This window comes from Lineus longissimus, chromosome 9 (assembly GCF_910592395.1).
Source record: "Lineus longissimus chromosome 9, tnLinLong1.2, whole genome shotgun sequence".
In the NCBI taxonomy this organism is placed as follows: domain Eukaryota; kingdom Metazoa; phylum Nemertea; class Pilidiophora; order Heteronemertea; family Lineidae; genus Lineus; species Lineus longissimus.
The window spans coordinates 6,152,207-6,296,385 of record NC_088316.1 but is presented as its reverse complement, the minus strand read 5'-3'; the positions used below and the strand labels follow the sequence as shown (position 1 = coordinate 6,296,385).

The window sequence follows — 144,179 nt, the reverse complement described above, 5'->3', positions numbered from 1 at the left end:
ACCGAGGTCTCGTAAAAGTTAACTTTCATTTAAAATAGAACACTGATATTAAAATCTAAAAAAGTGATCTGAAGACAGTCACGTTTTAAAAATGCCCTCGCAAAAATGTGATAATGTGTTTCTCTCCAACTTGTACTACATCAAGCAGCCCTCACCCTCCTCCAAATTGCAGTCACATTATCTATCATCTCAAGACGAAGTAAGACAAATATGCTCCCCGTCATTAAAATAGGCATCTACAACCCGGAAGAGACTGATTTCGTCTTCGTTATCTGCTGACTGTTTAATGTCGACATTTAAAGGTAATGACAGTGTGGCCCTGTATCCGATGACAGAGTTAAATTAATGTTGTATTCCTTGGTGAATGGGTCCCACGTGCTGGGCCCTGTGACGCGGAAGGGAGAGGGTTCCGGCGTTGTTTCAGGGTTGTGCGCGGGGAAATGATACCCGAGTTTCGCCCTTATCAGGCTGCAGGTCATGTAAGGAGAGATGGCGTGTGTGCATGGGGGTACCCAGGAGGGTGGCGGACCGGGAACAGATTGTAAGAGCTGGCGGAAGTAGACAGTATTTGTCGAAAAATGGTGATTCAATATAGAAGAGTCATTTGGTACATTATGCTCTTTTTCATGTTTCTTCATCAGAACACTTCTTTCCTGCTTATCTGTTGTTTATTTCATTTACAATTGTTCTGGTGTTTTTCTTGCAAATCCGATCTGTAAAGCAGTCCGACCTGAAAGGATAAACTTGGGCGTCGGATTTGGGTGGCAAGGGGGATAATACACCTCTCGCTATCATGCGCCGCAACATGTGTAGTCACACGTTTGTAAATCTCTTAATTATTCTCTCTAGATATTTCCGAGGCGGATTTGGACATGGCGTGCAAATATTAGGGTTAGCCTATGGTTACATTCCGTTCCAGTGCTTTCCCCAGTGCAGTATGATACTGTCTGGAGAAGTGACGTTTCTGCTGGAAGCCATTATTGAATGAAAAAACACGTATTTCACGCCAACGCAATTTTTCCCATGTACTTACCTTCGTGACTCTCCCCTTACTGGAAACGTGTTTCTATTACAAGTCATTACTAAACCAGAAATTCATCATATATATGACGATGAAAAGGCAATGCTTAGTTTTAATTTCACATGTCTACGCAGTTAAATGATCAATACCATTTGCCATTTGGGAATTCGCCTATCATATGCATATCGATTATGTATGTATCTCGGATATAGTGGTGAATTGATTCTGTATGTTATTCAGATTTCAACGTGCTTATCCCATTTCACCTGTCGTAGATTGACGATACTCATAGACATTGACAGATTTCAAACTTTTAACTGATAAGTTAGCAATGTTGGCATCTGAAAAGGAATTCAGTAGCATGAAGGGTGATGATAATCAACAATAAGCTTTACGTAGTAGAAAATTGCCATAAATTTTCAATTAGAAGTAATTTTCAGAAAAGGGCCACAGAAAATAGAAGTGTGGCCAGTTTTGTTGGGGGACAATTGCACAATATCACCCAAGCCGTTATGCGATTCGCCTCTGAGTGAAAAAGATCAATCCTGAACCGTGTGGTCACTGATTTTTAGCCAATTTTTCTTTGTATCCTTTGTGGTGTAATAACCATATTTTAGAGTGATTTTTTCCCCCCATGCTAATTATGCACGGAGGCCAATGGTTTGTATGTCGGTTTTGCGCGATGGGCCGGACTGGTAATACATGCAGTACCCATAAGCCCCCCCCCCCCCCCGCCCCGGTCTGATCTGTGCCCTCATATGCGTTCTTCGGAGATCACCAGCCCATCAGCTGCGTCCATGTTAGTATTAAATTCCCCTTTTTATATCAGAGTGTTGACAACATTGTGTGTCTCAGGACTGGGACGGAAGGATCCCCGACTGTAAGGGAAGGGTTTGTTTACAAAAAAAGGTATACAAATGCAATAGATCGCAGATTTTTTTGAGGAATTCAGTACACGTATAATCAAACTCATTTTGAGTGATGAAAACATGTATTTGATCATATTCCCGGCATAATTTTTAGATTATCTGTTTTAGATTCTGAATACCGAGAGTTTGGTATGCATTGACCTATTAGTGCAGCATCTGTGGACCTCTATTTGTATACAAACCCTTAATTACCTTACAGTCAGGATGGCATTTGTTTCATTCAGAACCCATTGAAGAACACGCAGGTATCGCGTTACACCGTATTTGGATAAGAATCTTTTTTAATCCGTCACAAATCTTAGAATTTTCACCAGAATGGTATCAATCTGCTTTTTGTAAACATTTTCGACCTATCGTAGGGGTCGGCATATGTTTTTCCTTGTTTGTTTTGCACTTTCATTCATCTTACGAAAACAGCTAAACTTGTTATTCTTCACCCTGGGTCAATATCGGTATTGTTATCGATGAAGGAGAAAAAGGACACTAAGAATGGTCTTATGATAATGGGGTCAGTTTTTTAGAAATTTTTGAACCATTCGTTCACAACAATACTTTTTGTGTTGGTGCTATCACTCAAGAACCAGTTTCTTTTTCAATTTGTTCAAGCTTATAGACTGAAATGGTTAAACAGACTTTTCAGGTTGTTCAGAGTTCATAAAAGTGCGAGATAAGCCATCAAACGCACCAGGGGAAGGATGATTAGAGTAACATCTTGGAGCGATCTAAGGGCGATAGAAATGTAGCCTGGTGTGTAAGCTACAACGTAGCAAATATTTCAAAACTGAAGATGCTTCTCCAAGAGGATGCAAAGTCCAGTGTACCTTTTTTTCCATTTCGAGACAATGGGCGACAACCACGGTGAGGCAAATTGAAAATACAATAGGACAATCATGTTCAATGCTTTCCACTGGCTTCTTGACCATGCCAACCCTTATCGTATTCGCATCAGACCAGCAGAATGCTACGTACATTTACACTCTTAGAAATAACGGGTTTCTGAGCAAACACAAATATGAACCCGGTAGAAGTTTTTCACCGTGAAGTGAAACACCATTTAGAGGTTTTCAAGAGTTTTAAAAACTAACCGGGTTTTTCGCTTTACCGGAACACCTCCACGGGATACGGACTTGCGTGTAGTTGCCCGGGCCAAATTGCATTCGGTCACCTTTTTTCACTAGTATCTTCATGTGGCTTTTCGTACAGCAATTTGTAACTTTTTTAGACATTATTTTGAAATACTTCTCAAATTTCAACAACGCCTCCTTGTTGTAGCACGCCTAATTAGTTTACAACACCCACGAACCTCATTATTGCAACTAATACCATTTATACCCGCTGAGTATCATTATAATATTATACCAATTAAGGTTGAAAACGAATCAATAATGAAGGAGCTTGTCATTTCAAAAGCTTTTGGGGTTGGGACGTGAAGAGAGCCTTTAGTAAAATTCCCATTAAATGTTGCAATGGAACACCATTTTGAAGACTACCTTGTTGCAAGCCCTCAGATCGAGCTAAATGTTGACACCTTATTCCATTGTCTGACATGCATTTTTTCCCAATTTGTTCCATTTATTCATGGGCAACGAAATAAAAGTGATTGCAGTAACCAGGATAGTTTAAAGTAACTATAGAAATTGTAAGCACCAAAAAATGAAAATGTGATAAATTGGGTTATTCAGAAAAACCTGGTGTCTCCATTAGAAGTTGTATGTCAACGAAATGGAGGAATAGAAAATTACTAAAACTGTTTCATATCTTAGATCAACTTGTGGTGGCAAGTGAGCGTTCACAGGGCAATGCAACTTGCAAGACCCATCGAAAAAAACGTTTGTATTATCAAAAGTCACGTTTACATTGATAACTTCGTAATTTCGCCCGCCGTTCTATTAAGGACAACCTAGGGACTGACACATGCAGTCCTTAATAGAGAGGAGTCCCGAATACAGAGGGCAAACTGTACAGAAACGGCCTATTTAGGACCAAAATCACTCTTCATAAGGGAGGTCGTCCTTCTAACAGAGGTGTCCGCCAAAGGGAGACTCCACTGTGCATGTACGCGATAAGGTCACGAGGTGCTTTAGGACGCCTGCGCGTGGCAAAGACAACTTCGTCATCAAGGACTCCCACTTGTTGACGTATACTTGTACGATATCTAAAGACTCAGAGTCGCCCACAACCCGCCGAATTTTGGCGATTTCAGGCATTCCGTATAGCAACACCATCAATGACCAACGGTATTTGGCCCAGCTGTTTTTTAATGTCACTAGTACCTCTTGCGCGTCCTTGATCCGCATGCCAGAACGTGGCTGTATAATAATGCTCCATTCAGAATCTAATTGTTGGTATATTCGTTGAAGAATACTACATCTGTCAAGTATCAACACTCAATTATCAACCATTTGAGGATATATTTATACTATGAGAATGAGAATTTAGATGTATTTGAAATTCGTATTGGACAATTGCATTCCCATCTCATCCTATCCGGGCTACCCATGACCATGGCAAATTAAAGTAAAGCGTTAAAACGGTAATTCCATGTTGATTATAGTACATGTATATACATGTATGAAAATCACCTGATTTCAAACTTTTCAACATGATGTGTTTTTGCTTAGAGCAGTTGCCTGCATGTACGATCCCAGTCCTAATGTAGAAATCAACTTTACGTAATTTGAAAGAGCTCTCTACATACTCGTTGATCTTTAGAGTAGCCCAAGCACCAGAAGTTCTGCAGTAATTAATCAGATCACTCTTAGGGAAAAAAATCGCTTAGTTTCGCTTATGCACAAAATGAACCCACTTTTAACCCGCTGTACGCTCGCTCGTCAAGCTGGTTTGTACCGATGATGCGTTTTGATTGGCGAGAATATAGCAACTGTCGCAAGTCCCTTAAATAGTGTACGCGCTGATCTCTAATGCGCAAGTGCCCCTAATACTAACATTCTTTTTCGAAGTGATCTTCGGATGGGTAGTTAAGTTGGTTCAAATTTAAGTCTAATGTGAGCCTCAAAAAAAAACTGTCAAAAACAGCACAAAGTGCTGCGGATTTTTTACACCATGTTAGTTGAACTACATTGTATGGTCTATGTTTTGTAGGTATTAATACATGTCGATAAACACATACATGTACATCTTTTTTGTTATTACAAAATATGTCTTACTGTGAGATAACCTGGACGAGTGGAAAGACACGAGTGGCAGCAAAACATGCACTCGGGTGCTGAAGATGATTATTTCGACCCTGGACACTTAAGCGTCAAACACTAAAGAACGAAAACCCTAAACAATACATATGACGGTAAATCAAAGTAAATTAATTTTTACCGGAAGTTACTGGTTTTGGCGGACGCGCCAAAACACGGAAGAAGGTTACAAACAGAAGTGGGTCAAAACCATTGGAACAGAGTGAAGATTTTTTTTCGGCATGGCAACCGCAAAATTATCAATTTTGCCCCGGACGAGTGTGCCTTTCTTTACAATAAGCTCTCATAAGGTCATTTGTTGATGAAGTTTTAATTTTGAATTGACATGATGTATCAGGTCAGCTTCTGTATGGTTCGTAGAGTATTGGCGACATTATAAAGCAACGATTACTACTAACGGCAAAATTCTGGCACCTCTTAAATTTAAGATTCGCAAGACTTTCAGACAAACAAAAATAAGTTTTATGATTTTTAACTTTAGGTCTCAGCGAATCGCAGTCGTTTTCAAATCAGCGAAATTATGACGTCCGTGAATATTTAGAAGTTAACCTTTTGGTTAGTAACGAACTAACAAAATAATTGAGATTATCATTCTCAATTCTTGAGAACACTGGAACTTCAAATTGCAACCACAGAGGCTGCCCAAAGATACGGGAAAAATCACTTAACAAAGAGTGGTTGTCGTGATTGAGGGAATATGTTTCGAGTGACGCCAAAGCTTCTCATATTGCGTATGAAAGTTTGAGAATCATGTGAAAACGACGAATTGAATGGACTTGGGGTACCGAAGGCATGCTCTGGCACGGACTCTAAACTAGTTCAAGTGGCCCACGATCACCACTAGAGATTTTCTGTTTAGAATTACAAGTTTAGTAGCAAGAATAAACATCGCGAAGGTGGCCTGAAACTGGTGTTGCGTTTCCTGCGAATTCTCGTTTCCGACTTGACCACGAAGTCGCAACAGGAGACAATAGCTATTGGTATGACATCCATAGAATAAAAGAATAATAGACACGTGCCGGAAAACCTGGATTCATCTTTAGTCACTGGGCTATGTTTTCTCTCATCCACCCCAACAGATTTTTTTCAATTTGCGATTAAAGTTTTCATGACACGATTGTTTCGTAACTACACTATATGTTGCGTTGCGGAATCATTAAGCAGCTAATTAAAGAATAATATTAGAGGGATAAAAATCTGTTCTAACCCTTATCAAATTTCAATACGAAATTGCAATATGGTGCGAGTTTGCTTGTTGTATAAAGCGCATTGTTCAGACGTGGTTGACAAAGAGGTTGTCACGCGACCTGGAAGATTTGTCAAGATAATTAAAAAACTGAGTAAAAATGTTAAATCTTGTGAGATCCAATCTTATTCCAAGGTTATCACACTGTTTATTTCTAATATATATCACTGAACCGGAAACATTTTGGTAATGTGAAACGTAAAAGATAGTTTTTTAGTCAAATTTGACCGATGAAATCAATATCTTTGTGAGGAAATAAAAATATAACGATCTCGATCAGATATTAAGGTTAGCCTATTGAACGAGATGTCGTTTAAAGCTGGTTTAGTGGGCGGCCTGCGACTTTTCCACAGAATTCAATAACGTATACATGTATATCTGTGATATAGCTTTCTTTGATTCACACATGATGTTGTCATTTAAAATAATACTCATGAGACTTTAATAATCATAGGAAAATAATCATTTAGAATGCGCTAAATCCAACTGGTTTCAGTCGCTCAAAGCGCTTCACATCATTACCCTTAGCTATTGGCCTGCACCTTCGTGATTCAAGCTGTACTCTCTGGGAGTATCACAGGTCCGAGCTTCAGCCATACTGCGCTCAAGACTAACATTCATATTGGGCCATATCTGCCAGCTAGGTACCCATTTACTTCTGGGTGGAGAGAAGCAAGTGCCTTGCTCAAGGACACAACGACGAAACAGCAGTGACCCTTCCGAGAATCGAACCCACGACCTCCTGACTATGAGCCCGGTGCTCTAACCACTATGCCATGAGCACTAAATACAATTTGTGGTAAGGCACATGGGTCAACTAAAATATAAACACCTCTGACGGCATCATTATCCAGCAGAAGCAAAGACAGTAACAGCAATAACGGTAGCAATGGCATGCAGACCAGTCACTGCAACGGAAGCAGCTGTGAAAATAACTGCAAAATAACTGCAAAAATCGGCAAAAACAATAACCAATACAATGTACAAAGTAGCAAATTACACAGCAGCAAACATGGCAAAAGAGAGAGGGACTATTACAGTGATAGAGCCTACCGGTTTTGCTGCGGCTGGGGTACATTGTAGGGTACTTGACAACGAAAAAAGTAGTATCTGCATTAGCAGCTTCAACTTCAATTATTAAGTAAAAACTTCAACCAAACGCGAAAGCTGCACAGATCTGGCCGGGCGCTCTGAACAGAATGACAACAAACATAGCGACAGCTCTAGAAAGAACGAAAGACGAAGTACACACGTCTGTCGTCTGCAGGGTGGCCCAGAAAACGTTTCCCTCGCACGATGGATACACAATAGCATTCTATTGTGCAAGGGAGACGTTTTCTGGGCCACCCTGTAGAATAGAAAAAAGAATGAACTGCAGACCAAAACCTTGGCATTTTTAACGATTCTTTGTTCTTCCAGATTCCCAAAAATCTACATGGCCTTCATCGTATGTATATCATCGTTCATTATATATGTATAAGAGATATATCAGTTGATAAATGCCCTGTTCACCAATCAATTCAATAAATTAATGAGTAAATGAATTCAATGATTAAATTAAAACTCCATGCATTACAATAACAACACCAGTAGACGGACATTTCAATTATTCTTAATCGTCCTTTAACGTGTGGACCACTTCATATAAATTTCAATCAATTTTCTATTTGAATTTCCCAGGTTTCGCAGAATTCTGCTCAACCACAATACAATGGATCAAACCAGCAGAGAGCATAAGTGAAAACAAAGTGTGCCTGTCTAATTTGATTTCATGGTAATTCTACAGGGTGTCTCAAGTTTACTTACATTTAGGACTATGTATTGTAAAATTCTACACACCCTTCAATCCATCCTAATTTTTTTATAAATCATATTCAGAGCAGAAATTTGGGTTTTGCAACAGATCTATAATATCTTTCAGTGGGTAACATCAGGAATAAAGTTTTCATTGTACTGCATAATAAGAAACAGCTGTTTAGCTAAAAATATGAAGTTCGGTCAGAGTACTGGTAAGCAGAAAGACACTGCTATTGCACTCAAAATCTCTTGGTTCTAAGGGAGCCCTTATTTGAAAGACTCTGGTACCAAAATGCACTGACTTTAGTTACTGATTTCAATTACAAGTATAATACTACGTATGTATGCATGGTGTTGGCCGGCCATGTAGAATTAGCGGAATGAGCGCAATGAGCAGAATGAGCGGATTCTGTACAAAATATGATATAATTTCATACAAAATGGAACTTAATAAATTCATTAAATTTTAGTTTGTTCGATACGCCACAAAGATTATTTGAAAATCGCTTTTTACAGTCGTTAAGCCATGACTCGCAATGAGGTCATGAAAACTGGTCTGTAGGGACAGTTTAGTTCAGTCGGTAGCCGTGCGCAGCGCTGTATTACCATACCGCCTTTCGTCTTCAGAGTTCAGGCATGGCGACGATCATCGCGACAAATACTGGCTTTCCAGGTGATTGAAGCCCAGAATCCGCTCATTCCACTTATTCTACATGGCCTTGTTGTCCGCTCTCTGCAATAGACGGTTCAGCTTTTGTACCTCGAAGGGTTTCGCAATTGCTTATGCAGTTTGCTGACCAAAATTCGCATATGTAAAGACAGTCGTACTATATATTTTAGCCTGTTTGTTTCCCTTTCGCAGAGTCTAGCCCCACCCGGAGGATTGAAAGGAAACCTCCAGCACAAATTCGAGACGTATCTTCAGTGGGTGGGCGAGAAACCAACTGCAGTTGACCTGCTGGGGGGGGGGGATGGAAATCTCCCACGATCGGAGCAGCGCATGCAACTGTGTCATTTTCTGGTCATCCAATGTCATCACCATCCACATCATATGAAACTGACAGAAAAATACTCTTTGCCACGCTCCCGGCTACCGCTAGCGCGCCCATTTACAAACTCAAAGTTCCACTGACCATTTTTCAAGTATCATGCACATTTAAAGTGCTTTAGTCCCGAACAATAGCCTGTATGAATTTCATTGCTTTCCCCTACTAATTATTTTGTACAAAATTGAAAATAGTTTAGCCGAGGTGCTTGGAGTAATACTCTATTAATGAGACCAGTACGGTGGCCCATTAGGGACATCATGTTTTTTTTAGATTCAAATACGATTATTTTTTCTCGAATTTTCTCCACGGAATTAAGTATTTTCTCCGCGGAAATAACATTTATCTCCACGGAAATAAATACTTTTCTCCACGGAAATAAATACTTTTCTCCACGGAAACAACATTTATCTCCGCGGAAATAACATTTATCTCCGCGGAAATAAATACTTTTCTCCACGGAATTAAGTATTTTCTCCGCGGAAATAACATTTATCTCCACGGAAATAAATACTTTTCTCCACGGAAATAAATACTTTTCTCCACGGAAATAAATACTTTTCTCCACGGAAACAACATTTATCTCCGCGGAAATAACATTTATCTCCGCGGAAATAAATACTTTTCTCCACGGAATTAAGTATTTTCTCCGCGGAAATAACATTTATCTCCACGGAAATAACATTTATCTCCGCGGAAATAAATACTTTTCTCCACGGAATTAAGTATTTTCTCCGCGGAAATAACATTTATCTCCACGGAAATAAATACTTTTCTCCACGGAAATAAATACTTTTCTCCACGGAAACAACATTTATCTCCGCGGAAATAACATTTATCTCCGCGGAAATAAATACTTTTCTCCACGGAATTAAGTATTTTCTCCGCGGAAATAACATTTATCTCCACGGAAATAAATACTTTTCTCCACGGAAATAAATACTTTTCTCCACGGAAATAAATACTTTTCTCCACGGAAACAACATTTATCTCCGCGGAAATAACATTTATCTCCGCGGAAATAAATACTTTTCTCCACGGAATTAAGTATTTTCTCCGCGGAAATAACATTTATCTCCACGGAAATAACATTTATCTCCGCGGAAATAAATACTTTTCTCCACGGAATTAAGTATTTTCTCCGCGGAAATAACATTTATCTCCACGGAAATAAATACTTTTCTCCACGGAAATAAATACTTTTCTCCACGGAAACAACATTTATCTCCGCGGAAATAACATTTATCTCCGCGGAAATAAATACTTTTCTCCACGGAATTAAGTATTTTCTCCGCGGAAATAACATTTATCTCCGCGGAAATAACATTTATCTCCACGGAAATAAATACTTTTCTCCACGGAAATAAATACTTTTCTCCACGGAAACAACATTTATCTCCGCGGAAATAACATTTATCTCCGCGGAAATAAATACTTTTCTCCACGGAATTAAGTATTTTCTCCGCGGAAATAACATTTATCTCCACGGAAATAAATACTTTTCTCCACGGAAATAAATACTTTTCTCCACGGAAACAACATTTATCTCCGCGGAAATAACATTTATCTCCGCGGAAATAAATACTTTTCTCCACGGAATTAAGTATTTTCTCCGCGGAAATAACATTTATCTCCGCGGAAATAACATTTATCTCCACGGAAATAAATACTTTTCTCCACGGAAATAAATACTTTTCTCCACGGAAACAACATTTATCTCCGCGGAAATAACATTTATCTCCGCGGAAATAAATACTTTTCTCCACGGAATTAAGTATTTTCTCCGCGGAAATAACATTTATCTCCACGGAAATAACATTTATCTCCGCGGAAATAAATACTTTTCTCCACGGAAACAACATTTATCTCCGCGGAAATAACATTTATCTCCGCGGAAATAAATACTTTTCTCCACGGAATTAAGTATTTTCTCCGCGGAATTAAGTATTTTCTCCGCGGAAATAAATAATTGATTCCGCTGATATGATTGGTCCTGCATTTTAGAGGACGAGGTCAAGGTGAAACTATTAACCCTTAAACCCCAACCTTGCGGTAGGCTCGGGAACCAAGCTGTACAGGCGCTGCCCGCTGGAACACGAGGCCGCTTGTCAATCCCGTTTGACATTGTCAGATCTGACTATACGTGTATAGTGTTGGCATGAAGACTGTGGAAGATGTAAGTAACACGATGATTGTCAGATTTGACAATGTCAAACGGGATTGACAAGCGGCCTCGTGTTCCAGCGGGCAGCGCCTGTACAGCTTGGTTCCCGAGCCTACCGCAAGGTTGGGGTTTAAGGGTTAATAGTTTCACCTTGACCTCGTCCTCTAAAATGCAGGACCAATCATATCAGCGGAATCAATTATTTATTTCCGCGGAGAAAATACTTAATTCCGCGGAGAAAATACTTAATTCCGTGGAGAAAAGTATTTATTTCCGCGGAGATAAATGTTATTTCCGTGGAGATAAATGTTATTTCCGCGGAGAAAATACTTAATTCCGTGGAGAAAAGTATTTATTTCCGCGGAGATAAATGTTATTTCCGCGGAGAAAATACTTAATTCCGTGGAGAAAAGTATTTATTTCCGCGGAGATAAATGTTATTTCCGTGGAGATAAATGTTATTTCCGCGGAGAAAATACTTAATTCCGTGGAGAAAAGTATTTATTTCCGCGGAGATAAATGTTATTTCCGCGGAGATAAATGTTGTTTCCGTGGAGAAAAGTATTTATTTCCGTGGAGAAAAGTATTTATTTCCGCGGAGATAAATGTTATTTCCGTGGAGATAAATGTTATTTCCGCGGAGAAAATACTTAATTCCGTGGAGAAAAGTATTTATTTCCGCGGAGATAAATGTTATTTCCGCGGAGAAAATACTTAATTCCGTGGAGAAAAGTATTTATTTCCGCGGAGATAAATGTTATTTCCGTGGAGATAAATGTTATTTCCGCGGAGAAAATACTTAATTCCGTGGAGAAAAGTATTTATTTCCGCGGAGATAAATGTTATTTCCGCGGAGATAAATGTTGTTTCCGTGGAGAAAAGTATTTATTTCCGTGGAGAAAAGTATTTATTTCCGTGGAGATAAATGTTATTTCCGCGGAGAAAATACTTAATTCCGTGGAGAAAAGTATTTATTTCCGCGGAGATAAATGTTATTTCCGTGGAGATAAATGTTATTTCCGCGGAGAAAATACTTAATTCCGTGGAGAAAAGTATTTATTTCCGCGGAGATAAATGTTATTTCCGCGGAGAAAATACTTAATTCCGTGGAGAAAAGTATTTATTTCCGCGGAGATAAATGTTATTTCCGTGGAGATAAATGTTATTTCCGCGGAGAAAATACTTAATTCCGTGGAGAAAAGTATTTATTTCCGCGGAGATAAATGTTATTTCCGCGGAGATAAATGTTGTTTCCGTGGAGAAAAGTATTTATTTCCGTGGAGAAAAGTATTTATTTCCGTGGAGATAAATGTTATTTCCGCGGAGAAAATACTTAATTCCGTGGAGAAAATTCGAGAAAAAAAAATCGTATTTGAATCTAAAAAAAAACATGATGTCCCTAATGGGCCACCGTAGACCAGGGATACTTTTTGCGTTACCGGGAGGCAGCGCATGATTCTGGTGACTAAACTGATTACGACATGGACATTTTGTTTACCTTTGTAAGTTGTGAAGAGTTTAATTTCCTGTAATAATTTCTAAAAGAGAAAGAAAATGTGTCATCCAGGGTATAATTTATAGCCATGAAACCGCTAATTGAAAATCAAATTGTTAATTTCCAGAAATGTTTCTGCCACGCTTACTAAGTTTCTAAATGGTGACCATACTGGCATTGATTGATATCATCTTCGAGAACATCGTGTGAGTCGATCTGATCATGAAACTCTATAATCTGCTTTATTGTGGTGTTTCGTTAAAGGCTTTTGCCATTCGTTAGATATTTGAAACTTGTCATTGAATTTGAAAAGTTCCAATTGTGTAAATACGTAGGGGAGATTTTCACTTCTCATTTCTTCAATGTTTTATCTGGCTGTTTTCCGAAAGGGAATATTTGCTCTGTACAATGTACATGTACGTGCATACGCATGTTTAATTTATACAAAGGGCAACTGCAAACCAAACCTAAAATGTTGTATGACATTTTGGGCTATTCAAAATATAGTTTCTCTAATTCGGGTACGCATAGGGGCATACTCTCTGGACCGTAGCTTGCAGTCAGGAAGGTGGGGTCAACATTGAAGCAGGCAAGTCAAGTCTGTGTGCCGTAGTTTGAATGCGTTTGTTTTGTGTTCAAATTAGCGATGACCATGATGAATGCAGCGTATTTTTGGTGTCATAAATTTACCTGTTCGTCCCGCCTCGGCATTGTCATGTCGGCTGCCGATATTTAAAAACATGCATGTCGAGAACAAAGCAGAGCATGTAGTTGATGAATTCACCAATTAATTCCTCTACAATATCAGCAACCCCCTGGAGAGAGAGGGCAATGAGACAGGGTAGATTCAGAGAATAAGGGGTCATGGATGACGCCTGGCCAATGTCTTTATCTGCTGGACGAGTCTAGCCACGTGTTCGCCATTTTGTTTCGACCACATGATATCCGGCTTAACTCGTCCCCAGCAGCGAGTCTCATTAATTGCAACCAATTTGATAATTATTTATCACGATTATGATTTTAATTGTTTTCTCACAGGGCGACCACCATCCATGTTTGATAATGGCCGCTTTGTTTACGATAATGGCGGCCATGTTTGACATGGCGGTCCACAGTGCACTGATCCCATAGCAACCAGACGAAATGTTGGTGACTTTTTATATCTGAGATGACCCGTATGTACTCGAGCGTATCCATGCAGAGATGTCATGAAATTGCCCGTTTGATCACGTTTTGTACTCAAACTTAGTTGATCATGGAGAGGCTTCAGCTGTTTCCTCGATCTGAGCATACTTGTGCAATGAGTACATGTTTGTCAACATTTTTTGGTCAGCTTAGACGTCGCCATTTCATACAGCAGGTTTTATGTTTGGGCTTTTTTATAGTGGCATATTTTCTTGGTGTGTGGTTTCGGGAACAGTTTAGGCCATTAATCGTAAGTCCCCCGCCCCGCCACGGCATATATACCGCAGGTCCGTTTGAAAATCTAATCAGCGTTCAAAAAATTCAATACTCTATGTGCACAATCTCGTCTGCTGCCGGGTGTACTTTCTTTAGGGGACGTTTTATTGAAGGTTTTCATGTTTTCATCTTTGAAAAATTAATTCAAGCTCTACAGAATCTGGTTGATGAACTCTTGGACAATTACTCCTTGACCCTGGCTGTAATTCCACATGATAATTAAACTAAACGATCTTATCTCAGACGGATTTATTGAAATTGAACTGTCTGAAGACGGTTCTAATTTCATATCAAACTTTCGACCAACTCCCTGATTTGACTCTGACTCTGCTGATGGTATCTCAACATGCCCGGGGCCATGTCATTGAAAATAACTTTCAAACTAAACCCACAGTTTAGACAGGGTATCATTAACCGGGTCCCAAAACTATAGTTATCCCGAACAAACTTTTATATCGAAATCGCTTATTCAAGTTCAGCATTTCGTTTTGTTTGGTGAAATTTATCCATGAAAAATGAAATTTAAGCTTAGTTGCTGGTCATGCGTCCACGCTTACGTAATCATTGTGTAACTCTGGCAGTAAAGAAGAGATCTTATCTGACTTCTTAACGAAACTAAAAACTGGCTTGCTGAAGGTCTTTTGATTTCTATCGCTGCCTTATCGCCACACTTAGATAATGATAGTGTAAGCTTTCATACGTACGACCACATGTTTCAGTGGATATCCAGTTCCACAAAACACAAAGGGTGAAGGCGAAAATCTGTGGAACAATGTATTTTGGCCATATCGGTTGTTTTGGTGCTTAGTGGTGCAGCAAAAAAACAAACCTTTTTTTCTGGATGGCAAACGCTTTTCCCTACGCCATCAAGTTATTTGAGCATCAGGACCATTGATTTCGAAACGCTGCACGGGTTCAGAGTTATATTTTCTGTTTCTAACTGTGGCCAAACTAACGGCTGCCCGCAATATCATTGCGCTCTGAATCTTTTTACGGGACAATTTCAATCCGATCCTGGTTGCACGAAACACGTCACTTGCCAACTTGGCGTTTGGTCTAGACGTATACTTCACTAAAGGCACTTAAAGATTTGGGGGTTTGGTGCAAACACAAATATTCACACCAAAGAAGTTAAAAATTAAAAAAAACGGAAAGGTTTTTTAGCTTGCGAAAAAACTTAAAGCGGTTTTATTTCCCTGGAATGCCTCTACGGGTGCATATTTTGTTGGATAAAAGAGCCTAAACGGTTATTCAAAACCGCTTATTTCTAAAAGTGAATGAGATACACCAATATAAAGTTAACCAAGTTAGTGACTAAAGTGGCTGTGAACATGTTGAAGCATCCGGCCGATTACTAACCAGATTAAATGTTACCACTGCAGACATGATATTCCGAATTGATCTGCACCGCCCTGATAATTCGCTGAACATATTCAACCTATTCAAGCACCATTCGAAACAGGTGGATGCCGTGGCATCTTCATAATCAATGATCTTTATCACAGAATGACAGTGTTGCTACCAGCGAATAGTAAACTCGAGTCCAATTGATGATTTAAATTCTGGTAAGAGCATGTATCTATTGATCGATTTAAAGGGAGACTATAAGCTAGACGTGGGCCAGATTAAGGTCCGCAAAGTCACCGATAGGGGTCTCTCTTATCTCTAAGTACTACAAAAACTATTTAGAATTGGACGGGAGAGATGTTTATCGCCGAATCAAACACTGACGACCCATTCCCCTACAGTGTATCGTAGTCACACCAATTCAAACCCCTTTTCATCCCTATAGATCCCATTTAAAGGCCAGATTCGCAAAAATATTGAAATTTAACTTGAATTTGAAACTTTTCAAAATATACAAACACATGTACGTCTTGAATATCATCTTCAACTTACTGATTAAAAACGTGAAATGCATACCAGGTTTCGCCGCACCAGCCTGTGCTGCAATGATGTTTCCGAATCCAATCACCAGCGGCCCCATGTGTGATTGTGCAGGAACGAACCAGGCCCTTATAGGCATGCGTATGCATAGTCACATCACATTCCTACGCCCTTAACTCAGATCTACAGCTAAGCGATAGTTAGGTATGTTTCGTATGGTATTCCTCTTCACGACTCAAATGCACAGGTGGGTGCTTGAATTCCCTCAAATTATACATCAAAGTCGTCATCTCGAACATGTCTAAAGTTAATTTACATCCAATATGCATATTGGTATCAATGCGACATACGCATATCTTTCAATATGATGACTGTGGCATACAATGTACAGCTCTTTTCAATCAATAATGTCCATCTGAATAAACCCTGCTCAGGGCGCTACTTCTCTCATTCAATGCCTTAACAAAAACCAGGATAAAGCTGATATCAACGATGACCACATGATTATGGAAAACCGCGGTGACCCACTTGGTGTTGAAACTTGGTCATACATCTTACGCTTTAAAACTTTATCAAACGATTTCAAATCGTGCATAACACGTGCTTCAAGTAATGGTGGTGCTGTCTGTTAAGTGATGTCGTGGGTTGGGGGGGGGGGGTGATACTTTGACAAGAATGTGACATTTGAAAGTCAAGTCGGACCACCAGCCGTGAATGTTATTATGACGTCAAAGGTGGAAAAATTAAGTTCCAAAGTCAGCCGAGGAATAATTGGAAGCGTGTATGGTGTCGTACGCCTCCTCTATATACTATTTTCAATGCAAATTAAAGTATTTCCACTAAAGTAGGCCTACTTTTGATATTATGAAAACTCCCTCAACGAAGTAGTAGTTTATATATCATGGTTCCGTCTTGCTAATTGCTCATAATGTGTTACCATACACGTCAGTCGAAAGCAATATGACCACGTCCCACCTACGGTAGACGGTAATAAAGGCACTGGAAAAAAGGCACTGGAAAAAAAGGTACGGAAAAAAGGCACTAGGTAAAAAAGGCACTTGAAAAAAGGCACTGGGTAAAAAAGGCACTAGGAAAAAAAGGCACTGGGTAAAAAGGGCACTAGGTAAAAAAGGCACTGGAAAAAAGGCACCAGGAAATCAATATACTAGGTAAAAAAGGCACTGGAAAAAAGGCACCAGGAAATCTCTAGGTGAAAAATTCATTTGGGGTGCGCCCCCCCCCCGTGCATTTCTATATGTGTAATGTGCTATGTGTAATGTGCTTTCTCACCAATAAAACTGCAATGAGACTCATCAAGGATGTTTTGCTAGATGTCAATAGCCACTCTTGTGATAAACTATTGTATCTTGTAGAAATAGGTTATTGGTGAGGGAACCCTGAATCTAATTTGATTAAACTACTGGACCAAATCGGATGATCTTTGTATCATTTTTTATAAGGATTCCCTGCCTATCCAAGCTAGTTTTTCTGGTCGGAGGGTACTGAAAATAGGCTGTTCCGTTTTTTGGACCACCCAGTATTCTGTTGATGTAGAAAAAAACTACACATAGAAATGCACATAGTAATTTTTATTTTTATTTTTATCTATGTAGTAGGGATCTCTCAGAGATTTCCCATACATTTTTCTGGCGCCATTTTTCCATTGCCTTTTTTTCCAGTGCCTTTTTTACCTAGTGCCTTTTTTTCTAGTGCCTTTTTTTCCTAGTGCCTTTACCTAGTGCCTTTTTTTCCAGTGCCTTTTTTACCTAGTGCCTTTTTTTCCGTTCCTTTTTTTCCAGTGCCTTTTTTTCCAATGCCTTTTATTACCTACATTCCCCACCTACACACATTACCGATCTTCCAGAAGGTGGCATCAGTTGCAAAAACCATCCTATCAAAACAGGTAAACAATACAATGTACATCATTTCCAACTTGGTTCAAAAGCTTCCAATCTTGAAATGATATCAGAGGAGTATTGCCAAAATAGTAACGCATAACATTTTTCAAGACTTTCACCATGGAGATTAGTTAAAAAATCCTCTAGAGAATCAAAGGTGTCACCTGAGTAGTGTAACTTACTGGCTGGGCGTGTGTAGTATGTCCTTCAGTTCCCCCTTAATAGAGTAACGCACTTCTTCAAAATACCGTAACATGCGGTTGTGGAGTTATTCGAGACTGCGAGTGCGACAATTTTGGTTGGAAACATTCCCACGAGTTTTGCCGGCATGCGCTCACCAGCTGTAGCCCGTTCCAAAGTAACTACGCTGTATGTTAATTATCACGGCATACATGGCAAGTACTTATTTGTTGTTGATACTACAATTTTTGTAAATATGTGGGCATCCGCGACACCAGCTTGGGTCGCCTAGTTTCTTGTAAATGGGGATTCGCCCCTGCCGTCCCTCGAACTTCCTGTGAGGCTGTGCGTGGGCCCCAGTATTCGCGCTGAAAGACATCTCAGCTGCAAGACTACCCCGTAACCAGGCGCACCCCTAGGCAGCTGACTCTTTGGCCACTTCGAACTAAAAGTGTGAATTGAAGTTATAAAAGAAAAGGCCTAAAAATGCAGAAAAAATCATAGTGTATTGCATCGTTAGCGTGGATCTTTTTTTCTGAATTCTTTAATTTTTTCTCATCCAGGCCTACCTGGGGTACTGCAAACTTACAGTTAAAATGAAAAATTGATATCGAGACTGTGAGCCAGCACGACTACTTAGCCAGATTCTACGGGCCATGTGTAGCGCAGTATGTGCCGCTCCTTGTCAGTTTCTACAGAAACTATTCTGCGTGGATTAGGTTGGGGAATAAATGCATAGCGCTTTAAAACAGTGCTTTTAAAAAGTGAAATAAAATGAAATTTCAGTTCTTATAGACTTACATGCCATTTAATTCGCATTTCACGTTAGTTAAATACAATATATGTTGGATACATACATGCACAGATATAGTTTGACCAACATATCGCTGAGAATCTTTCAAACAGATTTGACGTCTGAATCATGACATATAAAGCCCGCTAGATTCCTAAGACCTAGGTCTGAACAGAGTGGTGACCACGCCTTTATGTTACGCTCAGGGGCCACTTGACCTTGAAGATGGAATCGTAGGAGCACACTCTTGATTTCGTCGTCACTTGTGATAGAAAAGGTCCCAGTGGCATTAGCAAAAGTGGTGACCATCCCTATGCCCGTTTACAAAAAGCTAAATGACCGCCAATTTTGCTCAACCTTGGCGATGATACTCTAAAAGCATTCGGATATCAGAGAACAAAGTCAACTTGCCGTTGTCAACTGGTGGTAAAACTGGCAAACCTATTAGGCCACGGACGCACCACGCGGGGACAAATTGACATCGCGTCTTAATGGACATTCAACAACGCGCTCAAATGGAGCAACACCGCGCAGAAACAAACGTTGGGCAATTAAGAAGTTAACAAGACAAACTCTCAAACAAGGGAGAGATGATCTTCTATTGTTTGAGCGCACGGACAAAAGATTTGATTATTTTTCGTGAGATACTGACCGCCATTGTGCTTGTCTGGTCCGGAAGACGGTCACGCACCAACCGGATTGTCTTACGCCTACTCTCCACTCCCTCGGCGTTCTTTTTCATCCTCCTCGCACGCAGTTATCATCTTTTAATCTTCAAAACTAAAGGTTGTCTTCGTGATTTTAGATGGTTTCATTACACTAAGTAATTTTTCTAATTTTACTTTATTTTTTTACTTTTTTACGATCTGCAACAGCCGGATTGTTTAAACGTTAATACGCCTACTCTCTCCTCGTTACAGTTTCTTCTTCCTCCTGCGATAGCATGGATAAGGCCATAAAACTACGAAACCAACGTGAATACATCATATTTTTATTAAAGGCTATCAAAACTTCGTGATTCAATGTATAGGTTTGACACGACCTTTTTTCAAAACTATTAAAGTATTATTGTATCAAAATGTGTTGCTTTACTCTCCACTCCTCTCACGCGCAGTATACATCTCTTTGTCATCAACCATCGCTATTAGATCTACGTTATTAAAGGAAACCTATCACAAAATGCTTATAAAAATGGGGAGTTTTGAAGGCGTTGATTAATCTTAGCAGTTGCAAGTATCAGGTACATGTAGTTGATTATGTGAACTGGGCATCTAGGTAACACTGCATAACGTTGCACAGCATCACTGACTCCAGTCAATGAACTGCATAAGAGGTGATCACCAGTTTACTTATCTTTACTACGTTCAGCTAGTCTGAATAACGATTTTGTGCCACGACTGGATCTCTAAACTGTTTGTGTCACAAAACAATTGTTCAGGCTTACGCCCTTCGTCTTTAATGTATTTCCTTCTGGCTCAGGTAAAGTGAAATAGACAATACCGGAGTGCAATCATTATGCACGCCAATTCACACAAACATGGCAATCATAGTATTTGTATGGCAGTTACACCATTTTCAAATGCAGGTCCACTTTGCAAATTTTGAACGAACATGTACATAGTACAAGCTTTTAATGTTTTATTGTGATAGGTCTAGGCTATTCTAGGGAAATAGGTCGTCACCACCTAGTTTCCTTGTGAAACTCAAGGAAAGCAAAACGCATCAACTGATGCATATATGCTGCCATCTGTTAGCGCTAATATGAATTTTTTTCCAAAAATAATGTTTTTTCCCAAAACTACATGTATTCAGATTGATCTCGGGAGATGCCTAAGAAGTATTTTTTTCAATACAAGTCCAAGTAAAATACCTATAAATAGAATACATGTAGTTGCTTCACCTAATCTCCAACCGCATCAATATAAAATTGACAATCTCTTGGCTTATCTGGGCTTATCGATCACTGCGCCTAGCGCAGGTAAGTTTACATTTATTCAGAAGAGAACAGGTTTAATCACCTGCATATCACATTTATCACAGAGGATGGGGACGTTTCAACAGGTTTTGTTCAGTTGAACAATAATATAGTTTAAATGTCATATAAATCGCAGCTAATGACAATACAGCCTATGACTGGATAAACATGACATGGAGACGGGGGAAGCAGGCCCGGGTGAGGCAGAAAGTCATCTCAATCCATTTGACATGGTCTGATGATAATGTGTGTTTGTGTGTATTTGCACTGGTTGGGACTGTCAGTTTGCACAGTATACTGTCTCTTTTCGCGGGCGAAGAAGCCAGTAGTGGGTTTTGATAAAGCCGGGTTTTGTATCATACTATAGCCAGAGTCTTTCAATAAATCAGCAGTGTCTGACACGGTCATACACTGCTGAATAAATCTATACTGAAAGATTCTGCTATTAGCATATTTCACACCGTGTGTTACGTTCACAGACAAAATAGAAAACTAACCAAAAGCTCAAACCCCATCAGAAACAACTGAAACAGAGTTTGGCTGGGCGATCGTAATTGTTGAACAAATCATTCGTTTGGATGTGCAGTGGGTATGGCAAGCGGAGTGTCCAGTAATTAAAACAACCTAGATTTATTCAAAAAACATGGTTTTTTACCTAATAAACTAAGTTTATTTGGAAAAAATATAGTTTTTTAAAAAACAACCTTGTTTTTTTCCTAAAAAACCGAGTTTCTTTAATAAAACCAAGTTTTTCACCTAATAAATCTTGTTTCTATCCACAAATGTCAAGTTTAACAAATAAACTTGGTTTTATTCCCTAAAATATAAGTTTTTCATCCAGTGGTAATAAATTAGTTTTATAGAAAAGAATCTTGGTTTATTAACAATAACTGGACAAATGGCTAATAAACCTACCTTTTTACGTAAAAAACTTGGTTTTATACAAAACAACTTAGTTTTTTGCAATAAAACCTGGTTTTATTGTAAAAATGTAGGTTGTTTTGAATAACTGGACAAACGGCGTGCAAAAACCTACTTTCTATCAAGAAACTTGTATTTTATCCCCTCGCCCAATGTACACAAATCCGCGATGTTATCGGGACGAGGATGGGCAACTTCGGCACCACCTGGTACTATTGCCCTGTAGCCAGTGAGACCCTAACCTCATCCCAGATAACTCAATGTAGGTATGATCGAGGTTTTAAAATGTAAGTTTTCTAATAAACCAGTTTTTTTTTTAAAACTAGGTTTATTAGTAATAAACTTAGTTTTTTTTAAATAAACTAGGTTGTTTTGGTAATAAACCTTGTTTTATTGAATAAATGGACATTTCTGTACAGAAACTTATATTTTATACGATTATGTTGTAAAAAACCAGGTTTTTAGCATAAAATGTTAGTTTCTGTTAAAAAACCTACTTTATTAGGAAAGAAAGTAAAAAAACTTTGTTTAATTAAAGAAAATCGGTTTATTAGGAGAAGGTTGTTTTTAAAAACCCATATTTTTTCCAAATAAACTTAGTTTATTAGGTAAAAAACCAGTTTTTTAAAAATAAATCTAGTTTTTTTTAATTACTGGACACTCCGCTTGCCATAAGTGGGGCGTATAATAGCCAAGACGGAATTCGCGCGTTGTCGCAATTGTATGCATGCGCTTCCTCCATGTTCAAATCATCGTTACTGCTTTGCCATAAACAGTATGAATAAATATTATCACACTGTCCACATGGTTACTGACAACCACCTGTTGATTAATAACAAACAACGATTCATTATCTATTAAATAAATTTGATTGTGATGGTCAGATATGAATACAATTGTGTACAGCTGAGTAGCACTTGATTCTATCACCATTATTTTTGGAACCCGATCATGGATAGGCCCATCAGAGATTAATTGCTTCAGCAGGGGTCCAGTGTTGACTGCAGTGTGTGCACAGCCACGATGGGCATCAATTGACCGGACCGCTGGATTAACAGTTCCGACTGTTCACGAAGCTAGTGAATCGCATTGAATTTGATGAGAAATGAGTTGTCTAGTTGATAATGAGTCCACCGCGGGGACAGCCGTTACAAAGGCGTCCAATAATAGGGAGGTTCCGCAAGCCAACTGGTATCAAACATAACGAAGTATGACACATATTGATGAAGTCAACGACAGATGCAATTTTTTTACAGCATCCGACAAGCCCATAGCAGAGATGTATGGTATTTGAAAGGCACCGTGTAGTAGAGTGTTGGGTTCGAGAGGCGGAGGCATGGGTTTTAACCCTCTCGGAGAAATTGTCCTTTAATCGCAGGTTCGGTCGTGATGCGCATAGATGTTCCTTAACTTAAGCAAAAGAGGGATTGCGTTCGGGTCATTTGAGGCTCTCAAGAGGCGAATTTTCTGCTTAATTTCTGGGATGACGTAGCTCCTCAACAGCGGAGAGACCACGTAAGGCTCAGGAATAACGCAAAGACATGTCAATGAAAGCGAGTTACAAGAAAGTCAAAGCAAAAAGTCGTGAATGTATTCTTCATAAAACCGAAAATCAAAGTTAGTTACTACATGTTTTATACTAGTCGGTCTCTGATTGATGTTCATCGGTGACCGTATTGCCTTGTCTCAGACGAGTCTGCGAACAATATCCAAACACCTTCTTTTAATTGTGACCCCGATATGGCAATTCGGACAAGTGGACTCGGACCGGAATTTGAGTCCAAATAATGGGTGATATGAATAAAGACTAGCAAATGCTTTTATCTAAATCTCCATGTAAATTTACACTACACCTTTCTGTACGAAATTGAAGTAAAAGCATTTGCTAGACTTTATTCATATCAGCCAATGACGAGCTTCGAACGGCGTACTGCGTATCGAACCACTTCCTTACTCAGTCCCAAGAGGAGATTTCTTTCTCATCGCAGTTCTCCGGTGACCGTATGGCGATGGACAAAGACGAGTCTGCGAGCAAGACCCCAGCAGCTTCCTCAGATTACTTCTATCTGACATGACATGACCGTGGGTAGTAATCTAACCGCTTTGACGCAACACCACTGCATTGCCCAACTGTCGGCGGGCTAAACAAACACGCATTATGATTTCGTTTGCCATTTCACTTCATTAAAATCCGCTCTGACTCGCGCCATCTTGAGCCAACCATGTGGCCAATGGGCGCCCAATTAGGAGGGGAAAAAACGTTTGGTCTCCACCGAGGTGAAATCATAGAGAACAAATCAGAATAACATTATATTTTTGTCAGTCTGGCAAACTCACTCGAGTTGTGTTGGTCGTCCAGGCGAGAAATGTTTTATAGTCCCTTATCACGCTTTAGTGGGTCTCTGCTAATTGTAAGTGGATTCTGTGGAGTTGGTTTTGCCACGTTTTCTGTTGCAGTAACGCCTTTTTCTGCTACGCCGGTCATCAAATGGTTACTTGGCTCCTGTTGAATTGTGCGGGACGACTGAACCGCGCCGCTCGAATAGCGTTAGGAGAATGGTCATTGTGCGGCAAAACTGGTTAAACTCGCCGCCCTATTTGTCCAGTTCGAAGATATTCTTATTACAGTATAACGCATGGACGAAACAATAAACATGGCAATTTTTAAACCCTATTTAATATTTATAACATTTTCAACTGGTATTATGTTCAGTTATGTTCAGATTTGTCTAACATTGAATGCACAAATTGGTTTTGAAGACCGGGTGTGGTGCAGGTTTGTAATTTGGAATTGTGATTTGGTGACCTTTTTCATGTTTTTGTGAAATGATTTGACGTTGGCGCTGTCTGAGAATCATTGGTGAAGCTGACGCCACATCAATTTGTCAAAACCTCTTAAAAGCAATGTACAGTCCTTCCAGAAAGTAAATGTCCACCTTTTTTTTAAAAATAGCACAGAGATAAAAATAAAATATTTCAATGCGGTTTTCAGCAGAGTATGGTATATTTAGTTGGTCATATATATCTGTTGTATTTGGATGCACCTAATTCCATCCCTTCTTTATGTGACAAACATTTCAAAAAAGTTCCAAAAATCACTTTTTTATTTCATCTTGCTTTTCAAAAATTCAAATGAGCCCATGAACTGTGATATATGACCATCATTTTTTGGCACTTGCAATTCCAAAGAGTATGTTAGATAGTCATGACAAATACACATTTGTGCTTAGGATTTTTATGTTATTTTTTTAAATCTCTTCCATAACCTTTGATAAAGACACCCCCCCCCCCCCCCCAATCCTTCATGTATGAGCTGAGTTGGCCATATAACGACCCTAACTGACTGCATTGCTGACTATGAGGGGTGTTCTCAAAGGTCACACCCTGTCTGAGAGAAACAATCACCCGTAGCGAGCTAAAACTAATCTTCAAAAAGAACGAATTTAGCAGAAATTTTCTAGTAATGAGAGCAAAAAAAAGCTTTGTTGCATCATAGTTCAGCCATACATTGTGAAAAAGAACGAAAATGAAATAAAATAAAAAATTTACTTTTTAGACATTTTTTAAATTGCCTGTTACATAATGAAGCGACAGGATTAATTGAGTCCAAATACAACAGATACATGACCAACTAGATATACCATTCTCTGCTGAAAACCGCATTCAATTATCTTATTCTATCTCTGTGGTATTAAAAAAAACCTGTGGACATTTACTTTCCGGAAGGACTGTATACATGTACATTGTATAGCGCATTCATTTAAATGCCTTAACAACTTATCAACTTATACCAAAACGAAATAAATTTATATGCATTTTCTGTGTTTTGAGAAAACAGAAATCACGTCACATTACATGTAGGTTGTTTGGCTCTGAGATATTTCAATTCTGTTTTTCACAAAAACCAATCACATGATTACAATGCCAACTGCTGCATCATTGAACAAATCATTTACAATTTAATGTTTTCTTTCCATCACCAGTGTCGTGCCTCCTGGTTTTAGAAATGAAACAAGCGTTATTCCCTTTTAGATGGCTTTATTTGCTAAGTCACAAAGTTACACAGACCAGCGTGGTTGTCTCGCCATCATCCTTTTGCGAGCCGACCAATTCTCCGGGGTCACCAAAGGCGGGTCACGGGGGTCCTGCACAGGGTGACCCAAAACATTCATAATACGGCACCAGTCTTACATGTAGTTACTGAGCGACTAAAGCGCAATTCGCAATCCGAAATGTATTTGCACCTGTGTCGTTTTGGCTCTCAGTTCAATGCATTGTGGGTAGAACGGGCCCCACAGAATGGTCATGTTTATTTGCTATTGCCAGATTAGGCCCATCGACCATCCCGAAATAGGTTCCGTGGGACGTTATCAAGGTTTACCCTGGCGGCCCTTTGATGAAACTGTAGAACAATGGGAGTTGAGTATTCATCATGAAGGCACATTATTCTCCCGGTAGCCTAATTTACACACCCAAGTTGCCACTTTGATATTAGAGAGGCTAAGATTTTGATCCGACGAGGAGAACGAGAACGAGGTGGGTTTTTTTTCACTGGTTGATGTCATCAAGTCAAACTGATTGTGTTGTATTGTTGTTTTTAGACATACCAGGCATTACAAACACATAATAGGTCATTTCATTTCTGACAACAGGCAATACGGTATCTATCGTCAAAATACCCCCTCGTTTTCGTTCTCGTTCTCGGATTGAAAATCTTAACCTCTCTTTTCAAACAACCTCGACGATTTTAAATGAATGTTATTTGGTTGGAAACGTTTGAGAGATGCATCCACGTGTATTGAGTCCGATATTTACAGAGAGATTTAGCACTGGAAAAGTCATAGAGATAGGCGATGGGCCCTCTGTCAATCATAAAGCATTAATTAAAACATCAAATAGTAATATTGTGATGCTGATTCTTCATGTGGATTTTGCAAGACAACCTGGTCACCTTCAGGCGTCCACGTGTTCTTCCTGTGGCCAGAGGGTCAGGATGGACGGGTGTCGTCCGGATGCTCGCACCAACGGCGACCGCAGTGTTACTCAGTGCCGTACTCTATCAAGCCCATGACAAACTAAACAATTTATTTCGTATGAATTATTTCTATTCCTTTTTGGTCAAATGGTGCAGCGAATTCTCGCCTGCCACCTGTCGCGCGAGATCTGGTGCGGCCATCTTCGCGGCTCTCAAAATTATGCCATGTTACATATGGCTTCCGACAAAACCTCGTCACTAAGGTACAAATCTTATGTTGCCAGTGCGTTAATATGAACACGAATGATAAATGGAGACGCGATCTATCGTCTGGCAGCACACTGTCATGACTGTAGTTGACATGCGCGTCTCGCGTGCGGCACAAAATGGACGCGAGACGGAGGGAATACTCGATGGATCATTTGGCATCTTGTTCAAGTTCCGGGGAGGGGTGGCACCCAACAATAAAATTGATGAAAACTCTAGAATAATTATTCGATTGTCAGTGGAGGGGCTAATTAGCGAACTAACTCATCAAACAGAAGAACTTCTCGATAATTCACTTCATAATTTGATTGTTGCTCTCACGTCGCAAAATTGTGATAAATGAAAGTTAATGTAGCCCATTTGGTAACCTGTAATTTAGCCGGCTTAACTTGAATGTCAGCAATGGGGTAATGTAAATAGCAAAGACAAGGGGAGAATAGATTTTCCATTCTATCGTTTGTGACAGAGTAAGCGTTTTCTTGTCATCTTTGGGAAATTATTCGAGTCTATCTTGACACCTGAAAGACGGTATTTAGCCACCTTTTGACACAAAGACCTTGACCGATTCGGAGGGGTATCATTAGCAGTGATTAAATCACCATTACAATCGGCCGAAGGCGGGAGGGGCCCAAGGGTTTTTGTTGGTGACCCTCGGGGCGGTAAGTGCCTCACATAGCAACAGGGTATCCTTATCCTTATATCTTTATCCTCACCCATATCAAGAAATGAATGAGACCTTGTTAATTATTACTCAAACATGTGTGACAAGATATGCACTGTTCAATTAAAAGCAACTTAGTGTTGCAGCGTCGTTCGTTTTGGCGGTAGTGCATGTCGCTACAGTTCTGAGAAGATGCCGATTCCGTCCCTCCCTTGATACAATGTATAACTCAAGGCAATGGTAAGTCGTAAAATTATTATCAACAAAAACAGCTGTTGGTAACTTGGGGAGGGGGGGGGGGGCATTGGGCCCTGTAATGGCCTATTCTCCGTCCGTCCAAAAACTTGGAAACAAAAGCGCGAATTTGAAAATTTTCCATTGCGTTGACATATTGAATACAAATTTTGACCTTGCCGTTGTGTAGACTACTATAAATGCCAAGTTTCAGAGAATAACTGCACTTCGGCAAAGAATTCACTTAACACGGGCTAAATTCAATCTTGCAGCCGATAGCTGATGCAATGGTATTCAGGAACGGATATCAAAATACATGTACAGCTCACTTTCAGACGGTAGACCTCGCCACCTTGCCACCTTGTCACCTCGCGATGGCCATTCCTCAGTTTTCTGCTGAACTAAATAGCGAACACGCAATTTGTTGATTTGGTACTAACACTTCTCATCAGATGGCAACACTGTGATTGAGACCTAAAGCTATCTCATCATCAGCGGTAGCGCATGTAGGCCCATATGGCTGGTGAACATAGGGACAATAGTAATTCTAAGGTGTTGTTTAATGAAGATGTGACTGTGTTACTGAAGCAGTATTTAACATGTCAAATCACTCTTAATACCTCAAATGATGATTAAAATCTTCTCGGTCAGAATTTGCTACATTTTTTTCAGCCCTCTGTTTTTGATGGTACTACTAGTAATCAGTGAATCCATATTGGAAAATGAGTACCAATCAATCTTTCCAAATCTCTTTTCAAAAAGAAACGATAAAAAAGGGGCTATTGATATGGCCCAAGAGACAAGACCACTAATGAATATTCATAGGTTGGAGGGTCGAGGCCTATCAATTAGACGAGTGCATGTTTTTTACTCTCAAGTACATATTTGGAGAGGTATTGAAAATATTTGCTGTGGCAAGTCTACAGATATAAATAAATTGTTTGGTAAAAAAAAAATTTTGAATTTCGACAACCTGGCCATAGGGGGGTGGTTCAAATTTGGAGTGAAAATGGCCGATATGGGTAAAAATGTCCACTTGTGTCAAACTTGTCAATTTAAAAAAAAATTTCCGTGGTCAATCACCAATTTAAATCGCACCAGTTACTCGCAAGACTAACCCGTATATCATATCCGAGTTTCACTACTTGACGCATTCTTTGATGCGTTGCGGTCAAACATTGACAATTTAACTGCTAAAAGGCTTAAGAAATCAATTGTGGTCTTGTCTCCCAATGATCAACGGCGTGATGATCAAGCCAACTGCTACATGAGTGCCATCTGTGTTGTAATGATATTACTAAACATCTTTGGCACTGTTCTCATTGTCACAACCGCTTGAAAATGTGTCCGTTCGAATGTCGCACATCGGCTGTGGGCTACTCCTGTAGTATGAATGTTTGATGAGTTGAGGCAATAGTTTCACTTATAGAGTATACAACTTATCATTAATCATCGATGCTGATTTCGGAGACGAATACCGTAATTCTCAAATGATACCAGTCGCGCATGTAGGCTTGATGGAGGAACAAGTCGGTCAGCTGGTTGCTCTCTTGTCTTTTGACACGGGACGCTACAAAACGCCAGGTGAGTTTTAAAAGATCCATTCCGTGTAGCAGTCGAATATGTCCTCTTGGAAAATGTGTCCGGTCTTATTTAATTCTGATGAATCATGGGATATGGTTCCACAGTCATCAAAACCTCGTGGATTAAAAGCGCATGATAGAATCATTATAGTACCCCGGGCCGGACATTCTATGCCACGATATTTCGATTGAAACAGCAGCCTGAGCAGGAGACGATGGACAACATACAACTTGGTTCCACATTTTAGCATTAGATGGCGTTGTAGTGATTTAACAGCCTTGGCACACTTTCGGACATTATTTTGGATTCGCGTTGTTTCTCTCGAAATAATTGCCGAAAAAAGATATTTGGTTATACCAGAATTTTTCAATAATGATAGGGCCTACTCTGGTTATCTCTCTAGCGTCTTCTAGGTAGGCTGTTCTTTTCGACACCTGATACTGGCGACTATGGTCTGTTTCAAAGCACTTGAGACAACATTCATGTACAATGTCAGATCAGAGTCTTTCAATAAAGATTTATTGTGACTGTGTTGATTGTGATGATTGTGATGATGCAGATCTTTCTGAGAGTATTCAGGCAAGATGTATTTGAAGTGATTATTGGGAATCTTGGGAAGGTTGCCTCCAGAGAGCCTGAAAGGGCCCAGAGCGTCTTTAAGTCATGGGTGTTTTGCGTGGTTTTGCGTCACATCAGCCGAGAGTCCTGAGCTTGGGTGACATGAATTTTCGTCCCGTTGTTCCAAGGAAAAAAACGGTCAACAAATTTATCATTTCAGACTACAATGACATTTAATATTGATGAAAACACCTCGATACAAATATGTGACATTTTTTTACAAACTATGCATGTTCATCATGGACACAAGTAGATAACTAATTACAGAGAGGTGCGCATCGACATAAATGTATACCAAAGTACTATGCATGTTCAGCATGGACACAATTAGATAACAAATTACAGAGAGGTGCGCATCGAAGTTCATGTACATGTATATAAAATGCGAGGTAGGTAGGGTATGGTCTGTATCTCAAGAAAGAAAAAAAAGGAGAACATGAAATTCTACATACGTGTGGTTAATAGCACCATCATCAGATAACAGGCGGATCATAGAACCAATTCCTGACGCCACCTATAGCTAATGGATGAAACTAGAACATAATAGACAAAAATGAAAGTGTATCTACGGTACATGTACTGTATATCACTAAAATTCAGGATGACTGAATAATTGTCATGACATAAAATATATCTTTGAAAACTCCAAATATCTTACAGATATGCCGCAATGATGAGATCTGAATGTGAGCAATAAGGAATAGTATCATACAGTTTTACGAGGCGTTTCATTCACTTAAAATACTTTTTTAATGAATTATTGGCTGTATTATAATGAACGCCGTGTGAAGTAGACTTAGTTCCCCGAGAGGTAGTCACACTGAAATGTTTGATGACGGATTAAGATGAATGGCTAAAAAGACGCAAAAGCCTTATGAACATGTTAATTTACGATCTTCTGATAGGATCGGACTTTTTTTCCACGGGTCAAAGATCCCTTTCACAAAACAACTGCGCCCTCGAGTCACGAGTAATAATAATTCCTTTACTTTATTTATTATTTACAATAATCGGCTGTGATACTTCAGTAAAATCTAGAATTAATAAAGACTAATCTTTGATTAATTATTGGTAATTTGCATCACATGTACATGTATACTGGTGTCCGGCCTTTGTATTGCATGCCAGACTAATAATTGACCTGACCCCCCCCCCCCCACCCCACCCGCGACACTTGGCATCGCAACATAACATACGACAGCGACGTTTAGCTGTTAGTTTTACAAGGAATGCTATAAAACCTAAAGGCACCTGAAGTTGCATGATATTTGACAGAATGGAATACCTGTATTCTATTTCGAATGATTCCGACGCATGTACAGTTTTGTAGCAAGTCTCAAACAAAAACAACATTGAGTTATAACACTGAAATTGCATTACAAAGTTGCATATCATGCTGGTGTTACATAACACCAATGCATTAGTAATTTGTACAAAAAGTGATTCCACATAGTAATTTCTCAGTATCCATTAGAAGTGAATTGAAAACAATTCATTCTCGAGTAAAACGATATTCACAAACAGAGTTGTGTGATTTTAAAGTGAGTCAAAAAGATTTCAGAAAATTTGTAAAAAATTATTTCTCGAACAGATTTTAGATGGGGCGAAACTCATGTACTGATTAAACATTTGAAATTAATACACGAGAATGATTTACCTTCAAAGCCTTCTTTTTTTCTTTTATATACAAGTCATGGACAGCGTAATCTGAGGTCCAATTATCCCTGAGATACACAGAAAGAATGAAATATCATTTGGTCCTTACACGTTACAAAGTCTTGTTTCAATTGTTTTTATCAGTGTAAAAATAATCTGGACCCCGAAATGAATTCGGTAACGTGACCAAAAATCTTTTGAGGATTTTGAATCAGCGCTGCAGCGGTCGTCCGAAGTTGCATGGAACAAAATTTCCTAATTTTGTATCCGGTAACGCATAAATTTGGAAATTTTGTTCCTGTTTCGCCGGTCGTTGCGTTGAATGGGCCAAATCTATCATGAGGACGAAATTTAGGGAACGAATACGACGTGAAAATCAGATCGGGACACAACAAAATTGCGATACGGGTACATGTATACATTGCAGGCCTGATCAAGGAGATAACGAATTCGTGTAATTTTCCCGGAAACACTCTGAGCACAGACCAGGAAAATACATGAACATGCTTGACCATCCCATGACAAGACATCTGATTGGCTAAATTCACCAAATCAACCAGTCACAAAAACTGTGATATGTTGATGACGTCAACTTGGATCCAATTCAGAGATTTAAGTAAATTTGAAGTCCATTTTTCTCCCGAAAATATACTATAAAGACTTTATTATCAGCTAATTCTTATATGATTGTGATTGAAAGGCTGAAGTGTTTGCAACTTCATTTGCTTGATGAAGACATGTACAAGCAAAAACGGTTCGGTACAAGCCTGTCGTTGAGAGGTAAAGTCCCTTGGGCATTCATGGCAAAGTTGCTCAAAGTACCTTGGAATGAGATCGGATTCTCTAGGAACCCATACTCGCATGAGCAATCTCCAATAAAGCAGTCAATATTCCGTAGGTTCCAAAAGACCCTATCTCGGAGGATCCCCTCTTGTAACATGCTCCTGGGCTGGCCGTTAAATTGAACTTCAAAGCATAGAACAGATTCCTAACTGGCTTGTCATGGGAGCTTCTAGCCGTGGAATCGCCCGACACTCGTAAAAGATGCATAAAACGAGAGACTATCATGGAGAAATATTACATTGGACAGCATAGTAACGGTTCAGTCAATTGCGGGATTGGCACTCTCGGCGGGCAAAGAATCTGGAAAAGCTTTCTCGATTATTGGTACTGGTACACAGCACGGGCAAAGGGATTTCTACGAATGTGGCTGGTATCTGTCAGTCAAATCGAAGGCTACTGCTGAATCGTGACCAATTTAACCTGTGCTTCTATTTAGCGTGATAATTTTAGCGTGATAATCCCCAAATATAGTCTGCCCCACTATTCTATGTCAGCTCGGGGATGAAAAACACTAGCGCACAGACAATTTGCATCAGGCGGTGGTCACTGTTTCTGTGGGTGCCCATTGGATCGATCATCGCCACCTTTAAAAAATATTTTTTGAAAATTCACGTTTCTTGTCGATCTGCCAGTTAAGCTTCAGTGTTGGGCTACAATCCAAGAATCCGACTGAGTTACCGGCTCAAAGAATAAGAGTCCACTGTGTTCAGCAGTATTCTTCTTATAAAGTCACGAAACACTATTCCTAAATTCTGACTAAACTGATTTCCCAACATGGGACAGTACAATATGATGATATATGTATCAAATAATTGCACAGACAAATTCATTGCAGTTCCCGATTAAAGCATGCAGTTGTTGTACAAATCGTGGCAATGTTACAGTCTCCTTCATGATTGCTAGTATTTACAAGGCGAATAAAGAAGACTTATCAAAGCAGTATGAAAGTATGGATATCATATCAGCTGCTCGGAGGTAGATTAAGAGACGAAGACGTGTGTCATAATCGCTTTCAAATTGCCAGTGCGATATCCTGGCCGGACTGGTCATAAAAAAGGCTTGATAGCATCGCGCCACCTTTTGGCTTGACAACACGTGTCAACGAGGTCAGCAGTACAACAAGATGGCCGCCATCGAGCAGCGTGTTTTACGTCACAAGGATTTCGATTTGTCCTGTGATGTACATACTTATAATCTGCACCATAAATGCATTAAAAGCAGGTATCACCCACAGGTAAATGTCTGTGATTTCTCGTCATAGAGTTCTTTGAGATCAGAGTTTTATAGAAGTGTTTGTTTAATGTTAGTATGTGTGATTGTGTGTCGTCTGAATCTAAGACGACATAATGTAAACGAAATAAAATATTAGATGTATTTTTATATATTGCAGACATTTACCTCGGTGTGCTCCCAGCTTTAGCACGACATCGGACACGCAGTTTATGCAAGATATGGCACTGTAAATACATCTTCACAATATCAGCGCCGAAGTTCATGTTTTACCAATGGCTGACACGACATACCATCCAAACTGTACGCAATCGGAGTTGACATACTCGTCAATAAATCCAAGGAAGCAGTTTTTTGAACCACTGGTGCTGATGACGCAGCTGACGACGCATGCGTAGCTGATGACGCCACCATTCCAAATGATAAAGGTGAATTTGAGTCCATGTCACTGTCATGGCTCGTCTCTTTCGGATCTTTTACCATCACGTCTTTCTTTTTATTAATTTTCCGCTCCTTTGCTCGCCTGTTCTGAAACCAGATTTTTATTTGTCGTTCCGTCAGGTCTAGTGATTTTGCCAGTTCGGCTTTTCTATTTATCGTGATGTATCGGCTGTAGTGGAATTCCTTTTCGAGTTCTAGTCTTTGCCTGTCGCTGTAGACCACACGGTACTTATCTTTGGTGCGGGTTTTCCCTACAAAGAGAAAATTGAGAAAAACATAAGAGACTGTCGACAAAGATCAATGTTGATGCACTACTGCGAAGGATCCAAATTAAAACACACTACTAAAAATATGAAGAAAGAAAAAAGGAAGCTTTATGATTGACGCATATGTACAGATATTGTGTAGTTACCCAAAGCAGGTCCTACAATGCAATGTATAATTTGAATAAGAAACTGATCGATTACTGGAAGTAATTGAAAAATTGGTTGAAACCAAGGCTGAAATTGAAGACTGAAATACCTTGGTTACAATGTTACATTTCTATGATGGATAGTTTATTAGCCTCGCTTTGACCAGAAGTTTTGGCGAGACAACCATAACCTGTTTGGTCGGTATAATTTGTCCGAAGTTGGTTCTCCGTGTTTTATCGCTAAGATTATTAAGTTTATGTTTTAGAATAGAAATTGATACCTCACACTCTGTATTGGTGTTCTCACCAAACACCGCGAGAGTGGAACAGTCATTTCGCCCCAAACCTCAGAATATAATATTAAAGGGCCAACTTATGTATAAGATATGTTGGTTTTCCATACAAATACAGCTTCCAGCAGGACCGCAACTTCTCCAACTAACAGGATCAGTAAGAAATCATTTAACTGCAATAAACAATGCACAAGAGGGGTGTAACCTTAGGCCTGCCTAAAATTCACAAGCCATGTCCAAAACTGCCTCGCACCTTATCAGAGGTCAGCATTGGTTTGCTACTACTAGTTGCGGCGAATGGTGTCAAGCAAGGATATTATCATCCTGGCTAGGTAAATTCCACACCCAAGTTGGCCCTTTAAAGTCACTTTCTAAGATGACTAGGATGTCGACAGGTATTCTCGACACTTCAAGTACTTATTTTTCTGGGCGACAGAGTCCAAGAAAGATCTATTCGTTCAGAACTCGACACCAAATCGACACCAATTAAGTACGTGGTGACCCCTTACCATGGAGAGGGGGAGTACTGGTTTAAATTGACCACCTTTTATCATATGATGACCCCAACACACATCGAGAATGAAGCTGTCGTTACAATCTGAAGCTAAATGTCAGTTGATGCGCAACAATGCAATTTATATAAAGAAGTTGCTCCAACGCGCAGTGTGCTCAAAGCTCATTACGTATAAAGAAACGTGTAAATTCAATTACATAAGTTCGTCCCAGAGTTGACAACGATAATGACATATGCGATTACCCAAATTGCCAAGTGAAAATATCTGATACGAAATTGACCTCCAGTGTTTCATCAGGACGCTTTCAATGTCATCAATGGTGTTGTGGCGATGATCATCTGCTTATGAGTATGGAGCCCCGGATGCAGACACTTGTTTTGAAAACATCCAGCCGTTTGAAAGAGGGTTTCTGCAGATAAACTACCATGGATGGAACTTTTAATGTGTCTCGACATGCAACAGATCCACCACGATCAAATTAGAGATCTAGTTGGAGAAAATGAGGCGCGTGTAGTCTTCGTGATAAGGTCATATTATGGACTGCCAGACTGAAAATGGCGTTGCTGACTGGGCCTCAACGTGTCCTGTCTTCTTTCCCTCAACACTTTATTTTGCTGACCAATCCATCTGGGGTTGACGCATTTGAAAATCCAACATCGATTGATCAAAAGACAGCGGAATTTAGGCTAATGTGTTGCCTCCAGTAACGTCAGGTCCGTATTATTCGAAATTGCATAAGCGCCAGTCACCATTGAGACAACCTCCGTCACAAAACACTCTTTAAAGTAAGGGTTTTGGGGATTTTCAAAATGTGTAAGGGTTTTAAGCCAACACAAATACGCAGCCCTAGAGGTCTTTCTGAGAAATGAAAAAAATCCTAAAGGTTATTCTGTGAAAATTTCAAAGTGTTTTTCATTATTACCTTGAAAACCTCTAAAGGGTATACATGTATATTTGTTTTGGCTAAAAAACTGTTTTCCAAAAGCTCAAAACCCTTAATTTCCCAGGATGAAGTTTGACGTCGCTCGTTGTTGATAGAGACTGAGATGGTCGCATCACCCCACTCAAGAAGAAATAACGCACAGCGACTGCAGCGCTCCCGCGGCAAAGGTTGACTGTGGGTTGCGGAGCACGACCTCATGTGAAAGAGCAGCGTTAGTTTTGTCTGCGGTCGCTGTTTTCCTTCTAGATTACATCATATTGCCCAATTATCGTTTATGGCCGTCCTAGTTGACGCCAAACGCCATTTTGAATATGCCGTAGAGAAGATTACACCTCAAAAGCGGTTTGCGCATGCGGTACACTTAAGCATCCTCTGTCAAAGGTAGTCGATATTTGTTTTTAAAGACAGCGTGGAACAACCATGTCGATCCCCAACAACGAGACTCTATAACGGCGGTGATTGAACCCTTGGCTTATGACGCGTTCGTGGGACATACCATGATGTGTTTTCCTGGTACTGGATGTTATAATCGCCAATTTCGTGATAACACTCTATCAGGATCCGGGTACAAGGACATGATTAATAAAGAAACCAACACAATGAAGGCTTTGGCCTGACATGATGACATTTTAAGTAAAATTGCCGTTGACAGAAGCATTGAGCAATTTTTCATTAAAGTGCAAGTGATCGGCAAAAGTCATCGACGGCAAAATCACGCAGGCTCGATTGATGAGAATGCATGACGATGACGTAGACGACGATGATGACGATGAATAAATGACAATACATACATGACTGTGTTCTGATGATAGGCATGAGTTTCACGTGGAATCTTACAATACCCTAGTTTGATCGATCGACATGTAGGCCTGGCTGTTCAAAGTCCAACCCGAACCGTGTCGTCATGACCATCAGACAAGTCAAATTCATGGTCCATTCCTATTGAACATGTTGAATGGCATGAAATGGCCGTGTGAATTCTATTTTAGCCAAAAACAAACCTTCAGAATTTGTCAGTAAAAATATTATTCAAAGATCGGTTCTCCAAGGGAAGTTGTTTGCTGTTATGCTGTCTGCTAATATCTCTGCCACAGGAAATCTCTAAATTATGACATATGCAGTGTAAAATGGTCGCAACACAATATTTTTATGGAAGTTTTTTCATACATTTGTGAAAAATAGAGAGTATGGGTGATAAAAAAATCGTACGAGTTCATCCGTTTAAAAGTTTTTGTCCGATATCAATTATCATACGCCATGTTCAGCAAAGCTCCAACTAGCAGATGATATTCCTCGAATGACCGTGGGGCACACAAGACCTTCTGAACCCTTTCTTGTTTTACTGGCAAACCGCACGGCTCAGCAGACACCAACAGAAGAAGCCCTAGAGAACAACTACCTCGCGTATGCACTCCCGTTGCCATATTCGCCGAAAAATTACTTATTGTTAATAAAGCCCTTTTAATTACCGGAATTGTGATTTATGATTGACGTTTGTCGAGTCAACAGTACCATAACGATGTGCAAATGTATAAATCAGCTTCCTTAACATTATGATAGCGGGCGGCAGAGATAAAAGGGAGAAGACGGGCCAATCTCGTCCCTAGAGACAATGGGGAAATCTCCCACACGTTGGGGACCGAGGAGAGCGAGTGACGATTCGTGTTCACAACGTAAGGACGCTATTCACGAGGTTCAACGGAAGCACATTCTTAGAAAATAAAAGAGGTTACATTATAATTCAAAAGCTGCCAGTTGATTCAGATTTTAAGAAGAACACGTGCCGCATAATTGCACATTCACTCATACTTCTTCAGTTTGTAGTTTTTTTGTCACGGATGGTTGATTAAACAATTTATTATTCGAAATCGTTACTGACAATCGTTTTGTCAAATTACGAACAGAAACGTTTAGCCCCTAATAAAATTATACATTCCTTCCATTTTTGCTCCCTCTTCCTCTTAAATCATTTTGATTTCGTGGCCTGTGGCCCGAAAATGGTATGAAATTTCTTGGATAACAAACAGTTCGTTCAACGATGTCAATATGGAGATCTAATCGATCGTCATCAGATAAAACACTGTCAAAGATGTCCAAATAGTTTCAAAATACTTACAAGTAACCCATTTGACCTCTGATTGACAATGCGGCTGCGGTGGAAACGGTCCTGTTATCTCACATAGTTACAAAAGGACAACCAATCAAAACAAAGATCAATAATGGCGTCCTTGACTCCGCCACTTGAGCAAGAACCAACGATAACGTAAAGTACGTTTCTACTTGAGAATGACCAATTCAACAGTGTAAATTAATTGGGTTGTGTACAGTGATTTAGTCAAAGGTCTGTGGCAGGTAATATAAAGGTAAACGATGACTATCAGAAAGAACGGGGCCCCGCGATATCGGTGATGACCACTCTTGTACCGAGTGGAGCCAACTTGCCAATTAAAACTATCAATGGAAGAACGCTGGACAAGCAATAACGAGTGTAAGGTAGTTAGGCCGAAGATAATCAGGACTGATCTTGGAATAAACCTTAAACATCCCCGGGGAGTGTTTGGCCAAATTCGTTAAATCCGGAGAATGTAGAGCGAAATGGAACGAGCCCTTGGACGGCCATTCTCGGAACCTTACGAACAATGAAACCTCCACCAATTGTCGTTGTCAGCGGTTATCGTAACGACTGACTGAAAGTGGCAATGTCCTTTAATTGCTTTTTCCGGCAGTTATTGGCCTTGATAAGTTACCACTGGCCATTGCTACTCGGAGCACCGGGGACCAATTGCCTCACGACGGCCGTTACAAGCAATTTTGCTTGTTGGGTCGATTTGGAAATTACTACGCGTAGCAAAGTCTTGCAAACACACGTATATACACCGTTCCCTTACAGTTTATATTGGAGCCGGCGCTACCAACTACTGCTACGTACAAAGAGAAGGTTTCATCGGGAAAGTGCCAGTGTCAAGTTCGGAGATATGGTATTCCGAAATTGGCGCTCATGAAATGGTTATTCCAATGAACAAGCCGGATCATACAAACATTCTCCAAGTATACAGCGAACTCGAGACTGCGTAGCACAACAAGGTATCGCTCACTTTCACAGAGTACAGTGATAAGTTGTCTAAATTACTGCTGTTTTATGTATTAGGAAAAACCTCATCCCTGTCTGCTCCTAGAATCACTGAACTGCCAAGAACAGTGAAATCAACAACAGCAGTGAAACAAATGAGAAATCTGTGTAATGCATTTGACCCGGAAACCCCAATGAAAGCCACAACCCGCCCTTGGTGCACGACGCCTCCACGAGCGCGTGAAACAAGGGCGGTGAAACATCAAAGGGACAGATGGAACATTGTAGCAAAGCGCATGTGGTTATGATTTATGTTTATTTACGTCAGATGCATGTAGTTCCTGTTCCCATTGAAAGTATACAAATAACAGGAATACGTATTTACATGGCTCTTCTGCAACAACTCTATGAATTCATTATTGTATGCTTCGCTTTAAAAGTGCTCGTGAACTTTCATTTAATGGCGGATATTTTCATGATAGGGCCAACTGATAGCTTCGAAAAACCTAGACGGAGCTTAATAAATCGTATTCATCTGTTGAAAATAGTTAGTGCAGAAAGATTCTTTCCACTACGAGAGACTTTTCAAACCCCACAATGAGACGAACGGAAAAGCACTTCAGTGCGTCACACTGGCCAGTTGGCCAGTGCTCTTACACCAGACCTGATTGAGGCTATTAGTTGTCAAATATGCTATACTAATTCAGATTTCACAAGAATGGACAAACATGTACCGATCTCCTGGCGTTTTGCTTCAGTATTTCTCCTCCACTGACTGCCGATGAGGCGTGGTGGAGGAGACTTTAGTACTGACGCACACCTATCGGCAGGAAAAATGGCACTTAACAGGGTCTGGGAACATGTAAAACAACTTAAAATTAGAAAGACTTCACCAATTAGCTGAACTTTAATCTGGTGTTGTCAACGAAATATCCGACCCGGTTCCGGTCACTCAGGTGTACCACAAGGAGGACTATTTGGGCCAAAGGGACATTTATTACATGCGTGTGGGTCTGTGGTTGGAGGGTAATATATTGCGGTCCCAAGTCGAAGTAATTTTTTGTTAAATGGAGCGCATAATTCGGGAGAGGTGACAGACAAAAAAAGTGTTATTATGAGGCAGAGTGGGCATGCCATCATGACCTGCGCGGGTATATCACCAATGACCAAACCACCCGACCGCTAGTTGTTGGCGGGACGTAATGGACATTGACTAAATGCATCCTTAGAATTATTTGCTATGACTATATACTGGGATAATTGACTAAACCTTATGACTATCTACTGCACAGTCGTAACTGTCTTTAATTTACTTTCCCGATACCATGAATCCGTCTCCCCAGTTTAATTTGCCACAGCCGATGACCATGCATGACTGTCTGTCAAAGATTGATACACGCTGCCAGTACCCTCTGTGGCTTGATGGTCCTTCGTTGTCCCAACGCGCTTTGATACATACACTTGAGTGTGAAAATCTTCTTTCAAGCAGAGTACAAAATACGGATACACACAGTCGTAACTGTCTTTAATTTACTTTCCCAATACCATGAATCCGTCTCCCCGGTTAAATTTGCCTCAGCCGATGACCATGCACGACGGCCTGTCAAAGATTGATACACGCATCAGTCATGCCAGTACCCTCTGTGGCTTGATGGTCCTTCGTTGTCCCAACAGCGCTTTGATGCATACACTACAGTGTGAAAATCTTCTTTCAAACAGAGTACAACACTTTCCTTTCCTGATGAAGAGTGTTTTCAGCAAAAAACTTAGTCAAGAACAAAAGCGTCTGTGAACTGTCCTTGGCAAGACAAAGACAAGGACACGAGACAGATTGGACTAGTCCGAGCCCTGGGTGTCACCGGTCCTATAGAAAGTGACCAGACAATACTTCATCTTTCCCATCCTATTGAAATAAGGTGTTTTATGGCTAAAATATACAATTTCCTATCTTCAAGGGCGAAAAACCTATAAGACATAATGTCACCCAAGACGTCCAAACTTGTTTATGATGTCCGGCACGCAGTGGGGTGTGCTCATATCGTATGCAAGACCACAGAAAGTGAGTGGTCAGTATCTCTTGGACATTCCCTTTGCGTCTGGTCGACATGTTAGATTTCACACCCATGAAATGTGGACACTGGCTATGATTACACCCGGGAGAACAGTAAAGGATCCGTTTCGATATTGCAACCCTTTCTCATTGAAGAGGAATGGACAATGGCGATAGTCACATAGGAAATACGTGAGAGGGTTCGCTAATTGTTTGGGGTATATAATAGGATGTTTTGCAATATGTATGAACGACGAAGTAAGGACGATTAAGGACGAAGGTCTGTGGTGAAGTCCTACATGCGCGAATTCATTTTTACGACACTAATAAATCGTCTAATTTTTATGAAAATCAGCGACATCACATACTGACCCGTTCGTTCAAGTAGCTCTACATAAGCTTTTTGCGAAACCAACCTAATACTTCCCACTTATTAAGGTTGGGATCGATTGGTATTTTCACTTCTGGCATTATCATTGTCATTTTGAAATCTTCATGTCATAACATGTCTCAGATTCACTTGTCAATTATTGGAGTCTTAATTTTTTGGCCAGTCCAAGCTTTTTCACCAGAAGAACAACAATCATATTCTTACACATATTTTAGTTTTCGCATGAGGTTCAATTTGCGTTTGTCTTCTGGGTACTGGGTGTAGGCTCACTACAATACATGCAACTGCAAAGGCGGTGTTCCGAAGGTAATTCGGATACTAAAACAACGCATTAAGCTCTGTCACTAGCAGCCTTACTCCGGTGGTTACCCGGAATAAGAAGCTACGACCCAACGTAAAGATGCCAAGACGGCGACGACCTGCTTTGATTCGTGGCCAGTCGCAACACCCATTGGCCAGTTGATGGGCGCCGTAATGGCGAGAGAGTCTTCAGAATGATTATCGAATGTGCTGATTGCGTTAATTACAAAGATGCCTAACTTACACAAATGCGTCGTATTGATGAAAGTGGCACTGTTTATGAGGTTGATCGCATTGTTTGGAGGTTCTTGATTTGAATACCGTGCGTTAAGATGCATGAGTCTGATGACCTTGGGACATCTTGGTGATAACCTGCGTCCATTTGAAGATGCGCCATGGCGTTGTGAAGGTAGAATGATATCAACTTTATAGGGATGGCTTCCCCTGGTAAGCGTAACCACGACTATTCTGGTTCGGTCAACCCTGCAGCAGGTCCATTAGAACGGATGCCAATTTGACCAAACGAGAGAGTCAAGTTGTCAGTTGTGAAGTATACCGTGTAGAAGAGGCAATCTATAATAATTTCGTCTTTCTAAAATGCAAGTTGCAACCTTGCACAAAGAATATTGTCAAACCCACATTTTCGCGCCTCTTCTTCTTTCAAAAAATAAGATTTATAAAAATTTGCGATAATAATTTTGGGATTACAAAATTCTGTCGGTTTTTCAATTCAAAAGTTTTCTTGGTGAGTTTTTATTTTCGCGAATCAGGCTGATTTGCAAAATCCGCTAAAAAATAAAACCCGCGGAAAGTTGTCGGTTTTAGAACTCGAGAGTACAGGTACACTGCACGTCATCTCATAACTTCGTTTGGCTAGTTTTCAGAAAGGCAGCACCATTAATCGCACACTTACTTTTCAAACACTAGATAACTTTGGCTTCTCCTCGAGAAAAAAAATAGATCAGCTCATCTCTCAGTCTTGATGAGAGAGTTAGAATGCTAGCTTAGATGACGAGCTGGACTGTTCTAGTAAACACAACAGCCTAGTCACTTCCAGACTGCCTTGTCTCGCACAACACCATAAGAATCTACGCAGAGCAACACAGATTCAAACTGATTCAGAAAAAAGTCATGAACTTTGTAAACTCTGTTTTTTACAGGATCTAAAATGGTGCTATGATCCCCACTCCGCGGTTAAATCAGATGACACTACTGGGCGCCTTAACCCGGCCTTTACACATATTTGGCGCCACTACCAACAGCGTGTAAAGGCAAAAGAAAAACAAACACTGTTATTGGCGAAGGCAAGAATTATCGCACTATATCAGTTTCATTAAATCCTCTGGTGAGGACCGATTTGTAGTCCTCAAATGGCTCCGGTCGGCCTCAAGTCAAGGCAGAGACAAGACCACCATTCATGATTAAATACGGGAGTATGTTTTTAACTGTCAAGTCCATATTTGGAGAGGTATTGAAGAAATATTTGCTGTGGCAAGTCTACATATATAAAGAAATCATTTGAAGAAAAAAAATTGATTTAGATTTTTGCTAATTATTTGGCAAAAATTAGCAAAAAGATTTTTTAGATTTTTAAAGATTTTTCAGCCAGTTGGTTGAAACGGGTCGAAACATCAACGTCTCTCCAACTTGTTCGATTATCTAAAGATTTCCGTGGACAGTTTAAATTTGAGGCTTAGAAATCTATGGTGGTCTTGTCTCAAAACAAAGACCATACCCGCAACAAATGATGGGTATTAGCTATACTACATGTAAATACGTATATACAAGCCTTCATACAATGTTAGGCTATTTAAAACAATATTACAAGTTGATTTATATCGTACTATTGTTTTGACACGGGAAATACGGGACACCTCTTGAGCTTGAGCTTTTGTCGCCGGTTTTCAAGCGTCCGCGCGCGCAATGCCCTTAATAGCTGCACGGGCGTTGTTGCGGCACCTTTTAAAACCTTTGACGCGATAAAACAGATCTTCCATCCATTGTCCCTCATTCACACAGGGGACATATCGGGTAATTGATGGTGAATGGTTCCCAGGTATCACCATCACTGTAATGAACCCGATCATTCTTTCCTGCTAAAAAGGTGGTAATGAGATCCAGGGCCCGGCGAGAGGCGCAGTAACAGCTCCCTATAGGTCCTGCAGGTATAGCCGAATGTGTGTGGCAGTGAGGCTGGTACACGTATGCTGAAACTAACTGAGTTCATTTTGTCACTCAGTTAAAGGATGACCTTGCTGAATTCGTGAAATCTGCTTTTAGACTGTACCACCTTTCATCACTGAATAATGAATAAAGTAGTTGGATTTGAGATACCTTGTCACCCGTGGAAGAACCAGTGTGAATCTCGTTCAGGGTTTTTCGGTTATTCCACCACGTTGGAAAACGTGTCATAACCTTTAGCATGGTGACGGATTGAGATATTGTTCTATAGACACCCAAGTATAGAGTCTTACCTAGATATTACCTTATTTCAAGAGTATAAGTCAGGTAAATTTTTCCAAAATTGGTAAATCAGAACAGAACAGCACATAACTACCAGTTTGGCAGTGGGTTTTTTCTTGTCTCGCGAAAACCCTGTCAGGCACGTGGTCGCGGATCCGGGAGGGTCCCCAGCCCGATGATACGGTTGAGCCTTTCCCCGCGTCGCCCGACCAAGTGAAACAAAGACCTTTGTGACAGTCACCCCAGATGGGTAACTGATCCTATATACAGCAAGAGGATGACAAGGCCTGTCATATAAATCAGAACCATGCGGCGAAAGATCAAAGACAGCGGCGAAAACATCAAAGCCGTGATTACGTAACGCACTAGGCGGGTTCCTTCGATCTTCTAACTCTTAGACAACAAGTTGCGAGAATATCAATTTATCTGAGTGTCTGTTGAAGATAGCCTGCCGAAAAATAACGCTTGACCATTTCGGCGGGTCACGAGAAAAACGTCCCAGTTGTTGAATCCAATTGTCACCTATGGTTAACAAATAGTTGCGATTGTAGCGACATAATGTTAATTTTGTTTTGGAAGCGGTTATCCAGGAACGATTAAGCCTTGTGATAAGATTGTCTGTGACCGGGTGATTCCGTGTTTTGTGTATCAAACACCTTCCCCCGGTGATATGCCGTGCTATAGCCAAACCAGACAGTTTCGACACTTTTTAAAATCATTTACTCAAAATGCACCAGGCTATATAAATCGCTTAGAAAGCCACTTGTTGCTTGCTATTCGATGTTTTCATTAGACGAGAAAATATTATTTTTGCTCTCAAAACGAAAGTTGAGACAGACATGTTATCAACTACAGGATCTATCCGTAAATGTTATGGTACAGTAATCTCATGCCGTACGAGGACAAGGTGTCACAACTCTTCCAGTCTTACGAAGTGTATACACTGTAATTGAAAATACCTTGGAAAGCGAGGCAATAAACGTAAACTTAAAGAAGGTCTTTTAAGATTTCAAGGGTAACAATTCTAATATGCGCATAGCAAATGAGTGCATCAGTTCGTGAATGTTAACCCATGTCAAAGAGGAATAAGGATTGATTTTGTCTTTTTTATGGTACTTTTATCTCTGTTTCCTTAAAGAAAAATAAGTTTGAGAGATTGACCAATAATTGTTCGTGAATGTTAACTCTTAATGTGTAAAGATGAGGAAGAAGGGTTGGTTTTGTCTAGTTTATGATCATACTACTTGGCTTTCTCTCTTTCCTGAAGGAAAAATGAGCTAAAGGGATTAAACCGTCTAACTTTGTCTGAGATTTGTTTTTTTCTGACAGTCCTACAATACATGTATAGGCATAAGGGTAAATTCTTAATCTCTCGGGATCTCGGGATACAATCCAACGGTAGGTCTATCGTTTTTGGCAGTGTCTTAGTGTCCAATGATCGAAGATAACGTATTGACCAATTTTACCATCACCATCTTCATCATCATTACACTCCGGCATATTTTTATACCGACCATATTGGCCACTATGCAAGACAAATAAACTATCCATAGCTAAAATGATCGCCCCCTCTATTGCATTATCACTGGCTCCGTTTAACCTCATGACTAGATTCGTCTCACGAAGCAACGTTAAGGTAGCGTGATGCCGGACCGCGCGTGGCCTTGTCGTAAACCACCATTCTTCCGTGCGAATCGCCCCAAAACCCATTGTGTCCGAGTAATTATTAGCCACGTAACAAAGACAACAGGCTGCGGTCTCCAAGGTGGAATCTTACCGCCACCCAAGCCAAGCTTAATGAGATCAAACCCCGAATTATTTTCCCTATTTACCTGATCAAATGTAATGAATCTCAATACAATATCATTATGTTATTATATAAGGGTATAAAACGATTGAAAAGTCTCACCCAGTGTCACTCACGCATGACATCAACCTGATCAGCAGTGATTAATCTTGATATCTATGTGCAGGTAAGGGGTATAAAACGATGGGAATAGCGACACGGACCGTTCTTACTTTCGCTGTACCGCTGTATGATAATGGAGCAAGCCCTTTCCCTGAGTTAACTGTGCCAGCTCTAACACGCTTGGTGCCGAACATCATACATTAGCAGAGCCAGAGCTGATCTCCGGCGTTTAGTGCCCTGGTATAAAGGGATGCCAAGGGTCCAGACCAGCAAGATAACCTAATAGAATCAGTCTATCAACTGATTGCCTGCCCCCCGAGATGAAAAATGGCCGACATCGGCGCATTTGCAAACCGGCCTCCATGACACCAACACCTCAGACCTGATTACTCCAAAATTAATTGCCTATGATACGAATACTCTAAAACACCTTCGTTATACAAGCGATATCACTGTTTACAGTATATAATGGACTGTGTCTCATTTTGGCGGCAGCTGTTAATGTTACCATAATGTAAATATAACCGCTTCGGTTGGAAAAATGATATGGTCAAAATCTCATTTTAATGCTTAGTTCAATGATTTTAGAATAGAAACTTATATCTCTCTGTCTGCATTAATGTTGGTCTCATCAAACAACGCTCGGGTGAAGCTGTCATTTCCGCGCCCCAAACCTCGGCTGCCGCCGCGGTTTTGGCCAACATTTTAGCTCTACTTTCGCCGAGATGGGTGAGGCAACCAATGCCCATACCAAAGTTCCAGCGGCCTCCGCCCATGCACCACTGAAGAAATAGGGTGTCTGTAAAAAACTGCGTGTCACTTTTCTGTATATCGCGCGCCTCACTTTACGGTGCACCTCACCCAAATAACATTCCGCGAAGATGACGTCACTGCAGCTGCTGCCCTCTATTTTCCCATCGCTGAATAACAGGCAATGTCGGACAAACATGCGGTTTCGTAATGGATTCAGGCTTTCTAACTATGTCCGAGTGTTGGAAATACTACATAATTGTTCTGAATATTTCTCTATCTGACTCTATGGTATCATTCATGCTAAAAACAATGCAGGGTCAAAGATAATTGACTTTGAAATAAGCTCAAATGCGTAGAAATAAGTGTCGATGTCCGACTGTCACGTGACTAAAACGTCATCAATATCTTATGCAAATGACCTTGTGAGCTATAAAATAGTAACTTCGCGGAATGCTATTTGACCCGATTCTGCCGTATGCACTGTACACTATCTTTTCGATCACACAGACCGCAGTTTCCATGGACACTGCGCTGTTAATATGAGCTGGATTTCAAACTAACTTCACAGGGTTTGCCCTTTTAATATTTTCTAGACACTGCGTAACTTTCAACGCAAAGAATATTGTGGTTTTTGAATGAGACACAAAAACGCTGCACTTGCCGAGATATCAGACCTCTGGTGGAGCAATAGCGACGGTCAGTGGCATCACGCTAACTTGTAACCATTGTGTGTACAGCGATGCCGTTTAGAGTAATAGCTGATCAACTTCAACTTGAAATAGATTGCATACAAATGCATGCTGTAATTTTCGTCAAGGTATTGGATGCGCGTTCCGTTGTCTGTAAAGCTTAGCAATGTCAATACATAGAGGGTCAAGATGGTTTTGTTACGAATCGCAAAAATAAATATAGGCGTTAATATTTTTAGGTTGACACAACACCTTTATTCTCACTCGTCAACTTTGAAAATTCAGAATGGCCATGAAACAAGGCTTTGTTTACCCAGTCTTTCAAATAAACCCCAGCCACGGACATAGAGAACGTCTACAGAAGTCCGCGCCCTTGCGGCCTGGACAGAAGCAGACAAGTTCAGCAGGTTAATCAAATGTCCAGCAATAAATCAATAGTACCATAATTAGTCATAACGATATGATGATTCTAATTTACTATTTACTTATTGATTTAAATAGCATCGCAAAGAGTATAAGCGTCACTTTAACATTATGAGATTATTATTGAACACCGTCATCAAGGCTACATGTATGTGAGTGCTTTTTAAGGTTTTATGGAGAGAATATTTTATAAACATATTTTCGGTAGGACGGCTGTGCGAGTCGTCGCTGGCAGGCAGGCCTGAGAGGCGTCTTGATGTGCCCGACGCATAAAGTAATAACCCCCAAACCATGTACCAGTGTTTTTATCTTCGATATTCTTTGATAAACACATAACAGTATAAAATCGTAAATATTGCTGTGATTCCACGGCGCCGCCCTTATAGTTTTATTACAAGAACGAAAGCCTTGTTGGAGAGAATGGCGGTCTTCTCAAAGCAATCGCATTATCTTTAACGGACGCAAAGAAATAAAAGTGAAATTAAACTTAAAAACTGCCGAACATAAAAACGAAACTTTTGGCGGGTGCTTTGTTCATAGAGTACATTGGACCCAAATAGTTGAGATTAGGCCACATCCACCTGAACCCACAACACGTATCTACTATCTTCCATAATCTATATCGTCTTCAAAAGAATTGTCATTGTCAACTTTTATGTGCAAGTCCTCATTGGTCATGATAGAGTATTTAAAGCAATGAATTTTCGCCAATAAATTTGGCAATGCGTCTGTTGTATTATGCCTGTCATAAAGATTGATTTATTACCAGACCTGTCGGTCAAGTCTCTGCTCTTCTCGCAGCTTTCCATCCAGATGTGCAGTTTCTATGCAATTTTACCCCGCAATCAAAACACCAAACAATCTCAAACAGAACCCCAGAAACCTGCCTCCCAAGCGTCAAAGTAAAAAGAAAATATTGAGGTGAAAGCTGAGCGTAAACCATATTGGGCGATTGTAATGTCAGAAAGAGGAAACCGGAGACTGAGGAAGAAAACCTATCGGTGTATTCGACTCCCCGTTCTCGAACCAAGAACGGTGTTCTTGAAGGAGTTGAACACGCGAGAATGCGTTCGGGAACAGTTCCTGTTCCCAAATCCCAAATCCCACACCACCTCGTCTACTGGTGCAGCGGGAACGATCCAAGAACAAAATGGCGGACGAGGACAGTTCGTCTGCTTTTTACGTTATTTTTTGTGCGATTTCAACAATAAAACAAATGTCTTGAACAGCTTTAACCCGCTCTAAAACTAAAAAATGTAAATATGCACTTGTACGAATTAAATTTTTAACATTGTCGACGAGACGTAAGACGGAAAAACGATTTTATCGCGCCTTGTTTGTTGACGAAAATAACTTGCCGGCCGGGGTTTAGCTATGACAACAGTACTAACCCGTTCGAGACTCGGGAACGTGTTCGCCTGTTCTCGGTCCGTTCGAGAACGGTGGAGAACAGGGAGTCGAATACACCCAATGCTGTCGAAGAGAATCGCCATTGATATGTGAGAGTATACCGGGACCGACTGGGAGTCGAATTAAACTCGAAACCTCAGAGGTGACTTGTTGTGAAGGGAAACAAACCCGTAACAATCACACTTTAATATCATGTATATATCAAGAGACAGGCTTTTAGACTTCTCAACAAGTTTCAAAATAGGGCAGTCTTCCTGAGAGATGTTGAAATTAGGTCGAATCATTTTTCAGCACCTAAAACTGTTTCCAGAGGTCAATAGGCCTTGATATTGAAATAAAATGAATGCATGTACTATATCGGCGATATAATGTATGTCCAGTGTACATGTCATAATTACAGGAATTCTCTAATTACAATCAATTGCGGCCAGTTGATAATTACGGATCAAAGAGGCCGCCATACCGCAGACCGGTGAGCAATACCGGTGTGTTGTGTGACGTTTTCGGCTAAATGGTCCATGGCTCCGCTGGTATATTTGTTTTCAGCTTAACTGTGTTATTGTTCTATAGATGAGAGGCACACTTAGAAGTGCAAAGTAATTAGAAAGTTTTCATTCCGAGATAAATTGTGCCACTGTCCTGGCAAAAGTTGAGCGAACTTTAAGCGAACTAGAGCCCATTGACCTGTAGATAGCTGTGTGAACCTTCGTTTTCACGTAAATGAAAAATTTTGACGTTATTCGCAGTTACATGTATCCCATTGCTTCGGAACCAAAAAGCAAAGATTGTTGGGAAAAGGAATGATTGCGTTAACGACGTTTTTGATCGGGATCGGTCCGAATTACACCCGATGGATCAGCTCAAGAGGCGGTCCGCTTTCAATCCGGACAAGACATGCTAGACCGCCATGACCGCACGAGAACTGATAACGTGTAGTATGCATGGTAAAGCGGAACAATTTAAAAACATTTCACAAATGATGACAGTGTCGGCAAACGATTATAAGATCAAAGAGGTCACAGTACCCCGTTATAATCGAACGCTCGTATATGTGCGTCGTGACACACTTCACTAAGCTTAAAGTACGTTCTGGGAAACAATTCCAAATATGAAAAATATGTATCTCTAACCATTGGTGTAGGTCACTTTAAATGGGTGATAAGGTTTTATTCGGTTTCCTTTGATCTTTTTCAACTGACCCAGTAAACCCATTTCTATGATATGCATCTTGAAATAATGTGGCATCCTCGAGCAAGTGTCATCGTAAATTTGTTCGCTTATTATTGCTTACAAATACACATGGCTGTTAAATGACTACGCATGTAGGTTAAGGCGGGGGAAGGCGCTAGGTGTCACGGCCTGGGCGGATCAAACGCCAAACACTGCTACGTCATGTCATATTTGATTGTTTGTGATATGCCTTTAATGGTTTTTTCGGTCAACATCAAATGAGTAGAGGTTTTTTTTCGCAAAATGAAAAACCCTTAGAGGTTTTATAGAATTTATAAATGTTCCTGTACATGTGTTTATATTTTTTTTATTTTAACGAAAACCCTACCACAAATAGGGTATTGCAGTATATAATATCCACATTTGACGTTTTTTCCTATACATTAAAGCGGACAATTCTCATGAAGATTTTTACAATGATCAGAGGAACATATCGTGCAGGCACCCCCGGCCAAATATATATTCACCCCACCTCTCGTGATTAGAACCATGCATTTGATGATATCACGATGTTAGTAGGTCTAACCGTTAGCCCACAGCATCACATTGTCTCCAATTGGTGACTAAATCACTATAATGCAGATAACGATGCTCAGGGTTATTTGAAGCAATTCTGCTGCTATTTTATAGTTAATAAACGCCAGATCATAATATCTGCCACCGTCCGCTGTCTAGCTGGCGTATATAGAATCCTGAACGTTTGATGACAATCTTGTGTAAGGCATAGATCGTTTGCTTGCCAGTCAGGCTGACGATTTCGTGGTTAAAAGCCCGCGTCGCCACTAGAGGTAACGATGATTGTGACGAGGTCTCGCAGGTGGAAGAGTGAATTGGCCAATATACATGTATATAGTCATTCTCAAATATAGTTCTATAGTGGCACTAGTTTTTCTCCTTATATCGTATTGATATAGCTGTGTGGTGGGATGAAGAATGTTTGTAGCTGATAGTAGCGTTTGAATAGCCTTTTTTAAAGGTTTTTAGAATCGAGATAAAAACAATGGCGCCAATGACGTCATCAAAGGCGGATTTTGACTGAAGTTCGACTCGATCATTTTCAGGAACCGAGCCGAATTTTCGAATGGAGCAACATGGTGTCCTGTTGACCAACCTCGATCATAAACCTCGTCGGAAGACATGCATTGGGCTAAGTAGGCCTACTGCAAGAGCGCATGCGCACCTTAAGTCTGGTTGTTGCCACTTAATTCAAAAAAATAACTAATGGAAAATGAAGACTTCTGTACCGATGATGTAGCTGGTCAGTGTCAGTATCATATATACCGATAGAGTTTCTCAACTGCTACTGAGGTAGCTTGCACTCTTTAAACGGACAAGAGCCACTCTTAACCCTGAACATTGGCAACAACGCTTGTGATTAGAACCATAATCCGCGCGATGAAATTGCTTCACTGACACTTGGCTTTGTCTTAACATTGATTAACATAGTTAAAGGTCCACACAAGATTGACTTTAGAATTAGATACGCCAATTGACATGCCCCTTCAACTTTCCTCGTAACCAATATCCCTCGATGATTAACAGTACTAGAAGCAAACAGTTAGTGCCCGACGATGATATTTTATTTTCCGAAGCGGTTGATTCGATTTGTGTAGCGTTTAATTGGGGAACTTTTACCTATTAAGACAGAGGGCAATTCATCCAACGGTTTATGTCCAGAACTACGGCAGGATGCCTCTTGTATACTAATTGAAACTCATTGAGACCCGTTGGGCCCTCTTTCCTTAAATCAGATATCTCATTGTATGTACATGTTCTTGTAAAAGAGTAACGGACGTCTTAAAAGCGATCCAGTTAAAAATATAGTGACGCTTACAGCCCAAGTCGTCAACTGTCCTGCTTCGCGTCAGTGACCACAACGTACGCCCGAGTTGCGCGCCAAGTTGCGCACCAATGACGCACCAATGACGCGATTTACAGGATGTCAATTGTGATTTGGACTGTAGGCCTAAACCATTTAACTGACCAAAAATGGCTAGCCGGACCAAAGCCTGAACTTAGATAACACTGTACGAGAACACTGCCAAGAACACTAAAACCAGAAAGTTATTTGACTGTGATGAAAGTAGTCTCCATGCGAACATTATCACTTCCAGTATCGCGATCATGATGAGGTGATTGGTTCGATCCCCACTGTCGGGGTGAGCCTCCAGGCAGCCTTCTTTGCCTTACTCCACGGTAGCAAGAAGAATAAAAAACCTGACAGTATTGATTCAGATTAACTTCTTCTGACTGACTCATTATAAATGGAATAATGACCCATCAACACTGAACACAAACTCATTATAAGAATCAGAAAATTACCGCCCCCCCCCTCAATTCACCTCACGTTGTCAATCATTCATTCATTCTGAGACTAACCGTGACTGGGAATGGACTCATCTTCTAGCTGGCCGGCCCTATCGTTCCCACAATGCATTGCTTCCCACCATCTTGGATTCTCCATCGTCGTAGAGCCTTCAAATCAACCAAGAAAATATTGAAATTAGTAAGAATGTGGATATTTTCTTGGTATTTTTGTTTACTGTGACCATGGTCATAATGATACCGGAATAGGATCAGCACATTATTCAAACGGTCAAAGCAAATTTAATAGATAAATGTGTCGAAAGAAAACAAGCGAAATGGTGTCAAGAAGTGAAAGAAGTCTTTTTCAAAATTTGATATTGAAACAGGCCTCTACTGACGATGCATAATCGTCAGAACTGTCACCTACAAATACGTATGACGGCACGTTCTTAGTTTCATAATTATGATGGCCTAATCTGATTGTTATTTTTTTAGCTGTTTCTTGGGGTATATTTTGTTAGCGGCATCGTCTCAGCGGAGACCGATTCCGCTATTCAAAATCGTCGCCATGAAGCTCTCTATTGTCTATAGACAGGTGGTGCCTGGAACATGGAGTCGACCACACCCTGTATATATACATTTGTATCAGTCTCATGGTTTCATTGAGGTTTCAGGGCCGTCCGTCAAGTCACGTGATTGATATCAGGACAGACCTGAGTCAGGTTATCCACAATTACTCACTTTTAAGTGTTGTGCGCACGCGTAGTGATACTTGAAATAGATCCTCAAACATTGTGCACAAAGGCCATTTTAATGCTAGTTTTTGAACCAAGAACGCTCTATGTTGTTAAATTAACTTTTCAATTTGCTAGTAATTTAGAAGAAATTACGCTTTAGGTGCGCAACCTTGCTGCGAGAGATTTTTGTCGCGACCTCTGACACAGTTGTGTGCGCGGAGGCTTTGGGACGTGAGTACTGTTTTTGAAAATGTCATAGTTAGGCTATACAGAAGGGAATGAACACGTGATTTAGAAACAAGAACAAAATGAGCCACAGAACGACAGCTGTTCAAATCAAACCACACAGAAAGAAAAGGGCGTCATGGACAAAATCCCGAATAATTCAGTGCCTTTCTCGATCTGAAAGTCCTCCTTTGAAGGCACCGTGGACTTATGATAAGGACAAATGCGACCATCAAATAAAGCCGGACCACCGCCCAATTGGAAGAAGCACCATTGACGAAAAGAAGCGTAAATCATTTAATGAAGCGAGGCAAAGTTTATGACATTTGAGTAACAAATAACGAAAGCAATTTCGCGGATTGATGTTTCCAATTTTCTGCGTAAATCATTAGAAATGATACCTTTGCGGCAACGATTAAAACAAAGTGAAGATATTGAACTTAACAGATACAATGGCTGCTGATGATACCCTTTGATTCTTCAAGAAACAAAGGCACTTGGCGACACCCTAACCGCGCCGCTTGGGACTGCGCTCTTTGGTCGGTCACCGGTGGCCCTGTTTAGGCTGGGACTGACAAGAAAAATGTATTCCAATACATTCTAGGTGACTTTACCAGAATCAAAAAGGTATTATTCGAAGTAAACAGTCAGGACCTTTTGATAGGCCTATATTCTTTTGACTTTGTAATCCGTATCAATCTTTATGAGTTGCAATAATCATAATAACAGGGAACATCAGAACCTCTATTATACATCTGTCACAATCGGATGAACACATTTAAAGATTAAAAAAATTTGTCAATATTTTAAGAGGAGACATTTGATGTAAAATTTTACTCAATTCACCATCTCTTCTGCTGTCCAGTCATATCCTCGCCTATCAATATTAAGTTGGTTATAAATACACGGCGGCTTCTTTGGCAAAATCTTTTCGACCAGCCGTTTTCGTTACATACTCCAAAACTCGAGTTGAAAGATACGATAATGTGTCTGCGAATACAGATTCGGCTATGGTAACCAAATCGAGGTCACAACACTCGAAAATATCCTATTACGTAACAGCTATATCTAACTTCACAACTTCAAAGGGAATACTCAGACTGACCTTTACGTGAACTAATTAGTCTTCGAACTAACTATGGTAGTGAAGTGAGGCAATGCAGGTAAACTGGATGTCTTTGATCAACGAGAAATGCTTTGGTTACATCATCAGTCTACGACACTGTTGCCAACAGTCTGAGTGTGTTTTTTCTGCATTTGCATACCTCAATTATTTCTTGTTTGGACATAATGAAGTGTGACGAAGCGAATCTGTACAGTTTTAGGATTTTTCACCAAAGACAACATCCCCTTTATTATTTAGAGTTCAAAACAGGAGGAGAATTTTCTCAGTGATTTCCAACAAAACTGGCACTTGTGGTCCTTTCTGGTGTTCTGTCATGAATATGTAGATAACTTTTTTTTCCACCGCAGGCAGGAAAATCCATTTCACTTATAGAAATAAAGAGCTTTTAAGCTTTTGAAAAAGAGGTTTTCGGCCAACATAGGTTTGTCGGTAAAACGAAGCAGCCTTATTTGGTTCTGAGATTCTGAAAAACCTTCTCATGGTGTTTTCGCGTCGCTAAAACATCTACTGTGTGCGTGTTTGTGTTGGCTGAAAAACCCTTAACTGTTTTTCAAAAGCCCAAAGACCTTTTTTTTCTGAGAGTGTTCGCTTGAAAATGATTTCTAAGCTTCAGATTAGGCCCCTTTTGTTTTTCCTAATTGTAAAATTTAAAATTCAAAAATCAAAATTTCGCTCCTTCCTATTAAAAGGATTTACAGTGGCAGAAGTTCTTGGAGGTACAAATATCAATTTTCTCGGTATCACATAGCCACTTCTTTAACGACTTACAGCATGCAGTCAGACGTAGAACAAGCAGAAACACAAATGACACAAACATATTGGTATTTCGGAATTGATGATTTCAACGTTTTGGCGATTCTGAAAGAACTGATCGTTGCAGCCATAGTGACCCGTTTCAGTTCTTGGCCCGTCGATAGCAAATTCGATAGCCGCCTTAAGTGTGATTAGTGATAAAGACAGGCGATAAGTGATGACTCCAGATCAAACGAGCGGTACAGCATGGCCTATTGACGCCAGATGATGCCACCACATAAATCTATCTCTTCAGCGTGGCAAAGACCTTTTGATCTACCGCCGGGGATTGTAACATTTTGTAAACGTCGCCACCTTTCTGCAATTGTGGGCCACACATGTCGTCATGGTGAAGAGTGATAAAAGAATAGAACAATAAAAATGTTTCCCGGTCCCTCCTTCCTCTGTCGATGCAAAATGCATCCAAAGTTTAATTTTTGAAGGGTATTTCACAATTTTATTAAAACCCTACCGGTATAGATTTCAAGTCTGACCAATTCCTGATAAGAAAAGGCCTAATGATAATTCCTTGTTTTCTTCAGAACGGAAGGTACCCCCTATATTTTTGTTTGATATTTGGAACAAAGTTCTACTTTCCCATCGTGTCGTATTGTATATCTTTAAGTCCATTCCAAGGTATACTACACAGGAGTTGTGAAATCATTTACAAAACATAATTTATAAAGTATTATGTAAATTTTTCTACTGAACCAATAGATTTAAAAAATGTTCAAGGCGTCAGAAATTAAAGTATTCAAACGAAGAAGTAATATTTCTTCGTTCTTACAATTTCATCTTGTGTCTAATAGTTGTCAAATTTTAACCTAACTATAGAACGTGCACGTCGAATTTATTTTTGCCGACTTCTGATCGTGTTCTATCACCTCAGGTCTATCACTTTCCAGCAGCCTGTCGCTTCAACCCATTTTCCATATCCATAAGGGCATACATAAACCGTCGTGGCTTACAATGCAGTGTCAAGATTTAGGCCAAAGACAAAAGCACCGAAGAACACAAAGGGGTGACAGCAACTTGTCAAATTTGGAAGGTCGGTGAGATAATTTATTTGCTATTGTGGCTTTGTGAGAGTAAAAATGAAAATGCGGTTGAAATAAAAACAAGGGAATTAATTCTTAACGAAACAAGGGCGAATATTTGGCAGTGCTTCCAAGGTCAGGAGTGGGGACTCGACAAAATCCCAGCCTCAAAGTACGCCAACTAGCTCTACATATCAGAGCCAAGTGACTCTACGAGGGCTTGTACAGTTCGAATATATCACTTATCAGTGACAGAGATTCGAAAATATTATTCCTAACCTTTAAAGGCAAAGGAAAAACAAATAGTAGTATTTTTCTTCTAGTTCTCCTTGCCCAGAGAATTTGGACACCAAGAAAAGATATAATGTCATGTGAAAATCTATTTGGAAGCTTGAAAATAGACGGGACAAAAATGTCTTCATTTGTTCATTTGAACTCTGAATGTGTTTTTTCTGAACCATATCATTTCAGACAAGTCTGTGAATTTGGAATATTTGTATAATTAGAACATGCTGTTAAAGTGGTACTGCATGATGATTTGAAAAAGCTTCTGATCTGCTTAAAAACAATTTATTTGCCCTCATCCACATTAGGCCTGAAATGAAAATTGATGTGGTTCTAATAACCCAACCAACCTTTATTGGTCCTCAAAAGGGCAAGCAACTACCTTGATAAAAGTCAATGCGTTCCGACCACGAAAAACACCTCAATGAGGTAAAAATGAATTACTCTAATATAATATTTTTTCCGTCTACCTTTAAGACCTCTTGTGATCAACATTTTAATTTATTTTAGTCCTTATAACCCTTTATACATGAATTGAAAAATAGTTTACTCGCAAAATGCCATATTTTATCAATTTGGAATCGATTTCCTTATAATGCATTATAATTCATAACAGGGATAAGTAGAAATCTCACATTTTCAAAAAGCATTTTCATCTTTTATCATTTTATCCGGTCGTGGATTTATCATCAGTAAATACAATATGATAAAATTTCAATTATTTTTTTCCTGTCTTACATTGTACTAATATGTCATTTCGAATTCTAACACAAAGAGTATACCATCATTGTCAGATAGTTATAGGGTTTCCTATAAAATGAGACTACATGTATTTTATTTCATAGCACAATTGCAATAATATCATCACCATTATTCCATTAATTGGACTTTCTATGTCAAGGTTATGGCAAAGTTTTCGTACGTGGTTCGTACAATCCTAACGAAAATCAAACCACACCGGCTACATGTACCTTAGCCTTCATGGCCATAATATATATGCACTGGCATTCCTTCTGATTCGGAAAATCACTGCTGGATAAAAGAAATTTTCGCTTTGGTTGCAGTTTCCAAAGTGCATAAAACCCAGTTTGGATTCAATCTACACTAAAAAATGATCACACTGATGATGAATTAGGCGTTTGAAATCCAATGTTTTCAGATACATGTAGTCTTTAAAGTGACTAACAAACAAATTTAGTAATATACGAGGATCTACACAAGTAACATTGAGAAGGAAATTCTAATCTGTGTTTTAGGTTCAACTGTTTGAAATACAAATATTAATCCATTTAAATACAAGTGTCCATATTGTTTCGAAATTTCAAGTGGAAAATGAAAGTATCGTCTGAATTACAACTTTTCATCCAATGTTATCAGCCAAATTAGAATTTAATTCACTGAATATTCAGGCAAAGATGTAAATACAAACATTTATAGGTTAAAAGGTTTGCACTTTCTGCATATGATACTAGTACATGTACATGTATAAACAGTATATAAGATCACGAATAACAGATTAATCTCTCTGCGGAAAATATCTTTTAAACCTTTAAACTCTGCTGACAGAATAGATTCGAAATAAGAACGTTTAAATAAAATTTAAACAATTCAACTCAAAGCACCGTATATTGAGATCTGACCGTATAAACAATTATCACAGTAAAAAAACAGAAAATTGGAGCACCGGGAAATTAGCCTGGAAATATCTTAGTCAAGTATAAACAGCCATGATATATAACATAAAAGCGTAATGATTTCAAATTTATTAATTACAATCAACGAAGCAAGCGAAGAACGAAGGGAGCCTCGCTACATTATAAGAAATCAAGGCTTTTTAGCCTTAAAACGTTTTAAATGTTACTCAGGCCATGTATCCATTAGAACTTTTTCAATGAAATGTAAAACCCCTAATGAATTTTCCGATTCTGAAAAGCGTCTGAATGTATTTTGCGATTCTGAAAAACCTCTGAATGTATTTCATTTCGCTGGGTTATTTTGCTGAGAAAGGGTGCACTTTTGTTTTGGTCGGAAAACCCTTGAATATTTTTCAAAAGCTTAAACATTTCTAAGTAGAGTGTACCACAATTCGCATAATTATTATTTGCCGCCCTCATTAGATGATTATTAATTTTGCAAGTCACAAGGCACATACAAAGGTGACACAGCATTGACACTCCAAGTAAAAATATTGTTACCATTTCGTTGTAAACGATATAATTCCTTTTCATATTTTTTTGAGACAACCTCATAACAGCTTGACAATCTGAAGGACAAATGAACAATATAAACCACCATCATGGAACTAAATAAAAAAATATTAAGTAAAGGAGTCACTAGGAAACAGATGACTTTGTAAGAATGACAACAGCATTTATACCCGAAGTAAAATTATTTCAAGATTCTAAACTGTTCGATGTTTAGAAGGAAACGAAGAGTAACAAACACCCCTCACTACATTCACTGAGCTTGATGTGCTTGCGGCGCTCACTGTTTTAGATGCAACCAACAAGGAATGTCTTGACGCAAATTGAATGAGGAAGTCACGAAGAAACATGACTTTACAAGAATAACAGCATTGACACCCTAAGTCAAATTATGATGACCATTTTTACGTAAAAGAGACTTGATTCCAATTTTTATAATTACATGTACTTCGGCAGTTTTGAAGCATCAATATGCCAGGAACTGAGGGCAACAGATAAACGAAGCAAGTCTTACGATTCAAATAATTTCAATGACCGCCATCGTGAAATCGTCAGCACAGGTAACAAGAAGACATATAACTTTACATGAATGACACAGCATTGACGCCCCAAGTGAAATAATGATTACTATTGCTTGGTGAAAAAACAGTAACCGCATTCTTACAATTTTGGGAAACAACATCAAAGTCATCGCAGCATTGTTGGAAACAGATGGACAAGAAGCTACACTCATCATTACCATCCTTCCAAATACTTTCTACAAGCCGTAATTCTCACTCGAGTATAAGAGCGAGAATGACATTAGCATTCATGGCACCCTAAGTAAATTGCATTCCAGAATCTAAACTGTTAGATGCCTCGAAAGAAATGAGGTATCGTATGACAAACACTTCCCACTTCTTTCACTTTACTTGCAGTTTTTGATACCACCAACATGGAATCATCTTCATACAAATTGAATTCGAAAGTCAGCCGGAAACATATGACTTTACAAAAATGGCACCGTACTGACACCCCAAGTAAAGTAATGATTGCCATTTCTTAGTAAACGAAACATGATTTTATTACTACTATCACTTTGGCATGCCAGGAACCTTTGGGATTAGATCAACGCAGGTAGTCTCTCCATGTCACTATTCCCATAATCTTTATAGACCGCCATAATTGAATCGTTATAACAAAAAATAATAATTTAGGAAGAAACAAGGAGACAAGGAAACAACTTAACAAGATTGGCACAGCATTGACAGCCCCCAAAAATTATTATAACCCTTCTTGGTGAAAAAGACAGTTAGTTATGATGACAACTTTTCTTACAAGTTTTAGAAACAACATCAAACTCAGCTAGGCATTGTGGGGAAAACAATCTACGACCAACTTTACCATCCTTCCCAGTACTAATCAAAAGCTGCGAGCAAAGTTTTTCATTCACGTTGGATGGCTCGAGTAAAGATGAATGACAGACATTCCTTGCTACCGTACTTGCTGTTTACGATGGCACCATCATAGGATCAACCTGATGCAGCATGTGCAAAGACATTATGACTTTATACGAATGATAACAGCATTGACACCATCTGTGAATGCTTAAATTTTCTTGGACCTGCATAAAACATTATGACATGTTAAAGCTTCTTAGCCTTCACTTCAGATGGTTCTAAGGGGAAAGGTTATGTGCTTCTGGAGGTGTTGGTGGGCTGTCTTGTCTTTGCATCCAGTCGTAGGCTTTTCGTGGCATATTTGGACAAGGCTGTGGCTTACATAGTTTGGGATGTGGGAGTGAAACAATTCCCCCAGCCTGCGGAGACCCTGGTAAACTGATTCATGATCATAGATGCCACTGGAACTGAATCCTCCCGATACAAATTGGATCAGGAAGTGGCAAGAAAACTTATTCGACTTTACAAGAATGAACCAACATTGACAACGAAAGTTGAGTGATGATTGCCATTTCTAAGTAAAAAAGACAGGATCCATAATGTTATGGTGACAACTTGGATGTGTCAAATAGGATAAACCCCTATTTGGAACAAACCCTCATACCAGCCGTATCCATCCTGTTTGTCAATATGGCACTATCCAGGAATCGTTACTAAATTTTAGGAAAGTGCTGCGTAAGGAGACAGAAATTCTTGGTAGCAATTCCCTACCGCCTTATGAATGATGCGATATGTCACACAAATTGATCAACATCATCAAAATACCATGCAGGGGTATCATTGCGAGTCAAATGGATTAACGCGTGCGACAATTAAGAGAGTCGCTTAACAAGACGTGTCAAGATGATCCATGCATTTTGAAGTAAAATGGGGACTTACATTTATTAGGTGCTTCTGGAGGCGTTGGTGGGTAGTCTTGTCTTCGCATCCAGTCGTAGGGTTCTCGTGGCATATTTGGACAAGGCTGTGGCTGACATGGTTTGGGACATGGAGGTTGGACAACTCCCCCAGGGGAATGGGTTGATGTGATGATGCCTGACTGCGGGGACCCCGGTAACGATGGTGGTCCAGTCATGGGTTGCTCGGTCACAACGTGGATACCAGTGTTCGGAGAATGCGAGAGCACACTTGTCACAGAGGAACATGGCACACGCGGATTGCCAGAATAACCCCCAAGATTGTGAGCACTTGGTGACTGAGAGGAATAGCTCTGACTCCAGTCCACACAGTTTGAAGAGGTAGTTCCCGTCCGTGTTGTCTGGGGAGGTGAATAATTTGAAGCTGAAGCCAGAGGTGTCCACACTGGCTGAGATGGCTGATGACTGAACGAGGAATAAGAATTCAAAGATAATGAGTCCGGGAGTTGTGATGTCGTCCCTAAGGATTGAGGGACCTGATACTGACTGTAAGTAAAATCCTGGTACTGAGTCTGTGGTGGCGGTTGATGAGGTGTGTAACAGAATGGTGCGAGCCCAAAAGAGCTCTGCGGGGCTCCGTGATAGTGACTAGGAAGCATGGTCGTCGGTTGTTCGTACTGCACAGAAACCATGTTGGCCTACGGAAAGACGGTACAGATCCTTGCGTGTCTAGGCGTAAAACAGCATCAAAACAACTTAGCACTAGTATCCTCCTTGTTACGAGTCCTGGCTTTGAGTTTTTAAAAATTGCCGATTCGAAGTAATCTTTACGTAGGTACGAATAAAAAAGGCAACGCTCTATTTCCTTGCTAAAAGTACACGGCACCTGTCCTTCGCAGTTCCGTTATCTGGCACAGCACAACACATACATTGAAATATAGAGTCCGGTTGGAGATAACTATACAGTCATGACCCACTGCAATGGCGGCAACATCAGAGGGAAACACACTTACGATAAGTCACAGGTTCACAGGCGGATGAAATCGCTCGACTAAGTGCTTTCAACGAGATCAGTCTCTCAACTGAGATGTCCAGTCTGCCCGGTGTTTGTCTGGTCAACTGTGGTCGACATATAAACGTCCCAGTGTCTATCATAACCCACGCTACACCACAGCCATAATTCAAAACTATTTGACTTTTAACGAGGGCGGCTTTCTGTGAAATACCTTTGATGTGGAGAGATAGTGGACAGGCCTTTACCGCCAGCCAATCAGAAAACAGGATATGGCCCATAAATACAGATAAACATGCTGACGTAATTTACACGCGTGCAAATGCACTCAGGGACCCTTCCTTAATGGCTTCTGTATTCAAATGTATGTTCATCTTGCCAGTCATTCAGGATTGCTCGGAATTAACCTCGGTTGCAGGCAGGCCATCAACCAGGATGTGCAGCATCTAACAGATCAGCAATAAATTCGCAACCTGTGGGCGAGACTATTGCTTTGTCGGCGCGAAAAATTGGTTGGGCTTCAGCCAGCTATGCTAAATAAATAACAAATGGCGCTTGACGTTGCCGCCTCTCATAATGCTCGACCACCCCGCCCAACACCAGTTGGTCATCAGGATAGTCCCAACGCAGTTATTTCCCGGCCAGGTTGACCCCTGCACACAAAGATGCCGAATATTGTCTTTGTTCGAATCGTTTTAATTAAAAGCTATAACAACAACAATCAGCAATTCTGCAGAGAGAAAACGAGCATTGTGCAAACAGCAATGGTAGTTATCGACAACTGGCGTCGAAGCGGTCCCATTGAGGGCTAGCTCAAAATGTATTAGACGAGTTAATAGCACCAAAGACTCACAATATTTTCCCCTATTTCATTTGACAAGAATTCGGTGTTTTGTTAACAGGTGATATCATTTGTTTAGCCGAGCCACTTGGGTCTCTAACGTTAGAGTTATTACACCACCTCTTTAAGCTGACAGGCCGTCGGCCAAGGTTCCTCTTTGTTTGTTGACAAAAACAATTTAACACTGCTTTTTCCGCAAAGAATCGTTTTGATCATCATCTGTCCATCGGGTGTAATCTTTTGCATGTGCACGAAATTGCTGTTGCCAAGAGAAATCTTTAAACGTTTATTCATCAAATTTTATTTCAGCAGAGGTTTCATGAAGTATTATCAGATATGATAGCATGTCGCATGACGGGACAATAATAAAAGTGATATGGCGCCAGATGAGAATGATCACGGAGTGATATGATGATTATATACATTAATTTGTATGTACATGTATTATGATACTCACGATGTAGTTTTGACTGACGGGCAATCCGTGTGACGTTATACTACATGTATGCTTGTAACAACTGACTGGCAATGTGTGTGACGTTTATTCTATGCTTTTTAGAAAAAGTAACAACCGACGGGCAATCTGTGTGGCGTTATACTTATACCATGGTGAGTGATTGTTAGTGGCATGGCAGCACAGTCATTTTTATAACAAAGCAGAAGCAGGACTCGGGTACAAACCCCGGACCTCCCACTCAAATTGGATTGGTTTATGCAGTAATCAATAATTCTCAATTATCGTGTAACCGATATTGGATCCTGGAAATGCCTATTGGATTGAAACCAGTGCACACTTCCTGTCTCTGTGTCACATTGTGGACACCTTTCTGACTCGGTTACACGCATGATATCATAATTCTGCGAAGAAAAACTCATACAACAAAATCTGGCGTACCGGTAATTAATCATACTCTGCTTAGAGGAGGGGAAGATGTTCGTATGTCATTGAATGGGTGCGTGTAAGCGCTTATGACAATTACAGTGGTATTCAAAATAACATTATAATACTCTTTTGATAAGAAAGAAAGAAAACCATGTAGCCATGTAACCATGTTTTGTACTACTATATACTCCGCCCGTAACCTCCCCTCAAACGTCATTCTGAACCATCAGAGGTACTCCGTCCGGGTAACGTCCGTGTAACAGTGTCCGTGTCGGTGGAGGGGATCCAAAACTAAGGGGTCAAGATGCTAATACGTTGGTGTCAAAAAGTTCGGCTCGGCGGGGTGGATCCAAAACTCGAGGGTTAAAATGGTATGCTTCAGGTTCCTTGATAGTCCTGTTTTAAACACCGTTCCTATTCAGTTTATTTTCTAGTGGCAATAGCAAAAAATCGATGGATTTTTTCAAGCTGAAGAATCTTGCATTTTAATAATTCTCTCTTGAAAAAACGTGTTAGAAACAACAGAAGCAGTTACTCATTTTTAACCATGCAGGCAAATTCGTTGAAACGTGGCATTTATAGTTTTTGTATATCAGTCTACACAACGGCATAGGTGAAACTTAAATTCATTACGTGTTTACATTCCAATTTTCAATTGAAGTGCAGTTTTCCTTTATTGTAATAAAGAGCGTACAGTTCATGTTTCAGGCACATTCCATCCAAAAGTTATTGGTTAAAAATGAGTAACTGCTTCTGTTGTTCTTTACACGTTTTCTTTCAAGAGAGAACTATTAACGCAAGATACTGTACTAATATGTTAATTGCTAGAGGATCTTGGACAATCTCTCATCGAACTTCAGCTTTAAAAAAAAATCCATCGATTTTTTGCTATTGAAAACCACAATAAGATGAAGGAAAAAATGGAAAAAAGTAACATCAAGGGGATTTCTGAAGCTTTAGCTTGATCCTATTCTTAAATAATCAGATAGAAAGTCAAGTGTTTTGTAGGTTGATTAGTTTGTTGTTTGCCCAGCCATGTTCGAGGCGGGCGGGCGGTCAGCCTTGACAAATGATAAGCGTCACCAATGTAATGTCTATTATTGTCGTTGGTCACCTTAAATCTACCTTGGCCGTTCGGCCACTTGATAAGGTCTTCCTGGCGGCACCTTTGATGTTCATGAGACTGTAGACATGATAGAATGACGGGATATCATTCTTTGCGTTATTTGAGTGGCTCGTCTGTGGAGTTGCGAGGAATCGTATCACAGTCGTTTGTGTAGCCTACTTAATTTGCCCGAGGTAATTCGTCTGTGTACATGTACATGTACATGTATGAGCAGAAAGTAGTCGTACTTTGCCCGTCATTCGATGAAGCCGACAACACATTTAAAAGCAGGTTGCCCGTCAGTTGATTTATTTCGATGTGGCAGAATACATATCGAATAGCAGATTGTCCGTCAGTCATGTCAGTTGATTTTTTTCGATTAAGCAGAATGCATATTGAAAAGCAGAAAAGCTGAAACGCGGATTGCCCGTCAGTTCTGATATGTTCGATGAAGCAGAGTTCATATTGAATTGCCCATCAGTAGACTTTTTTGATGAAGCAGGGTAGATTATTTCGCATTGTCAATTGTATGTGTTTATTTTAGTTGGCAATAACGTTTCGAATAATATTGCTCGCATGTTGTTTTGTAAAGCTGAGTAACGACACGGATTGCCTGTTGTAGTCGATTCGATGAAAGTTTTCTCCGCATTATCTTGGGCTCTGGAGCGTAAACTAATGAACTGATGGGATTTTTTCCAAGTCAGGTTTTTACTGATCTTAGCTTTATTCGCAACCAAGCATCGTGATTTTCGGGGTTCAGCATTGTCGGCGCGGAACCCCAATGCATGCTAGATAGTTCAGATTCTATTTCCGGATATTTTTCATACATGCTTTTTGGCTCACCGTAGGGGAGTCTGTACAACACCGCAGTGTCCGGCGTCCGTCGTCGTCGTCGTCGTCGTCGTCATCGTCCGCCGTCGTCTGTGTCCTGTTTCAAAAACAGGGCACGGTTCTTAACCGCTAGGGCCATGAACTTGAAACTTTGTACAAAGGTCCCTCTAGGTCAGGTGACCTATTACAACGAATTTCGGTCCGATCTGATTCTTGACTTGGCCACCACGGGGCCAAAAGTGAAAACATAAAAAGTGTGATATCTCTCTTATGAGTGACTCGTTCTCGATGAAATTTTTATGGTAGGTTCTGCTAGTAAGGATCACACGGGTTTTAATTTGACCTAATTTTCAAGGTCACAGAGGTCAAATGGCGTAAATTGTCCGTTTGAGTGTAACTATGGCACGTTTCTTAACCGCTAAAGCTATGAACTTGAAATTTGATAAACATGATTCCTAACATCATATAACCTCAGACACCGAATTTCGATCTGATTTGATTCTCGACTTGGCCACCAGAGGGTCAAAACTAAAAAAAATAAAAAGTGCAATATCACGATTAATAGTGACTTGTTTTCAATGATATTTTCATTGTAGGTACTCAGAGCCAGAATACATCATATGTCCCACGGGTTTTTGATTTGACCTAATTTTTGAGGTCACAGAGGTCAAACGATGTGAATTGGCCGTTTGAGTGTAACTATGACACGTTTCTTAATCGCTAAATCTACGAACTTGAAATTTGGTGCACATGACTTCCTATGTCATGTAACCTCTGACAATGAATTTCGATCCGAACTGATTGTTGACTTGGCCACCAGGGGCCAGAAGTTAAAACCTAAAAAGAGTGATATCTCTCTTTTGAGTGACTCATTTTCGATAGAACTTTTATGGTAGGTTCTCCTAGCAAGGATACATTACACATCTTACGGGTTTTTGATTTGACCTACTTTTCAAGGTCACAGAGGTCAATTAGCGTAAATTGGTCGTTTGAGTGTAACTATGGCACGTTTCTCAACCGCTAAAGCTATGTACTTGAAATTTGGTACACATGACTCCCTACGAATTTCGATCTGATCTGATCTGATTCTGATCTGATCTGATTCTTGAAACAAAAAAAGGTAAACAGTGTTATATCTCGCTTATTAGTGACTTGTTTTCGATGATATTCTTATGTTAGGTACTTTAGCAATACATCACATGTCATGCCGACTTTGGTTTGACCTATATACTGTACTATACAGTAGAATGTTTCTTAAACAAACCTTACACAATATACGTATATTCATGTACTACTTCTACGAATGTCGATGAATATTGGCCGTAAGATGGTTTGTGAGCGAGTCCAATAAATCTAAATTCCTCTCCAAAATTCTGTAAAGGTCCTAGTTTTATAGTAAATTTATAGTTGGGTCTTAGTTTTATAGTCCTATGGGTCTTAGTTTTATAGTCCTATGGGTCTTAGTTTTATAGTTGGGTCTTTAATAGTGTTATAGAGTCTTGGGTTTAAAGTCTTAGGTTTATAGACACCCCTTTCTCGGGCATTTTTTCGGGTACTGTTGTTATATAGCCTGAATAAGGTCCCTTCATGACCGTACATTTGCATAAACGTGTGACAATTCCCCAAAAATGTTTTAATATTTGGTCAAACAAGGTGCTTGATATTTTCATCAATATCATTATGATTAATTTATAGTAATAGCAGTCGTAGTATCTTTCTGATACTCATGACTTCACAGCCCACACTATCAGTACTTATAACTGCCAACACAGTTCATTCAGCTTTTCACTTGTGATAAATCGTTACGTGAATACCCCATTGACGGCAGCGTACAACCCCCATAAATCATGGATTGCGCCAAGTAAAAGAAAAAAACCTGAACTGCAATTAATCACTACTACCAACTAAGGTGGCTACAAATAAGCTGTGATGATATTCTCAAAAGTGTCGACGGGGATGATCGCACCTGCATGACAGGATGATCAGTTGGTGTCATCATTGAGAAACTTGATAAGGCTAATAAAAGAGCATATGAACCCTTTAAATACTGCTCATGTTGGAGTCCATAAAAGTCAGTAGCAATTGACTTATGACCACATACCGATACATCACTTTATAAAATAACTGTTGCAAGGTGGGGTAAATGCATTCATTTTGCTCGAACTTCTTCTTGAGAGAAAACACCTAATGTATAATACTCTAGTTTCACTAATCTGAGGCTATCATTTTGATCAAGCTTCAAATACTACTCAGTTTCGGGGTCTGTAAAAGGCAGTTGCAATTGATTTATGACCACATACCGATTAATCACTTTATAAAATGTTGTTGCAAGATGAGGTTATGGCATTTATTTTGAACGATCTTCTTCTTGAGAGAAAACACTACTCTAGTCTCACTGATCTAAGACTGTTTCCGTACATCAATTATTACGAATTCGACACAAAAGTCAAGACGGAAAATGACTTCGTCTCATCGGACGTTAGCGACCATGTGCATGTGCATCTTGTATCAATGGTTGACTTGAGCCAAGAAGCGATCTTAGATCGGTGAAATTAGAGTATATATACAGTTAACCTCTCTGTTACAGTAAACCTTCGAGACTGACAAGTGCTGTCCTTAATAAAGGGGTGCCCCATAGTCCATTCGTAAATATTATTTCCGCATCGTCTGGGGGCAAATTTCAGAGTAATCTTGACAGTAGTTCGTCCTCTAGAGCCCTAAACGATGCGGACAACAGGATATTCGAATAATCTGGATTGCTGGACTGCTGGATTCGCTGGGTTGTGACTCATGGGTCACCACCACCTGAATTGGGGATCGTTCGGAAAATGGGATATAATATTCATGTGTATTTAGATTGCTTCCTCATCCCTACACCAACCTAGGTATCTGAATGCTATAATGTCCCGCGTATCATATTTACATGGGCGCTGCCTATGAATGGCATTCTGATTCACACATTGCTAGGATGTTATTCAGTTACAAAAAAACCTTCCGTCAGCTTTGTAGGTCATGCAGACGGAACCGCCGGTAATAGCCCGGCGATTTCGCTGGTAAATAGTCTTAGACTTAGGAATCCATGTTGACAGTGCCCTTGAAGCACATGGTGGGAAACGTTTGGGATTTATGAATTGGGCAATCCATCCAGGCAGTGGTGATTCATGAGTCACAATCAGGTAAAGCCAGCAGTCCAGTGATCCAGCCTTTTCGAATACCCGACAAAACATTGCGAATGGGCTATATAGAGAGGTCAAATAAGTGTATAAAAACGGACATCCAATTTGGGACCAATTGACTAATGTCCATAATTTACAGGGTGTGTCCGCTAATGGATGTCCACTGTTGTCTTTTTGGATCGAGAGGCCTTTCCGACGATCATTCCCTGGGTGGTAGCATGGCAAATTGCTGTCGTGGTTAAACGAATTGGAGAAGAGTCAACAAGGATGAAGGTGTAATCAAGTAGGCCCTACAAATCACAATCAAAATGTTGAATTTTCCAACCATAAACAAAACGATGCAGTGCATGACTCTATTTACATCAAAAGGGCGACTTCACCTCGAAAATCAAGCCACGTCATCTATAAAATACTTTTTATCGCCTCTTGCATGTATGTTCTTTCTGTTTCTCCATGGTAGTACACACATTTTGATATAATATGATATGATAATCGACTAAAGTATCGATTAAATTACACAAACAGGATCTAGTAATACCGACATGTGTTCTAAACATAGATGGCCATTGATCCTACGCAAAAGAATTTCTCGATCGGGTCACTTGTACTTTAGTTCATTGCCCAAGCGCATGATTACCTTGTAATTACAACACTGAAAAGATCTTTCGGAAAAAGAACAAAGGAAATGCCGCTACCAGCTGAAACCCAGGCTCGAGAACTATGGTCATGTGCTAATTATACAATCTGCCGCCTGGTCGCAGCGCCACGCCTATTGAGGGCAAATTAAAGTTTTGTTTTTACCGCACGACAGAAAGGAGGGCGCGCCATTCATGGCACTGACTTACAGTAGGCTGCATGACCGCTAGCCACGGAGTATGTCAAGGTCAATTTACTTTGAAATACAATTCAAAGCCATTCATGTTATTCGCATGCTCCTCCCGTAGCATGTTTACCAAATTGTCTGATAGTTGCTATTCTACAGGTTTGCATAGGCGCCAGAGGCAGATAAAATATGCTAAACGTGAAAAACGTTTGAATGCATCTCCATGTATTACATGTAATCATGGTTAATATTAAACATCCCAACTTCAAATAAGAAAATAAGCTGGCAGCAAGGAAAATGACATATGTATTCACTGAAAATAAAATCGTTATCCTAATATCAAGACCAGCAAAAAAATCAAAGGAAGGAATTTGATTGTTTTCTCTTTTGAAGTCGTTTAATTTACTGCAGTATGTTATTCTTCTGGTTCATCAGTAAACTGTGCTCTTGTCCAGCAGAAATACACAATTAGTCTGAGCATTCTTCAGTTTAAATCTTCTTTAAATTATTTATAAGGTTTCTGAACGTGTTTGATGTTTCCCAATTTTGTTTCAGCTCTTAGATGGTAGAAAAACGCGTTAATAGTGAGTGCACGCCTAGATCCGAGTTCACGTCACCCCGCTATTACGGCGCAACGTCATTTCCATTATCGTCGCAGTAGAGGGGTATAAATCAAGGCCATCAGCGTGACGTCAGAAAAATCTACATTTACACCAAGACGTCACAGGGTAGATCCATGGCTCCCGGAAGCGCCTTACTAGTGCATCGTATCGACGCATTGAGAGCTAACTTGGGTCCCGTCAAATCGGAGTCAACGCCAGAAAAGCGTGATGATCTAGTCAGATTTAGAATTTTTCCTTTTTTGTGCAATTTGTTATTGGAAACTACTTATGTAGAATAAAAATGATAAAAATGTCCCTGGCGATGTCGGGAAGCAAAGGAACAGGACAGAGGTAATGAGAAAATTATCCCTTTAATGTCGGGAAAACGAGGGAGCACGGTAGAAGTAACGAGAAAACTTCCCCTATTGAAGTCGCGAAAACGGAAGAGTGGATGACTTGGAACGATTCTTTTTTAAAAGGCCCTCTCTTCAAATCTTGTAATTGAAGCATGTTAACCTGTCAAAGGCCGAAAACAAACCTGCAGAAATCACTTAACCGTGCCATCTCTCCCACCCCACTGACACATCGCCATCATTTAGGTTAAAAAACTCATTTATCATTTTAGATATGAACCGGTATTATTCTCGGTAACCGATGATTCATGATCATGATATTGCACGTGCGTACGTTCAGACAATCCATACTTCTTCACCTGTAACCAATACTTTTTTTCTCGGTAGCATAAATCAAAATGTTGCCATTATTCTGAATTTCTTACGTTGTTTACTTCCTGACATTGCCCGAGACCTTCACCGCTGCATGCCTCATTTTGCTAGTTTGGCTACTTGTAATTCGGGGGGGGGGGGGGGGAACAAAACACAAACTTTTCGTCTAAAGTCTACATGAAAAAACACGTTTTTCTTCCGCCTGGGCCTACCCCCCCCCCCCCCCCCCCCCCGGCGCTGGCACAGTGACGTCATTGAGGCAAATGTGCTGCTGCTATGAAAGTTGTTATTTGTTTGCACATACCTCAATATTTTTGGTATATCATGTTAAAGGGGGCTATAGGCAGAAGGAGAGCGGCTAATTTGGCCATCTGCAAGTGACTAGTATAAACAGTAAGGGCCCTTGGTCATGTCAGACTTAGCACTAAATATATCCCTCGTACAAGCGTGAATCATTTCGATCTACTGTGTGATGTGAGAGACCCCTATTGGCGACGTTGTGTAACTTTATCTTGCCTGCCTAGCTGCTGCCTATATTGTCCATTTAATTGATTAACCTGTCGGGTAGGGAGTCTCCAGCCTGATATGTTGCATTTCTATGAACATAAGAGTCATTTTGAAGTCCCAGCTTCCGTGTTTGAAGCGCATTCTTCCAATGACTTCATACAACCGTCACTGCCTTCGCTGGTCGACTATGTCCCTGTTGAGAACAGTTTGACCACAGTGATACAATGTCATCGGTTGCAGTAGCCTTTGAAGGGGTACACCGTTCGTAATAACATGTGGTCCCAAGAAATTCACTAATACACAATGCCGTAGTGCATTATTTTGAATGCAAATTTGTTTAAACTTGGTATTCATAGTATTTGTATATCATTCTGCACAACGGCATGTTGAAATTTATGTTTATAGTATATACATGTACATGTATTTTCGCAATTGGACATTTTTGAATTCAATTACAAATTCAAAGTTTTTAGCGAACGGCGTAGGCCTTTAAGCGTGCAATGACATAGGCCATTTTGGATTTTAAAGCCTAGAGTAATCAGGCAGAAATAGGCCGACTGTGAAAACTCAACTATCACAACCACCTGAGTGTGATATATGGGTTCGCACCAAGACAAACCCAAATTGCGGTAAAACTTACGCTTCCCCATTTTACGGAAACGTGACTAACCCTCTCCGAGCGGGATGGTATAATTTATGTGTCGTCTGCTATCTCCGAACGGTTCCGAGTTTCGCCGAAGTCCGGGGTCATTAGGTGCAAACCTATTCGGCAGCCGACAGATGTATGTCGGGTTTGGTCGGAGGAAACCGCAAACACGGTGTACACATGATCCAGTGATAACATCGTATGTGGCAATTATGGCGCTTTAGTGTTTTTCCTGGCATCTGTATGCACTTGTACGCACGTCTGGCTTCCTGGAACCTGTGAGATAAACCTTGATGCATATGCACTGGTTCATTAATGGGCCCGAGCATAAAAAGTATCTCTATGTACTCATTTCAAGTGGATATGATACATGTACATGTATTATTCCACTGCTTTTGTAGTGTAGACGCGCTGCGGCTGCACTGAAGTGAGTTGATCCAATACTTGAAGCAAAAATTGCATAAATATTTTTTAGTTCGAATGCTTAAATAAATTTTGAGACAGGAGTAAATCAGCAGAGGAGTGGGGTTCTTTTTCTCTTTTATTTTCATGAAATTTTCGAATCACACCCTTACTTTCGGAGTCACTGTGGCATGTATAGGCCAATAAACCCAATTATCGCCTAATCGTAGTGGCACGACGACAAAAAACCCGCCTGTTCATCGCGCCTCATGAAGGAGAATGTCTCTGCAGAATAACACCTCCAAGTGCAGAGCAAACGCTTATTATGAAGAAGAAGAAAAAGATATTTTACGGTTGGCTCCGATAACTATGAACATCTGAGGTCATAGTTCCCAACATGAATACAGGGCTGGTGGGAAGAACCATAAATATATATCGGATATTAAAACAAAATCAATGCCCTAGCGGCAGATTCAGGGGGTGACTAACTTCGTTCGCCCCTATCGCCGTCACAGTCTCCTTCTATATCCCGCCTCTGCCACTCCGGGTGGTACCATTCAAACAACAAAACCACTCCAAAATGTCAAAGGAAAACAACGGCGACCATAAAGATCAAAGAGAACCCATCACTTTCCATGTAAACAAATTAACTATCTCTTTGAAGATGTCCTAAAATTCGCCCCCGCTTTGGCAAGACAAATGTTAGTGAATGACCACAGTTTACGACCGGACAACTACATGTATTTAGGTGTAATTGAGACTTGATTACCAAAAAGGTGTGGGTTTTTTTATTTCGATGTGAGTATATGATACCGTCAAAGATGCATCAGGACTAAATGCATTTTATCAAAAATGACTATTCCTTATTAATTCGTGATTACTAAGTATATTTTATTCGGTCGAAACAAAAATTACGTCTATCCTCTTCAGGGTAGTTCACTGCAAGGAGCGTCAATGTACCCATCAATGGTATTTCCACTGCTGTAAAGTGGTCAGAGGCCGTTGTGACTGCCAATGACTAACTTTTTATGTTCCAATCCTTGGGGGGCTTGTGACGGCTCCTGATTTAGTTTGCAGCAAGTTATTTTCTTATTTTGTATGTTCATGTATAATTTTTGACTCTGTAGCCTAATCAGGGCGTGTTTGAAAATATGAATATGAATTTGAATTTAAATTAACAACGACGACGACGACGACGACGACGACAACAGCGGCGAGGGATACACCTGTGCGAAGTTGGTTGATATTAGGCCTACATCTCTGTGACTTATCGTTCGCCTCATTCTCGATCCCCCAGGGTTTATTTCCATAGCGGGCAAATCGACGGATTGATAGTGATGAGAAACTGTGGAGTGGGGGATTGCTTTTGCCCGAAGGGAAATTCACTAGCAAAAAGGTAATCCTCTCAGCAGATTCAAGAAGCACTTCTGCACATCAGACTCTCTCCAATTCTCCAAGCAGATGGAACAGTAGTTAATTTAGAGTCTTTCAATAAATAGTCTGCACAGGGTTTATCGAAATATTTCAGGCTGGTTATTCCACAGGGCGAGACATTTACACGGGGAGGCACGGGGAGCTGCAACCTCCCTCGTGTAAAAACGAGGCTTGAACATTAACTTTCAGGCGCGGATCCAGGGGGGGGGCGCACCGGCCGCACGCCCCCCCCCCCCTAATTTTTGGTCATCAAACAGTTTTTTTGTCTCCAAATATATGTTCACCGCATCGTTCAAATGCGCAATTATTTATAGTCAATGGTAACCCTCGGTATACCTTCGCTGTCTAAAGACCAGTTACTATAGTACCACGCAGTGCGACTGGTTTTAACATAGGTTTGCGTCTACGTGCTCCTATAATACATTTCGTGAGTTCATCTTTAGTCGCGGCATTCAATTGCGACTTTTTTTCAGGTGAAAGGATTTTGTTGCAGAATGTCCTAAGTTTTTGTCACTTTAAATTTAGTTTCAGATTCAAGAAATAGCACGCCTTGTTTCTGTCGGTACAAAATGAAATGGCCAGGGCCATTGTGCTCACCTCTAACGTGCCGTCATTGTAAAATGGCGGTGCCATAGGAAAACTTTGACCTCTGTGACCTTGAGAAGTAGGTCAAATCAAAAACCCACATTTATGAAATGTATCCTTGCTAGGAGTACCTACCATAAAAATTTTATGAAAATCAGACCACTATTAAACGAGCAATCAAACATTTTAACTTTGGACATTAAATTTGGCCCCCGGGTGGCCAAACTAAGAATTTTTCAAGATGCCCGCCTGGCACCCATATTGGCTATCACATTTGATAAAAAATCAAGGATTTAGTAGAGAGTACATAGATATACATCCAGATCAACTTTGGTTGCAATCCGATCATTAGTTTCGGAGTAATAGTACTGTGTTTATTTTTCAAGATGGCTGCCTGGCGGCCATATTTGATGTCCGAACGGCCGAAATTTTAGGGGTGGAATAGAGAATCCCCAGATACATGTCCACACTGGTTTAAAACCTTCTAGCTAAAATAGATAGGAAACATGCTACTGTTCAGTGAATCAGCAAACTTTGACCTCTGTGACCTTGAAAAGGAGGTCAAATCAAAAACCCGGAGGATATATGATGCACCTTTGCTAGAAGTACCTACCATATTTTTTTCAAAATTTCCCGACTACTATTAAGGGAGATATTGCATATTTTCACTTTTAACGTTTGGCCCCCTGGTGGCCAAACCATAAAATGAATCGGACCGAAACTTGGTCTCCAAGGTGTCATTACATAAGGGTACATGTGTACCAAGTTTCAACTCAATAGCTCTAACAGTTACGAAACGTGCCCTGCTAACGGACGACGGACGACGACGGACGACGGACGCCACGGTATGGGATAAGCTCACCTCTCCTAAGAGGTGAGCTAAAAATAACAAAAACCCGTGTAAGAAAACAATCACTTGTTTCAGGTGAACGAAACCCATAAGTTGTTTTGAGGAAAACGCACCTGAGGCACTTAAATCTCAAAAAGACCCCTGTTCAAAACGCGCCTTTTGCGCGGGGCCCCTGACTTTGAATATGTTACTTCGCAGGTTTTTCGTTGTTGATGAAACAAGGGCACAGAGCTTGCTGGTTGCCCATGGCTTCAAAAGCATTTCAAAACGAAGTCATCTACATTCTGAAACATCACAATGACATGGAAAATCCGGTTGCGAAAACGGTTATTGCAGTGACATCTGTAGTCCACCAGGTAAACTGAGACAATCCTCATTCTTCCAACCCCTGCTTCCAACAGCTTATTATTCCCTGTTCCCGATTTTGAAGTTATTTGCCTACTCCAGATTTAAAATGCAAGGGTAAAGCCAGAGTATTCCATGTAATTATAATGAGTCATTTTTTTGATACTTCAGCTCTCGAGCATGCAGGTTCCAATTTAATTGGGTGAGATTGGTCACCAAAACTCTCACACCACTGGTAATATATAATGATTCCCTTGTATATATTGCTTCTTGTGGGCGGTTATTTCCGCATTAAATGATGTCCTAAAACGCGTCTTTATAACTGGCGACTCGTGTATGTGTGTAGAGCAACCCGTGCGTACAGAGCAAAACGCGCGTATCTAACTCGCGACCCCTACAAAGAACATAACGCGAATGTATAACAACTGTCGCATAAACGTGCCGTCGGATAACTAGTGTCGGATAACTAGTGTCGGATAAGTGCTGTCGGATAACTGCTGTCGCATGTTCCTCAGCCTCCCGCATCGCGGCGCTCTTGTGTCTTGATGATTATTGTTTTTGCTCTAAGCGACATACGATTTACCAATTGGTAACTGTAATGTAGTAGGCGCACTTCAAATGGCCTTGCTTTTGCACTTGGCAGACCGTGTTAAGCGCGTTCTCGTTGAGGTGGAAATATGTATAGAACGACAGGTAAATTTAGAGGAATCTGTGATTTTCATGGTTGAATCTTTGGCTAGAGACTGTGCTGAAATATGCATTGGGGATGTCAATCTAGAGTCCATTCCAACTCTTCTGGTACAGACATTAAATTTGCTGCGAGAGCATTTTGAGAACACTGTGAGCATTCCACGACCACGTCCAGCGCCAGTCTTGCCAGATAATGCCAATGGCAATGGCAACCGCAGCCGGGGTAGGCCAAAACTACATCTTCCCGGAGTCAAAGAACAGATTGAATATCTCTTGGGTAAGTTTTCCATTTGATTGGATAACATTTCAATTTATTTTGCCCAACCGAGGCCTCCAACCAATAATCTTCACTCGATCCAGATTCCACACTGGATAAGGAGTCTCCTCATCCTTGGGAGAGGCAAAATAAATCGAGCTCTAAGTGGATCCCCAATGCATATTTCAGCACAGTCTCTAGCCAAAGATTCAACCATGAAAATCACAGATTCCTCTAAATTTACCTGTCGTGAGTTAGATACGAGTTAGATACGCGCGTTTTGCTCTGTACGCACGGGTTGCTCTACACACACACACACGAGTTGCCAGTTATAAAGACGCGTTTTAGGACATCATTTAATGCGGAAATAACCGCCCGAGAGTGTAGGGTATCGTGTGAAGTGGGCGGGTATAGTTGAGTGTATAGTTGAGGCGGTTTAGGGATAAGTATTTTTAGGGGTGGGAACTTCGATCCTGTGATCTAGACCTCAAGAATTTGTAGTCTTTATTCATTCTTAGTACTGTTTGCATGCTTGGCAATGTTTATTCAGAAGTACTTAGTAGATCGAGGGGCTTTTTGTCTGGGCCACAGTCATGCATGCCGATCAACCGTCGTATATCTATACTTCTAAATGAGAAAGAAATGAGAAGACTTTAGGATCTGTATGAACCGCCGGTTAGTCGGCATGCATGCAGTCATGAATTGCATCAACATTCATAGTCAAATTGAAGACAAATCAATACGGAATACCTGTTTCGTTTTAACTCATACTTAGTAGTTTATTATCAATTATACCGGTAATGATAACATTTACATACAGTCGTCACTGTTACAGTTCATGTTGCGAAAATGATGTGCCGCTTTCCGTCTACTCGAATGTCTTTACGCAAAAGTCTTCGGGAATGTGCGTTACGTCAAGATCGAATTCGAGGTCTGGTTCAGCTTGGCGCATTTTCTGCCGGAAACGATTCGCCGCTCTTGCCAAGTTGACGGGGTTTTGAAGCGCTTCCAATGGCGCTGTTCTCGTCTGTATGTCTTTGTTCAGGAACACCTGGTTTACAATTTCTGCAGCAGGCGTGAAGATCTCTTTGGCTGCTGACTTCTTGATCTCTATTGCCACATTCGTTGCAATGGCAGCCCCTAGCTTGCCGGGATGGACGTGGAGTAGACTGCCTCGTATAGAGTTGGAACCTTTCTGGAGCACCGTGGCCTTGCACCAGACATTCTTGTTACGCACGCTACATCTCCAGGTCCGGTTCCCGTTCTGTCTCTTCGTGGCCTTCACTGTGTATAGGTAACCATGACTGTCAGCAAGCTTTTCTTTTCCTTTCTGTGAGCCATTGTGGATTATTTCGTACGTTAATACAGGTGCTGCAGCTCTGTCGTACGGCAATGGGTCTGGTTCTCGCATTGAAGACTCTTGAAGGACGGATGGGATATCAAATTCGCCGAGGGTGGGGTCACTGCTGGTGCTCTGTTCTTCCTGGTGCTGCTCGGCATTATACTCGTCGACCACCATCTGCAGCTCTGCTTCACTTGGCATGCCGTGGTCTACGTCTACGTCTGGTGGTGGCTCGTCCTGGTGCTGCTCGGCAATATACTCGTCGACCGCCATCTGTAGCTCTGCTTCACTTGGCATGCCGTGGTCTAGGTCTACGTCTGGTGGTGGCTCGTCGTCTTCCAGTACTTCTTGATGATCTTCAGCCCATTCGTTCATGATGACCTGTAACGTGGAAGTGTTTTGCAGTGACAATCGTGTGCTCTCGCCCTGGGGCTCCCCAACACTAAGGCGGCTGTAACTTCTTGCCTGACACCGTTGGCACCTCCAGCTGATCGCATTCCCCAGCTTGACAGCGGCACGGTACTCTTTCTGGCTGATACCCGTGTTGCAGATTCGGTGTTGCCACTGGTCACATCCTTCGCACTGGAGGCCATGTTGTCGTCTCTTCACTTGCTTGCGGCAGGAGATGCAGGGATCCTCTTCTGTCATAGTAAGGTGTTGATGAAAGTAGCGTCGAGTTGTAGCAGCAATGAAGTCTTGGAATAAACTGATGAAGATGTTGAGAATTCTGGGGGTTTATATAGTCATCGTGACGAGATGATAGAATGAACAGCACTCATCTTACTTAGTTGATTAGTCAGTTAATTAGGTCACACCACCCTTGGCATGTGATGAGTGTTCGCAATTAGCTCTTATTAGTCGCAATATCAAAGAGACAGTTAATTCACACCACCCTTGGCATGTGATGAGTGTTCGCAATTAGCTCTTATTAGTCGCAATATCAAAGAGACTTCAAAAGTCTTTAATTCATCCATGAAACTATTATTCTGATGCAATGGTCCCAGTGTCTTATGGATGTGAGATATGGGGTTTTGAGTCGTTAAAATCAAATAACTGTATTGATCGCTGCAATAAAAATTTTGCAAAGAGGTTTTAGCTAGGTGTCTTTATATGATAAATGCTCCTGGGCTTAATTGGGTTTGTGTTGTCGTGCCTTATATTCAAAGATTGCGTAGAGCTATAGACGACGGCATGCCAAGTGAACCTCATGGTATTATACTGCCTTTGAACATAGCCAGGCAGTAATAAATCTTGGTAATAAGATGCAAAAACCTTGTCGTTAAGATGGTGATATTCATTGTGAATAGAAATTCATGCTGCCACCTAGATGTGTAATGGCTTCTCTTATTAAACTGCATTGTTTTACATCTGTCTTATTCAAATGAACCCTACCCGAATATAGTGAAGGACAAGACTTCTACACGCAGTAGGCCCATTGTTCTAAATTACCAGAATCTGATTAACAAACTTGCTAATTACAAATTGCACCTTTCCCTGAAAGACCTACATATCAGTGTGGAGAAGAACGCAAAGGAAAGGTCTAAACAATATCTTGATGGGATATTTTTCGAACATCTGCATCAGGCCAATAACTGCACAACAAGTTCGGAAGAAACTGAAAAATCATTTAGGCTACGTGCTGCTTGTTTATATATATACATGTAGATATCAGGGATGAATAAATGTCTACCTCCCAATGAATAATAGAGTCCAAGTCCATTGTCACTTTTGAACAGACCACACCCCAAAACCAACAAAACTTGTCTCTAAACCTCCTCAACATATGCCCTTACTCCAACTACTACGGTACCATAACACCAGGTGCCGATTTGACCCAGGGCCGTTTTCAACCCAGGGCCGTTTTGTCGCCACTAAAGCTGGGCTGTTTTGATTAGGGGCCGTTTTAACTGGATACCCCACAGCGCGGTATATTCAAATGGTCCACGCAAGTGGGCGCGAACCTGTATAAGTTCATGTACATGTACATGTAACTTTAACATCAACATCGAATAAACAGCTAAGTTTTAGCGGTTTATTGATGCGAGGAGGTCACAAAGCATATACGTATAATGGATACCGACACATCACAACGAAACCGGTGGCGACAAAAAGGCTATTGCAGTGACATCTGTAACCCACCAGAGAAACTGATGTATAACCTTGTGCATGGTCATAATATTGATTCTGAATATCTCTCATATGCATTAGTGAGCGTATCGGATCGAACTTACTATAATAGGCTAAATGTATTAGCAGGGTCTTTCAAATAAGAAGGACTCTGGTATTAGCAACTATATCAATATTTTTTGTTTGCACTGCAGTTGGTTTGATCCCAATAACTGGATTTTTATGTGTAGCCTATATAAATGCAAAATCTTGACACTAGAGGCGCTGATTTCGTTCCTTACAACGCCTCTTGAACAAATCTTGAGAAGCAGTACCGCGGATGTAGATCAGGAAAGAATCTTTCCAATTGCTGTGAGGCTATCGCATCACCACACAGCCCGCGAAAATGATTGCTGCCCTACGCTGCGTATGTAGTTCTCCATACAATCATCTCAAGCCTCACTAGTAAGTGTCAAATTTTATTTATAAAGATCATATTTTGTTATTTCTTAACAAAATATAACGTTTTATAAGAGAAAGTGGCACTAATTCGGCCTGAATTTACAGTCTGAACTGGCGACACAGTTTATGACGTAGGATTGTCAAAACCCTAAATCTCAGGATGCCGACATCCAAGATGGCGGTAATTGATCCCGGTGTCTGAAATATTTTTTAATTTCGGAACTGGGGCGAGTTCGATATATGCGTAATAAATTATTGCGCATAAACATTATTTTTCGATACTTCAGTTCCCGAGCAAGTTCTTCATTAGGTGTGGTTGATCACCAATCAAACTCTCACACGAGTGGTAATGCATCCCGATCCCTTCTTGTTTTGAGCTTCTGTGGGTGGAAACCTTGGTTAATCTAACAAAAGGTAGCGAACGTCCACGTTACACCACTCTCACACCCCATCTCACAAAACAATCAGTGAGATTGTGGTGGGCTAAGATGTCACTGCAATTGTTTTGGACCCACTGATTGTTTTGTGATATGGGGTGCGAGAGTGGTGGGTTAGGCCTATAATACGGCCAATTGCACCTAACTAAACGTGGCTTACTCGTCTGCAGAAGTGTCGGTCAGAAAAAGGGAAATGCAGTTAAAGAGATCAAAGAAACTGAGATCAAAAACAAGTTGATGTATCTTCTAGAGCCCTGAATAATACAGACCCTGATGACATATTATGTCACAGGATGACATATTATGTCACAGGATGACATATTATGACACAGGATGACATATTATGACACAGGATGACATATTATGTCATCCTAAGCATCAGCGTCTTTCACTTAAGAGGTCCCTCCAGTGATGTGTGCGAAGGAAGGAGCTGGTAACAGAGATTGCAGAGGATGCTGTAAGCTCGGGAGCTTTTAATTTGTTGTTGTATATACAATGTACCTTGATAAACGCGCAGAAGTACAAGTACTGACATCCGCCCTACGACCACCTCACTGACTGAATTACCTCCGACGCATAAGATTCATGATAAATCATGATATCTGACACTCGAACCATAAATCTGACTCTGACCGGCTTAACCCTAATCTTAACCGTAAGGTGCTGCCACCCTCGGCTGGTTGAACTATTGAAGAAGCGACGTTTTTCTAGACTCCCGCGGCAGTTCATTGCATCGTCCTATATTAATCTATCTCCTTACCGGGCGACAGGACCTCGAGGCCGGGCCAACGCGTCCGGAGTGTGTAAATTTTTCCTGCATCTAGCTTTGATATGCTATTAAGGGTGGCCCAGAATTATTTTCCCTTGCACAATAGAATTCTATTTTATATCCATTGTGTGACGAAAGATAATTCTGCGCCACCCTGTAGAGGCCAAGCTTTAGCTTCCTCACGTCACAAAATGATAACGAATGATGATAAATGGCATCAAGGCTTGAATAGGCATAACACTTATAGTCCAGGAGGAGAGGGACACTTATATTCCACATGCAGGGAATGTGATTTGAATATGTTGTAGGACTTGACCATAGACACCCAATTCTTACGTTTTTCAAGTGGTAGTTGTAGGAGATAGAGGGGTTAGAATTTTGGTTAATATGACTTCATCATTGGACCACGAATGTAGCTTTCTTCAGGAGAACAAGCATCAATGTACACGTAAATCTTGAATGGTTGGATTTAGATCCTATAAATGTATTACCAACATATAGAAACATAGTGCCTCTGCATTCAGTCAGATAAGCATTTTTAACAAGAATTGGGTTTCTATGGTCAGGTAGGCGTAGGCCTACTCTATCCCACAACATAGGGAGTTTTCGCAAATCCACCGAAACACCAACGTGAACGCATATCCCATTGTTTCACCTCCTGATAACGAAATCGAACAATTGGATGGACGTCCACGTGGACGTTTCGGGGGCTTTGCGAAAACCACCTCTGCATATTGAATAAAAGTCGCTCCCGGACAATCAAGATAGCGGCGCCCCTTCCACTTAAAAATTGACCAATGTTCAAAAGTGCTTGCTCAAAAAGTCACATCACCACCAAACTAGTGCATGTGAAAATCATTCGGTCCTCCTGCACAGCTACATTTCAACCATCTTATTTGATAATAGAGAGTACACTCCGTACGCAGTGGCCGGCTTCGTTCCTCACCCTAAGTGTGGGCTGCCCAGTGAGTCTAGCTGAGGCCAAACTTAAGTTTCATCAGGTCACAGCTAGAGTATAGGCCCAAGTTCCTTTTAGACGTCAATCGGTAAAGGCCTACGCGGTTTATACCCAGGGATCTCAAAACAATTCAAGGTCTAAAGCACTTTTTTGCCAGATATCTTTTCATCTGATTACAATAGTATATAATTCCGGGGCATACGTCATCCTAGTCACATTGTCTCCAACTGTGAGGGACGAGGCCGGTCCACTGCGTCCGGAGTGTATATAACAAGAGGTGCAGGGGGGGGGGGTCGGTCCCTCACCTCTTTCAGTGAGGGATCGAAGGACAATAGGGAGGTTTCGCAACCGCCGGGTTAGGCTCTTCGACGACGTTTATCTATTGTTCAGGTAAACTCACACAATAGATAAACGTCGTCGTAGGGCCTAAACGGGTGGTTGCGAAACCTCACTATTATCGATTCTTGGACGGGGACGACAATATCGCATCACCGCCTGACTATGTACACCCGTGTGTCATGATTTCAAGAGACGATTTGATCGCATGCATATCTTCATTTCATTGGACTAAAGTATCCACAAACTGAAAGATCCTTGCTTTTATGGAAAACTATCCTCTAGCATGCCGATGATTTATCCGTGTGGTTGTGCCTCATCCTTCAAGGAGGGACAACGTCTAAACCCGAATGCAGAGATATAAAATGCTGGTAGATGAGGCCGGTGATTAGATTACTGAGACAGACACAATATAGCATTCTGCCAAATATCATCATCATCATCACCAGCATCATCATCAAATGACCCTGTTCCTGAGACACTCAGACAGAGACAATAGTAAATAGCACATCCTACCATGGAGGTATTATTAATAATACCTCCATGATCCTACCAAATACGACTGTCACCATACATAAATCAATAGCTATGCATTTCCCTTCTTCATCAGGTGTATAGGCCTTTGTACAAACCCAGAAATACGCTAAATAAAACCAACATAGGCTTATAGTACTAGTAGTGCTACAACATATTGATATAGCACTTTTATTTACCTGTGACTATTTCTAGTGCTACATCGAGTAATGAATCTGCGTCACATGACCCATGACGTCATTTCAAAACATTATGATGGCTCCATATTTACAGGTTATGGCCAATTTGGGACAATAATTCGCTGTTCATGAGCGCTGCAAGCAAAAATCCAATGTTTTAAATAGTCGATTAATTACTCAAGATAGCGAAGAGTGTTGTCTGACTATAAGTTATTGCATAAAATGGAAGGTGTTGGCATTACTGTGGTGAACACATTGACAATGTCCGGAAGATCAAATCCAAATTCAGTTTCAAGATGGTGGACTGTGATACTGTTGGGTGCTATGTTTTTGTGTGGAGAGGGCTTCGGTGACGAATTCTCTACGGAATTGCAGAGTTATTATACTGCCTGGGTGAATATTACTTTTAAAGACGTGAAAACTGGCAGAATTATAACTGAGCGGGGCGAGATCGGACGCTACGGAACCAATAGTAAAATTGCTGCGGAGAGCGGTGTCGTCGTTCATGTGCGCCATGGACCCGGTGGAAATACTACAAATGGATGCGCTCGACCAGAAAATGCGATCCCCAACGAGAAGTGGGTTGCACTCGTTCAGAGAGGGACATGTAAATTTCATGAGAAAATCCACAACGTTGCCAAGAAGCGAAATGCGTCGGCAGTTATTATCTATGATTATGAGGATGGTAATGATCTGATTACGATGGAGCATGACGGTGAGTGTATAGTGTGCGCTTTCATGTGAAGACTCATCTTCACCCTCATCGAATCATCCTCATCTACATTAATTAATCCTCTTCTGTCTAGCACCAAGAATGTTCCATTTTAAAGGAGAAATCCATGCATACTACTAGACCCGTATATTCTATCATCGCCAGGCCATATTATCGCGTACACCCTGAATGCCTAATGTTGATTCCCAGTGAAATATTGTCGATAGTAAGTAAGCATGCTCTCCTGATGACATGGTCATGGTGATAAGTGACCTGTCACAGCAAAAAGAGGCGCATGTCGCACAGAAGATGAGCCTAATTAAGAGAAGACACCAGGACTTGGAGATAAAGGAAAAAATTGATGTAGGTACGCCGATTTTTTTACGAGAGGCGGACAACATAAAATGAAAAATCAGTCCTGTCTCAACCTGCCGAGCTCAGAGCAACATGCATGTGGACGGTTTTGCTGTGGCAAGTCACATACGTCATTTGGGGCAGACAGGGTTGCAGTGCACCTTGTGTATTGCCATGTCATTATAATATGTAAGATGTGTCTTGCCTGGTGCTGATGATATGTCAACCGACTGGTGAAATTGTCACTGCAGCAAAAGGCCTTTCTGTGCACTCGTACTTGACAGAGACCAATGTCAATGAGATAATTTGGTAAAAGGGCTACATGTTGTACTACTCTATAGGTAAAAATAGTCAATGAAATTGTTTTGCTGTGATGAATTACATCTATTAGCAATACCACCTTGTTTAAATGTCTAATGAAATTATAGCTTGGTTCAATACTAACTGGGGTATAAATAGTTGTGTTTGTTTGGGGGTCATGCACTCGCAGCGTAACTTTCAGTCACAGTATTCATACTTATTTATACATCTACTGGTCTAGAGTCAAATGTGTAAGTGAATATTACGCATACATTCAGCTCAGATGACATATCGTGTTGTTATGTCAAGCATATTCTGTGTTTCTTGAATGGCACCCAGATCCTTGCTGTGACACGTGTTCTGCTCTTTATGTAACTGTTGGAAAGTGAAGTCACAAACAATAAAACTGATGAAGATCGATTACTCATCCATTCAAATGTTACACAGTGTGAAATTATGGTCCCTCCACATGACCCCCTCCTTATCATTCAATCATCATCTGGCCATGTCTCTTGTTGATTTGTCATAGTTTGGAATTAAACTGCTGGCAATCATTGCATTGTTACTGACTCGCCCGTGAAAATATATGCATGTTTAGGGTATCATTTAAAAGAATATATCCAGCTCTTTCTAACGACATACTACACTTAAAATATAGTAGTTTTACAATCATAACAATCAATGACAATGATTCGAGGTGGGTATACTTTTTTTGAGACACCCTGTTAAAGATATTGATACTGACTTCACTTCACAACCTCGGCTGGTTTGGCTTTTGTCCAGCTTAGAGAATGTTGGGTTGTAAGACTGACAGTACATACATTTGTATGATTGATAATGACATCTTTTTTATTCGAATGTAGGCTAGCTCAAGTATTACATGTATGTACATAAAAAGATGCCATGTTATGTATTACCATCTGCTAGCACATACACGGTGTGAACTAGAATTTGGTGACTGGCATGACTGGTAGTGGTACATATCCATGCAGTTTTGCATTGTACCATGATGTTACCATAGGTTATGGCTGTGTATTACTTATTAGAGATTTGAAAAGATGAAGTGACTTTTTCACTTTCACTTTCAGCAATTTGTCATTACAATGTGATGATAATAATATTATAATTTAGCAATACAATTGCAATAAACATGATAAAAGTGTCACTGCGAAAATTGTGGAATTTGTAATTCATGCAAGCCACCCCTGGTGAATATGTGATGTCGTATTTAAATAAAGGAAAGCTAATCACATTTCACAATACATTGTACAATTCCTTGTCACCCGGGTTTATTTGATGTACAATGTATTGTAATTTTCAGGGTCACATAGATTTACATGTCACCAAAAAAGGTGGTACACATGTATGTTTCTTTACTTTAGACGCTTCATAGATGTCATACAATGTATGGTTTATGGTATTATCACCTGCTTGAAGACTAAATTTAGGTCAGTCATTCACAAAATCCTCATCAAAATGATATTGAAGAAACCATCACTGGTGTGATCTTCAAATGTATGTTATTGATTGTTTACTTACTTACTTACTTACATAGTCCTCTTCGTCCCTGGTGCTGGGGCATAAGGCCTTATGGTTCTGGTTTCTGTAGTGATTGGTTGTTTTTTACATGTTAGGGTTACTGGCTCTGAGCATAACCCCCAACCTGGAGGACCAGGAGTCTTGCTTTAGTCTCGCCTGAGCTCTGACATGGGTGAACCTGCCAAGCCTAGGCTCTGACATGGTTGAATCTGCCAAGAGTAATACTCCAGTCAGCATAACCTCCCTGGTCGTTGAGGTACTCAAGGTGTTACACCTCGGCAAGGTAGTAGTAGACTCACAGTAACAGATGTTATTGTTATCGGTTTAAATCTGAACAAACCTACCACTGGTTCACTACAGTGTGTCACAAGCATTTTGACCTTGACCTAATTTCTAAAGTTGTGCAGGAGGGCAATTCCTTCATGTCCTTAATTTCATAGAGTTTTCATTATTTTCCTAATGTAGTCTGTAGACTCTTCAAATTTAATGTGTTGATACATTTTTTGCGTACTCTAAATGTACACGTTCATGTTGACAAATATTTAGGTCAGTGCGACCTACATAGCTTTCCATCCATGGTCTAAATAGGTGAAGGTCGTAAAATCCTGGGGGGGGGGGGCATGCATTGACATTACACTGTGTGATGTTCAAGCTACAAAATTTGGTGTTTGAAACATTTTGACCTTGACCTACTTACCATGGTCAGTGGTAAAATTCTCTGCAATCCCAAACGGTAAAGCAAGTTCCTGTCATTGACACGACAGGGCTGCTACAGTCAACAGTGCCAGCTATTTTTGCGTATTTTTTTATTTTTCATCGAAAATCCAGGTTAGGCATCACAAAATTATGTATACTGAATAATTGCAGTTCGAAATTACCATTTGTTTTTCAGTAGGCAGCCCCCTAATGCCACGTGAGTCAAGGTTCTTGATGTTTGATGTCTGCACAACTGCTGGCCCTTTCCTTTAAAAATACAGACCTCGTCGATTTCTTGTTCCATTTTTTGAAGAAATTTTATTTTTACCGAGTTCAATTGTTTTTTTCTTTCTGCAGATATTTCGCAGGCTAAGTTTTTTTAATGAATCTGACAAGACAGTAAAATGCTGCCACAAAATCATAAAAGTTGAAATTGAATGAATGAAGCATTAATTCTGATTGCAGATGACAGCGTCACTGAGGAACCTGCACTACAAAACCTGCCAATAGGGGGCCCTGCAGGCAAATGGACCATGGTTGTAATGAGAAAGCCATTTCCCCGGTCAATGATTATTGACTACTTTATCCCTTAATTACTCTATGAGGAAGTAGCCCCAAAAATGTTGTTTTATTGGTCCTTAATTCTATTTTGATGAGTTTTAGGGAGAAAATCAACAAAACTTAATTTTAATGGAAAATGCACTGAAAGTGTACCTTTTAGTACTGGTGCTGCCATCTGTAGTTTTAGTTCTGCAGGTTCCTCATTGTGCATGACACCGCCTTTTTAAGTTTCCCAAGTATCATTTACATGATATGATATAACATGGTATGATACCTCAACCAAAGTAAACTGCAACTTTGAAGCCTTCTGAGACTTCTTCCTTGAGTTATGGAGTTCTGAACATTTTTTTTTTGCAGAGAATCAAATTTTTTAGTGTTATAGATTTTTGTGAGGTGGAATATTTTTCTTCAAATTTTACTAAGAAAGAAGCGTAGCAGGAGTAGTACTGACTGTTGTCTCGGGTCATGGGTGATTTACATAAAATAGATGACAAGTGATGTACATAAAATAGATGATGTCTGTAAGTGTCAGACAAAAAGGAATAAAAAGAATAAACTCTAATCCAGACCTGGATTTCCAAGAACCATCACAGGGTTAAACAAACCCTTTATTGCTTTGTGTTGCGCGGTGCAATGGACGAATTCAAAGAAGACTCTTAACACGTCAGAAGGCCTAACCCGACTTCTGACAATGCCTAGAGACACAGCAATCCTTTGTTCAAGGTGACATGAACGACTGGTCAGTGCCAAAACAAACTTCTTCGAATTCGTCTATTTAAAATCGAACACGCTAAAACTGTGAGAACGTGACTTCATTATTCACCCAATAAGAAACACAATGAAATGTGCATTAGAAATGGCCGTCAGAAATACCTGCTATCCCTCAATCTTTGACTCAAGTACTAGAAGTGTTGCATCAATCACAAAATTCTGAATTTCAGTCCTTCCAACGCGTCGAATCATTCATCACCCCCGGCCAAAGTTAGGATCCCGTAAACCGCCTCCGGGCCCAAAAAGTAAAACCCTCACGTGTAATGGTATTTCTGTGGCAATGTGTGGCATGCTGGGCAGCTTTCGTGTCACGTTCTGTCTCATGATGGGTGGCACCTCGTTTTGATTATACTACTTCTACAAACCGCCAAATTTTTGTGGGCCTTTTATTTTTGCAAATCGAGTAACTTCGTTTGGCGAAAAACAAATTGCAAAATATCTTTTTATCACAAAAGTAGCCGCTTAAATAAAAGTTGTGAAATTTTTTTGCAAATCAAAATGACTAAATGAGTTTAAAGATTTGGTGGTTTACAGCATCCTTGCTGAAGTAAAAGCAACTGATTTAAAAGGTCAGAATTTATGATGGGAGGGGTCTTTGATGTGGTTAATAGTGCTCGTCGTAAAGAATTATTGGAAATCTGATCCCTGTCACGCCCTGTGTTGCTGAAGACGCCTCGGTTATGAGATTGTGATTGTCAGCATGTACATAATGTGCAGCAGTTTTCTGCAGGAACTGCTCACTGTTGTTATGAATTGGCGTCCATTCTCTAACACATGTAACATTTTTAAACATACCCTTTTTAAAAGTTCATTGGCTTGGGGGTTTTGACACAAAAAAAGTATTTAATTGACCATGTAAATATTGTCCTCAGATAAAGAGTGACTTCTTCACTTCAATACACCTGCTGCATGTACACTGACGGAAGTTACTCTGATGAGGCCAGCTGGCCTCTATGGAACCCACCTTATTGCAAATCATTCGGAGAAATCCCAAAAATCAGCATCTCCGAACATGCCGCATCATTTTAAATGAATGTCAAGTGGGGTTGCTTTCAAAGCTGTTGCAAATCTGTCTAATTACGAAAAATTGTACCCTTTGTTCGTGAGGGACACACAAACTCACTACATTTGTCTAAAATGGCATAGTTTGCGAGAGCTACTGACTGGTGGTGGTGGTGTGTCTCAACATGTTCTGGCAAGATAGGTGTGAAATTTGTTTACGAAGGAATGTTGTGCTGTCCTGTTTGTCAGGCCTACTTACATATTGAATCTAGTGATCTGACCCAAAATTACTGTCATATCAATCATAGCCATAAATCATTGAAATGAATATGTTTGAGTCAACATTGCAAACAAATAAATATGCGTAAACTAACTGTTTGATTTTCTCGTTTGAAGTCAACAAGGATCGACTTACGGGGGGGTGGGGGGGGGTCAAACTTTCCCAGTCCGAAATATTATCTGCACAGTTTCGTTATGTTTGTGATTTCAGTGAGGATCACTTTCTTGTCCAATATAAGAATCATGCATCGTTGGCAAAGTTTGTCAAAGGTTGACCACAGGCACCGCCATTTTGGCTAGAACTTGAAATCCTAAAGCAATTGGAACTCATTCAAATCACAGTGAATGCTCATTTCAAGGGTGGGAGTGTGTTCTTTGTTTTCCAGGGAACAGCCTCCCATGATTCATATGGGCATTCAGTTCATTTTAATAGAAGGTGTTTTAATTGCTTTAGGATTTGGAGGTCAAGCCAACGAGGCGGTACCTATGGTCAACCCTTAAGAACATTTTCCAATCTAAATCTATCACAACTTTCAGTTTCACTTTGCTGGTTCTTCATATCTTCACATGTGCACATAAAGCTGTGTATTGTCATAATACATTATTGTATTCTCTTCAGGTCACACTCATGTCCTTATCAATCTATCATACATGTACTTCATCTCACATTCACCATGTTCACTGTCTATTGTATCCTTTGTCTCTCAGACTCATTGTGTCATTTTTCCTCAAGACAGGTGCTGGGGGCTGGGCGTCATCATCGTTTTTATGTTTCTACATTTGTGCAAAAAAGTTTGTTTGTTTCAAAAGTTTCCGTTATCAAATCCCTGAAGCAACTGGCACCCAAAACCACTGGCCAAGGTCGTTTGTCCTGTCTCAATCAAAAGTCTACTGCACCAAGGGAGACTGCTAAAAAGCAACAGGTGAACAAGTGGTTCAAAAATCTCGGCAATATAAGGCAAATTAAGGCAAAGGTCCAATTTTGCACCACAATCACGATGCCTTTCTTGATGATGATATAACCATACATGTACTAGTGGTTTTGTTTGACCTCAGCGCCGGAAGTTACACAACATGGATCGTGGTCATGACCTGGGTGACTGATGCTTACATGATCCCCATGACTTGAGTTGCTCGTGTGTGGCAGGATTAACCATCCCGCTGTTTGTTCTAATGTACATGTACCTAACTTTTTATTGCCAGGCCCTGTAGATTGAATCAGGATTTGCTTGCAAGAGAGCTTTAAAATGAGACCATCAGTATTGCCTAACTATTGATCATGGTGATTTACACTGCAATTTACAGTGTATGTAAATGCACTATGCGCCTACAGTGCATTGTTATGAATTCAGCGGTTGTGGTTTTTATCAAACTGGAGGTATTGGTTGTCTCACTGAAACCGCCGGGGTGGAGCTAAAATGTACGCCGAGGTTTTGGCCAATATTTAAGCTCCACATGAGCGGTTTGGGTGAGACAATCAACACCGTCAGTGAGGTATCAATTTCTATTCTAAAACATGTCAAATTGAATTTCGAATAATGTGGTTTGAAATGCTTTTGAAATGCTTCAACATTTTGCACCAACCCAAGCGGTTTGGGTTGTCTCACCCGAACCTCTGTTGTGAAAACGAGGCTATTGTCCATTATGAAAATGAAATATTCTCACTCGGGTGTTTTAGAATTACAGGCAACGATAACCGCTTGGGTTGGTGCAAAAATATGGAAGCAGTCAAAACACATTATTCGTTATCTAATTTGAGATGCTTTACTAGAATAGAAATTAATACCTCACTGTGGGTATTGTCTCAGGCTGTCGGAGTGGCACAGTGGTAACATCACACCTCTGAGGTCCCAGGTTTGATTCCCGGTCGGTACTCATGTGATAGAGAGGGCGACTCTCTTAGACAGCATACATGTTTCCTCCGGGTCTCCGGTTTCCTTCTACTACATTACAATCACCCGATATTGTTTATAGAGCTAATAATGTCCTTGTTGACGCTCAGCTCTCAACTCAAGATTTTTAAAAAACGAAGGATTGTTTCACCAAAACTGGTTTAGGTGGAGCTAAATGTTGGCCAAAACCTCGCTGACGGCGTATCTCCTCCCTCACGGTTTTGGTGAGACAGCCAACACATCCAGTTTGGTATCAATTCCTTTAAGCAGAAGAACGGTACATGACCAATATTCTTTGCTATTTCACTTTAATCTTTAGGCAGGACAAGTGAACATTTTAGATACCGCTGGTTTATTACTGATACAAAGCCTTGGTATTGACCTACCGTACACGTATAGCACTGTACACTTGTCCATAGTGATGATGTCTTCTTGGTGATTGGTCATGTTGGTTGAATTCGAATTTAAGTATACATGTATGTAGTCGCTGACAGATGCTCAGCTTACAGACAGACGCTCAGCTCGAGAATGTCTGACGCTCAGCTCGATTCTCGAGCTGAGCGTCTGTCTGTAACCTGGTACATACACACCCAATCTGCTTCTCTGAGCCGGTGTTTTAAATGCCTTATTGAGCCGTGGTAATGATTAGCGCACTTAGTGCAGTGGTCTGGCCAAACTCCACAGAGCTTTTATGGTCCACTTTTGTTGAAACCAATGTCACATGACCACTCTTTTCAGGAAATGGCATGGTTTTTCAACAGAGCCTAATACGAAAATTGGATAAAGTTCAGCCACTCTACCGCTACATCTAGGAATCCTGAGGAAATCAGGGTTAATGTTCATTTCTCCAGCCCTGGACACAAACCCCTGAGATATTTACCCTCATTTGGTGAAGTAGCCAGCGCAGAAGTAAATGCGCCCAATCAGAGCGTCGCTTACAATTGTGTCTAGGAATTTCAAAAACTATATCCAAACTTGCATTCATTCTCCAGCGCAGTGGATGGTAGTGATAGTAGTCCTACAGTATGCTTGAATGTTATCGCTGCTTTGGAGAATGACTTGCATTTGATCATGCTGACAGCGAGCGAGCAGCGTCTCCTTCGAGGTGCGCACTGCATCCTCGATTCTTTGAGATCTGAGTGCGTTTTTCATTCATACAAATCATAGAAGTACGGTACTAGAACCGAGGTTGGTAGTTTAATCTCAGTGCTGACTTAAAGGTGATGTACGCCTGTACTTCACCAAATGAGGGCGAATGTCTCGGGGTTTTGTGTAGGGCCCGAGAAGCGAACATTAACCCCTGATTTCCTCAGGATGACATCTAGGTGACTTACCAGGAAAGGGGGCTTTAGGCAGTGTCTCATTTTAGCCCTCTTGCGAGTTGATGGGAACCAGTCTGCATGGTCTGGTACCAACCTTCCATTGAGACAACGAAATCTTTTAAATAAACCTCCAAAAATTAATCACGTATTGTGCATACCATTCTAATCTGCACCTCATCATTTCTCACTAATTCTCTGCTCACCAGGCCTGCCCGTGGATTACAGAGGTGGTAAGGGTGCATCCAGTCTTTTTTGCTTGATAAAAACCCCTTCTGCTCCTCCCCCGGCAACTGTGTTGTTTAGTGAACTTACAATGTATTCATTGTCTCAATATTCTGTTGTCGTCTTGGAGAGAAAAAAAACGTTGCCACTTGGTCAATATTCTACTGGGTTCTTTCTTGTATGCAAAGACATTTGTTGTATACTTTACTGTCTGTTGGGTTGGCAGGAGAGGATCTTTATAGATGACACTGCTCACTGTTCTTACATGTGTGCTTTTATTAGAGTGAAAAAGTAAAAAGTAAGGTTTGTTTATTGTAGTTTCATGGAAAATTAAAAAGCCTGCCAAATTTGGCTTATGAAATGCCCTTCACCTCCAAGGTAGTATTCTAATGCCAGGCACCTGACACAAAGGCACCCACCACCCTATATTTACAGTGGAACCTCCCTTAGCAGACACCTCTCTGTTAAGGACAAACTCTCAATTAAAGGAAACTAGGTTTGGTCCCAAATTGGTTGTTTCCATTCAATTTCAATTTGACCTCTCTATTAAGGACAGCACTTGTCAGTGCCAAGAGCGTCCTTAATAGAGAGGTTCTACTGTACTTGTATAGCTGGCGGCTAACCAACCAGTTGCATTGAAAAAAACTACCCAAGGGACTCAAACTTTTGACCCTCCGTTCACCAGGCACCTTCCTGCTTATGATTGCCTGACATGTACAAAACCTCAGGGACTGGATTTAAAGCTCGGCATCAAATCACGTTTGATCGAAATTGAAGCACTCAGCCCAGAGATGTATATACAGCAAATTAACTGTTTTCTTTCTACCTTACCTTATTATACATGTACATGTATGGTATGTCGTAGCTTTGAATTAGAAATACATACATGTAATGATAGTAAACTTCTTGATTAGTACATGTACAGTAGTATCATAAATTGATGCAATTTTCTGTAAAAATAACCGAATTTGAAAAAAAATAATTAAGTTTTATTAACTTGCCTAAATTGTCTATAAAACCTTAATTGGACCATTTGTGGGGGTCTTTGTTGTTTTTGGGATTGATTTTGTTTTCTCGCTTCATGCATTAGCTCAAATAACATTTTTTAATGTGAGATTGGTCCATCAGGATTTGGTTGGTAAAGAGCAGTGCTCTCGTGCAACTAGGCGAATCCAGCGGCCACCCGATGGATGCAGTAGTAATTTGATTAACTCATTCAGTTTAGTAACTGTTTCAGGTTTTCTCAAAGAAAATATGTTGTTGCATGTTGGGGGTTATTTGGCCGTTTTGTAATAGCTTGCGACTCAGTCAGTGCATGTTTACAATAATCTAGTGGCACGTATGTTTTTAAAATCCCACCGAAGAGAGTTTGGTAGGGACGTAGGTTTACCTTTGTCTGTGCGTGCGTACTTGCATGGGTCTGTCAGGGTGTGGCGGCGTCTGACTGAGGCGATTATTCGCCGATGATCGCCGGTGGGTAGTTAGATTGGTTATATTGGTGTAGGATGGGGATTTAGGGCTGGGTGGCTGATGCAAAACAATTTTTAGGCCGGTCCAATATCCATTATGACCACAAGGCGGCCATTTCACATTCTGAACTACATGTAACTGCTGAAGCCAGTGAAGGAGTCGGCCAATGATGGGCTTGAATTTTCTGATAGGATAGGATATGTAGGATGGGAGAGATGCCCTGTCATTCTGGGCTGATCTGGTGTACAAAATGGCTTGCACTTGCAGGCATTTGATCTGCACATCTTGAAATTATCATTCCTTACTGTAAATGTAAACTGCAGTGAGAGAGAGTCACCCGATGAGCTTGGATTTTCTGTTGCATGATGGCGTGGGATGGGTGAAATTCCCAATAATGGGCTTGAATTTTCTGATGGGATAGGACATGTAGGATGGGAGAGATGCCCTGTCATTCTGGGCTGATCTGGTGTACACACAAAATGGCTTGCACTTGCAGGAATTTGATGTGCACATCTTGAAATTATCATTCCGGACTGTAAATGTACACTGCAGAGAGAGAGAGAGTCACCCGATGAGCTTGGATTTTCCGTTGCATGATGGCGTGGGATTGGAGAATTGCCCAATGGACTTGGCGCCCAATATGCTTGACATTAGATTTGGCATTCCAGACTATAACTGCAGAACAAATCGCCAGATGGGGTTGGCTGGGCCATCATATCATTGAGTGAAGTGGGAGAGGTGCCCGATCCAAAATCCAGGTGGTAATCTTGGATCATACCAAATATTTGGTATGGCGGACTGTAGTGGAGAATGAATCACCCGATGGACTTGAATTGTTCTTGTTGCATGATGGGTAGCTCAAGGGTGCCCCATCGATGTTGAACCTTATCTGATATCCAATATGGCTGCCAGGGGGCCATTTGGGATTTCATATTCCAGACTGCAATTGCTGAAAAAGTCGCCTGATTGACTTCAAGAATCTATGTCATGGGGTAGGATGGGAGGGCTGCCCTTGAAATCACACGACCTTGAATTCTGCGCATATTCCCCGTGTCTCATCCGATGTCTGGCACATACCCTTTGTTGTTATTGAAAATTATTGCGACTTCTTGCTCAAAACTACATTCTAGTCTAGACAGTTTTTTGTGTGTGGATATGATGATGAAGTATTTGTAATGCAATTGGATATGTAGGACAGGAATTAATTTGTACAATTTCATCCTGTATTTTGCAAGTATCTTTTTACCCCACGGCCTACTTGCAAGCAAGTATCCTCATTGCTTCACGACCAATTGCATTGCTGAATGTGAATGGGGATTAGTCATTTAAATCATTTGAATTACCGATAATCAACTTCATCAACTTTATTTTGAGAAAGAAATTAATGTAAATCTAAATTCTCATCATGAATCATTCCTAGTTCAGTTACTTTAGACTATTACATGGACATGATAGATCTCTTTTGCAGGTAGAATGTGGGTAGCAGATCAATTGTTTTCTAAAAGTCGATGAAAAATCAGTCACATGCTTTGGTGTTTGATATGAACAGAGGTAAACTAAAGTTATGATTCGTATTTCACCGATCTATACAACATGAATATAGATATGATATAAACAGCGCAGCAACTACATTGTATATCCATTACCAATGAATAAATAGAGCATGATGTCTGAATTTGGTATAATGTATGATTTTTGTGCTCCCTGCTCTATTTTGCAACCCAGTACATGCGGTAGAAAGATCATCCCAACCAGGTGCACCTCCCACTGTGGTTTGTGTGTCAATCCAGTAGGCAACTCACAAAAACAATTCTCATCATTCCGACATTCTACTTTTCCATAGATTTCAAAATTGTAGTGTTGGGTATAAAATGCCGCCAATGTGGTATAGTAATAGTATTCTTAGAAGTTCATCACATGACTGCATTTGCTGAAAGCCCAAGAATAAGGCTTACGTGTTGCTGAAAAATTGCGTTTTCTCATTTGCTAAACTTCCAATTATGTGAAAAATCGAATGTTGGGTGATGTCACAAATGGCGTCTGACACTTTGTACCTTTATGATATCATGTCAGATGAACTTACCCATGACATCAAACAACACTCGATTTTTCACGTGATGGATGTTTATATTCAAAATTGGACTTAAAAACACGATTTTTTGCACTGCAAAACAGTGCATGCGCTGTCGTTTGGCATTGGAACACACGCAGCATGTCTAGTATTCTTTTCGTGCTTGAATGAAAAAAACCCTCGCAATCTGATTTGACCTTAGTCAATGTCAGAATTTCCACTTAAAGAATTGCATTTTTTCCATGTTGATCTTTAATGGCTTTAATCAGTAGTTGCATTAGCAGCATCCCCAATCGTGAACATTACATTGGCTATCGATCTGTATTCCAGCGACCAACATAGAAGTCGCCATCCATCATACTCAACCAATAAAAACGTATTGATTTCCGATCTAGCGCCAATATGGATCGGTTTGCCCATCATTGATGGCGCTGATTGTAGTGATGTGCGTGTTATGTGTGGGTAGGCGATAAGTAAACAGCGTGCCCCGCCTAGATGCGCTGACGATTGACCTTTAGGAATAACAAGGTCAATGGTCGTTGTTGGCCGTTGGAGGTATTACTAATCGGTTAGAAATAATGATTAGAGATGTGATTCAAATCTAATTATAAATGTGACTTATGTGCGTGTAGCTCATTGCTGCATGTCATCATCAGAAAAGAATCAGATCAGTGAAAGCAACTTGATTTGGCTTTTAAGGCCTTGTATGTTTGTTCGAAAAATGAAAAAACCGAACTTGAATTAGAAAATTTGCAATTGTTTTAGTAAAAGATACCAGCATCTTATATCAGATGGAATGATAGAGTTCAGCTGAAAACTTACTAACTTCAAATCACAGTTCTCGCAAGAGCAAAGCACCATCTCCCTTGGGGAAATAGTTCTAATGTTTTAAAGAAAGTAGACTTAGAGTCTCTATTCATTATCATCATGTTACATTTCTTAAAGGGGGACTGTAGGCAGGAGGAGAGGGGCCAATTTGGCCATAGTGACTAGTATACACAGTAAGGGCCCTTGGTCATGTCAGACTGGGTCATGTCATTGCCTGCCTAGCTGCCGCCTATATTGTCCCTTTACAAATCAGCTTCTAAAAGCTTGGTGTACCGGTTTTGAAAATAACGCCCAGTATAGGCTACCACCCTATTGATCTCTTTGTATGACAAATCCTCAGAAGCCGAGCCCAAGGGCCTGATGCTGGTAACACGGGGCTGGGAATGTAGCCTGATGACTCCAATCATGATCTGTCCATTGCGAGTATGCAATGTCTAATTGGGAAAATGATGTAAAGTAACACTCCTACTCAAATATGACTTCCCTCCCTACAGGATGCAATGATTCAAATTCCTGTTATATTTCAAGTGTTTTTATGTTGTCTGATTTTCTTCTTGGTCAATGAAGGTTGGGTGTCTGACATTTTTTACGTTTAGTCCAGATTAGACATACATACATTGTACATACATACATACCAAATTTCTATAGCGCCTGATGCGAAGTTCTACATGCGTATGTACTAACCATATGATTGCAATGATAGACAGGATTGGCAGCTATCCAACTCTGACTCCTAGTACGAGTCTGAGTCCTATTGGGAACCGCGCTGGAATGTTCAGTTTGACCGGTTAGCAGCATTACCACTCTCAGTTCGAGTTGATGTACATTGTACATGAAGGTAGTGCACCAGCATGCGAAAATTACACCAGACAAAAACGTCCATTTTACAGAATTTTTTTGCCACCAAAAGTATTAGTGGACAAAAGAGTTTTGCAGAGACCCTATCGGTAAAAGAAACAACAAGGCAATGCCCTGAATCTAGGATGAGAAATGCTAAATTGGTTGTGGGAGAGCACCTCTTGAGTAGGCCTTCTGTTTTACGAGCGAGTATGACTGAACTTCCGGAAAAACCCCGCCCAGTTGAATTTGATGACGTAGAACAAAGAGAGGGAATCACATCGTACTCAGAATTCGAGTCGGGCTGCTGCTAATCCTGTCTGCAGAGTTGACTCTTGAGTAGATCTGTAAGAGGTTACGTCATTGAGCGCATTGGGAAAAAAAGTATTTGGACAATTTATTATGAATGTTTTTGTCCGACGCCAGACAAATCGGCACATTGCAAGGAGTCTTCTGACTTCATATTTTCGTGATTGAACATAAACATGTCTAAAGTTCACGACTACAAAAATATTCACATGATGGACGGCAATCTATAGTACATGTACCACCTTTAGTGAGGATGCTGTGACATTCGGATAATCGTGTTCTGCTAATTAGCAGGTGGTAACGTGGGTGGCGATTTCATTAGTGCAGAGGCTACAAAATGTCGTAAAGGAAGGTTAGAAGTGAAAGAAATTACTGTCGTGGTACGGTTATAGTTTGAACTTTTGTCCGTACGCTTTACTTTTCATTCCCGGATATCTGTTTGTGATGCCATGCATGAACAACAATGTTTTAGCTAGAAATCGGAAAAAAAGCATGGTGTAGGCAGTAGCGCCCTGCTTTAAAACGTATGTTTTGTTAATCTTTGGCCACTAATGAAGAAAAAAGACTTGGCAACATTTTGAAATTTCAGAAAAGTCAGGGGGCTGTGCCCTAGCCTGCTACATGTAAAACTCTGACTTGCTGAAACACTGAATGAAGGCTTTAGTCCATCAACCCGTTCGCTGTCGCAGTCATTTTTCTGCCAGCGCTGCCATGTGCTGACAGTCGATCCCAATACTAACATTGAAGCTGACTTTGAACTGAACGGTCGAAATTATTCGAAAGTGTCGCCATCTATGCTATTAGGATGAAACTATTATGAGGAACCTGGCAGACCTAAAAAAAATCCAGGTACACTTCCAGTGCATTTTCCATTAAAGTTAAGTTTTGTCGATTTTCTCCCCAAAACTCATCAAAATAGAATTAAGGACCGATAAAACAAAAAAATTTTGTGCTATTTCCCCATGTAGAGTAATTAAGGGAAATGGCTTTCTCATCACAACCTGCATCCACTTGCCTGCAGGGCCCCCTATTGGCAGGATTTGTTTTGCAGGTTCCTCATTATTCCCTAGTGCTATTGGCGTATTTAGAGAGGTTGCGACCAGGTGCTGGTGAATAAATATTTTAGAAGGGCATGACGTGCTTTGCACGTCACCCACACGACATGCGACCATGTCCATGATGTGCTATGCACGTCACCCACAGCGAAAGGGTTAATGAGTGGTTGGCATTGGACGCAAACAAATTTTTCAGTGTTCCGTTTCAAATCACCAACTCTAGAACATGAAGGCATTGTTCCATTTCGGCGAGGTGACTGTTTTTGTAGACTTTAGTTTCACAGGAAAGATAAAGATGACGAGAACACGTTTTTAATCTTCCACAAAGTTTGTGATCAATTTTGCTTGGAATGCAATCTTGTCTGCTGTGATAGTGCTGTAATGGGAGAGTGGAATCGTGCTCTTGAATTTGTCTTGTTATGACCAGCCGTCGTCAGCATTGCAACAATTATACACATGTACATGCTTTGACACTGTTTCAAAGTAAATCTTCTAGTTTTAAAGGGACAGGTTGGTGTTTCATACCAAAACTTCTTCCAGCTGGACCATGATTCTCCCCTCCAAAAAAAAACATTGAAAAAACTAAATTGCAATTAATGGTGCACTAGACAAGGCTTACCTGAAGCTCGCAATATCTAAAACTGCAAGCAAATCTAGCGATCGACACCTAATAATGTGAAGCTGGATTGTACATCGGGCCTCGAATTAAGAAAATATTAGGGCACCCATTTTAGATCCTACCTCAAGTTGTCCCTTTAACTCTTTCGTTACCACACCCGGCATATACCGGGCAGGTGAACTGCGTACAACTGGCCCACAGAAATCCATCCTGCCAAATTTTCGCCAAGTTCTATCGTCACCACAGTCCCTATAAAAAATTTTGGTTGGTTTACACACGGAAAAACAAGATGGCGGCACTGCACTCAATCCAATACAGACCTCGTCCCTAAGATTGCTTAATGCTAGCTATTTTACAATGAAACTTTCCTAAGCAAAGTTGCGATCCAGGTCGCCCGGTCTATACCGGGCGTGGGCCAGTGGTATGGGACACTGCCTTTAAAAGCCTGCGGGTAGCCAAAGAGTTAACAAAATATATTTTTGAATTTAATATCATAAACTGATTTGCTTCTGTTTCAGATTGTGAGACGTTCCATAACAAGAAAATGTTCATGACTTTTGTTCATGTATCACTTCCATCATAAATTTTGCCTGTTCTTTAGTGTATTAATCATAATTAGAAACAAAGAAATGAATCTAAAACGATGATATATCCTCTTGATAAATTTCATCATTTATAATCATGATATAAACGGTATGAATTATTCATTTCCTTCAACTTTGTTTTAAATTTCTCACTTGTATCTTTTCAGTCGACGACGTCGTTTCAATATTCATCAGTAAAAAGTACGGCGAACGAATCGCACAGCTTGTCGAAAACAAGACAAAAGTCATGGTGTATATCACGGTCGGGACGCACACCACTCACCATTTTACAAGCATAAACAAGACTTCTGTTTTGTTTGTTTCGATATCGTTTATCGTGCTGATGATCATATCATTAGCGTGGCTCGTCTTTTACTACATACAGCGGTTTCGATACGCTCACGCTAAAGAGAGACTTTCACGACGGTTAGCCAACGCAGCAAAGAAAGCTATCACGAAAATTCCACTGCGGACAATTAAATGTGGCGATAAGGTGAGTTTGTTTTTTACCTCTGATCTGATACACTCCTAAGAGGTCCTACCGTGATGCAAAAAGAACATAACCAGTGCTATGAATGAAATGTTTTGGTATAAATACTATCAAATTTTTGACCCAGCTTGGATCTTGGACGGTGTGATTTAAATTGTACTGTACCTGTACAATACATTGAACAGGCCAAGGCCCCTTCATACCGAATTGGCTCAGGGTCTATGTGCCTGTCATTCTGAAATAGACACAAAAAATGCCAAGGACAGGACATGATGTCATGACCATCAGAAATGTTAGTTGCCTCATAGCCTAGTGGTTAACACTGTTGGCTACCACGCAATAGGGCCCGGGTTCGATCATGCGGAGAAGCCAGGATTTGTATTCTGGATGAACCGGCGTGGATTGAAGGAACTAAAATTCCTGGCTCTTCTCAGTCCTTCAAATGAGACTTAAAAACGAGTTTCCTTGTATCTGGTGTCTATGCTAGGGCAGGTTTTAAAGACCCCACCAATTGAAAAATGTGAGTAGCTTGGAAGACTCCCCTCCTTTGTCGAAGGCCCTTGGCATAATAGTCAATGATGACTGCGTCCCAGTAAATGAAAAAAAGAAGACAATTTATTGTCACCCTTCCTATTGGCTATATTGAACAATGATGAATGCCTTCGAACGACAAAAGGCATTATATCTTTCCGGGCTAATACATGCAGCTTACATATTCCGAAACGTTGTTAGAGCAGTGAGTCTAGAGTATATGTTCTGTATATAATGACATATGAATGACACACGAGACATTTTGTTGCGTAACATTAACAAGTGTTGATTTCTTTCCATGACGTACATACAATTGTCCAGTGTACTGTAAGTAACTGTTGAAAAAGAATGTTGAATTTTTGTCCACAGCCAACTCGTCAACCATAAAGGGACAATTCTAATGGTCACAATGAATTCCTGATTATACCTGCAAACTACGGAGCATTTCTGAGAGTTGCCATGGCAACAAGAGCGATCATCTCGACAAAATGCGTGCAAAAGCCGTATTTTTTTCTGCAGACGTGTGGGAAATGCTCAAAAGCCAGGAAAGTGGTCTTATGAGCCTGTGATCTTTAGAAAGATCGTGTCAGCGTAATTGTAGCGATTGTGTTCATGCGTCAGGTTGCTCTTTGAAAAATGAAAAACCGGAAAACAGGTGTGTCCCTGTGATGCTATGTTTTTAATTTGATAGTGGCGTTCCGTGATTGTTGATGTACCTTATTCATGACATAGTTGAATATGTGGTAAAAAGTAACCGTTCATATCATATCATTACCAGCTTCATAGACCTATTTGAATTTTTGCCGGAGGTATGGAATCCACTATTAGTACAGGCTACTGTCCACCTGTGTAGGATCTTTTGCCCTGGCATAGACACTCAGGTACAGGAGACCATGGCTTTTAGTCTCATCCGACAGACCCGACAGACCCATGAACGTGTTGTGAAGAGCCAGGAGTTTTAGTTCCTTGAAAGCCACGCCGGTACATCCAGAAATACAATCCTGGATTCTCCCCGGGATCGAACCCGGGCCCTATTGCGTGGTAGCCAGCAGTGTTAACCACTTGGTGTTGGCTGTGTATGCGTTACTCTTTACTGTTATAGAATGGCTCTGTGGTGTAGGAAATAGCCCGAACTAGAGATATGACAGCAAGCAAAAACGAAAGTACTGGTACTGTGAACCTCCATTTTCATGGGTATTAGTTGTATCCTTTGCAGATTTTGCCAAAATTTTCTAAAATAAAAATGGCGAATAGCATTTTTTCTTTCCGTTAAATTTTGCATTCCACCATAATAAAAGTTATGAATTTTTTTATTTCTGTCAAAAATTGCAATACAAAATTTAGGAGTGTCAAAAGTTTGATGGTTTTACTGTATATTTTGAAGTACCTTTTCATGTTGTGATTTGTTCGTGAGTATAGGTCAGCTGCGATTTATATCAAAATAGCCGGCAATACCAGTACCAGATTCAGAACAGACCACCAATTTGCATAAGCCAATGAAACACTGGCTCAGTCTTCGCTGGCTTAACACTTCTATTTCAATATCTAGCAAATTCCGAAACATACCAATAAATGAATACTTGACCGAACCAAACTGACTCCTTCTGCATCACTGTACTCTTTGATAGTCAAAATTTGCATTTAGATGATAGTAGAGAGGCGAAACTCAAAAAGAGGCCTGGATAAGGTTTTCTAAATCATTACGTGTACGGAAAGAGACACATTTGTACAGAAAAAAATCGGTCCTTGACACTTAACTGAATTGGTTCAATACACATGATACATGAACTTGCTTTTTACCCAAACTTCCAGAATATCAAGAACTTTCTTGACAGATCTGTCAAACCCTGCTTTGATCTTGACTCCAGAAGACTATACAGAGTTGATCTTTGTGAAGATGGGAGATAGATGTATGGCATGTAGGATTCTTTCAGCTCACGTTATTAAGATGAGTTTTTTCCCTGCCCATATCCTTTATTGACGTCCTTTCATGCTCTTTTGATACTTGACCTTTCAGGAGACGCAGTCGGACTTTGATCAGTGTGCGGTTTGTATTGAAGGTTACAAACAAGCTGAGGTGGTGAGAATATTGCCCTGCAAGTAAGTATCAACATCAGGAAAACATTCTGTCTTTGAAAGTAATCTGGCTTGCTCCCGTTCAGCATTGCCTTATACACATGTATCTTGTTAAAATATAGATAATTTATTACTTGATAACTCTCGATATCTGTCAAAAGTTTATCTCATTGTCCTTCATGTGATCTCGACCCAACTCTCATTGGGACAGTTGATGATATAACCTCCCATTGTTTGGAACTGCCTTCTCAAGGCAGGAATGAGGGGGTTCTGCATAACAGCATAACAGTTAAAGAATTCTGAAGATTCACCTATTCTGGTGAACAAAAATTTGGAATCATTTAAAATCTGCTGCTAATGAGCCATCAAGAGATGTCACAAACAACCACTGAAAGGGTCTTGTGCCCAAGGGCTCAGCAGAATCCAAAAGTTGTAAATATAAGCTTTACAATATCCAGAATTACCAAGATGAATTGTTCCAAATTTTCGTTCACTTGAATAGGTGAATCTTCGGAATTCTATATCTGTTATGATAATCTCGATCTAAAAACGCAACGAGATGTTTTTACATAAATGCCTTTTAGACCCTAGGATATGTAGGGTATTAAAGGTCTCCTGGGCCTCTTAACTCTTTGAGTGCCCTTGACGAAAAAATCTGATTTTTCGTCTTATCCTCCAAGTGCCTACGACAGAACTTTCCGATTTGATATCGTAAGCTCATCACCAGGACGGTAGATGTCCTCGTAATCGCCGGGAAACAGTTGCTAACGATCGTCAATGAAGTGGGATTTCCCCAGACGTGCTTCCTGAGTGTATTCCCGCTCATGGACACTTAAGGGGCAATTGCAAAAATCGATGGGCACTCAAAGAGCTTATGACCTCAAGAGAGGTTTCCAGTAAAACTCGGCAGTGATATCTCAAAGATCTGGTCACCTTCTGTTACACTTTTGGGATATGAATTGATAAGGCAGTGAAGGTACCATAGGAATAGGAATAGGAAGCGAACTTTTGATAAAACCCTGTAGATGGCGCCGCAGTTCGTGTACCTTTCAAGACCGCAGCAATCATCCTAACGGCAATGCTTACAGCTGATCAACAGACGTCATGTCATCCATTGTTGTGTAAAATTTCAAATGACGTCATTATCTGGCATGTTTCATCGCTATCGGTTAATGCTAACATGACTAGTAATTGACGTCACAACAGTGGTGATGATCTCAGGAAACGTGTTTTTTGGGTTTTTTTGTCGTTTTAACGCGTTTGTGGCTTTCTGGTAAAAGACGAAACTACAAATGTGCGCTGAAAATGTACACAAGTGCCTGCACCCCCTGGCGGATATGTTGGGCCGCTACAATATGTGACCCGTCACGGCTTAAAGAGGTGGATGTTGGACAGAAGATGAGCATGAATGATACCAGGAGATAATGGAAGAAATTGACTTTCTCCGATTTCACAAAAGGCGGACAACATGGAAATGCACAACCAGTCCGTCTCAACCTGTCAGGCTTTGAGCGACATGCACTTGGTTTTGCTGTGACGGGTCACATATGTAAGGTTGGTCTGGTTTATAAGAAATGGCCTTCATTCACCACACTTTCTGTTTCAGGCATGTTTTCCACAAATCATGTGTGGATCCATGGCTGCTTGAACAACGAAGTTGTCCAATGTGTAAAATGGACATTTTAAAAGCATATGGTTTCCATGTAAGTATATGTAGTTTGGTAGTCTCCCCCTCCTTTTTAGCTCACCTCTTAGCAGAGGTGAGCTTATCCCATACCGTGGCGTCCGTCGTCCGTCGTCCGTCGTCGTCGTCGTCGTCGTCGTCCGTCGTCCGTTAGCAGGGCACGTTTCGTAACTGTTAGAGCTATTGAGTTGAAACTTGGTACACATGTACCCTTATGTAATGACACCTTGGAGACTAAGTTTCAATCTGATTCGTTTCATGGTTTGGCCACCAGGGGGCCAAACGTTAAAAGTGAAAATATGCAATATCTCCCTTAATAGTAGTCGGGAAATTTTGAAAAAAATATGGTAGGTACTTCTAGCAAAGGTGCATCATATATCCTCCGGGTTTTCGATTTGACCTCCTTTTCAAGGTCACAGAGGTCAAATGGTGTAAATTGGCCGTTAGGATGTAACGATGGCACGTTTCTAAACTGCAATGACTATTGATACCAAATTTGGTACACATTTACCCCTTAGTCAGGTGATCTCAGGGACCAAAGTTTGGTCCAATATGATTCACCACTTGACCACCAGGGGGCAAAATCCAAAAACCTTAAAAATGTGATTATTCCTTAACTTCTTGCCCGATTGCCACCAATTTGATATCATGGGTACATCTAACCACCATACAGTATATGTCACACAGGTTTTTAATTTGACCTTCTTGTCAAGGTCACAGAGGTCAAATGGCATAAATTCGCCGTCAGGCCGTAACTATGGCACGTTTCTTAACTGCAATGACTATTGATCACAAATTAAGTACACATGTACCCCTTGGTCAGGTGATCTCAGGTACTGAAGTTTGGTGCGATCTGATTTGCCGTTTGGCCTCCAGGGAGGGGGCCAAATCCTAAATTCTTCAAAATGCCATTATACCTAGTAATGACTTGCCCGATTGGCACCAATTTTATATCATAGGTACATCTAATTCTAACAACCATTCAATGTGTCACCCGGGTCTTCTTTGATTTGACCTACTTTTCAAGGTCACAGAGGTCGAATGTACTGTAAATTGGCCATTTTGGGGAAATTGTAATTGCTTGGACCTACATCAAACCTAACACTACATGACACAATACCATGCTCTTTATCCATCTTTCCTCCACATGAGGTGAGCACAATGGCCCTGGCCATTTCATTAATACCTTTTTTACATAGGGTAGCCAAAAAAACTCAATCAACCATAGATTCACCGCCCTGAGGAAGAATGAGGTCAAACTATTGTTACGTAGTGATATCCTCTTTCGGATATCATGTTAATAAAATGTTATGGACGGGTGAAATCCTACACCCACACAGCCTTGCAACTTCCGAGTGTCCATCTCTTAGAGTTTATAGTTAGATGCTGGACCTCATGGAGGCCAGAGCTCCTGTAACAACAAGCTACTATATATCCGAATATAATCGCTGATAAAACCTGAAGAAGGACTCGTTATTGGTTGGTCCCCACCGCTACATAACACTATTTGTCAGTTCTGTCCATTGGTTTTAGTTCGAGACCCAAAGTCATAAAGTGCAGTTTGCATTTTAGTGGTTTTCCAATTCAGTCCTTCGAAATAGACATAAAACAGAGGTTCCTTGAATCTGGTGTCTATGCCACGGCAAGCAAGACTCCACCAAGTGAGAAACGTGTGTAGCTTGCCATGGACTCTCCCCCTGTACTGGCCAAAGACAGAGTCACTGGGCTAATAAACCGAATTGTCACTTAACCATAGTGACACGTAAAAAACACGCTCATCCCATCTTGGTGGAGGAATACTCCTTGGTGAATAACACCTCCAAGTTCAGAGCATACGCTGTTAGAAGAAAAAGAAACGTTGGCTTGTCAAAACTTGACCTGGCTTTCATGGCAAAAACCCTAGACCCTGTTTATTTCTGCATAGCCACATCTTCATGAGAGGGTCATCACCTCAAACTCTGTGAAGTATTATCTTGAGATGTTGAACAATAAGGGAGATTTGGTGATGGAGACTTGACCAAGCATGCATAGCTGTATAATGTTAGGCTGGGATAGAAATTCACATGTGTTACTGGCTGCATGAGCACAAATATATGCACAGCCACAGAACATGTAAGTATAAGTTTGCTTGAAATGGGCTGATGTAGACTACTAACAGAAACAGGTATCTAAAATGTCATGAGCTTGTATTTGAGATAGAAAAAGAGTACAAGACCATGAGGGCATGGATGAATTTGTCCTGAATATATAACAAGTATTCCTCTTGACAATTTCAGATTAGCGGGAGTCAAGAAAGTGTCGCAAATCCTGACAGTGGTAACCAAGGGGACATCGAGATCCCCAATAGTCCAGCTCTGGTGGAAAACACCGCTGTGCATATATTTCCCACCAACGATCACGATATGCGCCCATGCAATGGACATAGTGTACAAGTGTTACATCTGCAGCCACCAGATATTGAGTGCCATACTGAAACAGATCGGACTGCGCGTAACCATAGTAGTAATTGTATTGCTCTTGTGGAGCCAGACGTTTCTGAGGGCTCGCGTTCTAGTGATTCGGACTATAATGAGCGTCACTCATTGATGGAGGCGTCGAGACGGGAGATTGAGCAGGAGACGTGCGGAATCTAATCTAATTGGTGTCATGTGATTGCTTTGTGTTTCTATGATTGACATGATAGATGCTGTCGGAAATTCACCTTGAATGTAAATGTTTTGGCAACTTTGAGAAGGCTTTGACGTGAATAGTAGCAGAGATTTCAACGGGGTGTTTGGCAAAAATGTGACTTGGCTGTTTTTTGCAAGAAACTGCCGGTTGGATTTTTTGGTACATTCTGCAGCACTTTTTTCAATGTGTCTATTCAGCATGAGAGTTGAAAGTATGTATTTTGACAAATGCCTGTGCTGTAAGATGTACAATTTTGATATTGAGTGTTGATCTAATTCTAATGTGTCCAAGGAAAGAGCAAATTTAATTTGTACATCTTCCTTGGTTATGTTGAGGCTGAGTACAATGTATCTCCACCCAACAGAGGACAATGGTTTAAAATATGCCCCAGGCTTGAACAGTAGTCAATGATCGACCGATTTGGATTTCGTGCATGACAATATTATTCTTTGTGCAGTTCATCATCGCCATTTTTTTATTGCTTACTGTAAAATGCATTAGGCTTGCCATTCTTCAGAGAAACACTCATGTATTCATAATGTGCTGGTGCAATCTGGCAGCACATATGAACTTTCAGTCCATGCTGACAAATGACCTACATTTACCTTCCGCACAAATTCTAATAATAATGAGTTCCTGAAAATCTTGTAATACAATGTAATTTATATAGCGCTTTATATGTATGATACAGTAGAACCTCCATTTTGCAGACACCTCTCTATTTAGGACAACCTCTCTATCAAGGACACCAGTTTTGATCCCAAATTTCTTTTTTCATTCAATTTGACCTCTCTAATCAGGACACCTCTCTATGAAGGACAGCATTTGTCAGTCCTGATGGTGTCCTTAATAGGGAGGTTCTACTGTACTATACTGTCTTCGAGCGCTTTACAATCACAAACATTACTACCCAGCCTATTCAGAAACCTTTCTGGAGAACCAAGGGCAACCAGAATCTTTTTAAGTACACACACAAACATTTTGAGAGATGGGAGTTGCGTAGTGGCACCAGTCTGGGAAACCCGGGACCTCCTGAGTGTTTACTGAAAAAGCAACGGTTTTAACCCTTCCTGTATTCTGGTTGCTGGTCTAGTTTTCTGGGCGAGGCAGTTCCAACTGACACATTTCTGGTATCGATCCATTACATCACCTAAAGCATGAACATCATAGCTGTTTCCTTGTAGTGTATTTGAATATTTCATGTGTTCCGTCACATGGAAAGTCAGTATTACTACATGTATCATTGAGAATTTCTTACGTAGGGACTCGAATTTTTCTGATGGTGTTCAGTGTTGTGCTCTTTCTAGCTTGGACTGGTTTCTTCTGCTGTGAATACTATGGACAAGTGTGAGACGTTTACAGTGCTATACACACAGGAAGAACAGTCCAATTGCCACAAAGCTTTGTAATTGAGGTTGGACAGGTGTACCTGTACTGCCACTGGTGTGTAGCTGATACAGAAATGTGCTCAAGTGGTACTGACATGTCCTACGATTACGAAAGAATACTTGTACGATCAATGGACGCTTCTTCCAGCATGTATAGCACTGTACACGTTGCGAGGAGTGGGATGATGAGGTGTTTTAAAGTGTTTAAGAGTAAGTATCAGAGGTTGCACTGCTCTTCGTAATACTGTTACCACAGTGAGAATTTAAAATGACCGAGAAACTTCTGCGTGGATATATCGTGTCGTATGTGGCTACTATGGGCCCATTTATGTTTGACTGGCCATTTCCGCCGAAAAAAACTGCACTGGTCCATGAAGGCGGCCATTTACATGGTATGACATCACTAGATTGTATATTACATCATAACGACATCTGTAGCAACAAAGTGCGTCATTTTTGCCGGTGCCCGACCATTGAGTGAATGAAATTATCTTTTAAATTGCGCCTTTCCCACTGAATACAATGTTCCGAGCGCTCACACTCCAAAATGCCCTCGAAAGAGAAGAGTTTTCAAGCTTTTTCGGAAAATGTTGAGAGTCAGTTTCTGCCCTAAGGTTGTGACTCAGTGAGTTCCACATTCGAGGGGCATGCACTGAGAATGCCCTTGCCCCAAAGGTTACCAGCCTGCTGTGCCTCAGAACGGAGTGATCAGGAAGGAGTGTAGGGCACATGAACAAGTAGTCATGATTTTGACTCTCAGAATACTGCTGTAGCATTGTGTCGCATCAAAAGAAAATCGATTTTTTAAAAGTTACATGTTATATGTTGTTGAAAAAACCAAACCATTTCACTTTTTGCAAATGTTCTAGAAAATTATGTGCTAATCACTTGGTGATCCTTGCGAACACATGCTGGATTATACATCCACTCTAAAGGGACAACTTGGGCATGAGATACGTTGGTTTTCCATTCAAAAATGGCTTCTGGCAGGACCGTGGATTATTGAAAAGTCAATGAACTGCGATAACCAATGCACTAGAACGGAGGGGGGGGGGGGGGGGGGGGGTAATCATAGACCTGCTTGAAACAAAAATCATGATTAGAAATCAGCATTAGTGTGATACTACAGCTGGCAAGCAGGGTCACTGTCCTCCTGGCCAGGTGAATACCATGCCCAAGTTGTCCCATTAACCTTTTGGGTGTCTTATAGACGTACGACGGACATCCACTTTTGGAAATTGATGTGCCATGATAGACGTTCGACCTACATCTACATTTCATGGATCTACATGTAGTGTGCCAAGGTTTATCGTTATTCCCATTGATTTGGACGTTCCACGTATATCCGTAGGGAGGTGCCCTGAGGGTCTGGGGGTTGGAGCTGGCCTGTGATTGTAATCATGCTGTTTTACTGTCAGGGCCTACTGCATCTAGCAGCACTAGCCAAAGGCCAAATATGTATGGTTTATAGTGTTTATTTACAACATAATTTCCTTAAAAAGCCTCGGCACAGGGGTAACATAAGCGGCCGGCACCCAAAGGGTTAATACTCTAGTCTCGGCTTTTTATGGTGGGTTCATTATCTCCACGGCCTACCGCCTACACAGTGGTGATTTGTAATGGAAGACCACCTCCACCATATGAATGGCTGAACGTCTGTCATTCACATTTGAATCGTGTGACTGCTGGCATGGGACGCGGTCCTTGTGAAATTGATTGAGCCACAGGGAAAGTTATGGTTCATTACATCCAATCTTTTAATGTTCAATGTATGACCGAAATTGATACAGTTTGTAATATTGAAAGTTTTACTTCACACTGCTATTACGATAAATAAAAGTAATGCTATAATGCAGGGTGTCGCAAAAGAAATGCGCGAATTTTACATTCTGAGTATGAACCATAAACTGCCTGGGTGTCTAAATTTTCCTTAAAATTGCAACGTTTGGTGCATTTTTCTCTAAACATAGGAAATGACTACAGTCTCAATTCAGAACTTTTCGCATCGAGGTAAACAAGAAATGAGATAGATAGATAGATCCAGGGGGATGATTGGGGAACCTGTTTACACGTTTCAACACAGGCCATTTTTTTCTAAACACGTCAAACGTCGCTAAGGACAAAAGCCAACGTGAACCTTATTACCGATAGATTGCTAAGATGTGCAGTACGTCACTCGGTAATGTACACAGTAAGCACATGCAGCGACGATATTGTATAACGGCCGAAAACAACAATGGTTTTTCCTCTTGCCAATGTGACTGACGTCATGACATAAGTCGACGTCATGGATCTGCTTAGATATTCAGGCTTCTGTCTGGGTCAAAATTAGTTACCCACCATAAATCGGCTTCATGGCGCTTATTTACCCATCAAATTCTTATCTAAAAACTTCCACAAAATCAAATTCAGATTTGGGAAACCTGCATTCAGTAGTATTTTTCTGCATTTCATTGCAGCAAAACATGGTAGTTCTGTTGAAATACCACTGAATGCAGGTTTAAAAATCAGAGATTATTATGGGGAAGTTTTTAGAGATTTGTTGGGTAAATAAGTGCCACGAAGGTGATTTATGGTGGACAACTAATGTTGACACAGACAGTACAAAGACACAGTCCGTGTTCTCTCGCATCCTGCAGAGCACTATAGGCCTGATCCACTTCATCATCTAGCATGGCCATGAACTCAATTCCATCTGCATGTTCTTCGTCAAGTTGTGGAAGTGGTCCAGCCTCGACCTGGCCTTGGCGTCAAGCTGCCTCGAATCCATTTTCGATAACCTGGTGACTCATGGCACCACAGGCACAGGCATTGCTCACAATGTTGACAACAAACAATTCAAAAAACCACCCCAGACCCAATTTTGGAAATACCATTGACACTGGAACTTCGGAACTGCTCATAGGTCAGATCTCTTTCATAGGAGCGATTCAACAAACTGCCTGAGTGTTTAGCATAACCGCGAAATTGACCATAGCACACTTCGGAATTGCTCCGCCATCTGATTGGCCGTTTCATCACAAAAGCGGTGAGTAACCATGCTCTACGTAGTTTGTGAAGGGGAATGGCCTGCATATTGCAAACCCACCATAAAAAGTTGAGACTAGAGTATCCTCACAATTCATAAAAAATGGCATATGTATAAATGAATTTAAAAATTATTGAATTAATCATGTTTATGTATAGGATACTCCCTTCGATACGAGATTGCAATTATTGTCACTTTACATATTGTTACTTTGCAATTCTGATGCCATACATCTCTAATTCAGGGATCTGAATTGGGTGTATGACAGAATAGTCACAATGATTGGCTACAAGCAAAAATATGTCGAGAGAGGTTATATTTTTTTGCTTCTGGTACGAAAGTGTCCATGCATGGATCATTGATGGGCGCATGTAATAGATACGACCATTGGTTCCATCCATGGGTCTATGATGGGGGTTCTCCATCATCTATCCAGGGATGGAACGTTGAAGATTAATCCCCATCATAGATTGATTCATGGCCATTTTTGCCTGTGTGATGGCAATGCTCAATCTTCAGCTTGATCAGGTTAATAATAGTTGGGCAGAATTTTCCTGACTTTTGTACATCATTGTTAAGTAAGAAATTGATAATCCACAAGCTTTGGCAAAGTTACGACGCTCTTGCAGATCTTGGCTATATTAGATGCCTCTTTATGTTAACTGGTAGTATTGAGATATCTGTCATATGTGACCCATCACGGCAAAACCAAGCGCATGTCGCACAGAAGATGAGCCTAAATGACACCAGGAGATAATGGAAGAAATTGATGTGCTCATATTTCACAAAAGGCAGACAACAGAGAAATGAAGAAACAGTCCGTTTCAACCTGCCAAGCTCAGAGCGACATGTGTCTAACTTTGCTGTACTGGGTCACATATGTCTTTATATGATTACCATAGATCACAGAAATGTGCAACTCATGTCTTGTACAAATGTATGCCGAGTAGATCGATATCCTGACAGCGTTCAGATCCTGAGACTGATATCTACAGTGGAACCTAGCGGACACCTCTATGTATGCAAGTATCAACGTGTGTCTTATACCCACCCCCCATAAGGGGTCGACACCTCTTCACTATCTTAAAGATTCTTATGTGTAAGCATCCCCACTTCTTCACATGCATTTCTCTTCAAAACGTCAAAGCAACGACATACCAGGAGATTGAGAACAAGGCATCACACCGGTGTCTACTTATGTAGTATATCTTTGCTTCAAAGCTGTTCAACATGCTATCACCACATATGATTTGTATTGAATAATGATTATTGATGGTGTTTTTCCTGGACGGGGGTCTTTTTTCAGTGCATGTTTCAGTTAGTCCTGAATGATGTGTAGAAAAGTCATGCCTAACATGACCTGTTTACCTCCCGCTTGAAAGCGTGCACCTCCGCACTGTGAACAGGTGCTTGTTGACCCTTATGGGGGAGGGCATAAGGTGCACCTTGATACTTGCATAAGGACAACCTCTCTATTAAGGACACGAGTTTTGGTCCCAAATGGGTTGTTTCCATTTATTTTGACCTCTAATCAGGACATCTCTCTATTAAGGACAGCACTTGTCCGTCCTGAGAGTGTCCTTAATAGAGAGGTTCTGCTGTACATGAATCTTATGAAAAATCGCACTGGAATAAATCTTCAGTGGTGCATTGTTTTCTCGATGTTGTGTTACGGTCTAACCAGTCATTTGTATAAAATAATATCAAGACACGAATTGGGCTCTGGACACTGCTGCCTGTCCAGAAATATATTGTCTTCAAAGAATTCATAGGAATTTGGACTATTGTTATGTGTATTTATGCAACGGTCAATGCAAGTCCTGTGAAACGGAACCCTAGTCAGGTTGTCAATTCTACTTCAGTGTAGAAATAGGGTTCAGATCTTATCACAATATTACTTCTACCCATCAAAGTCCTGTTGATAAGATTGAGAATAATATTCAGTAGTGTCAACTTCTACTTATCAATTCTGCTATTTTCGTAGAAGGTTACAGTTGAAACCACCCTAGCAGACACCTCTCTATTAAGGACACTCCTCTATTAAGGACACCTCACTATTCAGGACACCTTTCTATTAAAGACACCTTCTGTTTCTAGTTCAGCAGTTTATTGACTGAAGATGCTCCCCCCACAACAAAAATGCACCAGTCAGAAATGAAAAATGCTCTGAGAATTTCTTCTAAGAAGTCTATATCACTAAATTTTGTATGACAGCTTCTGTATGCGTTATTGAATAAACTGGAAGGTATCCAGGAGATATGTTCCTGTAAGCCAACAGCTATCGTTATTGATTCAGAGTAGATTAATGGTACAAAATATGATCAGATGCGCAAACAATAATACTCTAAACACGTTTCCTGTGACATTCATGAATTTCTGGAGCAGATTGTAAATAAATTTTCTAATCATGTTGATGAAATTGTAGTTTATATGGTACAGATAGTTGAATTGTACATTGTACATGTAGTAAAGTTGACCTGAGGTGTAGAAGATAAAAGATACTTGTATCACTTATATCATTGTGTGAATGACCTAGTTTATTCAAATAGCTTTACATTCGTCTGATTCACTTCTGATATAGGTAATTTATCAGTTCAAAAGTATATCAGATTGATCCGAGTTATTTGTTTTAGTCTGGAGTTCAAAATGATATCCCAGTTGCCTGCTTTTTCCAGATACAATCAAATTCGATCAATATATTTTTGTCAAACATTTGTTCAAAAGTTGTTTCTGGGTCAAGTACATGTATGCCTTTGATTGCTTGTTATCTTCTCGCCAAGGTCAAAAACAACAAAACTAATGAAATGTCAGTAGCACTAACAGTGCACTGAAAGGTTGAGGAATGTGTATCCTAGCTACGTACTAGTCCTCAGCACCGAGAATCGCTGTTCCTCAAAACTGAGTATTACGAGGTACTGAGCATCTTGTAATCCTGAATTCTGAGTCCCTCCATCGTTCCTCTGCAAGGACGGCTCTCTCCCGGTATACCTGCATACCAGTATGTTTGTCATGAGCTTATATGTGACCCACCGCAGCAAAACGAGTCGCATGTCGCTTCGAGCTTGACAGGTTGAGACGGACTGGTTGTTCATTTCACTATTGTCTGCCTATTATGAAATCTGGGTGTATCAATTTCTTATGTCATTTTAGGCTCCTCTTCTGTGCGACATATGACCCATTTTGCGGTGGTGGATCACATATTTGTATTCGAATCTAGAAATACTGGGCCTACTGCGAACAGTGTTCAAGCATCATAGTTTGGCTAAGATGACAATTATAAGCAAGAGGATAAAACACTGGTACACAAGCAAATCAAGTGTTCTCGGCTTGCTCACTGCAGCCTTTTTGATGGAGGGTGTAAATGTGACCCGCTCTACCAAAACTAGGCGCTTGTCGCATCTGAACTTGACAGGTTGATACGGACTTGTTGTTCATTTCCCTATTGTAGACCTTTGGTGAAATGTAACCAAATCAGTTTGTAATAGATGTGAAACTGTGAAACTTCGACTTTGTATTCGCAAAGATCCCTGATCTGATTGCCCACACAGGGGACCGAGGGACTTTAAACTCAGGAATAGGAGATGTAAGAAACTTGTAATACTCTTAATTTAGGATTTTGAGCCTCCGGTGTGGTCCTGCCAATATGTTAATGATTTTTCACCCTGATGCCTGGCTTGTTCATTTTTTTTCAACCCGGTTCCTATCTCTGTAGAGACTTGATTTGAGTGTTAAAATTTGGTGGTAATTTATTAAGCTAAAGGCATCATGTGACAGTGCGGGAAATTTGAATTTGAAAAACCGTGCGTATACGGTCTGCGGTTGTGAAATCAAACATGGCGGACCGTGTATGTACGGCTTACACCAATGAGCTACATTTGGGAAATCTGGCAGTTCTAAATGACATTGTGTGATGTATTATGAAATAGATGTACATGTTTAATACATGTAGGCCACTACAATGAATTCATGTCTTCATTATGAGTTGGTCTGCCTGAATGTGGTTAACACAAATAATTTTTTTGACGTGGCCATGTTAGTTTTAGTTGTTGCCTCTGCTGGTCAAAAGGTACATCACGTTCTGTCATTATCTTCACAAAATTTGCTGTTTTATGATTATTGACTTCACTACAAAAGGTGTTCGATGGGCAGTGTGAGGAGGATATGTGCATTCTTGTATAAAAAGAATTCCAAGTCACAGAATACTTTATCTAAAGGCCTACGCTGTTCATTGGAGATTAAAATTTGTAACTGAATTTCAAAATTTCCAGTTCCTAAAAATGTACTAAATATAAATTTTAGCACTGCCGTTGTGTCGACAGATATGGTATTGTGTAGTACTGCATTTCTATTTTCCCGAATCACCCGTAATTACGAACTGCTTACCCCTTTAAAACCTTCAGCGCCGAACCACGTACATCTGCGTGGCCCAAATCCCCCCTCTATGAGCTGGTTATCGGAGTCTCGTGGACTTCATGAAAGAACTACGCCATCGCCATCTTCAGGGCAAGGTGGGAACTGAAAAGACCAAACCACTGAAAAACAAAATAAAGCTGTTCCCAACACCGGGAATTTTTAGGGGGATGGGGGGTGGAAAAGGGGGTCATTTTTGGTCATTTTTCAACCAAAAAATAAAATATAGTAAAGGAGTGTAGCTATTAACTCTATTGATTCAAGAAGACCCTTGTCTTGGAGCAGTTGCTGCAGAAGACCTTATACAGCCATCTCTTATACTTTTTTTCTTCTGGGGGTGAAACAACGACGTGGAAGGTGTTAACGGGAATGCAGTGATTTGCTTACAGAGAGAGGAAAGGAATAAAAAAACTGTCTTCTACAAACTTGGCATCTTCCAACACCCACACCAAACACATCTAAAAGACTGTTGTCTGTTGTAGCCTAATAAACCGCACAGGTTAACCCTCTAGTCTACCAACCATTGACGAAACCTAGAAAAAAAGGCAGGATAGTTTGAAACATCTTATAAAATCTATGCACTCAATGACAAAAATTTGAAAAATTATGAATAAATTGTGAAAATTTTGTACATTATTTAAATGGTTTAACAAGTCGATTTTGCTTAGTGCTTTTTATATGCCCATTGCCAATGATATGTTAGCATGCTTTGCTTTATATTATGAGGTCGATATTTAATACCAGAGAATAAGCCTAGCGAACAGCCGATTTTGTTGCGGCACATGACCTTAGGATATGCTGCAAAGGTTACGTTTTAACGTCTAAACAAGGAAGAAGATCACCCCAGAGGCTTATATAACATCGTGGGCTGAGCGCAAAACTGTTGTAACTGACAAATTTAAAAAAAATGAGTTAGCCCCAGAAATCAATGCAAAAACATCATATCTACAATATTATTGTGTTGATTAGTGCTGCCTTCTATCATACGCCCCTAAACTACCAATGTAATACTATTGTATCTGCAGATTACAGGAAAACATGAGTGCAAAAACATTGTATCTGCATTCAAAATGGCTTCCTCAAAACAAAAGAGGCTGATGACTGCTGATGAAGTTCAAATCTTTGAAGTCATTTTCCTCAAAACCAAAGGAAGTGTAGATACAACAGTTTTGCACTCAGCCCACGACATGTAATTACCACAAGTTTAAAATATCTGACATCATGGTACTGTAAACCGCAAGTTTTCGTGGGTCATGTTATTTTTGCGCATTTTAGGAACAGCCTCAGTTCGTAAAAATACAACTCGCAAAAGAACATTTGTTGGTTCGAAAAACCAAAAAGTTATTTCATAATCCGCCAAAATGAAAATTGTGAAAATTTTGTGATTCGCAAAAATAGGTGCGGAAATTTGGTGGCTTCAGCATCTTGGCACACAAGGCTCTTGAGATTAGAATGTCCTGTCTGACTGTTACTTACTGGAAGTTGATAAGCGAACATTGCGTGGCTACATTGAAATGAACAGATTTATGGTTGGCTCAACACATGTTTTAGACAAAGGTGGCTGTGTCTATTCATACGAACACCGAAGATATTCCTGTAAGGTTATTTTTATGTCAGTTTTGGCATGCGCATTGTGGAAATTCCAGCATTTTGCATGCTGTGCCGAACCAGCTCCTTCTATACAAACCCACTTCTTTCATGAACATGTACACATAGTTTGTATGCTACATGGCAACGTCCCTTCTTGGATAATCCTAATAAAATGAAATATCCTCACGCCTTCCGACCTTTTGATGTGCATGCACTGTTCTATATTACTGTAAAAACAAATGATTATTATATTTTCATCACACAAACTTGGAATTATCACAGCAATTTCTCATGTAAATTTGATGAAGTTGGTTGTCAAGGTAGGTGAGCTGATTGCGAAGTCGCACTGTGACCTGTCACAGCCAAAACAGGCGCACTGAGCTTGGCAGGTTGAGACGGACTGGTTGTTCATTTCACTGTTGTCTGCCTTAAAGTGAAATTTGAGTACATCAATTTCTTCCAATATCTCCTGGTGTCATAAAGGCTCATCTACTGTGCAACATGTGCCTCGTTGTGCTGTGTTGGGTCACAAATGTCATCATTCTTCAAATAAACATGGCAAAGTTGCATTTTCGTATCCGTACCAGGCGTCTGTTACCATCCCTCATGTTAGAATAGTCTGCAAGGAAAAGTTCACAGTCATGTGATGTAAGAATACCGGTATACCCACAGCAATTCACAAAATTATTCACTCATGTATCCTGTATTCTTCTTCCCCCAAGGAAATTCATTTTCACATTTATTGAGGCATTTTTCTTATCATCTCCGGCTTTAATGCCTGGATACGCTCTTATAAAATTCACTTTTCTTCTATGTGTAATGTGAATGTTTATTTTGTTGTTAATCATGTTGTAAATAAAGTTGTATTAAATATAACTAAATGGTACATGCATTTTTTCCTGTTAATGTTCGTTTATTGTCTGAAAGTCATGCTGGTTGCAGGGCTGATAAAGATGACTGCTTTCTACCAGTTTATCCTTCAAAGCTAACAAGCCCTGGTAAGCTTGAACAATACTCTTTCAACTGCAACTAGTCTTGGAATTTGAAGGGTATACTCGCGTGCAGGATATCCAGACCCCTTGACCTCCCTGGCGGAGCCCCTGTCATGAAAGGCACACCAGAGGTATTTTACATGATGGAATGGGGTCCTCCCTATTCGTCCCTATTCGTCCTAGTTGCGGGCAAGAGGAAGGTCGAAGTTACTGTTAGAAGAATGCGGGTGATCCTCCCCTTAGTTTTGCTCCTGCATCAATCCTCCCGAAGTTTCTAAAAGGTTTCCTACAACATCACTCTTCATCACATCTTGGAGGAATTATACTTGTCAAGTATAATTCCTCCAAGATCACATAATGTAGACTCAATCCGGCGAAGGCTGTCCCCTTTAATTTGGGGACAGATATAGGAACTAATTAAGACATTTAGAGCACGGGAAATGCATATAGAGGCCAGGACAGGAACCCAAATGTAAAGAAGTCAGTCCAGTTGACAGGATGGATATCGTGTAAAATTAGCTTTACTATTAGGAAATGCATTTCTGGAAACGACAGGACACGGTCTTCGGCTGAATTGAGAGGTTCGTCGGCTTCGATGGAATATGACAAAATCGAAATAACGCAAGACGATTTTTTTCAGTTTGTTTTCGGCATTAACTCTCCCATTTTCTGCTTATATCTGACACAAAATTGCAAAAGCCATCCGGCATGGATATTGATGTATATGTTGACAAGACACAGACTCTTATTGAGCTTGAAAGAGAAACCGAAAAGGAAGAAACGAGGCGAGTTTTGACCACTTCCAAAATGGCAAGATTTGTTCACGGGGTGTCCCAAAAACAAATTGAATATGTATTTTGTGTACAAATTATATAAATTATAGCAAGTTTAGCCCAACGCAGTGTTTTCTTTGAATGGTCCATTGGTACACACAAGACATCTCCGTACCATCGTCATATCTTGGACCGAAGTTCCACTTTGGAACTAAAATAGTGTCTTATAATGCTAATATGTAAAGAGCAAGCTCTAGTGAACTCACACAACTGTTTGACATGGGGAGCCCCCCAAACCCCCGTCCTTCTGACATATTTAGCCAGTACATTGGGGGATGAGTCCCCCAAACCCCCTCCCCGTTCTCTGAAAGTGACAGGTTTTAGTCAGTACATTGGGGGGGGGGAAGGCCCCCCCCAAGCCCCCCCCCCATTGGACTCTAAAAATAGAATTCCTTGGAGACGCTGAACAATAAGGCCCCATAAAGAAATAGTCCCCGCCCCGGTAGCTGTCTCATATCTGCTGACAGAAGCAGCTCTTTGTGGTGAAATAATAATTGAATTTTCCACCTGCTAGCCTAGATATTTGTGTATGTAAAAAAACTATGTTTCTTCACCAGTTAGTTAATAACGAATTTTTGTAGCTGATATATTCTTAATTTTTTAACGCGTTTTTTTGGATTCGTTTGGCGCCAAATTCAAGAATGGCAAATTTACGATCTTGACACTAGAGGCGCTGATGTCGTTCCGGAACGGTAGATGCTAAATCGGATAGCAAGGCGGTACGGGAACTCCTGCACTCTGACCACGTGACCTACATCATTACTTCACAGTTCCGGCACTGGGTCGAGTTTGGCAGTTACTAGAAATCACGTGACTGGATCTGGAATCACGTGACTGGATCTGGATTTAGTAGTGTTAAAACTGACTTTTTTTGAAGTAAAGTGCGTTAATCGAGAAGAAGAGGACGTTTGCTTTGTCTGCAATGAAATGTCACAACTGTCTCCGCCGACGTTGTCCTGTATGTCCTAGCAGACAATTTTTAAATAAATGATGTCCCACACCCGCACTTCAGTGGCGCCGGTGTGAATAAATCTACTTGTGTGAATGGTCAATGGCTCATGACGTCATGAAATAATTGCGTCACGAGGAAGGAAGCAATGGGAATCACGTCCGACGTGGTAACTGTGGGTGCGGTGCGTCGTGAATGAAGGCGCGGCCCGTATGGAATGCAACAAACTCTACCGGAACCAGAATTGTCATGGGTCTGCACAAATTTTTTCAGATTCGATGGACATGATGGATATATGAATTTTGTTTATACTTTATACATACGTAACCATTACACTCACTACGTTGTGTGAGTTATAATATAACATTATAAGACACTATTAAGTATTTTAGTATTTACTTACTGACTGTCCGGTCCCTATCTAGGCCTACTACTTCTAGGTGACCAGTTTATTTTTAAATCGTACAATTGTCATAATTTACATGTATAAATGTAACTTTCAGATCACTGCTTGAAAATGTTCCTGCCAAAGAGCTGCAGCGGAGAGGTGTGTGCCTGCTCAACTTACGACTTGGCAGCCGTCGGACTGGATTGTTTGGAAGGACCGTCTTGACCTTTGAACCTTTCTGGCAAGATAAGGAAATGCCATCACATAATATGAGTCCAGGTATTTTTCACATATTCACTTCGCCATATTATAGTCTGGATTTCAAGAATTTCAGCTAAAATTCGGTTTAAATTATTCTCTATCTGCTTGGCATACCGTATCTAAGTTAATCTTGGTCCAAATATTGACCTAGAGCTATGAGTGGAAGGGCGTATTGGTAATGAGCTGATGGCCCTTTAAAGGAATGGTCGGCTTTTTATTGCAGTATATTTGTTCTTCTTCTGGTTCATCAGTAAACTATTTTTCTGAACGTGTTTGATGCTTTTCCAATTTTGTTTCAAATCTTAGATTGTAGAAAAACGCGTTATTCGTTATTTTCAGTACGTGCAAGTCCTGGTGCGAATGACTTTCCCACCAAGTGGGTGCACGCCAGGATCCAAGTTCACCTCAACCCGCTAAGACGTAGCATCATTTCCATTTATCGGCGCAGCTGCAGCTGCGTGCCCTAACCAGGACACCTCTCTATTAGGGACAGCACTCGTCAGTCCTGAGGGTGTCCTTAATAGAGAGGTTTTACTGTACCAGTAAATTAGATACTATTTACCAAATCTGCTTCCTCTTCAGGTGACATAGTTGCCCTCAGCCCATCGCATGAGCAGATTGAGACTACTGCTACGGGAATTGTATCTCAAGTTCGTCAGAAGAGCGTTAGCATAGCATTTGATGAGTCACTCGATGCCCTCGACTTGGATGCAGATACAGAGAAATATAAATTGGTTAAACTGGCCAATGACATCACATATAAAAGATTAAGAAGGTAAGGATAGATGAGCTGTGTGACTCTTGTTATCACAGTGGTGATTCAAAATCAGGATTTCCACCAGGTGGGTAAAACTGAAAGAAAAGGGGAAAATTACATACCCAAAAATATCATAGGGTAAAGATACGTACCCAAAAAAATGCGTGAATGGCATGAAATTCCGCATTTCTGATGCATGTTTTTTGCGTCTCATACGTCGGGAAATCGCTTCTACGGACGTCTAGATTTCGGCGGCCTTAATGTTCCGTACCCTGATTTTTTTTCTTGCAGTATAACCCTAACATTATACTGGTTTCGGGCCGCAATAGACTTGCTGGAATCCTTTGTAGCTGATGAAATAGAAACCATGCGAAAACAAACCTCGGCCATTTTGAAACGACCCTTTTCACAGGCAATGTTTGTTTGCCATGGCAAAAAGTAAAAATATTCAAGCTTATTCAAGCAATTTACTTGAAATTGTCCATGTCTTCCAATGTTCATGATATTAAAAGGGGCTTTTGGTAATGATTTGATTAAAAACATGACTTTTATGTCGGGGTAAACTTACAATGCCTGTGAAAAGGTCTTTTCAAAATAGCCGAAATTTATTTTCGCTTACGGTCTATTGTGTATGAAAGGAACTGGATGGATTTACTTTAACCATTTTAAAACTTATTTGATGGCAGATTCTGGTGAATCTATTGGCCCTTAACAGGTATATCAAATCTTATTCACCATCGTGCTTGTCTCAAAGTAAAAAAAGGTTTTGAATGGGTTGGAATAGTTTGTCGACCACAGATAGGTGGCCCCAGCATTTTACCCAATATTCTCTATATTTTGTGACGGATATCTTGATATGGAATTGCATTGTAAGAGGTTGTAGCAAAATTAAAGTGAAGCCATTATATTTTTTTATATTTTTTTTCTCCAAAAAAAGCCTCCAAAAAAAAAATTGAATTTCTTTTTTTCTTAGACTGGGTATATATTTATGACCCTTCCTGAAGCATTTTCTGGCCCTCAAAATGCCCAAATCTGCTCCCTAATGCCTGGTAGCCTCCTACTTTTCAAGAGTAGCTGGTGACTGCCAGAACTTCCAGACACCCTGTTTAACCACTTGCACTCAAGTAGATTAGGATCCCGCCTTGAAGTTTGTCACAAAGTGCCATAAGTCAAAAGGTGCGACACAAGGCTATGGAAAGTTAAGCCAAAATCATGATATTTTAGTTTCTGTGGGGAGGAGGTAGGAGGTTGCAGGAGAAACTAACATATTTCATTTCTATTGGCTTCACTTAAATTTTGCTAGAGCCCCTATGTGTACTGAACACCAAGGCTGCAAGTAGTCATGCATGTCGTAGCGTTATATACAGGACTCTTATGTGTGTTTGTGACTTTGATAGCGTTTATTGACATTGGGAAATAGATTTAAAAGTTCTGTCCAGTGCCATTTTCAGTGGATATTTTTTGGGTAGTGACGGCTCTGTCGGAAGCCATTTTGGTATGAACAGTTTGAACATCCTATAAACCGTCCGCTTGGCCCTTTGATATTGTGTTTCTGATCGCTTAAGTTTTCTTTCAGGGCTCTCGGTGACCTGAAGAACTACCGCTCGGGTCCAAGTAATCATCTGGTGAATGTCCTGTTTGGTAGTTCGGAGTTAAAGCCGCCGCTGAACATAACTAATGGTGAGAACATGGAAAGAGTTAACATTTTGCACCCATTATGGTTTGCTTTGATCATCTTCTTCAACCTGCCTTAACTGTAACTTCAGTGCTGTGGTTGAGAACTGTTGAAAAACCATAGGTCTGATGCCACAATGAAATAAAGTGGTGTGTTTAGGCATTACTGGCTGTTGTTGCGTGCACGTGTGGTTGGACGCTGGTATGGCCTGACCGGTGTGCTCCATCTTTGGTCAATTAGGTTTTATTTTTGGAGGTTCTGTCTTCTTAATTCTAGCTAACAAACCTGACTACATGGTTTTAATTCAGAGTTTTTTCTCCTAGACTGGTTGCCAACAAGGGCTAAGGAGGCCAGTCTCCACCAGTGTGTGCTTTAGTAAAATGTAAACGTGTTTTGCACGAAGTTTAGTCATTAAACAATTTGTTATTTTCCGCAATGGTTCTCTTTGATGTTTGACTTTTACAGTATTGCAGCAATGGGTTGAGTTGTATAATAGATAAGAATTATCTTTTGTAAGTGAAGTTTTAAGTAGATGCAGGGGAAGGCATAGAGTGGCATCTTCTCCATGCAAAATACTTACTTGAAATGAACATTGAATAAGGATCATAGCGTGACGATTATACCCAAAAGGGTAAAGGGTCCTTTCAGAAAAAATTAATCAAAATAACATTCTGAAAGAATTTTGACCATCCCAATTCCTGTTAGTCATAATTTGCAAATCCGTTTCCCAACACTGACCCAATTTTCTTTGACGTTTTACTCTGACGTTTTTCTTTCTCTATCACGAGTCCCGAAAGGCATTATTGGAACTCAGATGTTCAAGAAGTTATCTTCCTTTGTTTCTAGATCTGGTGTTCCTAAATGAGAATTTAGATGCATCGCAAAGAGAGGCTGTGAAGTTCGCCCTGAATCAGTCGGATGTTGCTATCATCCATGGGCCACCTGGGACTGGAAAAACCACGACTGTCATCGAGATCATTCGTCAAGCCATCAGTTTGAAAATGAAGGTTAGTCTCACTAAATGCTGATAATGTGGTATTAATCAGGGCTGTAAAGAGTGGTACAATGAAAGAAACTGTTACCACCCAAGGACCACATGGCTAAGAACTAGTTTGAGTATGACAGCTGAGCTGAGGGAGATATGATTCACTTGGGACTAGGCAGCCAAGGTGGCGTAGGACGGAGAGAAGTATACAGATTCCGTTGTGGCCTTATGTCTGAACGATGAAGAGCCATAAATAAGTGACTTAAGACCAATGTAAGTACCCTGCTTGAGTACCCAGTTGGAGCAAATCTTTATGTGGTAGGGATTGCCACTTTCTCTGATGCCGTAGATTTCCTCTGTGGTCTGCGGTGCCCTCCTATGTTACATTTCAAATGCCAGTTGATTCTCTTTGAAATGTCTACTCTGAACTCAGTAGGATGGTTCCCAGCTTCCTGTTGCTCGTCTCCTTGGAGATGATGGTTGTTTAAAAGTTATGAGGCTAAAAGTTGGTGAAAAAATTATTTGATGTTATTCTTAATGTAAAAGGTTTGAGTGGGCTTGCATCCAAGTGTATTTTATGTCTCGTATGAAACATGGCATTTTTGTACGATTGGTAATTTTCAAAATTGAATTAAATTTCCAAATTCTTTAACAAATTGTGTAAGCCTTAGCCCTCTGTTGAAATGCATAATTTATGGTCATCAGCCGCCTTCCAGGAAACTCTTGTTGTCAGATGTTGTGCTGTAAAGTGCCAAATATTTGCAGCGTACAATTTTTGTTTACGAATCCAGATCATTCGCTACATATACATGTAAGTCAACAAAAATAAAACGCCCATCAAAATTAAGTGCTCTTATATACATGTTCCAGTAAATATTTTTCATTTCGCCACAACAGGTGCTGGCATGTGCTCCGTCAAATATCGCCGTCGATAATCTAGTGGAGCGACTCGGTGAGAAGGGCTCACGTATTGTTCGGCTTGGCCATCCTGCTAGGGTGCTACACAATATACAGAAGTACTCCTTGGATGCTATACTATCGTACAGTGACGAGACGAAACTAGTTGAGGACGTCAGGAGGGATATGGACCAAACTATGGTAAAATGCTACATGTATATTTCAGTGCTCGAATTTATCCTAGCGCAGAGGCATCGAAGGCAATTACCTCTGATGCTCTCCCCTGTTGCCTCGATGCCCTGCATTGTTACCTCTGATGCTCTCCTTTGTTGCCTTGATTTCCAGCATTGTTGCCTTGATGCCCTGCATTATTGACTTGATGCCCTGCATTATTGCCTTGATGCCCCGCATTGTTGGCTTGATGTCCCGCATTGTTACCTCTGATGCTCTCCTCTGTTGCCTTGATGCCCGGCATTCTTGCCTTGATGCCCGGCATTTTTCTAGTCAATCAATTGCATATTGTTTCCTCTCGAATTTCATTTTAAAAGTATACCTTTCCTCAGGATGGGCAAAAGTGCAATTAGATCATCAAGAATATTGAAACTATGCAGATTGTGACTATTTTTGGAAAATGCACCATTTCACAAAGTTAAGATAAATTCATGAAACTACATTCATGCATTCTCACAGTGAGAGGTTTACCTACATGACTAAGCCCCTCTTCTTCAGTTGCCCTCTCACTCACACTTGTCGTGAAGTTCTATTCCATGACCTAAGTGTGCTGCCATCTCTGAGAGGCACTGAGGACAGGTTGCAGGCCTTGGTTTCAATAATTTCACAAAAGCCAGTATATATATACAGGCTATGGTTGGCAACTTTTCCATCACTTTATTATATTCTTAGATTTTGAAGGAAAATATTTCAATTTTGCAGCAGATGATTTGCAATTGATAGTGTACAAGTACAATGTACTACAACAATATTTCACCAATCCCATCTGTTTTACACTTTGATCATGCCAAATTCGTTTTTCCAGGCAAAAATGAAGAAAGTTAAAGACAGAGGATCTAGGCAGTCATTACGAGAAGATATGAAACATCTCAGGAAGGAACTCCGGGAGAGAGAATCCGCTGCCACTAAAGATATTCTACGACGTGCCGATGTCGTCTTGTCAACCCTGACAAGTGCCACGCGAGATGGCCCGCTGAAATATTTAGAAGACGGACATTTTGACCTGGTTGTGATTGACGAGTGTTCACAGGCGCTGGAAGCTGCTTGCTGGATTGCTCTGCTGAATGGACCGCGGTGCATCCTAGCTGGAGACCACCAGCAGTTGCCTCCTACTATCATGTCGAAAAAGTAAGAAATTGTGAGCGCCACCTCTGTCTTATTGAGAATCAAAATGTCCTCATGCCTAAATGTCCACTGGTTGTTTAACTGGCATGATCCATGAATTGGCGCATGATCCATGAATTGGCGACAGCTCGCAAAAGTGTGATAATAGGCTAATATATCGTAGAGTCTCCAGTTCGCCAAACAAGGCAGAATCCTTGACCTGTTTGGCAAGGCTGGCTTGTCGAACTGGATTTATTTTCAGTGCTGTTGGGCAGAGGGCTCTCCCAACAAGACAAAAAAAGTCATGCTTGTTCAGCGGGCGGCTTGCCAAATATCTCCATGATCTGAAAAAAAATGCGTGAAAAATCGACAGTTTACGGTATGTGGTGTGTCTCTTCTTCTTGATATCCCCGGAAGTTTCCAGGGTATCAATAAATTCTGAAGTATCTGATCTTTCACTAGAAAACTAGCCCTATTCATTATAATTTATCAACGTGCAAACTTAAAATTTTGTTTTTTTGAACTTTTAGTGCCATGATCATTTCACAGTTTGAATAATTCTTGTGCATTTTTCAGAGCTGCGAAAGACGGCCTTGAAGTGACCTTGATGGAGCGAGTTCTGAAGCAGTCCGGTGATCAAGTGATGAGGATGCTGACCACACAGTATCGGATGAACGAGTTGATCATGCAGTGGTCGTCAGAACAGCTCTACAATGGCAAACTCGTGGCTCATGAATCCGTGGCAAAACACTTGCTCAGGTATGTAAGGCACATATTTTACCTCAGTCAATAAAGTAACTTCCATTTCCAATGAGGAACCTGCAGAACTAAAAATCCAGATGGCAGCACCAGTACTATAAGGTACACTTCCAGTGCATTTTCCATTAAAATAAAGTGTTGTTGATTTTCTCCCTATATTCATCAAATTCATCAAAATAGAATTAAGGACCAATACAACAATATTTTTGGTGCTATTTCCCCATGTAGAGTAATTAAGGGACGAAATATTCAAAAATTCAATAATCATTGACCCGGGAAATGGCTTTCTCATACAACCATGGTCCACTTGCCTGCAGGGCCCCCTATTGGCAGGTTTTGTTGTGCAGGTTCCTCATTGAAATGGAACTTGACAGATTCAGTGGAACCTCTCCGTAAAGGAGACCATTTGGACAGACAAATGCAGTACACTGTATGTGCATTTACATATTGTTCTCTGTATTCCTCAGTGACTTGCCAGAGGTTGAAGACTCCGAAGAGACAAGACTACCGTTACTGCTGATAGACACTGCTGGCTGCGACCTGCCGGAGCTCCAGCTACCTGAGCAAATCTCCAAAGCCAACGAGGGCGAGGCAGACCTTGTGGCCGTGCACGTCGAAAGTCTTATCTCCAGCGGGGTTAAACCTGAGACAATCGCCGTAATCGCGCCGTATAATCTCCAAGTTGAACTGTTGAGGATGAGACTTGCGCACAAGTACCAGAAACTCGAGATCAAGTCGGTCGATTCGTTTCAGGGGAGGGAGAAGGAGGCGGTAGTGATATCGTTGGTGAGGAGTAACGAAAAAGGTACCAACAGGACAATGTTTTTTGTTTATCTCTTACTCTTTATTCATGACAAAACTGATATTGATTGATATCCCCATGCATCTGACAATGCAGGGGCTACAAATAAACTGGGGCTACAATTACCCCATTCTACCCTATTATATATGACACTTTAAAAGTTGGCCCGGAAGTGGCGACCATACGGTTTAGACAATGGGAGACTGCTAAAATGTTGCATCTGCCTACTGGCAAAGCGAGGATGCAATCGTTCCCGATTCGACATTTTAGCAGTCTCCCATTGTCTAAACCATACCGTCACCACTTCTGGGCCAACTTCTGAAGTGTCATATATAATAGGGTAGAATGGGGTAATTGTAGCCCCTGCATTGTTAGATGCATGGGGATATCAATCAATACAATTAAACCGGGGCTACAATTACCGCATTCTAACTTACAAGTTCGTTTTTCTTTTCGAAATCATACCAATGACAATGTTTTTAAAAATCTTTTACTCTTTATTGATGACAAAACATACATATAGAGGTTTAGCAATATTTTACAAGTCGTGTTTTTAAAAAAAATCGTACCTTGACGTGCAACTCCGTGTACATTGCGCATTTGTGACGCGAAGCAGGATGGATGTCATTTCTGATTCGGACTGTAAAAATTGTTGCAGTGGATAGAGGAGGGTCGGATGAACAAAATGATACCATGGACTCGATTTCACAGAGAGTGTGAGTTACCTGTTTCTTGCACGCATTCCTTCCTTTAGAATTTATACATGTATACCTTGATTCACTTTGTCATCTTTTTTCCATCAGGTGAAGTTGGTTTCCTGGCCGAAGACCGACGTATCAATGTGGCCATCACTAGAGCTCGGCGTCACCTAGCGGTCATTTGTGATACTCAGACCGTTGGTCATCATGGATTTCTAAAGTCATTGGTCGACTATATGAGCGGGAAAGGGGAAGTAAGGTCGGCACATCAATATCAGCAAGGTAAGTTAACCCTTTAGGCTCCCCTAGCCACCTCCACCTTCCTTGAAACCGAAAGGGTTATCTGGACATTTCCCTTGATTTGATGCTGGAGTTGCTATGAAAAACACCGCTGATATATTTCTTTTAAATCCTTGGAAAAGTCGATTATCTTTTGAGTTAAGTATGTCGCCATCTCGGTTTAGACGCAACACTGTGGACTACCGGATGAGGGTAATTGCAATTACCCTTGTCAAAATGGCCGACTGGACACCGCCGCTTCGGTAAGTTTCACCCGATTTTCTCCCATTTAAAGGAAAGACAACATCGAATTCACTTACCCTCGTCTTGGACTCGAACTTTACAGGCTATTTTCTTGGCGTTGGTGAAAAATTACGCAAAGGCAACGCATTCATTATGTTAAGCACACTTTTATGCACATCCTGACTACTTTTTGGGACGTTCGAAGAACTCTAATTGGGAGAAAATCCGCGGGGTCCGGTCGGCCATTCTGACGAGGGTAATTGCAATTACCCTCGTCAGGACGTCTACAGTGTGCTTTGTAAAATGATTTTTTCTTCCTAGATCACTCGATTGGCGAGACGTCACAGCGACCTGCACATTTGACAGATCAGCTCAAACAGACAGCCAATCAGGGTGGCGCAAAGCCAAAGGTCAACAAGAAGCAAAATAAAGAAAAGGGAAAGCCAAAGTCGACAGCTACTGACCGAAGGGAAGGGCCTGCTATCAAGAGGTATTAGGCTTTTGCAGTCCTTGGAGTAGCATTTACCTGCATTTACTTCTCAGGGATTTTTACAGTTTTCAGTCTCCAGCTACTAATTGAAATACCGGTAACCCGTATCTAAAAATCATAAACACCTCAACAAAAGTAAGTCCCCCCTAAACAATTGGTCATAATTTCTAAAGTATCCACGACAATGCGATGAAAATGGCATGACATCATCACACCATCATTAGGTATTTTCGGTGAAAAGGACAAGGGCCTTCCTGTTGTTACGCATGAATGTTCGTCAATTGAATGAAAAACGTGCCGTTTCAAAAATAACAGAAGTTACTGATCCACCAATGCCTCAACACTGAAATTGACTGGCAGTGTGGGCCTTGAAATCAGTTGTGGTTAAAAATACTCTCTGAAACATGCCACAAATGTTGTTATTTTTGAAATGGCACTTTTTTCATTCAATTGAAGATCATTCATGCATAACAATAGGTATGCGCCTGTCCTTTTCACTCATTCTGCCTAATGATTGTATGATGATGTCCTGCAATTTTCATTGCATTGTCGTGGATACTTTAGAAATTATAACCAATGAGGAACCGGTGTTAAGATAAATGCCAGTGGGGGCGCCACAATCGATCGTACCTTCTGACGCCATGACGTCATTTTCTGGTCTGTTGACGTCGCATGAGGTCAATCACGGGAAACCATTACGTACATTTTTGCACAGGATTTCAACAACAGAAAACGTAGCTTTTAACTGGCATCGCGCATATTTTCCGCAAAATTATCTTAAGAAACTGATAGCTCAATAGATTTAAAACAGGAAGATGCAAACGTCGTCGAAATCGGTCGAAAATAAGCGATCGTTTTCGGGCTCAGAAATAACATGATAATGCATTGGAAATGGAGAGTTTTGGTATGATCGATTGCAGCGCCACGCGGCGGATAAATCGCGCCGGTTCCTCATTGTTTAGGTGGGACTTACTTTTGTTGAGGTATTTATTTGAAAACGGTTTTTAACATGCGATGTCGATTAAATTGTTTAGGAGGTCACACACAAAGTCAATTTTAGAACTTAGAACACAGACTATCATTACATTCATGACCATTTTGAATAAATGTGACCCGTCACAGCAAAACCAGGCGCATGCCGCTCTGAGCTTGGCAGGTTGAGACAGACTGTTTGTTCATTTCTCTGTTGTGTCTGCCTTTTGTGAAATATGAGCACATCAATTTCTTCGATTATCTCCTGGTGTCATTTAGGCTCATCTTCTGTGCGACAAGCACCTGGTTTCGCTGTGACAGGTCACAAATATGGTGAACCTCCCCTCATGGTTTTTCCTGGCTTGAATAATGCCGAAAAAAGCCAAAGTACATCCCATAGTAAAGTGGTTGAATAAATAGGCTGTGGGTAGAATGAAAAGCTGTATTTTGGGACAATATTTTGAAGCAGAGTAAAAATGCTCTTGTCATGAATTAGATGATAACATCACATAATAAAAAGAATTCCCCCAAAAATGGTTGCTCATTAACAAGATACTGCCTTTGATAACGAGAATATGATAAAAGTCAAGTTATTTTTAATAGTAAGGTAACTGCCTACAAGTAGATGAAGATGTTATTCGGTTGACTTCAGTTTTCTACAGGATTGTTCACGCCAAATTTGCACCATTCAGTGCTGTCTTCAAAGATATGACTGATGAACTAAGGTTATAGATGACAGGATCTTCTAGTTATGAATGTCAATATACCTGGTTTATGTTAAAGGAAACCTTTAGCGAATCGCTTATAAAAACGAGGAGTTTTGAACGACCTGGTTTATGTTAAAGGAAACCTTTAGCGGATCGCTTATAAAAACGAGGAGTTTTGAACGGCCCGGTTGAAACCTTTTAGGTGGCAATAAGCTCCCATTGATAAAACTTAGCAGTTTCAATTTCCCCAGGTAGTTGATTATGTGAGTTGGGAACCTGGGTAACATTGCATAATGTTGCATTGCATTACTGACTACAGTAATTAACTGCATATTAAGAGGTACCCGTAATCACCAATTTAGTTATTTTTACTACGTTCAGCTAATCTAAACAAAGATTTTGTGCCACGACTGGCTCTCTTTTATAAAGGTGCTTACTTGAAGAGATCCAGTCGTGGCACAAGTCTTTATTTAGACTAGCTGAACGTAGTAAAAATAACTAAATTGGTGATTACTTTCTATGCAGCTCATTGACTGGAGTCAGTAATGTTATGCAATGTCACCCAGATGCCTAGCTCACATAATCAACTACCTGAGGGGAGCTCAAAACTGCTAAGATTTATCAATGGAAGCTTATTCCCGCCATAGGTTTCAACCAGGCCGTTCAAAACTCCCCATTTTTATAAGGGTTTCGTTTTAGGTTTCCTTTAAGTAAGCACCTTACTATCATGATAATATAGTTTTTATTCTGCCCCCGAAATGTTGTCACAAATTTAAAAAAAAGCTTTTTTTGATTTGGCCCATGACCTAATAAAAATTGTTTTGTATGTTTTAATCGAAATTACATTTTTTCATTACAGGGAAGCTCCTGTGCCAGTAGACAATGACCAGTTATTAGAGCTACAACTTACTGTCGAGTCATTTGCTAACAATAGCCAGAGAAAGGAGCATGCATTTCCATCAGTGCTGACCTCAAGAGAAAGGAGGCTTATACATGAGGTATCAAGTTCATGACGCTCAGCTCACCTACTTGGGCTGTTTCCACTCTGTGGTCTGTCTTGTCTCTGCTTACTTTGTCTTGTCTCTCTCTGCTTTGTCCCTGCTTTACTCTCTCTTTTCTATGCCTACTCTGTTTGTATCTGTTTTGTCTCTGCTTTACTCACTTACTTTACTTCTCAAGGCTTACTTTATCTTGCCTCTGCTTTACTCTGTATTGTCTATGCTTACTCTCTTTTGCATCTACTTTACTCTGCCTTATCTCTGCTTGCTTATATCTTGTCTCTGCTTACTTTATCTTGCCTCTGCACACTTCATCTTGTCTCTGCTTACTTTATCTTGTCTCTGCTTACTTTATCTTGCCTCTGCTTACTTTATCTTGTCTCTGCTTACTTTATCTTGTCTCTGCACACTTTATCTTGTCTCTGCTTACTTTATCTTGCCTCTGCTTACTTTATCTTGTCTCTGCTGACTTTATCTTGTCTCTGCTTACTTTATCTTGCCTCTGCACACTTGATCTTGTCTCTGCTTACTTTATCTTGTCTCTGCACACTTTATCTTGTCTCTGCTTACTTTATCTTGTCTCTGCTTACTTTATCTTGTCTCTGCTTACTTTATCTTGTCTCTGCTTACTTTATCTTGCCTCTGCACACTTTATCTTGTCTCTGCTTACTTTATCTTGTCTCTGCTTACTTTATCTTGTCTCTGCTTACTTTATATTGTCTCTGCTTACTTTATCTTGTCTCTGCTTACTTTATCTTGTCTCTGCTTACTTTATCTTGTCTCTGCTTACTTTATCTTGTCTCTGCTTACTTTATCTTGTCTCTGCACACTTTCTCTTGTCTCTGCTTACTTTATCTTGTCTCTGCTTACTTTATCTTGTCTCTGCACACTTTATCTTGTCTCTGCTTACTTTATCTTGTCTCTGCTTACTTTATCTTGCCTCTGCACACTTTATCTTGTCTCTGCTTACTTTATCTTGTCTCTGCTTACTTTATCTTGTCTCTGCTTACTTTATCTTGTCTCTGCTTACTTTATCTTGCCTCTGCACACTTTATCTTGTCTCTGCTTACTTGATCTTGTCTCTGCTTACTTTATCTTGTCTCTGCTTACTTTATCTTGTCTCTGCACACTTTATCTTGTCTCTGCTTACTTTATCTTGTCTCTGCTCTACTCTGTGTTGTCTCTGCTTACTTTATCTTGTCTCTGCTTACTTTATCTTGTCTCTGCTCTACTCTGTGTTGTCTCTGCTTACTTTATCTTGTCTCTGCTCTACTCTGTGTTGTCTATGCTTACTTTATCTTGTCTCTGCTCTACACTGTGCTGTCTATGCTTACTTTATCTTGTCTCTGCTCTACTCTGTGTTGTCTCTGCTTACTTTATCTTGTCTCTGCTCTACTCTGTGTTGTCTCTGCTTACTTTATCTTGTCTCTGCTCTACTCTGTGTTGTCTATGCTTACTTTATCTTGTCTCTGCTTACTTTATCTTGTCTCTGCTCTACTCTGTGCTGTCTATGCTTACTTTATCTTGTCTCTGCTCTACTCTGTGTTGTCTATGCTTACTTTATCTTGTCTCTGCTCTACTCTGTGTTGTCTCTGCTTACTTTATCTTGTCTCTGCTCTACTCTGTGTTGTCTATGCTTACTTTATCTTGTCTCTGCTCTACACTGTGCTGTCTATGCTTACTTTATCTTGTCTCTGCTCTACTCTGTGTTGTCTCTGCTTACTTTATCTTGTCTCTGCTCTACTCTGTGTTGTCTCTGCTTACTTTATCTTGTCTCTGCTCTACTCTGTGTTGTCTATGCTTACTTTATCTTGTCTCTGCTTACTTTATCTTGTCTCTGCTCTACTCTGTGCTGTCTATGCTTACTTTATCTTGTCTCTGCTCTACTCTGTGTTGTCTATGCTTACTTTATCTTGTCTCTGCTCTACTCTGTGTTGTCTCTGCTTACTTTATCTTGTCTCTGCTTTACTCTGTGTTGTCTATGCTTACTTTATCTTGTCTCTGCTTTACTCTGTCTTGTCTATGCTTACTCTGTTTTGTCTTTGCTCTACTCTGCCTTGTCTCAGCTTACTTTATCTTGTCTAGGCTTACTTTATCTTGTCTCTGCTCTACTCTGTATTGTCTATGCTTACTTTATCTTGTTTCTGCTTTACTCTATCCTGTCTCTGCTTAATACCCTGTCTTGTCTCTGCTTCACTCTGTCTTGTCTCCGCTTACTTTATCTTGTCTCTGCTCTACTCTGCCTTGTCTCAGCTTACTTTATCTTGTCTAGGCTTACTTTATCTTGTCTCTGCTCTACTCTGTATTGTCTATGCTTACTTTATCTTGTTTCTGCTTTACTCTATCCTGTCTCTGCTTAATACCCTATCTTGTCTCTGCTTCACTCTGTCTTGTCTCCGCTTCACTCTCTGTTGTCTCTGATTTACTTTTATCTTGTCTCTGCTTTTAAATCTTGGATAATAAACACCTATACCCATCCATGTTCAGTGAACATGAAATCGGAAACAGAAGATTTCGTTTTTTCAGCCTTTCACTGAAATGAGTGACGTGCTTGAAAATGTTCTTTTGAAGATCATCATTCTTATCAGTAAATCTTGTTGCTTTAATTGCAGAGCAGTGATCAAGTGGGTTTTCAATATGACTGTGGCTATTATTACGGCAGTCTCTAATGCATTTTACATGTAAACAACTGGCTATTCTTACGGCGGTCATTTTCACTTTTGAGCCTTAATCCTACTCCAAACCTCACCTAGACCCTGTCCCTTACACCTAACACTAACCCCTCCTTAACCCTTCCCTAACACTAATCTGTGTCCCCTAATCTTCAGTTTAATCCCTAAAATCGCTGACATTTTTATTGTTACGGTCACGTAAGAATAGCCACTTTGTTTCAATATGTCCTCATTTGATTTTTTCAAATATTTGTTTTAGGTGTGCGAGCAGTTGGGTTTGATTCATGTCAGCCAAGGCGAAGGAGATAAAAGACATATTGTGATGAGAAAAAAGGAAAAGAATGATGCAAAGAAAGAACAGAGCGGTACTAGTTCAATTCACGAAACGAATAAAAATGTCCCAAAAATCTTTAATGATTTTGAACCAGCTTTAAAAATGGATCCAGAAATGGATGAAAAAAGTGAAGTTCAGATTGAAGGAAAACAGAAAAGGAAAAATAAGAAGAAAAAGAAAAAGGAACATTCTAGTGGGACGTTTTGTGATGGGGAGGTAACGGATGGTGTGAATGATAAACAGGTCGAAGGTGTAAATGAGGATGTGTTGGTACGAGTTGAGACCCCCGGAATTGTTGTTTGTGAGAAATGTGGCAAAGGTATTCCTAAAAACAATTACGACCTGCACCTCCTTCGATGTGGAACATTCAAGGAGCAGCAGGTGGAAGCGCAGGGTGTGATGGGCGCAGGTTCATACAGCCAGCGCGCAAGTGCTAATTCCGGTGTTGGGAACATCCATGTAGGTGCAAAATCAAAGAAAGGTGCTAAACCAAAAACTAAGGGCGTAAAATTGTTAGAAAATATCGACGGTGATGATTTTGATGCTCTAATAGCCGCGGCTTCGAAAGTTGACAATGTCTGTAATTTTGTGAGATGTAAAACTTCGACGACTTGTGTCGGCCAAAAATGTGATTTTTGTGCTTTGAGGTTCTGTTTGTCGCATCATATACCTGAGGTCCATGGGTGTGGTGATGAGGCCAAGTTGGCTGCTAGGCAGACTTTGATTCGGGAAGGCGTTCTGTATAGGGGTAGTGGTGTGCCGAATAAGAAGCCCAATGCTCAGAAGAAAGCTTATTTGCAGGGTAAACTCGATAAGGCAATGAATGAGAAGGCGGGGCAGAGGCAGAAAAAGAAGAAGGAAGATAAGAAATAATTTGGGACCCATGGTGGTCAGGCACGGATCCAAGGCTTGAGGGAAATCCTTGCCTGGGCACCTCTTACTTCAGGAAAGTCTTCGAAATTGAAATAAAGTGAAATAAAATCTCAAAAGACTTGACCATGAAATTATGCAAAATGAAGGCCCTGGGCCCCTCTTTTGCAGAATCTTAGATCTATCCCTGCCACCATTTGGGTGATAATTTGTTTTCCTTTATGTTTGTCCAGGCTTCAGCCACGGATCCAAGGAGGGCAATCTCAGCCCTGTCCCCCTAATTTATGAAAAAATATTCGAATCTGACCATGAAATTTCCTTCTTTGATCTGCCCCTGGAGTTAGTCCTGCCAATAAAGTCGATAATCCAGTTCACAGGAAAAAATCTGGTGATGTCTTTTAGACGTCCATGATGGCCAATTAGGTCCATTTGACATCGGTCAACTTGATGTCAATCGAACGAATTGTCAAATACTGTATTAAAACTGTGAAATTTTCACCGCTCTGAGAATTCGCAAATTTTTTCATTTTCATTTCGCAATAGACTTGCATATTTAATACTTTGCTACCAAAATTGAATGGTTTAATGCATAAGATTTGACATTTTCGCTCACTTTCTACAAGTTCGCGTTTGTTGGTGCAATTGCAAAAATAAAAGCGCTCACAGAAATTTGACGTTTTCCAGTAGTTGTTATTTTGTTGATGTTTACATTTACATCTCAACCATTTACATGTGATGTCTAATGGACATCTGTCTAACAAGATGTGTAATAGAAATCGAAAACTAGAGATTTAAAATCATGATTCCATGCAACAAAAAATGCTTGTTTGCGCTAGTACTGTAGAAGAGAAAATTTTCACAACATAGCATTTTCGCAAATGTTGAATGATGGACATATTTGCGTCAGAATATTTTCGCAAGTCAAGAATATTTTTCTCAAAAAAATTATATTGTGTACTTGACATACATGTGAGTCCATGCTGCACCGTACAATGTAGATGTATATTATCAGAATACAATGTACTCAAATCCACTGTCAACATGTCTCATTGTGTCCAGTAATTAAGCCTATATATAAAGATATATCTTCGCGAACATGACCCACTCACGAAAATATCCTGCCCCTGAAACTTTCTGTTCTACAGTAAATGCAGGTGCAAGAGTTAGTAATCACCTTGATCAGCAGTTACCAGTTTTACAAGCAGACAAGAGATATTTTTGTTGCACATTCCAGCAATTATAAGTGCAGGTTGTAGCAACTAAATCACTCATTTGCGTGTTGCTTGAAAAATAGAAGGGTGCTCGACTCATTCTTCCCTCTTGTTAGGTGATACATATACTGAATTTAAATAATGAGGTTTTGTCTAATATATAGAATTTTTAGCAATTATACTTCTGTTTTTCCAATATACTCTATCCCCATAACTGTAACACCAGTCAAAGAAAAGTCACTAGGCCCACCTTAATGGTGAATATTCATGACCCTAGCAAAAGCCTGTTATAATAGAGCAAGGCATATCAGTCATACCTGGTCAAATTGCAGACAGAACTCGAGGTCAAGGCCTGGGCTGATCCGTTTTGATTGGTAGACGGTAATAAAGGCACTGGAAAAAAAGGCACTGGAAAAAAGTTATGGAAAAAAGGCACTAGGTAAAAAAGGCACTAGAAAAAAAGGCACTGGGTAAAAAAGGCACTAGGTAAAAAAGGCACTGGAAAAAAAGGCACCAGGAAATCGCTATACTAGGTAAAAAAGGCACTGGAAAAAAAGGCACCAGGAAATCTCTAGGTTAAAAATTCATTTTGGGTGCCCCCCCCCCGTGCATTTCTATATGTGTAATGTGCTAAGTGTAATGTGCTTCCAAGTCTTTCTCACCAATAAAACTGCAATGAGACTCATCAAGAATGTTTTGCTAGATGTCAATAGCCACTCTTGTGAAACTATTGTATCTTGTAGAAATAGGTCATTGGTGAGGGAACCCTGAATTACCTAGTGCCTTTTTTTCCTAGTGCCTTTTTTTCAAGTGCCTTTTTTTCCAGTGCCTTTTTTACCTAGTGCCTTTTTTCCGTACCTTTTTTTCCAGTGCCTTTTTTCCAGTGCCTTTATTACCTACATTCGTTTTGATTACGACAGCCTTCTAACGTCTTACATGGTGAATATTATTTGACTGGTTCGGGGTGGAGTTATCTGGTGTTATAGTTCCGGAGAAAGAGTATATACCCTTATCACACACCAACTGACAATAGCAATCTTGTAAGTGTATTTGCCCTATCTTTTCACTGGGGTCCCTTCCATTGATTATCTAATGTACAGGAGGACTGAGAAATTTAGACCCCAAGCACCTTTATGTCGTGTTTCCCACTTCAAATAATTGTATGGCAGAGACATTGATACAAATACTTTTCATACCACTAATGCAACTTTTCATACCACTAATGCAAAATAACAGTTTCCATACATTAGGTGGGGTACGCAATGGGGTTCACCACATGCGGGGCGGTTTTTCTTTGCCCACGTGATGAATGGGCATTGTCCATTTGCTCCACCTCGGTCACGTCATGAATAATGCCTAAACACGATTGTCTAGTAATACAACCCATTCAATTCATTTAAAATCCCCTCGACCAATGGTAGTGGACTGCAAGTAGTGGGTGTCTCTGGTCATACGGGTCTGCGCCATGATCTGAGCCAATCAGTCCAATCCACTGGGCCTTACCTTTGTATTTGGTATGCGAGGTGTTAATCCCTTCGGGCCTCTAAAATATGGCGCCCAAAGACGGTATACGCGAGGAAGCCGAGTATATCCCCGTTTTATTTATGAATAAAGGATTTGAATTTGAATTCTGAGGAAACTGCTTCAATTCCATCTTTTACCTGTCCGGTACATTCTTCATCATTTCTGTCTGTACCTACATGTGTGAGGGAGCAATGGAACGATCACACTCTTCAGAGAAAACTGCCGCAATTCCACCATGCTGTAGCTTTAAAGGGACAATATAGGCAGCAGCTAGGCAGGCAAGATAAAGTTACACAAAGCCGCCAATAGGGGTCTCTCACATCTCACAGTAGGTCGAAAAGATTCACGCTTGTACGAGGGATATATTTAGTGCTAGTCTGACATGACCAAGGGCCCTTACTGTGTATACTAGTCACTTGAAGATGGCCAAATTAGCCCCTCTCCTCCTGCCAATAGTCACCCTTTAAGACAAGCCTAGCCATACGTTTTTCAATGTTACAATATTTACCCACACGTTTCTGGGGACAATGGAGCAATCTGACTTGTCAGAGGACACTGCCACAATTCCCTAAGCTTTATGTAAGATGAGCCTTATACCAGACCGTCTTCAACATCACAATTTACATACATGTCTCTCCCAGAGACAATGAACTATCATAGGCCTACTGTTGAGGACACTGTTACAATATTCAATTTTAGTACAGCTTTTCAGTCGAGCCTAACCATGAAATCTTCAGTATCCCAATCTTTAGACATGTTTCTGGGGACAATGGTACTGTCACACTCCTCTGTCCGTGGACACTTACAATTCCATCTCGCTGCAGCTTGATATATTTATACACCCAACCTAGAAGTCTTCAACATATCTAAACGTGTTATCGAAGACAATGAAACAATCACACTCTTCTTAGGATCCCGTTACGATTCCATTTTGCCACTGCTATTTGTGGGACCCCTGCCCGTACGGTTTCAGCACACAATCTATCAGCATGAGGACAATGGAAAAATCACACCGTTACAGTTCAATCTTGCTGCCACTTTTAGTTGGACACCCTACTCATGTGGTTTTCAATTCATCAGAATCGGGCTGTTGTGATTTAACAATATTGTTATTTGATTGATATTTCCGAGAAATCAACAAAAATATACCATATCTGATCTTTATTATGCACAATATACCCACATATTCCTGGGGACAGTAGACACACTCATCTGCATGAGCATAGCTAGCGGGGGGGGGGGGGGGGGACATTATAGAAGTCACAAAAAACGTGTTTTTGACCATGATTTTGGACGAAAAATTAAAAAAAGTGTCAGCCCCCCTCGACCAAAAAGCTGGCTACGCCCCTAGTACTAAGGATACTGCTATGATTAATTTAATCTCATCAAGTATACTTATCTGAGACGAATCTTACATGTATACGACTTTCAAATTCACTATCTACAGTCATGAATTGATGTCACCTATCAAAAACGCAGGACCACTTGGGGACAATCGGACGAATCGGTAAACCACCATACGCACTATCGCATTACTGCTAAGATGAGCCAAACCAGGGTTTTCAATGTCACAACCTATCAACACACGAAAGCAGACGAGGGGCTCAGTCATATCATTCTGAGGACACATGAATACTGCTCAAGTAAGGCGAGCCTAGCCATCCGGTCCGAAATATGAATATCAATATTCATGTCATGAGGACAATGGAACAATAACATCATCGTCCTGAGTGAAGTGGGGTGGGGTGGGGTTGCATTAATATACCACCTAGACTTGCATCTTGACGGCTTGAGGGAAGGCCGCCTCATAAACGCGACACATAAAGTATTCCAGTCAGTGCGAGGGCAACTTTCCATGGAGCAGCTGGGGGTATGGCATGAACCACAAAGGCATGAATGGATCGGATGAAGGTGTCTAGAATAATCGGACTATATTGACATAACGACAACGTGACTACCCCAATCCGGACTAATTGACAACAACACTTCATTCGATTGGCATTTATTTGCCGATGTAGCATGCAACGGGAT

General features: G+C 40.5%; 3 protein-coding genes across 6 annotated transcripts; 2 read left to right on the top strand and 1 right to left on the bottom strand.

Annotated features, from left to right (window-relative positions):
• Positions 1 to 33,565: 33,565 nt before the first annotated feature.
• On the bottom strand, positions 33,566 to 63,586 carry LOC135493957 (homeobox protein CDX-1-like). 2 transcript variants are annotated; one of them, XM_064781649.1, is made up of 3 exons: positions 62,414 to 63,586; positions 53,762 to 53,857; positions 33,566 to 34,782 (listed from the first exon to the last, which is right to left on the bottom strand). In XM_064781649.1, the coding sequence occupies exons 1-3, from the start codon at positions 63,081 to 63,083 to the stop codon at positions 34,340 to 34,342; spliced, it is 1,209 nt and encodes a 402-aa protein (XP_064637719.1). In that variant the 5' UTR covers positions 63,084 to 63,586; the 3' UTR covers positions 33,566 to 34,339. The 2 variants fall into 2 exon arrangements, with proteins under 2 accessions (XP_064637719.1, XP_064637720.1); XM_064781650.1 differs by lacking the exon at positions 53,762 to 53,857.
• Positions 63,587 to 85,298: 21,712 nt separating this feature from the next.
• Positions 85,299 to 121,410, top strand: LOC135493965 (RING finger protein 150-like). 2 transcript variants are annotated; one of them, XM_064781663.1, is made up of 6 exons: positions 85,299 to 85,942; positions 94,862 to 94,885; positions 102,818 to 103,143; positions 105,689 to 105,771; positions 107,354 to 107,450; positions 109,708 to 121,410. In XM_064781663.1, exons 1-6 carry the CDS (start codon positions 85,450 to 85,452, stop codon positions 110,062 to 110,064), a joined length of 1,380 nt encoding a protein of 459 aa, XP_064637733.1. In that variant the 5' UTR covers positions 85,299 to 85,449; the 3' UTR covers positions 110,065 to 121,410. The 2 variants fall into 2 exon arrangements, with proteins under 2 accessions (XP_064637733.1, XP_064637734.1); XM_064781664.1 differs by lacking the exon at positions 94,862 to 94,885.
• Positions 121,411 to 122,129: 719 nt separating this feature from the next.
• LOC135493676 (DNA-binding protein SMUBP-2-like) lies at positions 122,130 to 142,228 on the top strand. Of its 2 annotated transcripts, none has more exons than XM_064781172.1 (13): positions 122,130 to 122,294; positions 123,795 to 123,958; positions 124,523 to 124,715; positions 126,274 to 126,377; positions 127,219 to 127,379; positions 128,255 to 128,455; positions 129,291 to 129,613; positions 130,166 to 130,348; positions 130,816 to 131,153; positions 131,954 to 132,130; positions 132,692 to 132,860; positions 135,399 to 135,537; positions 138,469 to 142,228. In XM_064781172.1, the coding sequence occupies exons 1-13, from the start codon at positions 122,218 to 122,220 to the stop codon at positions 139,414 to 139,416; spliced, it is 3,177 nt and encodes a 1,058-aa protein (XP_064637242.1). In that variant the 5' UTR covers positions 122,130 to 122,217; the 3' UTR covers positions 139,417 to 142,228. The 2 variants fall into 2 exon arrangements, with proteins under 2 accessions (XP_064637242.1, XP_064637243.1); XM_064781173.1 differs by lacking the exon at positions 122,130 to 122,294 and adding an exon at positions 123,098 to 123,191.
• Positions 142,229 to 144,179: the final 1,951 nt, after the last annotated feature.

What these genes read in the sequence shown, in the direction of transcription:
- LOC135493676 (XM_064781172.1), top strand. Translation starts at nt 122,218, where the DNA reads ATGGATATTGATGTATATGTTGACAAGACACAGACTCTTATTGAGCTT. An exon ending in GCCGCTGAACATAACTAATG is followed by an intron (nt 126,378 to 127,218) that starts GTGAGAACATGG and finishes CTTTGTTTCTAG; the next exon opens with ATCTGGTGTTCCTAAATGAG. An exon ending in GGTGAGGAGTAACGAAAAAG is followed by an intron (nt 131,154 to 131,953) that starts GTACCAACAGGA and finishes TTTTTCCATCAG; the next exon opens with GTGAAGTTGGTTTCCTGGCC.
- LOC135493957 (XM_064781649.1), bottom strand. Translation starts at nt 63,083, where the DNA reads ATGGTTTCTGTGCAGTACGAACAACCGACGACCATGCTTCCTAGTCAC. An exon ending in TCCAGAAGCACCTAATAAAT is followed by an intron (nt 53,858 to 62,413) that starts GTAAGTCCCCAT and finishes GTTGATTTGAAG; the next exon opens with GCTCTACGACGATGGAGAAT. An exon ending in TGAGTCCATTCCCAGTCACG is followed by an intron (nt 34,783 to 53,761) that starts GTTAGTCTCAGA and finishes TTCTCTTTGTAG; the next exon opens with GGAAAACCCGCACCAAAGAT.
- LOC135493965 (XM_064781663.1), top strand. Translation starts at nt 85,450, where the DNA reads ATGGAAGGTGTTGGCATTACTGTGGTGAACACATTGACAATGTCCGGA. An exon ending in GTGAGAATATTGCCCTGCAA is followed by an intron (nt 105,772 to 107,353) that starts GTAAGTATCAAC and finishes TTTCTGTTTCAG; the next exon opens with GCATGTTTTCCACAAATCAT. An exon ending in TAAAAGCATATGGTTTCCAT is followed by an intron (nt 107,451 to 109,707) that starts GTAAGTATATGT and finishes TGACAATTTCAG; the next exon opens with ATTAGCGGGAGTCAAGAAAG.